This window comes from Zingiber officinale, chromosome 9A (genome assembly GCF_018446385.1).
Source record: "Zingiber officinale cultivar Zhangliang chromosome 9A, Zo_v1.1, whole genome shotgun sequence".
Taxonomy (NCBI): domain Eukaryota; kingdom Viridiplantae; phylum Streptophyta; class Magnoliopsida; order Zingiberales; family Zingiberaceae; genus Zingiber; species Zingiber officinale.
In genome coordinates this window covers 83,517,242-83,661,420 of record NC_056002.1, presented here as the reverse complement: position 1 = coordinate 83,661,420, position 144,179 = coordinate 83,517,242, and the positions used below count along the sequence as shown (strand labels likewise).

At 39.1% G+C, this 144,179-nt stretch overlaps 1 protein-coding gene across 1 annotated transcript in view; it reads right to left on the bottom strand.

Annotated features, from left to right (window-relative positions):
• LOC122019301 (flap endonuclease 1-like) overlaps positions 1 to 1,285 on the bottom strand; it is a 1,413-nt gene extending 128 nt beyond the window's left edge. Inside the window, exons 1-7 of the mRNA XM_042576782.1 lie at positions 1,248 to 1,285; positions 903 to 974; positions 787 to 835; positions 645 to 714; positions 410 to 429; positions 207 to 326; positions 62 to 145 (exon numbers count right to left, since the gene is read on the bottom strand). Of these exons, the coding sequence (XP_042432716.1) occupies positions 62 to 145; positions 207 to 326; positions 410 to 429; positions 645 to 714; positions 787 to 835; positions 903 to 974; positions 1,248 to 1,285 (453 nt within the window). The remainder of the gene's footprint in view (positions 1 to 61; positions 146 to 206; positions 327 to 409; positions 430 to 644; positions 715 to 786; positions 836 to 902; positions 975 to 1,247) is intronic.
• Between the last annotated feature and the right edge of the window lie 142,894 nt (positions 1,286 to 144,179).

Genomic DNA, 144,179 nt, shown 5'->3' with positions numbered 1-144,179 from the left:
TAGAGTACTAGCCTTATATGTTAAACTTGCTAAATGTACAATATCTCATAAGAAAGTTTACCTTTAATGCTATCACAATAATCACATCAGAGAGAATACACAAATCAATGAACTGATCCATAGTGAGTCTTAACTCTTCAAGAACCTGAAAAATAAGGATGAGAATAATACAGTAATTCAATTAGCAATAAGAAGAATAAATATACCCTTGAAACTTCAAATTCCATCACAGAGATTTTTTTGGAATTAGGATCCATTAAATGATGAAGAAACCTCAGTGCCCCAAAAGTTAAAGTATCCATGTCTTCTAAGGCAACCGCAAACACCTAGAGATTGATAACAAACAAATACGTTTAGGATATGAAAGTTAAAAAAATAAAACAGATTGTGTTACATTACATCATTTTACCTTGTCACTTTTGTAAAGAGCTGCGCATTGCATACTAACTTCATACTGATTACATCATAATCAATAAGATCCTCATTTTACCTTATCACTTTTGAAAGTTCAAAATATATTTAAAGAATCTCTATGTTACATATGAAGAAAATAGACAATCAACATGCTGACTTCATGCTGATTGCATCATAATCAATAAGATCCTCATGGTAATTTCCAATAAAATAGCAATATCAAAGATTACCTTGACAGTCCTTTTTCTGTACTTTCAATTCCCTCCAGATCACCAGTTTGCAAACAGCAAATGTAAGCAACTAAGACAGCAAAAGAAATTCTAGCACACTAAAGTGCCCCAATAAAGGTACTTGTTATGCACAAGCAATGACCTCAATTGTTGTGTTTAGATCGTTATTTGCATCTTCCCTCTTTGAATATCTAAAGAATAAAATAAGCTTAAAGATTATCATTATCTTGCAAAAAAAAAAAGGAGGGGAACAATGACAAAACTGTAAAGACTAGCTTTTTGGCAAGTTCTTCTTTCTTCAGCTCTGGAGGTTGACCATCAAATACATATCTGGCATCAAAAAAATGATAATAAAATATTGTGGCTGAACGAGAAATAAAATGATATTTAGACATGCAAATGGACTTACATTGGCTCGATACATGCTTCTAATAATTTGATAGTTCGATTGAACATCCCTTGCAAAAGACTTATTGGCCATACAAAATGTCAAGAGTTAGAAGAAGAAATAAAGAAGTCCAAGTCAAGCATAGATTTTTCTCAAAATTAGAGCTCTTTAACATTTATCATCAACAACAAGATGGAATAGAAGTCTAAGATCACCTTGTAACTTCGCTAGTCTGGTTAGTAAGAGTGTTCATGCCAGTTCTTCCGACAATGATCTGACAACTTTCACTAACAAAACAAGACCAATTTTCTTTGTCTACAAGTCGGTTGAGAAAGAAACGACTTTAAACTCATTGTTTTCACAAGTCAACTCACATGAATAGAGTCTAATTGCAAATTACCATCATGGCATACACAAGGACTAAAGAACATAAACCAAAAAAGAAAATTAGTTTACCTGAGCATCGTACATAACTAGAGTAGAAAATACAACAGACATGCCAAAGATGGAGTCAGAAAAACCCCTACACAGTTAAGTTAGTACACTTCAATTACAAGACCTTGAAGGGAATAACAATAACTACACACTGGGGAATTTCATCAAACAATTTTACATGCCTACCTCTCCAGCCCAAGCAAAGTAGCCACAGCAGTAACGACCTAGAAAAATCCAAGCATAATTGATTAAAATTCCATAGTTTAACCTCACAAATTGCAAAATAAGGGGAAAATAGAGAAGCGACAGCCTAAAAAAAAAGAAATGCTTCTGATAGAGGAATGAGTAGACGACATGCCTCCCGACCGAACTGCCGCCCTGAAGTCGATGTCGTTCCCCTGATCGCCAAGGTGAGAGGCTTGGCGAGTTGCCCAATGGTACCAGTGATCGCGGTCTGCTGCCGCCACCAACACCTACAAGAAGCAGAACAACACACAAAGAGTTCACTTTTTTATTATGGAATATTCCTAGTAGTATGCTGTAGTACTTTGTTGCAGGCAAGGTCTGCGAGGTCGTCGACTCCAAGAGGGAGAGAAGAGACGACAGCGACGGGCATAGCCGCCGTCTTGGTTTGCCTTTGCGGAACAAACGCCGGTGGTTTCTGGGGGCGGAAGCAGGAGGAGAGAGGAGAGGGGAGAAGAGAGGCGGAGGAGCTCCACCTATGGCAACTCCGGCATCCTTCGAGGTCTACCTTCCTTGTCGTGGAGGAGGATCTAGCGGTCAACAGGATGGCGTGAAGAAATTGTATGGGGAGAGGAAAAGAAAAATGGCTTAGGGTTCGAGAACGTGAAGGGGAAAACACGGCACCGAAGTGATATTTAGAGAGAGGGAAAGCAAAACTACGCGCGAGGGGAAAAAAAAGACCAAAGTCAAATACAACAGTTTTATCAAAACTGTTGTCGTAACCCCTAAAAACGCGCATAAAGACAACGGTTTAGAAAATCGTTGTAAAAAGTGTTGTTGATTTGCTCAATGACAACAGTTTTCCCAAAACCATTGTCTTTCATATTTAATGGGGAGTTCAAAGACAACGATTTTGGAAAAAACCGTTGTCTTTGAGCAAATACGCAATGCTTTCTCTTAAAATTGTTGTCGTATGGGTGTTGTCTTTTAACATTTTTGTTGTAGTGGAAGTAATGGTATGGTTGTCCAAACAATTTGAAATGAAGGACTTAGGGGAATGCACACATATTCTTGGGGTCAAAGTAATAATGGATCGCAAGAAATGGATGTTGTGCTTATCCCAAGCTTCATATATCGATACAATCCTAGCTCATTTTAGCATGCAAGACTCCAAGAAAGGTTTCTACCATTCAGACATGGAGTAGCTTTATCTAAAGAGATGTCTTCAAAGACATCAAAGGAGATAGAGGACATGAAGGCAGTTCCTTATGCTTCGGCTGTCGGAAGCCTAATGTATGCAATGCTGTGTACGAGACCGGATATTTATTTTGCCGTGGGCATGGTTATTAGATATCAAAGTAACCCTGGACAAGAACACTGGACTGTTGTAAAGCATATATTAAAGTACCTGACAAGGACTAGAGAGTATATACTAGTTTACCAGTCAGATGATTTGCTCCCTATGGGTTACATGGATTCTGACTTCCAATCAGATAGGGACAAAAGTATGTCTACATCAGGCTCTGTATTTACTTTAGTGGGTGGAGCCATTGCATGGAGGAGTATTAACTAGAAATGTGTTTCAGACTCAACCATAGAAGCTGAGTATGTGGGAGCCTCTGAGACAGCCAAAGAAGCTGGGTGGCTCAGGAACTTCTTGATAGACTTAGATGTGATTCCTGGTTTTCCCAAAATCATCACAATTTATTGTGATAATAGCGGTGCAGTAGCAAGATCGAAGGAACCATGAGCCCATAAGGCGAGTAAACACATAGAGCGCAAGTACCACCTGATACTAGACATCATGAAGCGAGGAGAAGTTGTTGTCACCAAGATTGCATCAGCAGATAACCTGGCAGATCCTTTCACTAAGGCCCTTCCGCGAAAGCTTTCGATCAGCAAGTTGAAGGAATGAGAATCAGATGTATAGCAGTGTTTATGATACCATAGTCTTTTAGTATAAGTGGGAGATTGTTAGAATGTATACTAAAAGCCTAGCTTTTTGTAAACATTATTTTTGAAATAAAAAATCACATTGGTCAAATGTCTACATTTATATGCTAAGTGTAGTTGTTCAATTAATTAATATTGTAGATAACATGGTGTGTAGTGTCACACACAGAAGCTCTTGTTATCAGTTCCTCATAAATTATAAATAGTAGCACACGACTAAGATGGATAGGAACAAACTATTGAAATAGTCGTAGTGTAATTTGGTATTAGTTTATCTTGACTATAAAATTACACTAGTACACTCTGAGTGTATTGAGCATAACCATTTGAGGTTGTTTCTTTTTATACTGAATAAATAAAAAGAACAAGACATTTGTTATTATGGAAGTATGTGCTCTTAATCCTAATATAATAACAAGCACGTATACTTAATATTTATTTATTTAATTTATCAAAAGGTGTGATTTAGTTCGATAAATCAATAGGCCCGATAAGTTGAGAAATAATATTATTTATAGTGTGTGTTGTTGATTATAGAAGAAACTATGTCCTAGGAATCTAGGTTGATGATGTCCCCAAGAGAAGTTTATAAGGATTGTCATGTAAACCCTGCAGGTGGACTTAGTCCGACATGACAATAAGGTTGAGTGGTACTACTCTTAGAGTTAGATATTAATTAAGTGAGTTGTCAGTAACTAATTTAATTAGTGGACATTCAATATCTTAAACACAAGGAGATTAACACACTCATGATAAGAAGGAGCCCATATAGTAATATGGGATTGGTGCGGTAGGTCAATAATAACTCTTTAGTGGTATGAGTTATTATTGATGAACTCGAGTTGGGTGTTCGGGGCGAACACGGGAAGCTCAAGTTCATCGGGAGACCAAAACCAAATGTAGGACCATTGCGACCAGCTAGAAGGGGGGGGGGGGGGTTGAATAGCCCTGTAAAACAAAAAACAAAAACACCCTTCTCGAACTCTTAAACTAACACATGTAAATTAAAATAAGCAGAAAGTAAATCAGAAAGACGAGGCACTGGATTTGACTTGGTTACAACCAAGGAGGTTGTTAATCCAAGAAATGTCACACTAGTATCTCTTTCGGGCGGAGAGACTCTTACAGTAGTGAAAGCGCAAAACAAAGAAGCAAATCTAAAATAGAAGCATACAAGCGTTGGAAATGAATTGTTCTGAGTATGCTCAAGCTTCTAGACCAAGGCTATATTTATAGCCTTGGTCGGGGTGCCCTGAGGGTTCCGGGTGCCCTGGGGGGATAAAACTTTTGTAACGCCCGCCCCTCCTATGCTAGTACTACTCTAAGAAAGGATGGGTGTTACTTGGACTACGTGACATACATATGCATATGAATTCATGGCAGCGGAAGGTGTATTTAAAATTTTCTAATTTATCATATGCATTGTACTAAACGTGGCATGTGAGTAATATAACCATATAACATGATGGATATGCTACATACTACTATTCATGCATAATACTTGAACATGATTCATAATTCCATAACTTAAGCATAGGCATACCAACATGAAATCAAAACATGGTTCACATGCAAGTTTAGACATATATAGGTTCTAAAACATAAATGGATCTATTCCACCATGCCACTTCCACACACATCATCATTGCCTTTCTTGCTACTCCCCTTAGTTTAGCTATTCTTTACCCTTTTTTGCAATACAAGGAAATATAAACTATAAGCACATAGGCTTTGTAAGTTCCTTTCCTACTCACAAATCCATAAATCATAAACATAGCATATGGAAAATCATGAATAGAACATGTGGGAACATAAGGCAAATCATAGCATATCATGTGAGAGCATAAGGTAAATCATATCATAATATGTGAGAGCATAAGAGATGTCATAGCATAACATGTGAGAGCATAAGCATAAAATAGTAGCATGTACATCTATACATCATAATCATATCTCAAGGGCATCTTTCTAAGCATAAAGATCACATAACATGAAAATATCTCCATAGAGCATTTTTCTAAATCATAAGGAATCATATAGTATGAGATATGTGGATGCAAGATGCTCTTTTGAAAACATGTACATATAGAATGAATTGAGAATATGCAAGATGTTCTTTTGAAAACATATATCATATTGGTACTTAAACATAATCTCAACATGAGGGCCCGATTTTGTACCACATACATACATAAATGTGCGCATCCTATGTAGATCCAAGGTAGCTAATCTTGAACCTACTAGGAACTAGTCCCATTTCATAGACCATCGACTTAGGGGTAACATAGGAGCCCATCCCTTTTACTATGCCCGTTGCATAGACCATTGACCTAGGGGCACTTAGGAGTCCATCCCTGGTACAAGCCATACAAAGTAAAATAGCTTGTCATATCATGTCATATCATAACATATCATGTTCTTGTCATATCATGAAGAGTGCTCTTGATCCCAACTTAAGGGAAGCATCTCTTTGGCTTTTCATCTTACATAAGCCTTGCATAAACGTAGCATGATGGCACCAAGTGCACATAACATATGGCATATTATAAAAACATAACATGATGACATGAAGTGCACATTATATAGCATCTTATAAAACAAACATAACATGATACCATGAAGTGCACATAACATAGAGCATCTTATAAAAAAAACATAACATGATAACATGAAGTGCACACAACATATAGCATCTCATAAAAAAAACATAACATGATAACATGAAGTGCACATAACATATAGCATCTCATAGGAATTCATAACATGATGAAATAAGTGCATATATCAATTAACATGGTGACATAAAATTCATATCATATCGTAAGAGTCCACATCATGCATTGTTAAGGTTTTGGAACTTCTTACAAGCCCTAAATCATGCTTAGCCGAAACATATAAACATACATCATAGATTTTCAAACAACATGGAGACATGAAATCAACTACCTAAGTCCTCATAATCATTAATCATAACATGTAAGACCTTAGGAACCCTAGGTAGCTTCTTAACCTCATTCTTCTTATCTTGGCTGAAACATGAAGGAATGTTTTAAATTTTTCTTTAATCAATTTAAGGCATGAAACTTTTGCAACCTACATAGCATACCAAGTGAATCCCTTGTAACCATAAGTGAGGTTCTAACTCTAATATTCAACCTTGGCCGAAACCTCAAGGTAGGGTTTCTAGGTTTTTCATGCAACATAAGACATGGAAATTTAACCTAACATTGTATAGGAAATCTTACATCATGAGGAAGCATAAAACAAGTATAGTTTAGGTCTACAACTTTCTCTAGGCTCCTTTTCTTTCCTTGGCCGAAACCTAATGGTAAGGTTTCTAGGTTTTCATGCAACTTAAGACATGGAAATTCAATCTAACATTGTATAGAAAATCATACATCATGAGGAAGCATAAAACAAGTATTGTTTAGGTCTACATCTTTCTCTAGGCCCCTTTTCTTTCCTTGGCCGAAACCTAAGGGTAAGCTTCTAGGTTTTTGAGGCAACATAAGACATGGAAATTTACCCTAACATGGTATAGACAATCATAGATCATGTGGAAGCATAAAACAAGCATAAATTTGGTTTAAAACTTTCTCTAGTTCCTTTTTCTTTCCTTGGCCGAAACCTAAGGATTACCTTCTAGGTTTTTGAGGCAACATAAGACATGGAAATTTACCCTAACATGGTATAGAAAATCATACATCATGTGGAAGAATAAAACAAGCATAAATTTGGTTTAAAACTTTCTCTAGTTCCTTTTTCTTTCCTTGGCCGAAACCTAAGGATAAGCTTCTAGGTTTTTGAGGCAACATAAGACATGAAATTTTAACCTAACATGGTATAGAAAAATCATACATCATGTGGAAGCATAAAACAAGCATAGTTAGGTTTCAAACTTTTCTCTAGACCTCTTGTCACATGTTGGCCGAAACCCTAAATTAGTAGGATTCCAAATTTTCCAACAACATGAAGCATAAAAACTTTTAACATCCATAGATAGTCCCTTAACCTCATCATGGCCGAAACTCATATGGAAAGATCTTAGTTTTCATGTAACCTATAAGCATAGAAACGTCTTAAACTACTTGTACTGCAGGTGAGGAGATACTTACATCCTTTCGCTTGGTTTACAATGAAAAGAAACCTTGCTTGTGAAGTTCTCCTAGGAAGAAGACCTCTTGTTTGATTTCGGCAATGAGGAAGAGGAGGCTTGGGATTTCGGTGGGAGAAGGGAGGAAGAGAGGGAAAAATGAAATTCCCTTTCTCTTTTTCCTATTTATGCTACATGAAGGAAGAAGGTAAAACCATCTTCTCATGGAAGGTAGTAGAAGAAAACTCCAACTTTTCCTTTTAAGTGGAGGGAGCCTTTCCTTACCTTTAATTATCATGTCCCTCTCTTTCATAACAGTACTCCCCTGCTGGGGCTACTGGTTAACACATACATGCATCTACTAAGAGGTCCAAGGTTCAAACCTTGGTCATGCCTCTTTTTAGTTCTATTTTCTTTTATTTTTGGAAGAATCAACATAAGGCCTATTTTAATCATGCATAAAATTCATATGACATTATTAGAGATCCTATGGGTGTTACAACTTTATCCCCCAATGTTCAGATCGAGTGTTGACTCGATTTGTGAAAAAGTGAATTCCGGGCGCCCCGGTACGTTCCGGGGGCCCCCAAGGGGTCTGGACACCCCGGTACTTTCCGGGCACCCCGGACACAAAAGTCAACTCTAGTTGACTTTTTCGGTCCGGGTCCTCTACTCCTGCTCTGGTCGCCTCGGTCCGGATCTTCAACTCCGGATCCACTCACTTGAGTGATCTCGGACGTCCAGAAAAGGGCTCACCCGAACCCAACTTCCGGTCTTCTCGAGTGGGCTTCAACTCCGGCTTCTCGTCCCTCAGAATCGCCGCGTGTTTCCTTCTCGTCCGTCGGCGTACTCGTTCACAGTCTTCGTCCCTTGGACACACCACGTGTCGTCCTTCTTGCTAACTGCGTCTCTTGCTCCTCGAGCAGTCTTCCGCTCCGGCTTTCATCCCACGGAACCACCACACGATTCCTTCTCGTCCGTCGGTGTACTCTTCCGCAGCGCCTCGTCCCTCGGACGCACCGCATGTCGTCCTTCTCGCTAGCTGAGTCTTCCACTCGACTACCTTTGCTCCTAAGCTCCTGTGTACTTAGACACAAGGTTAGAAACACACAGGACCTAACTTAAATTGTTGATCACACCAAAACAACCTTGAGATTCTAACAATCTCCCCCTTTTTGGTATGAACAACCAAATTAAGCTTGGGTAAAAATAGACAAAAAATATGTAAAATACCGAAAAATGGCGAATAAAGATAAGAGAATTTTCCAGAATTTTAGAAATTTTCTGAGAATTTTTCGGAGATCGTATGGACGAGTTTACGAGGATAAATTTGGGCCCCTGGAAAGGCCTGTTTAAGGTACCCATTTAAATGAGGAAAAGTTTATTTTTCTTTTCTTTTCCTTTCCATTTTCTTTTCCATTCTATTTTCTTTTTCTTTCTTCCCCAACGCCGTTCCTCGCGCTTCTTTCCCCCCTCGCACTTGATCTGCCCTAACTGTTGTCGCCCGCGGTGATTTCTCCAAACCCGACGCATTCCCTGCGCCGATTTCCTCTGCCCTAGCTTGCACCCGAGCCTTCCACTTCGCCTGATTGTCGCTTCTTCTCCTTCTTGCAGCGCCTTAGCCGCGGTTTGCCCCTTTTCAGCGCCACCGACTGCCACAGCCGACGCCGGCAGACGAGAGGGCAATGCCGAGTCCTAGTCTCTCCGCAGTCCTCAGCGTCGACCGCCACCTTGTTCTTTGCTTGAGCAGCCGACGATCGCTGGGATTTTTCCTCACCAGTGTCGTGCCCTAGAGTTGATACACTGTGCCCTTTCGACGTCAATAGCCATCATCCGAGCTCCTCCTCGTCGAGCAACATTGCGACCATTTTCCCTCTGCCCTAATTCTTTACTGTCGAGCCTTTTTCCTCTTCCCGAGTTGCTGCCATGTCCGGGGCAGACCTTCAAGCAAAGGAAAGGGGGTATTCGAAACCCTAGCTTCGATTCCTTGTCACAAGCCATAGCGGTGATCCACATCTCGCAGTAGGTACAAGCCGATGATCCTCCTCTGATCTGTGAATCTCTTGTGTTGACTATTTAGCTTGCGGATCCAAGCAGGGAAGTGGCTGCAGCACCTTCTATTTGGTCTCTGGTAAAGGGGAAAGATGCACAGCACATAATTGGGATTTGGGCACAGGATTCTGGCTACCATAGCACCGAATGCATGGTTGTTTTCATGATATCCATCTTTGATCTGGTTGATACCAGTGTGGTTCAGTGAGGTAAGATTAGGTTGTTGCATGATTTGTGGTCCCATCTTTGTTGTTATCGTGCTCTAGTTGTAATTTATATGGGATTGTTGCTAATTTAAGGATGTTGATTTGTGGACAGCAGTTTGATTCGGGTAGAGAAGATGATTCCAGCAGCAGGAACGACTGTGGAACTTGAGGTAAAGTTTAGGGGTTTGACCTTCGTGGTTGATGATTGCTAGTTGTATTAGCAATAATTGTTAACTTAGGTTTAGAATTAATCTAATGGTTGTAATTAGGGTTAAAGAAGCTAACCCTAGATGTCGGTGAATTAGGAATTTGTTTAGCTATTTGTTTATAAATAACTAAGCTAAACTGTACGATTTATTACAGGACATTGATTCGGGGCGAGCACTTCGACATAGAGGTTGATTAGCTCGAACTACATTGGAGGCGGGTACCTCTTGACTTATCTTTATGATATTGTCTATTGGATATGCATAGTATTTTATAGCTGCAAGCAATGATCATGTTTGCCTTGGTATGTCACGGTTTGATACCCATAGCATGATCTGTTGGTCGTTTGTTATGTATCCATGTTTACGTTTCATGATTATTGCCATGAGTACTTTGGTTCCTAGAGTAAGTGACATACCATACCTACTGAGGTTCGGACTAGGTTCTGGATTTTATTTTCTGGCATGTGTATCTAGATTATCTTATACCTAAGTTTTTATACCATACATGACTTGTGTATCTCTATTTGTATATCATATCTGATTTGTGTACCTAGGCCCTATTTCTTTGATCTGTGCATATTGTTGGTACATATGCTATGGAAGGGGGATATGTTTAGGATCTAGGTTGTTATATCATAGAGGACCTGTATACCCTAGATCTGTGGATTTGACCTACTGATACTGTGGTACCCATATTATGTATATATGGATATGGATATGTTGATCAGTTTTGCTATGCTTAGTGTCATGCATCATGATTGCATGCTGCGCGATTGTCGGCTCCACTATGGTTGAGCACATCGCCAGTTACATGTACTGCACACACCACCACTCATGGGTTAGTGGTATATCAGACAGGTGTGTGGCGGTTCTGCTGTTTGGCTCCATTGGTCTGAGGACTCAGCGTGGTAGCCGGCAGACGGTGGACTCTGTTTGGCTCCGTTGGTCAGGTGACTCAGCGTGGTAGCCGGTAGAGATACCTCCCCGTCATCGTGTACCGGGAGATGAGAGCATTGAGCTCCCCCATTTATGATTTGGGGTCACAGGACAGGAGTACTCCGACAGCATCCCGTCCACTCGGTCACTCATCAGGAGTAGTGACGACAGAGTGCACGGTTGTCACAGCCCTACCCACTCGGTCTCACCATTTGTGTGTGAGATGACTGACTGGCGTCAGGGGTGACCAGGACGCATCATTAGCATCATATGCATTGATGCATTTATATTCTTATGATTGTGTTTGCTGCATTTGGTTGCTGCATTTTGGTTGGATGCATACTTTTGACCTGCATACAGGATTATTGACACTTTCGGTTTGACGACCCTTTTGTCTGGATAGGAGTTCCTGGTGAGTACAGCTTCCTCAGTTACCTTTCAGTTTTGCATATTCCCTATATATGATTAGGAAGCTGTATTCCATGTTTGTTGCTGTTAGATATATCTTACTACTCATGTCCAGTGGTATTCGCTGAGTTGTTGAACTCACCCCCGTTGATACTATCTTTTTCAGGTACCAGGTTATTTATGGCGTCGCTTGGAGCATCTTGTCTGCTGGTCCCCACGTCACATCAGAAGACTTATCGGTTCACGTATGTTTTGTTTGTTTTATGTATCAGTTTGTTTAGCTCTGTACTCTGGTTTTATTTTTAGAGTGTTGATGTTGTTAGTGGTGTTTTGTATTTGTTATTGGTTGTGTAAGCCTAGCCGGCTAGCAGTTTTGTGTTTTGGTCTTGGTACAGCCGAGTGGGCTGCTTTATTTTTAACTGCGTGGTGTTTGTTTTCTTTTATTGTTATTATTCCAGCCGCATGTGGCTGAGGTATATAGTGCTTGTAGAAAGTTTCAGATTATCCGCCGTACAGGGGAGATGCTGCCGAAATTTCTTCGGACAGAGACTCCTCCGGGGCGTGACAATTTAGTGGTATCAGAGCAGGTATACGATACTTGCTACGTATTCTGGATTTTTGAGATTTATCTGATACCAATTTATTTGGTAACAGAGATCGACTTATGAGTCTTATTTTCGATGTTTTGGATTTCGTGATTTTGTCTTCTCGATGTGATTTTTTTTTGGATTTTGGGACCTGGCAGCAGGACATCTCCAAGCTATAGGAGGTATGTTGGTATACTGTTATCCTACATTTTTGTTAGTATATGCACTGTTGATTATTACAGTCTATGACATGTATTAGCACTCTTTACTAGTACCTGTCTGGTTGTTGTAGCATATATTATATGTGATGGGTTAGCCACTGATCTTGATTGACCTTAATAGAGATTAAGGATTATAGGCTTTGGTGATTTTACATATCATACCTCTAGTAGCTTTAGCTTCTGTTACTACTATTTGGTTAGCAGATTGAGGCACATACCAGCCTCTTTATTAGTTATGTAGTGGATAGTATTTACCTATTTATGTTGACCTAGCCAGTAGTATATCATGTTATCTTAGTTAATTTCGTTAGTAGATAATTGATTTATTCTTGTTAGATCAGTCAGTAGGAGTCTGATTTACACTTATTGATTTGGGTAGTCGTATATTGATATACCTTAGTTGCTTGTGGAGGATTAAGGTATTCTTGATTAGTTAGAAGATGATTGATTTAGTTTTGTTGGGTTGATCAGTAGAGGACAATTATACTCTATTTTTAGAGGTTCGAATCTTTTGATTTTTCGTGCTTAGTTGGATATCATGAGCACATTGGAGTACATAACTGTTACTGACGTGGGAAAAGACTGAATTATCGTATATCATTGTGGATTTTGGTCAGTCTTTAGAGGATTGATTTATCCTATTCCGGGGGTACCTTAAATTTAGACTGTATGTACCTTGTAGGATAACTTAGAAGGTGGCGTAGGGTTTGTGTGGTAGATTGGATTTAAAATATGTTGATTATGCATATTTATGTGGCATGTACATATGTGTTTGGTGTGGTATCTGAGGTATCTTGTTGATTATGTGTGATTTGTGAATGCACTTGGGTTTTAGTATGCCTTATTGGAAGTATACATTGATTATATTCTTGGCATAGGTGTATGTATGCCATGTGAGTGTTGTTTGAGGGGTATTGTTGATTTTACCTACGATGTTATATGCACACGTGTTCGGTATGTAGTTTGGAGATATCACAGTGATTTATACCTGTGTTATGAGTATGTTGGTGTGTACTAATTGGAGGATTATGTCGATCATACATGTGTTGAGTGTGCCAGGTGTATGGTGGGTAGTATCATGATGAATCTATCTATGTTGAATGTAGAAGGCTTGATATCTACATTATGTTATTGTCTGTATTACCCTGTCAACTACTTCTCCTATTAGTGGGTGACTGACCCACTAGGATGATGATAAAGTTGACTATGGATTTGATTTGCGTACTGGGTTGTTATACCCTAGGCTACCCACATTGATCTGTGGTAGAGAGATCTTGTGCAGTCTCTAGCTAGATAGTTAGGTGCTTTGGGCACTTATGTATTGTTGTGGTAGAGCGTAGCTCCCACATGTTATGGATTGTTTGTGGTAGAGCGTAGTTTCCACCTATTCTGGATTCCCACATATTTAGGGATTGTTTTGTAGTGGAGTGTTGCTCCTACATATTGCGGATTGTTGTAGCGGAGCATTGCTCCCATATTTATTGTGGATACATATTTTGGATTATTTGTGGTGGAGCGTTGCTCCCACATATGGAGGATTTCTTGTGGTAGAGCGTTGCTCCCACATATGTGGTATTTCGTGTGATAGAGCATTGCTCTCACACTGGAGGTTCTATTCTTTGGTGATTATATATCGTTGGTAATTAGATCTGTTTATTGTTGAGGATCTTATGGTTAGGAATGTCTGTGATACGGACATTATGTGTCTTGGTTTTACCATTAGTGCTTGAGGTGCTCTAGAGGTTACCATGGACTCGATGATTTGGGTATCCCTAGAATGTTTGGATTGGTTTCCATTCTCTTTGTTGACGATGTTGTGATTTATTACGGATCTGAGGTGAGTCAAGTACACCACCTTCGCATAGTTCTAGAGATGTTTCGACGAGAACATCTATATGTGAAGATCAGTAGTGTGTATTTTGGTTGTTTTCTGTGAGATATTTGAGACACACGGTCACCAGTAGGAGTATATCGTGGTTACACAGGAGATAGAGGATGTTACTGTTGGGAGTAGACGGAGTCTATAGAAGAGGCTCGCAACTTCCTTTGTTTGGCCGATATTTCCGGAGATGCGTTGAGGATTTCTCACGGATTGTTATGCTATTTACACGCCTGACTAGGAAAGGCGTGAAGTTCATATGGTCCGAGGACTACGAGACCAGCTTAGTGGAGCTGAAGCGGAGACTAGGGGTGACTCCGATTTTGGTTTTACCTTCTGAAGAGGACAGATTCGTGCTCTATACCGACGCATGACTACAGAGTTTGGGCGCTATTTTGGTGCAGCACGACACGGTAGTCTTCTATGTTTTTCGACAGTTGTAGGAGCATGAGGAGAACTACCCAATACATGATTGGTAGATGACCACCATTATTTTTGCCTTGAAGATTTGGCAGCATTATCTATACAGTGTGACATTTGAGATTTTTACTGACCATAAGAGTCTCAAATATTTGTTCACTTAGAAAGGAACTTAATCTCCGACTGAGGAAATGGATGAAATTTTTGAAGGATTACGATTGTAGCATTAGCTATCACATGGGGAAAAGCTAATGTGGTTGCCGATGCATTTAGCCGGAAGTCTAGAGGGACTTTAGCTTGCCACCGAGTTGTGGTCACGGACTTGATTCAGGGTTTCTTCGAGTTAGACCTTGAGGAGCAGGGATGGACAGAGCAGGGTATTCTTGTTACCATGATTGCTCAGTCATCGATCAGGACGAGGATCTGAGAGCCCTAGGCTGGAGATCAGCATTTGTAGTTTATTGGCATACAGATAGCTTCCGGGTAGCAGACCGAGTTCACATGAGACGAGGAGGGTGTTATACACTTCCGAGGCAGATTTTGTGTACCTCAGTCTCATCCGGTCTTACAGGAGCTACTTCAGGAGGCTCATCGCTCTCGATTTGTGGTCCACCCAGGCGGAACTGCATGTATCGAGAATTGAGGTGTTCCTAATGATGGAACAGTAAGAAGAAAGACATCGCGGAATTTGTAGCTAGATGTCTGGTCTGTCAGCAGGTGAAGTCCGAGCATCAGAGACCTACATGATTACTTCAGCGGATTCCTATTCCTGAGTGGAAAGGGGAACATGTTACTAATGACTTTGTGGTGAGTTTGCCGAGGACATGACGAGACCATGACGCGATTTGGGTAATCGTTGATCAATTAATCAAATCCGCGCACTCGTTAGTGATCCGGAAGACTGATTTTCTGGATCGATTGGTAGATCTGTTTTGCCGGGAGATCATCAGATCACGTGGTGTCGCGTTGACTATTATTTCGGATAGAGACCCTCGGTTCACGTCTCGTTTCTGGCAAACTCTATGGCAGGCCTTGGGCACTTAGCTCTGATTTAGTACAGTTTCCATCCGCAGACAGATGGATAGTCAGAGCAGATCATACAGACTTTAGAGGGCATGCTGAGGTTATATGTATTGGATTTTGGAAGCAGTTGGGAGGACCATCTGCCATTAGTAGAGTTCACCTACAACAACGGTTTGCATTCGGCTATCCAAATGCCACCGTTGAAGCGTTGTAAGGTAGGCCTTGTCGGACATCCATCCTCTGGGTTGAGGTTGGGGAGGCCCAGTTATTAGGACCTCATAGAGCTCAGTATGAGGCAGAGTTGGTCCGTATTATCAGACGGAGGATGTTAGAGGCGCAGGATCGCCAGAAGTCTTATGCTGATCAGAGACGCAGACCCCTAGCGTTCTCTATTGGCGACCATGTATTTTTGCGAGTTCCACCCACGAAAGGGGTGAAGAGATTTGATCTCAGATGCAAGCTAGCTCTGCGATATGTTGGACTTTTCCAGATCTTGGAGAGGATTGGAGCGGTAGCGTACTATCTGGCACTACCACCATCCCTGTCAGGCGTGCATGACGTATTCCACGTATCTATGCTGAGGAGATACGTACCTGACCTGACACATATGCTGACGGATATCTCAGTTCCCGTTCAGCCTGACGTCACTTATGAGGAGATTCCGGTACAGATTTTGGACCGGAAAGAGCGTCAGTTAAGGAACAAGACAATCAGATTGGTTAAAGTCGGATGACAGTATCTTTCGGACGAGGAGGCTACTTGGGAGCACGAGGATATTATCCGAGCTCGATATCCCCATCTTTTCCTTGAGGTATGTGATTTTATTTACCGTTCAGCATTTATACGCTTTACCTGTTATTAGTGTTTGCTGATGGTAGATAACGAAATTTGGGGACCAAATTTTTATTAGTGGGGAAGAATGTAAAATACCGAAAAATGGCGAATAAAGATAAGAGAATTTTCCGGAATTTTAGAAATTTTCTGGGAATTTTTTGGAGATCGTATGGACGAGTTTACGAGGATAAATTTGGGCCCCTGGAAAGGCCTGTTTAAGGTACCCATTTAAATGAGGAAAAGTTTATTTTTCTTTTCTTTTCCTTTCCATTTTCTTTACCCTTCTATTTTCTTTTTCTTTATTCCCCAACGCCGTTCCTCGCACTTCTCCCCCCCCCCCCCCCCCTCGCACTTGATCTGCCCTAACTGTTGCCGCCTGCGGTGATTTCTCCAAACTCGACGCATTCCCTGCGCCGATTTCCTCTGCCCTAGCTTGCACCCGAGCCTTCCTCTTCGCTTGATTCTCGCTTCTTCTCCTTCTTGCAGCGCCTTAGCCGCGGTTTGCTCCTTTTCAGCGCCACCGACTGCCACAGCCGACGCCGGCAGACGAGAGGGCAATGCCGAGTCCTAGTCTCTCCGCAGTCCTCAGCGTCGACCGCCACCTTGTTCTTTGCTTGAGCAGCCGACGATCGCTGGGATTTTTCCTCACCAGTGTCGTGCCCTAGAGTTGATACACTGCCGCCGCTGCGAGGGTCGTGTTGATCATCGTAGCAGAAATCGAGTCTCAGTCTCCTCGCGCAGAGCAACATTGCGACCATTTTCCCTCTGCCCTCTGCCCTAATTCTTTACTGTCGAGCCTTTTTCCTCTTCCCGAGTTGCTGCCATGTCCGGGGCAGACCTTCAAGCAAAGGAAAGGGGGTATTCGAAACCCTAGCTTCGATTCCTTGTCACAAGCCATAGCGGTGATCCACATCTCGCAGTAGGTACAACCCGATGATCCTCCTCTGATTTGTGAATCTCTTGTGTTGACTATTTAGCTTGCGGATCCAAGCAGGGAAGTGGCTGCAGCACCTTCTATTTGGTCTCTGGTAAAGGGGAAAGATGCACAGCACATAATTGGTATTTGGGCACAGGATTCTGGCTACCATAGCACCGAATGCCTGGTTGTTTTCATGATATCCATCTTTGATCCAGTTGATACCAGTGTGGTTCAGTGAGGTAAGATTAGGTTGTTGCATGATTTGTGGTCCCATCTTTGTTGTTATCGTGCTCTAGTTGTAATTTATATGGGATTGTTGCTAATTTAAGGATGTTGATTTGTGGACAGCAGTTTGATTCGGGTAGAGAAGATGATTCCAGCAGCAGGAACGACTGTGGAACTTGAGGTAAAGTTTAGGGGTTTGACCTTCGTGGTTGATGATTGCTAGTTGTGTTAGCAATAATTGTTAACTTAGGTTTAGAATTAATCTAATGGTTGTAATTAGGGTTAAAGAAGCTAACCCTAGATGTCGGTGAATTAGGAATTTGTTTAGCTATTTGTTTATAAATAACTAAGCTAAACTGTACGATTTATTACAGGACATTGATTCGGGGCGAGCACTTCGACATAGAGGTTGATTAGCTCGAACTACATTGGAGGTGGGTACCTCTTGACTTATCTTTATGATATTGTCTATTGGATATGCATAGTATTTTATAGCTGCAAGCAATGATCATGTTTGCCTTGGTATGTCACGGTTTGATACCCATAGCATGATCTGTTGGCCGTTTGTTATGTATCCATGTTTACGTTTCATGATTATTGCCATGAGTACTTTGGTTCCTAGAGTAAGTGACATACCATACCTACTGAGGTTCGGACTAGGTTCTGGATTTTATTTTCTGGCATGTGTATCTAGATTATCTGATACTTAGGTTTTTATACCATACATGACTTGTGTACCTCTATTTGTATATCATATCTGATTTGTGTACCTAGGCCCTATTTCTTTGATCTGTGCATATTGTTGGTACATATGCTATGGAAGGGGGATATGTTTAGGATCTAGGTTGTTATATCATAGAGGACCTGTATACCCTAGATCTGTGGATTTGACCTACTGATACTGTGGTACCCATATTATGTATATATGGATATGGATATGTTGATCAGTTTGGCTATGCTTAGTGTCATGCATCATGATTGCATGCTGCGCGATTGTCGGCTCCACTATGGTTGAGCACATCGCCAGTTACATGTACTGCACACACCACCACTCATGGGTTAGTGGTATATCAGACAGGTGTGTGGCAGTTCTGCTGTTTGGCTCCGTTGGTCTGAGGACTCAGCGTGGTAGCCGGCAGACAGTTCCGCTCTGTTTGGCTCCACTGGCTGTTTGGCTCCGTTGGTCAGGTGACTCAGCGTGGTAGCCGGCAGAGATTTCCTCCCCGTCATCGTGTACCGGGAGATGAGAGCATTGAGCTCCCCCATTTATGATTTGGGGTCACAGGACAGGAGTACTCCGACAGCATCCCGTCCACTCGGTCACTCATCAGGAGTAGTGACGACAGAGTGCACGGTTGTCACAGCCCTACCCACTCGGTCTCACCATTTGTGTGTGACATGACTGACTGGCGTCATTAGCATCATATGCATTGATGCATTTATATTTTTATGATTGTGTTTGCTGCATTTGGTTGCTGCATTTTGGTTGGATACATACTTTTGACCTGCATACAGGATTATTGACACTTTCGGTTTGACGACCTTTTTGTCCGGATAGGAGTTCCTGGTGACTACAGCTTCCTCAGTTACCTTTCAGTTTTTGTGTATTCCCTATATATGATTAGGAAGCTGTATTCCATGTTTGTTGCTGTTAGATATATCTTACTACTCATGTCCAGTGGTATTCGCTGAGTTGTTGAACTCACCCCCGTTGATACTATCTTTTTCAGGTACCAGGTTATTTATGGTGTCGTTTGGAGCATCTTGTCTGCTGGTCCCCACGTCAAATCAGAAGACTTATCGGTTCACGTATGTTTTGTTTGTTTTATGTATCAGTTTGTTTAGCTCTGTACTCTGGTTTTATTTTTGGAGTGTTGATGTTGTTATGTGGTGTTTTGTATTTGTTATTGGTTGTGTAAGCCTAGCCGGCTAGCAGTTTTGTGTTTTGGTCTTGGTACAGCCGAGTGGGCTGCTTTAGAGGCTGAATTTGATATTAACTGCGTGGTGTTTGTTTTCTTTTATTGTTATTATTCCAGTCGCATGTGGCTGAGGTATATAGTGCTTGTAGAAAGTTTCAGATTGTCCGCCGTACAGGGGAGATGCTGCCGAAATTTCTTCGGACAGAGACTCCTCCGGGGCGTGACAAAATAAAACTAACTTAATTTGCAATTTAAGTGCAAAAAGATAGAAAAATTTATTTTTGGTCTACCTCCCCCTAGACTTATACTTTTCCTTTTCCCTCTTTAATCACATAAAAAATGGGGTTCCGAAAAAAAAATCTAAGGATTAAAAACTTAGAAAATTTTGAAAAATTATCTTTTAGAAAATTATTTTAAATCAAAACTTAGTTAAAAGGATTTTTTTTATTTATACAGAAATAGTCTCAAAATTTTAAAAATAAAAAAACATTTGAAAATTTTTCTGAGTAATTTAAGTAGATATTTCTTGTTTCAGGAAAAAGTTTTTAACTTAGGCAAAATGATTTTTGAGAATTTTTCTAAGTGAAAAAAAAATCTAGGTAAAAATTATTTTTGAAAAAAAAATTTCTAACTTAAAACTTTGAGAATTCTTAAAAAAATTTTCCTAAGTAATTAAATTTCTAAATTGAAAAAGAATGTTTGAATAACCTTTTTTAAGCATTAATTAATTTTAGTATTAATGCTTTATTAGTAAGTTAATTAAATATTTATTTCAATATTTTGGCTTCTAGGTCGTGGTGAGTAATTAGGCCCTCTTGGCTATTGGAGCAACAACCACTTCCTTAGATAAAGTCTCATAGAGAAATTCACTGTTTAATTTTCTCACTGAAAAAGCTAAATTCGTTTAAAATTTAGACTAAGCAAGATTTAGGAACCCAATATAGATTCCAGCCTACTTGATTAACTAAATATTTCTTAGGAACATATTTTCTTAAAATATTCATAATTTATCCCAGGTGATATCTATAATACCAATTTAAATTTTTAAATTTTCTAAAATTAGATGAGCATACATGGTTTTTCATATTATCTACTTGAATTTTTAGATCTTTTGTAACAACCCAAAATTCTTCATTACGAGTCCTAATAGTAATTAAAAATATTTAAAAATGCTTTACAAATATTCTAGAGATTTTTAGAAATTTTTAGAGTTCGTTAGGTATTTTTACCAAAAGAAACAAGTTGCAAAAAATAAAGAGGTTGAGCCGAGGTTTGAACCGGAGACCTCCAGTTAAGCAAAGCCTTAAATTGTCTCGACTAACCAAGAACCCAGCAGGGTCGTGCTGATTAAAGGAAGAACAAAATTAATTTAAGTAGTAGTTAATAACAGAAAATAATTAACTATAAAAGAGGCGCGACCGAGATTCGAACCCGCGGCCTCTGACCCGGTCAGAGATTTAGGCATAGCGCGGTAGCCAAGCGTTCACCAGGTGTTTCGTGAACAAATTAATAACAAATTGGTCTTAAGCCGTAATAGAATTACCTAGGTATTAAAAAGGGATAAGTTAAGAGGAGAAGGGAATTATCTGCCCGTGACCTAACTTCTTCTCCTCTCCTCTTCTGCGTGCGACGGCTGTGCTCGGGCGGAAAGCAAGGAAAGTTAGGGCTCGTCTCTGATGGCCGGCCAAGGGTCCAATCTGAAGGGTTTTCTCCACCATCACGATCTCCTCGTCGAGGAGAGTTCGTGGGCACGAGGAGGAGCCGAAATCTTGAGCTAGCCGAAACCCTAGGAGCCTTCTTCTTCGGTAGTGAGTCCAAGAACGCAAGGTAAGTGCTTCTCACCTGCGGTAGGAGTAGTTTTGAACCTTTTTTCTTCTTGAATCTGAAGCATGCTATAAAGATTGGGGTTTTGATGTTACTGCCGTGAGTTTCATTAAGGAAACGAAACAAGTTATATAGGTTCCAAAATTCCAGCGAGTTCTAGTTTGATTTACGCTACGATAGAGGCATGAACAACTCCATTTGGAGCTTAGAATAGCCCCTCTTTGGAGCTCATTCCAGTCCAGGTTTCTTTGTGTTCGCTGCAAAAATGAACAGCTCTGTTTAGAGTTTAGAATAGCCCTTTCAATTTGCAGTTTTAGCAAGTACAGATTTAATTGTTAGTTAGTTTTCTTTGTTGCTGTACAAAACCCGAACTGCCCTTTATTTTCATAGTATATAGTTAGATTTCTAATTTAGTTTCTAGTTTCCTTTTTGTTTTGGCAGTAAGCGTGTACCATAATTAGTAGAGGTGCAGAATTTTATGCAGAATTTTGTAAGCTTATAGTGCAGATTGTGTAAGCTTATAGTGCAGTTTTATTAAGCATCTCAATGCAATTTTATTAAGCATTTCAGTGCAGATTTTTGTTAAGTGTACTAGTGCAGTTTTTGTTAATTATCACAATGCAGATCTTGTTAAGTATTACAGTATTTTGAGTTTAAGAAAAGTATAAGAAAGATAAAGAAAAGAAAGGAAAAGGCCAAGGCTTTAAGTAGATCTCAAAGTCAAGACTTTTGGGATTTTGGCACACAAGGTGCTTGTTAAAATGCCAAGACATTTAAAGAAGAAGTAATTAAGATATTTTACTTTGAATGGCTAGTACCCGACTTCCGAGGTTGTCGTTAAACAAATCCAGGTGACCAATTCCGAGGTCTTGGCCCTGGTAGGACCGAGGTCTTTACCCTCATAGGACTGGTGAGTCGGTACCCCAATTTCTATTAGGGAGCGGCCTTTGGTACTAAGCCTGGGCCCAAGAAGAGATTGATTATTATTTTGAAGTATTAAAGTACAAGTTTTTAAACAAGTAAAATAAGCTTCACATAAGTTTAAAATTCAGCAAGTTTAGTTTTCTTGTATGCTGACATGTTGTTTAGATTTGCTTACATGTTTAGTATTTCAGTATGCTATGTTTCTTTTGCTGTTAGATGAGCATTCGTAGTATCTTCTTTTGAGCATTCAGTTTCTAGATTTCTTCCAATCACATGCATATTCGAGTTTTTTGTGAGTTAGATAGCGCTTACTAAGCAATTTTGCATATAGTTGCATTTCCTTTTACTACAGATAAACGAAAGGAAAAGCTATAGCAAAGGAAGGCAACAAGGAGGTGCGGATGGATGTGTGATACTTGGACTATAGAAGCCTTGGGATTTAGCATAAGAATTTATTAAGATTTCCATGTATTTAGAATTCTTTCTTTTAAATTGTTTTGCACATTAGATCTATTATCTGAGTTGTATAATGGTTGCATGTATGTTCAGATTAATAACTATATTTCAGCATGATTAGATTGATATATAGTTTTAGTTGTGTTCACATGTTGGAGTAGAATGTAGAGATAAGTTGTTTATGTTTTCCGCTGCTATCAGTTGCATGTTTAGAGAGTTTATGTATTGATATTCACATGTGTGCAATGTTAGTTAAGAAAAATTAGTAGTCGAGTAGCGCCCCATCCTCACAGATTAGTAGTGAGGAGGGTGGGGTGTTACATCTTTATTTTATGATTTCAATTTCTCATTTTCTAAATTTGATTTGTCTAATTCTTCTAAGGGACAAGATTTAGCCAAAATTATTTTTAAATTTTTAATCTCCTTTTCTAATTTCCAATAGACTTTTGTTAATAGTTTAACAAACTTAAAGAGTTTATCGGTAGGAAGTGATCGTACCTCACTTACCTTGGCGATCTCGTTGTCGGTTTCTCCCCCTGAACTGATGCTTTCTTCCGATGTGGCTCCCCCTTCATCGATTCTCTCGATGCTCATTTTGGAAGAGCTTGACTCGCAATCATCGTCTTGATGACTTGCCATTAGTGCAAGTCCGGAGAATGCCTCGACTTCCGACTCCGACGACGTGTCATCCCACGTCGCTTTTAGGGCCTTTCGCTTTTGGATAGGCTTCTTACCCTTCTCCTTCTCCTTATTCTTTAGCTTGGGGCAGTTATCCTTGACGTGTCCTTCTTCATGGCAGTGGTAGCAGCGGATCATCCTTTTCTTTTTCCCCTGTGGATGGTCAGGAGATCTAGATTTACAAAGTTTCTTGAATCTTCTTACCATCATTACCATTTCCTTGTCATCAAGAAAAGATTTCGACTCAGGTTCGTCTCTCGAAGCTTTGAGGGAGACGTTGTTCTTGGGCTCCTTTGAACCTGCACATCTTGATTCGTGCACTTCAAAAGTCGAGAAAAATTCTTCTAATGAATTTTTTTCTAAATCTTTTGAAATGTAAAAGGCATCTACTAGTGATGCCCATTTTGAATTTCTCGAAAATGAATTTAACACGTACCTTAGTGAATCTTGGTTACTTACCTTTTCTCCGAGATTCGACAGTCCAGTGATGATCTCTTTGATTCTCAAGTGCAGGTGCGCAACTGTCTCATCTTCTCCAAGTCGTAGATTGGTGAGCTGATTGTGAAGTAGATCTCTTCTGGCGAGCTTGGCTTCGGACGTCCCTTCGTGCAGCTCAAGGAACATCTCCCAAAGTTCCTTTGCCGAGTCATAGTTCCCAATCTGGTTGACTTCTTGAGGCGGAAGAATGCTTAGCAGATGATATTCTACTTTGTAGTTCGTCATGAAGTCAGTCTGCTCCTTTTTCGTCCATTGATGTTTCTCTTTACCTTCTGGTGCTGTAAAACCAAGTTCCATTGTTAGAATTAATTCAAAATCTGTGGTAAAGAATACCTGCATTAGCTTTTTCCAGGTTGCGAAATTCCCTTCGTATTTCGGCGGGTGGATTCTTGGTTCGGCCATTATCTTTGCTTCGATTGGCGGTTAGTCCTCTAAAAGCGCCTTCGCTCTGATACTACTTATAGGACCATTGCGGCTGGCTAGAAGGGGGGGTTAAATAGCCCTGTAAAACAAAAACACCCTTCTCGAACTCTTAAACTAACACTTGTAAATTAAAGTAAGTAGAAAGTAAATCAGAAAGACGAGGCACAGGATTTGACTTGGTTAAAACAAAGGAGGTTGTTAATCCAAGGAATGTCGCACTAGTATCTCCTTCGGGCGGAGAAGCCTCGGATGCACCGCGTGTCGTCCTTCTCGCTAGCTGCGTCTCTTGCTCCTCGAGTAGTCTTCCGCTCTGGCTTTCGTCCCTCGGAACCACCACACGCTTCCTTCTCGTCTGCCGGTGTACTCTTCTGCAGTGCCTCGTCCCTCGGACGCACCGTGTGCCGTCCTTCTCGCTGGCTGCGTCTTCCACTCGACTACCTATGCTCCAAAGCTCCTACACACTTAGACACAAGGTTAGAAACACACACGACCTAACTTAACTTGTTGATTACACCAAAATAACCTTGGGGTTCCAACACCAATTCCTCCTCTCTGTCCCTGTCGTAACCTCTTATTTATAAAGTCTTATACCCACCCATACCCACCTTCTTAGAATGGTAGCTTAGAATGGTGTTCTATTGTATGATATAGCATGGAAAGTTTAGATTCCCTTATTTAGCATATGTACAACAATGAAAGTGTATTTTGAACATAAATTCCAGTTTTAATAGCAATTAGCAGAGTTTTAATTTAGTTCAGCCTTTCGTACATTAAACATTAGTGGTAGCCACAAAATAGTTTAGGAAACGTAACCCCCGGCCTTACAGCTTAGTCAGTAGAAGGCGGGGCGTTACAATGGAGTAGATCTCTTGTTTTAAGATGGATGGAGTATTTGTAATGAAGATTTGATGTAAAACTCTTGTGGATTTGCCAAATTCCTATTTCTATGATTTTGCCCTGTTTGTATCCATTTAATCTTGTGTGGATTGTTGTGTTTGGACCTAATTACCATGCTTGGTTGAATGTTTGGATATCTTGTGGATCTTGTAGAGATTGTTTGTCATTCGATTTTCCGATGGACGTTTGTGACAGGAACAAGGCCATGTAAGGACATTTGAGGGGTAATCTTGAAGGGGAAATTAGGTTATTTAAGAGGGTAGGATAGATTGTATGCATTAATCTTTATATCTTACTGAGGTTGAGAAGTGATGAATTCTTATGTTGATTATCCGAGGGATGCATGTGATAGGCAAACTCGTGTAAGGACAACATAGGTTTCATTCCTAATTGATCGCATTTAGATATATTTCAGTTCTAGGCCGGTTGTCTATTGCAAGAGGGAACCGAAAACCTTCTACGAATGATGGACAATTGAGGAATAAGGTTTGGTAGATCATTACATCGAATAACATTACAAAGAAACCAAAACTCCTAGAACATATTTTTATCATAGCCCTTATTCTTATTTCTTATTCTTCATTTCCTTGTTTAAATTTCATAATTATACTTAGCTTTTGAAAACCAATTGTTTAGTTGTTTAGTTAATTTGCGTTGAGAAATCTTTAGTGGTAATTCCAATCCCTGTGGATACGATATCTTTTATTATTACTTACGACATTTTCGTATACTTGCGGAACGTCAACAAGCTCGTAGGGCGTATTTAGAGGGGATGCACATATGGGCTCGAGAAAAGCCTGTTTGGAATACCCGAAGGTGGGAGTTGATTGAGGAATGGATCTAGGGTTTAATTTTAAAATCCCTAAGTTATAAAATTATATTCCCGTGCCCCTCCCACACCGCCAAACTTCTTATTCCACGAACCCTCTCCCTCTCGCGAGTTCTCCCACCCTGTCGGCTCTCCTCCTCACGCGAGCACCAAGCCGCCGCCGGCCTCGCTCCCTCGCATGAGCACCACAACCGTCGTCCTTGTGCCCTACCGCCGACTCCTCTTCCCCGAGCGCTCACGCGACGTCGCCCCACCTCCTTCTCCAAACCTCTTCTCTTCCTCTCATGATCTCACCAATAAAACCGTCAAGCCACAGCTGTCGGTCTCCTCTCTTCCTCGCACGCGAGCACCACAGCCGCCGACGATCTCTCCTCCTCATGCCAGCACCAGAGATGCCGCGATGAGCCAACGGCCAACGCCGATCCTCTTCTCTACGAGCCATGCCCTAACTGAACTAGCAAGTAGATTCATTTTGTAGATTAATGTTCCTTTCTATAGATTACAATATGATCCAGATGATGCCCTATTTCTGCATACGGATTTCTCAATTTTTTCACTTCGGATCTGAAAGATTTTGATTGGCTTTCGTTGATTGCATAGCCCCTTGTAATGGTTTTGATTCATGGGAATAGATTTGGGAGTTCATAAAATGATTTTGCTTTCTCGTACTGCCCTCCGTTAGGGTTCTCAAATGTTGATCAAATTGGGAAGGTGGGGATTCAAATTCGATGTGGTTATGGTTCTCAAACTAGCTATGAATTAGTTGACAGAATTAGGAGGTTGTGATGTGATTCTGATCTGATTCTTACTCTTGGTGATGGTTTCAGTTTTTGGGTAACAATTTGGAGGTTTCTTCGAATGGAATTCGTTTCTCCTTGATGTTGAATTTTTGGCCAGAATTTGTTGAGCTTTGGAATGGGTTTCAATGTGGAATTTGTTTCTCCTTGATGGTGGAATTTTTTGTCAGAATTTGGTAAGTTCTTGGAATTTGGTTCCTGTGGTGGACCTCCTTCTTCATGATAGTTGGATTTCTTGGATAGATTTGATTTGAGAGTTAGGAGTCTATATTTGATGTAAACTAAGTTTCTTTTGATAGTGAACTGTTGGGACAGAATATAGCTAATTTGTGTGCACTGGTGCAGGACGTTGATTGGGACGATTGACGTGATGGGGCGTGTTTTGGTTTGTTTCTTTTAGTACTTTGACCTTGGTACATTAGCTATTTTTGGTTAAGGACTGTTTAACCTTGACTCCACTCGTATTTTTCTTGTGCTTCATACTTCCACTCAAACCTTTGAGTTATTCGTTTCTATATCCATATAGTCTCTTGTTGTCATCTATGATATTTAACAGATATTAGATACCAACCTTGTATGCTTTGATTGTTGTTTATTAATGTATCATATTTAGCATGCTGGCTTCATGTAGCATACCTGATTGTTGTTTACATGTATATGATGATTGTTGTATTTTGTGCTTCATATCATTGCATATATGTTAACGACAAATTCTCCCTTATGGTCGAGAGAAATGTTAACCAGGCCGCACGCTCGGCCACTTGAGAGAGTGGTAGCTAGATTATATGTCGCTTGTCCTGTCGTGCCACACTCGGCCACTCATGGGTAGTGGTAGCTGGAGTTGCGAATAGCAGGGACCCCGTTCGCTTTGTAGCTAGTTAACTACTCAGTACCAGTCCACTCGGTCACTCGAGAGTAGTGGTGTCCTTTGACTGGTATAGTTGTCATTGATCTGGCCTCTTGACCATACAAGGGTCATGGTGTAGAGAGGTGGGCGGGGTGACCATTCGTGCATACGCTGTTATTATTATATCTACTGATGTTGTTGCTTACTTATACTACAGTTGCTAGCTTATGGTGATGTTGCTTACTTATGCTGATATCATTACATATGTTGAGATATATATATATCTGTTGTATGTGTTTAGACACTGGTTTGCTTATTGATAGAAAGTCTTTACCTCACCTGTTACCTTCATAGTGATGAGCAGTTCAGTAGTTGATCTGTACTACTCCTACCCTTCTATTACTAGCCTAGGACATGGTTACAGGTACGAACACTTATTGTGATTTTATTATAGTATGTGTTATTTTCCTTATGATACTGTATACTGTTAGCTCACTCTGTATTTGTATATTATGTTCATGCACTATCTTTCCTTTACCCGTTGAGTCCCAGTACTAACCACCCCACAAAATGATTTTTCTTTCGCCAGGTAGCAAGTAAATGAATCAAGGATGCTTGGGAGAGTCCTAACTACCAGTCCTGCTTCACATCCGAGGACAGTTTTCTTTTCGGTCTTATTTTCGTTTGAATGGTATATTGATTTTGCGTATTTACTTTCTAACTAGTTGATGTGGATTTTGGAGTCTAGTCTGGTGATTTTAGGTATTTTGGTTAATGACCTTGTTGGTCTTACATTCGATTTTCCCTTGGAGGTTATTATGTGGAGTTTGTATTTGTGTTGTTGTGGTATAAAGCCTAGTCGGCTACCAGTGTGTTGTTTTGGTTTGTATGGGCTTCCTTTATCATTTTTTCGCGGTGTTGGTTTTTAGTACAACCGAGTGTGTTGTTTAATATTTAACTATGTGATTGTGTTTATTTTGTTCCAGCTGAGTGGGCTGAATTTATAACTGTGTGGTTGTGTGTAAATCCAGCCATGTGGGCTGATGATTACTTTTCTTATTTTGAGTGTTGATATATATGGTTTTATGGTTATGTATGTATGCTTCAGATTGTCACTAATACAGGAGAGATGCTGTCAGATTTTCGTCTGGCAAGGACTCCTCTGGGGACTGACATCATTGGCGAAGGGCGAAGTGTAACGTCCACCCTTCTTACTACTACTACTCTCTAAGGGTGTCCGTTACTTAACTACTAACTCTACTTAACCGGTATGATCGAAACCACGAGGAGTCTCTACTGACAAATTTCTGCAGAGTCTCCCCTGTACCGGTGACAATAATCATCAATACATGCAAAATAAACCATCAGCCACATGCGGCTAGTATATATACTTCGCAACCATGCAGTAATAAGACACAACAACTAAAAAAAAAACTATTCTAGCAATAGCAAATGAATAAAGCTCTAACAGTGGGAAACAACCAAACTAACAATGCGGAATAGACTCAATTAGCAACATAAGAAAAAGGAAACAACTCTTTAACAATCTCAACTTCTCTAATCACATTAAAGAAGAACTCTAAACAACTTCTTAGCCAAGTCCCGAGGCTTCCATAGTTCAACATCACACACCATCCCCACCATCTTGTCGCCTTCTTCCTTATACTTTAACTTTTCCTTTATCTACAGTAATATGAAATGCAAACTATAAGTGAATGCTTAGTAAGCGTTGTCTAACTCACAAAAACACGAATGTGCATGTATACGAGAAGAACTAGAAACTGAATGCTTTAAAAGAAGACATATAAAGCTGCTCATGTCAAAAGTACTGAAACTAGAAGTAAATCTGCTCATGCATAATCAATAGCAAAGCACTATAAACTGCATACTCATGATATACAAGAATAAAGCTGCATGCTGAAAGGTAAAACTAATCATACTCAATAAACTAATCAGGAAACAAATAAAACTAATACTGTATGCTTCGAATTAAAAGAAGCTAAACTTGCTGACTCAAATCATAAGTGAAACTTGTTTCATTTGTTCCAAAACTTATTCTTTATTACTTCAAAACAATAATAAATTTTCTCTTGGTTAAAAACTTATATTTTAATACTTAAAAATAATAAACAACTTCTTTCTTGGGCCCAGGCGTAGTACCAATGCGCTCCCTAATAAAGACTGTGGTAGCTAGTCACCAGTCCTACGAGGGTAAAGACCTTGGTCTTACCAGGGCCAAGACCTTGGAATTGGTCACCTGGATTTGTTTAACGACAACCTTGGAAGTCGAGTTCTAGCCTTTTTAAAATAAAATACTTGTTATCTTGTAATATTCTTATAATAAAATGCCTTGACATTTCTTTGAGCACTTGGTGTGCTACTGATCCCAATTCTTAAACTTAGGGATCCTATTAAGACCTCGGTCTCTCTTTCTTATAGTTACTTATAAACTTCTAAAGAATTAAATAGAACTATTAATTTTTTTCTAAAATACAAGGTTGCTCATGCTCGTTAAAATAGCAAAGAAACTAACTGTATGCTTCAATTTAAAACTGCAATACTAAACAATTGGAAAACTGCAAGAAAAGAACTTAACAAAATTACACGGGAATGCTTATTAATACTACACTGAGATGCTTAACAAAACTGCACTAGAATATTTAATAAGGGAAACTGCTCATGTTATTCCAATAGCAAATGGAAAACTAGAACATCTGCCCAGGTATATCTAATAGCAAAGGAACCTAGGAATAAAGGAATCAATGCTGCGCATACCCAACAGAATATCATGCTTACAAAATAACGAAGGGCTTAATTTGCAATGCTATTAAACAGGCTTGATCATATTTATTAAATAGCAAAGAAACTAACACCTTGTACTTATATTAAGGGTTGTTCGTGCCACTATACATGACAAAAAGGGTCTAACCAGATATGCTAAATATAGGGATGTTCTTGTCAAATGCAAAGCATAACCTATGGTAGAAAATGTTTTAATCTACACGGTAATATCAAACCACATGGATAAGGAATTTAATGGCAGAAGACAACTACATATCAAACCCAATATCAAAACCTAAGCAAATTCCCCTCTTGTATCCTTAATGAAACTCAAGGCAGGCAACCCTAAGCAACAATCTGATTCTATACAGCCTTCCAAAAACAAAGGAAGGATTCAAAAACTCTTAGTAAACTCAAATTTCTGTACAACATTCATGCAAGGAAGAAAACCAAGCCTGAAACCTCAATTCACGGCAGGAAATTCTAAAGCCACAAACTCTATCGAAATCAAAGAATGAATTCGAGGTTCGAAAACCACTCTTACTGCAGGTGAGTTGTAATACCCATGAAATGCTAAGCTATACCTAGGAGTATTTTTCTTTAAAATAGAAGAATATAAGAAAGAAAGAGAAAAATGGAAAAATAGAAACTAAAATAAAAAGAGGTGAGGACAAGGATTGAACCTTGAACCTCCCACAAATGATAGAGTTAAATTGGTGCATAGAACCACTAGAGCAATGAATGATATGTGAATAGGAAAGAATGGAAATATTAGTTAAAGGTGAGAAGATGGTTAAGTAAAGGAACAAGAGAAAACCAAGTAGCTTACTTTCTCTTCCTCTTGGTTAAGAGAAGAAGCAAGCAAAAGACAAGTTGCTTGCTTCCTTTCCTCTCTCTATTTTCGAGAGATTAAAGGAATGGGGAAATAGAGGGGTTGAGGGAATGAATGAGGACATGCTTTAATTACATGGAAATAAATAGAATGGAGAGAAGAAAAGTAAGAGATTAATCCTTCCTTCTTCTTCTTCCTCCTTCCTTCTCCTTCTTCATTCCCCACCGAAACCAAATGCTCTCCCTCTCCTCATTTCCAAAAGCTAAGCTAAGGTTCCTCACCAAGAAAACTAATTTACAAGAAGGAGCCTTCAAGGTCTACCCCTTCCAAGCAAGAGAAAACAAAGGGAGTGCTAGAAGAAGAAGCTCTCTTCTTCCTCTTCACCTAGAGTATCTTTCCTTAAGAAAAACCACAAGCGAAAGGATGTAAGTATCCCCTCACCTGTGGTACAAGTTGCTTTTGTTTTTACATAAGAGTAGAATGCTTAAAACCTAGGGTAACAAGTTCGAACTTTCGGTCAAGTATAGAAAAAAAAAAGAAAGATTTGGGTAGATCAAGATCTAAATAAAGCATGTTCATTATGTTCTTATGATAAGTACCCTAGTATAAGAAGCTAGTTAATGTTCTCATGTTGTATGTTGACTTAAAACCTAGATTTATAAACATGAACTTTCGGCCAAGTGTAGATGAAGGACCTAGGAAAGCTTAAGCCCTAAGCTAACCATGTTCACTACATCCTTATGATATATATGCTATGTTAAGGGATTGGGTTGGTTTTTCTTATGCTTGAATGTTGCTTAAAGCTTAGCTTACTCTCCATGTATGTTTCGGCCAAGAACAGAATTTGGGTTTTAAAGAAGCTAAAAAGTTAACCTAGCATGCTCATGTACCTCTTGATAATATGATATGAATTTAGCTAGGTGTTCATGCTTATATGTTGTTTTAAAGTTAGCTTTCCCTTCATGTATGTTTCGGCCAAGAACAAAATTAGGGTTTTAAAGAAGCTAAAAAGTTAACCTAGCATGCTCATGTACCTCTTGATAAGATGATATGAATTTAGCTAGGTGTTCTTGCTTATATGTGTTTTAAAGTTAGCTTTCCCTTCATGTATGTTTCGGCCAAGAACAAAATTAGGGTTTTAAAGAAGATAAAAAGTTAACCTAGCATGCTCATGTACCTCTTGATAAGATGATACGAATTTAGCTAGGTGTTCATGCTTATATGTTGTTTTAAGGTTAGCTTTCCCTTCATGTATGTTTCGGCCAAGAACAAAATTAGGGTTTTAAATAAGCTAAAAAGTTAACCTAGCATGCTCATGTACCTCTTGATAATATGATATGAATTTAGCTAGGTGATTATGCTTACATGTTGTTTAAAACCTAGTTATCTCTTGATGGATGGTTCAACCAAGAATCCAAAGTTATGGTTTAGAGAAGCTAAAAGTTAACCTAGCATGCTCATGCATCTCTTGATAATATGATATGAATTTAGTTAGGTGATTATGCTTATATGTTGATTAAAACCTAGTTTTCTCTTCATGGATGGTTCGGCCAAGAATAAATTTAGGATTTAGAGAAGCTAAAAGGTTAACCTAGCATGCTTATGTACCTCTTGATAATATGATATGAATTTAGCTAGGTGTTTATGTTTACATGTTGTTTTAAAACTTAACTTCCATTTCATGTATGTTTCGGCCAAGAACCAAATTAGGGTTTAGAGAAGCTAAAAAGTTAACCTAGCATGCTCATGTACCTCTTGATGATATGATATGAATTTAGCTAGGTGTTCATGTTTACATGTTGTTTTAAAGCTTAACTTCCCTTCATGAATGGTTCGGCCAAGAACCAAATTAGGGTTTGGAGAAACTAAAAAGTTAAACTAGCATGCTCATGTGCCTCTTGATAATATGATATGAATTTAGCTAGGTGTTTATGCTTGCATGTTGCCTATAGCTTGGTTTCCTCTTTATGAGTGGTACGGCCATTATGAGTTTAGAAGCTTAGATATGCCTCACATGATGCGTTATGAATTAGGAAATGTTATTTACTGATGCTATGCATGATTGTGTCTTTTATGATTTGTTATGTGCCCAAAGAAGCATGTTTTATGATATGATAAATGACATGTTCATTATGAATGCTTATGATCCATGCATGTGCTGTGTGCACAAATATGCATGTTTTATGATATGGTAAATGACATGTTCATTATGTATGCTTATGATCCATGCATGTGCTGTGCCCAAATATGCATGCTTTATGATAAGGCATATGACATGCTCATTATGTATGTTTATGATCCATGCATGTGTTGTGTGCCCAAATATGCATGCTTTACTCCTCATGATATGATACTGTTGGATCGAGACGCGCTAGAGGGGGGGGGGTGAATAGCGCTCGTGGCTAAAATCGTTCTATTATCAGAATCGTAACAACTATTGGAGAAGTAACGCAGCGGAAAGTAAACAAACACACAGAAAGACAAGAGAATTTACTTTGTTCGGAGCCTGTGACGACTCCTACTCGAAGGCCCGCGATCCTTGATCGCTTTCCGTGGGCAACAACTATAAGCTTGACAAGAGTACAAGTATTACAGTTAAGTATAATGAAAAAGTACAGTTATACCGACGACAATATCGTAATCTGAAGATTTCGGAGCTCCTGGTCGTCGGTGTCTCGTAGCAGCACTTCGGGATCGTCTCGTGAGCAGCTTGTAGCAGAAAGATTGCTTGGAAGTTCTTGTTAGGAGCTGCTGGTCGAAACCCCTTATAAAGGGTGTTCAAGGCGCCTTCTACTGTTCACCAAGGCGCCTTGAACAGCCGAGTCAGCCGGGGAGATGAGGAGCGCGGTCGAATCTTATCACGCACTCAAGGTGCCTTCCATCGCTCACCGGCGCCTTCATCTGCTCAAGATGCCTTCATCGCTCATCAAGGCGCCTTGAAGCGACTTCATGACCAGTCCACCTTGCATCCGAGGCACCTCCAAGCTCCATGGAGGCGCCGGACACTGTTCATCCGAGGCTTTAAGTTGCTCCTTTGCACCGCAAGATACGTTAGTCCCAAACACTACCTCGCACAAAGTTAGCACATAATACAACAGATATTATAAATGAAGTATTAATAGCCTCCTGATCGTCTGAAGTCGACTGGTGTTTCCAACGAAACCCTAGGTCGACCGACGCCTCTTGCTTCCCTCTACGGGAAGCGTCCTCACCTACTCCACTCGGGAGATTTACATTGCAAGACGATCCTCCAGATCGACTGGACTTTTGCTCGGCATTTGACGCTTCTGGACTTTCTGCTGGACATCCGCTTTCCGGCTAGTCCAGACTTTCACCTGGTTCGCGACACCAGGACTTTTCACCTAGGGTTACCACCCCCTAGGACTTTTGCCTGAAGCCATCGACCTGCCAAGAATTCCCGCATAGGTTTACCACCCCCTATGACCTTGGGTTACCACCCCCTAGGGTTTTTACCTGCCTAACCGCAGCTAGGACTTTTGCCTAAGTGTCACTTAGGACTTTCCTGCAAGCTCCATGAACTTTGTTAGATAACACCACCACTTAACTTCGAGCCCTTTGCCATAATCAAAACTCAGGTTCGATCATCTGGTGCTCACTGCACCAACAATCTCTCCCTTTTTGATTATGACAATCTTGGTTCAAAGTTAAGTAGAACATAACTTTTAAATAAAGGAATAAATAATGAAAGTTAACCAGAAGCATCAATGCATAAATAAAATTTAAAGTTTATGCTCCCCCTTTCATTCTTGATTTCTTAACTTTGACTTTTCTCTCCCCCTTTGACATAAATCAAAAAGAATTAAGAAGAGAGAAATAGTCTAGTTAATTTAAGCTCCCCCTAAAGGGTAGCATAGTTAAGTACTCAGAGAAAAAAAATTTAGGTGATGTACTTAGCTCAATTCATAAGGTGTTTGAAAAGAATTGTTGCATAGATAATTTAAATTTTAAGTTAATGCCTTAATAACTTCTTTGAGTTTATGTGTCCAAGCATGAATCAAATTAAATTATTTAACTTGATTGGGTATCAGAGCCCTAAAGGAATTTGTTTAGCCTTAAAGTACTAGCATGACTCTGTTCATTCCCCCTTAATTAATGCCAAATTATATTCTTAGGGTCTTAGAGTACAAGCATAAGAAGAACTTTATATTATCCTAATTTCAGCTCATCCATTCAAGATTATCAAACATGTGCAGCTTATGAATGAGTTTGAGATGAGATTATTTGAAAATATTGAAAATTTAAGTTCCAAATGAGAAAATGCTAAACTTTTGAGAATTTATTGAAAATTAATTAGAGTTAACTTTACCAATCAGAATTTGATAATTAAATATTTTTAAATCCTTTTAAATTAATATTTTGACAGTAATTGAATTAATTTTAAAAGATTTTGAAGAGAATTTTCAAAAGATTTTTGAAATGAATTTTCAAGGGATTTTTAAATAAGTTTTTCAAAAGATTTTTCAAATCATTTTTATATAAGTTTTTCAAAGATTTTTGAAATGATTTTTAAATAATTTTGAAATTGATTTTCAAAAGATTTTTGAAATGATTTTTAAATAATTTTAAAATTGATTTTCAAAAGATTTTTGAAATGATTTTTAAATAATTTTGAAATTGATTTTCAAAAGATTTTTGAAATGATTCTTAAATAATTTTGAAATTGATTTTCAAAAGATTTTTGAATTTTTTTTTTTAAATAATTTTGAAATTGATTTTCAAAAGATTTTTGAAATGATTTTTTAAATAATTTTGAAATTGATTTTCAAAAGATTTTTGAAATGTTTTTTAAATAATTTTGAAATTGATTTTCAAAAGATTTTTGAAATGTTTTTTTAAATAATTTTGAAATTGATTTTCAAAAGTTTTTTGAAATGTTTTTTTAAATAATTTTGAAATTGATTTTCAAAAGTTTTTTTTGAAATGATTTTTGAATAATTTTGAAATTGATTTTCAAAAGATTTTTGAAATGATTTTTAAATAAATTTTGAAATTGATTTTCAAAAAGATTTTGAAATAATTTTGAAACTGATTTTCAAAAGTTTTTTTGAAATGATTTTTTAAATAATTTTGAAATTGATTTTCAAAAGTTTTTTGAAATGATTTTTAAATAAATTTTGAAATTGATTTTCAAAAAGATTTTTGAAATGATTTTGAAATTAAGTTTTAAAAGATTTTGAAATTAATTTTGAATTAACTTGATTTAAGTTAATTTTAGTTTTAATTTCTTAGTCATCTCACCCGATCTAAATTTTCAATCAGGTAATCCTATAATTGTGATGAGATGAATTGTGGTTCAGTTTAAGGGGTTGGTTTAACTTTGTGTTAGATTCAGGTTTAGCTTTTGGTTCAACTAGTAAGCATTCTTTGGATAAACTTCTGGGCTATGGTGAGTCACAAGGAACTCATTAAAGTAACCATGTCTTCGAGGTTTTCCAAATAGTCTTACCCATTGAACTTAATACTAAAACTTGGTCTAACTAGTTATGATCCATTTAAGGGTAGTTTCGGTCAGTTCCACTTGGCCAAATGCACCAGGTCGAAGCCATATCTTCCTAGACATGCGATGCCCAAGCTTCCCTAACGTACTATCATCCAAAGACTTCACCAGTACTGTTAGTAAAGTTAAACCTAGCCTATTTTATCTAACCTTAATTACCCTGCCGGGTTGTCTACTCTTGTTTACCCATTTCGGGTAGATTAAGTTCGGTTACCCAGTCGGGTAGTTTAGTTGGGAGTGCCAGCTATTCTGGATCCTCCTTCTATTGAATTTTAAATTTCAAAATTTGAATTTAATTTTGAATTTGTAATTTGAATTTTGAATTTTTGAATTTTAATTTTGAATTTTGAATTTTAATTAAATTTCGAATTTTAATTTTTGAATTTTAATTTTTTGAATTTTAATTTCAAATTTTGAATTTTAATTAAATTTCGAATTTTAATTTAATTGTGGATTTTAGATTTATGAATTTTGAATTTAATTTATTAAAATTGTTTTCCTTCTTGCTCCCCCTGGATCATAGCCTCGATATGGTCTATCGAGGTAGTGGACCTGATCCTTGGGGACCCAATATTGTCCAAGTCCAATTTGATTAACTAGGTTGGACTTGGGGACCCATGCTTGAATTATGTTCCTCTTATTTCTATTTACCAACGACAGATATGATCTATATTTAGTTTTGGGCTTGAATCCAAGTCCGGATTTGTTGTAAACGACACTCTGTTTTCCAAGAATTAGATCCAAATTCTTGGAACCCAACGTAAAGCGTTCTAACGTATCCTTGAGTTCTTTAATTTGAGTTTTCAAATTGGAATTTTCTTCCTCAAGTTGTTGGACTTGAGTTGAACTTCCAACTTGAACTGACTCAGTTAAAGAACTCGAGTCAGTCGCTTCCTTAAGGGCTATTACTTCCTTTTGGAGTGACTTAACCCGGATGTTGGATTTAGCCAATTTTTTAAGCAAATAAGGAACTAAATTTCTTAAGTCATCTATTTGAGTTTCGGCGAGAAAAGAACTTACAGTGGGGATCGGGCCTTCGGAAACGGATGCGGATCCGTGGCTTTGCTCGGACTCTGTTTCTGACTCGTTCTCGGCTTCGGACTCGAGTTCGGACTCGATTTCGTCAATTATGTTAGCCTGCACCGTAATGCGAGAAAGCTCGTTGGTTCTTCTTCCTCGGTCTCGGATTCGTCTGACGACTCGGACCAGGTTGCTTTCAATGCCTTTCTTCTTTTCTTCTTGTTTGGGCAATCTGGCTTGTAGTGACCTTTTTGGTTACAGCCGTAGCAGGTGACATCTGATCTATCCTTTGTGTTCATTTGAGTTGCCTTCTTCGACTTGCACATCTTCCGTACGAGTTTTATCAACTTGGAAATAACTTCGTCTTCGTCTTTTGCGTCTGATTCATCGTCTTCGTCCTATGATATTTTAGATTTGCGCCTTGACGTCGGTTCACGCGTTCTGCTAGTACCTGCAACCAAAGCAACACCTTTCTCGACCGGGCGTGCATTAGTCTGCTCATGCAATTCTAATTCAGAAAACAATTCATCTAATTTTATTGAGGATAAATCCTTGGAAACTTTGTAAGCATCAACCATGGATGCCCACAAAGTGTTTCTCGGAAAAGCACTTAGCGCGTACCTTATTACATCGCGGTTTTCCACTTTTTGGCCGATCGCATGAAGCCCGTTGAGTAGGTCCCGGATGCGTGCGTGAAGCTGGTTCGCCGTCTCACCTTCCTGCATTTTAATATTATATAATTTATTTAAAATTAAATCACGCTTACTTACTTTAGCGTCTGACGTGCCCTCGTGCAGCTCGATTAGTTTGTTCCACAGCTCCTTCGCACTTGAAAATGGTCCGACTCTATTCAGTTCTTCTTTTGTCAACCCGCATTGCATTATACAGGTTGCTTTGGCATCAACTTCGACCTTCTTTCTTATGCTGGTATCCCAGTTAGTGCATGAAACGAGTTCTCCAGCGCCGTCAAGTGGTAGCTCGAGACCGGTCTGGATGATGATCCACATCTCTACTTGCGTCTTGAGATGGTAGATCATCCGGTTCTTCCAATAGGTAAAGTCTTCGCCGGAGAAGAGCGGGGGGCAAAAAGTGCAAAAGCCTTCTTGGAGGGCCATTTAAAAGAACCTTGCCCGCAAAAAAAATAGCAAAACAATGTACCAGGACTTGATCCTGGATTAGCAGTGCGGTATGGAAGGATAGAAAAAGAAGTTCACCAGTTTTGAAAAAAAATAAAAAAATATTATTAAAAAAATATTTTAAAAGATATTATTTCAAATTTTGCCAAATTCAATATTTTATCAATACTAATAAGCTGTGAAAAGGATGAAAATGAATTTTTCGAAAATAATTTTGGAGGAAAAAAAAACGAAAGGCGGAAGGTTTTATTTTTACCCTATACACACGACAAAGCCACGAAAAATGCTTGAATGGTGGTTGCACCAGTTCAAAGCAACCTGGTTCTGATACCAATTGTTGGATCGAGACGCGCGAGAGGGGGGGGGGTGAATAGCGCTCGTGGCTAAAATCGTTCTATTATCGGAATCGTAACAACTATCGGAGAAGTAACGCAGCGGAAAGTAAACAAACACACAGAAAGACAAGAGAATTTACTTCGTTCGGAGCCTGTGACGACTCCTACTCGAAGGCCCGCGATCCTTGATCGCTTTCCGTGGGAAACAACTATAAGCTCGACAAGAGTACAAGTATTACAGTTAAGTATAATGAAAAAGTACAGTTATACCGACGACAATATCGTAATCTGAAGATTTCGGAGCTCCGGGTCGTCGGTGTCTCGTAGCAGCACTTCGGGATCGTCTCGTGAGCAGCTTGTAGCAGAAAGATTGCTTGGAAGTTGTTCTCCAGAGCTGCTGGTCGAAACCCCTTATAAAGGGTGTTCAAGGCGCCTTCTACTGTTCACCAAGGCGCCTTGAACAGCCGAGTCAGCCGGGGAGATGAGGAGCGAACTGGTCGAATCTTATCACAGACTCAAGGCGCCTTCCACTGTTCACCAGGCGCCTTCATCTGTTCAAGGCGCCTTCCACTGTTCATCAAGGCGCCTTGAACAGCTTCTCGCAGCCAGCTCCAGGCGCCTCCAAGCTCCATGGAGGCGCCTTGGACACTGTTCATCCGAGGCTTTAAGTTGCTCCTTTGCACCTGCAAGATACGTTAGTCCCAAACACTACCCTGCAGCACAAAGTTAGCACATAATACAACAGATATTATAAATGAAGTATTAACAGTCTCCGGACTGTCCGAGTCTGACTTCAGGTTTCCAACCGGAAACCCTAGGTCGACCCGACGCCTACTGTTCCCTCTACGGGGAACGCGTCCTCACCTACTCCACTCAGGAGATTTACCTGTTGCCAGTACGATCCTCCAGATCGACTGGACTTTTGCTCGGCATTTGACGCTTCCGGACTTTCTGCTGGACATCCGCTTCCCGGCTAGTCCAGACTTTCACCTGGTTCGCGACACCAGGACTTTTCACCTAGGGTTACCACTCCCTAGGACTTTTGCCTGAAGCCATCGACCTGCCAAGACTTCCCGCATAGGTTGACCACCCCCTATGACCTAGGGTTACCACCCCCTAGGATTTTTACCTGCCTAACCGCAGCTAGGACTTTTGCCTTAGTATCACTTAGGACTTTCCTGCAAGCTCCATGAACTTTGTTAGATAACACCACCACTTAACTTTGAGCCCTTTGCCATAATCAAAACTCAGGTTCGATCATCTGGTGCTCACTGCACCAACAGATACGATAAGATATGTTATGTTATGATATGAACCATGATATGATATTTTACTTTGTATGGCTTGTACCAAGGGTGGGTTCCATAAGCGCCCCTAGGCCGATAGACTATGAATGGGTCTAGTAAAGGGATGGGCTCCTTAGTACGCCCCTAGGTCGACGGACTATGAACGAACCTAGATCCCTAGTAGGTTCGGGGCTAGCTACCCTGTCCTAGGATTGCACGCATTTATGTATGTATGTGGTACAAGCCGGGCCCTCATGATGATATTATGTTCAATTACTATATGATATGTTTTAAAACATCTTGCATATGACATGACATATGTTTTAAAAGACATCTTCCATGATATGATTTATGATTTATATGACATGATGATTTATGATATGATATAGCATGATATTATGTATAAGATGATATGATATGATTTACGATATGACATGTTATGTTCTTATGATATTTTGATTTATGATATGATATAGCATGATGTTCTTTATGATATAACATGCTATGCCCTTATGATGTTAGATGATCATATTTTTATGGTTGTATGCTTCTGTGTTTATACTTGATATATGGATTTTTGTGAGTAGGAAAGGATATTACTAAGCCTGTGTACTTATAGCTTACTTTCCTTGTACCACAGATAAGGGCAAAGAATGGATGTCCTAAGGGAGCTACAGGAGAGGCAAGGAGATGTGTGTGGTGGTGGCTCGGCTAAGGCAAATAAAGACCTGCTTAAGTTATTTGGTTGTGTTAACATGGACTAAGTGTGTTATGTTATTGTCCGTATGACTTCAAGATATTTTTAAGTGTTTTATTTTCTAAAGAAATTTTAATAAGCATATATGTTTCCGCAATAGAAATAGATAAGTAAAGTAACCCCGCCCTACTAGCAGGAGGGGCGGGCGTTACAAGTTGTATCAGAGCCAGGTTAGCCTTTCCGCTACACACACATCAATCCTCCACCCTGCCGCTCCAAGTAAGACTTTCTGTACTTACTCTATGTATGAATGAAAATGTTTTAGTATCCATGAACATAGGTATGACTGATATGTATTTTCTTCATGTATGATAAGCAATGTTTAAGGTGTACGAATATAAGTAGGGATAACTCTAGACTTATGCTTGCCTCATTGTTATTTATGAAAATAAATATGGCTAGAAGACGCGGTAACCGGGCTGATGAGACAGTGACCCCTCCAGATCTGACCCAGGTGGTCACCGATCTCCAGCGTTAGATCACGGAACAACAACAAGTAATCACTGCTCTGATGAATCAGCAAGGAAACCCTGTCACCCCACCAGCAAATCAGAATGCAGCGCCCGTCATACCACTAGCTGCACCAGTACCGCCGGTAGCCCCTGCCCCAGTGGTCCGACAGGAGACTTATCTGATACAGTGGCTAAGGCTGAAGAAGAAGAACTTCACGAGTACTTCTGAGCCATGGGACGCTCAAGCCTGGTTCAAGACAATGGAAAGTATTGTGGAATTACTGGACTGGCCTGTATCGGAAAAGATCAAATGTGTGTCATTTTGTTTTTGACGCAAGAATGTGGTGGGAAAGAGTTAAGGCTAAGAGACAAATTAATCTGATGAACTGGACGGACTTCGAGACAGAGTTCTTTGAAGAATTCTTCCATATGCAAGTGACAAACTGGCATTACGACGAGTTCACCGAGTTCCGGCAAGGTGACTTATTAGTAAATGAAGCAGTAAAGCGCTTCAATCGTCTTGCACGCCTCTGCCCAGAGTTAGTCAGCACGGAAAGAGAAAGGGTTAGACTGATGCTGAAGATGCTCCGACCCGAGATAGCACTAAATGTGGCCGACGGTATTAATAGACCGCAGACTACAAAAGAACTGGTCAGCAGTGCCCTAATCACTGAACATTATCAGAAGGTGATGAACGAGAATAAGAATCAGGCACAGACGCAACGGCAGAAATCTCAGAATACCAAACCCAGCTGGAAAGGAAACTTCAATGGAAAAAGGAAACAATGGGACAACACCAAAGGAGGACCAGCAAATAAGCAACCTAAGTACCCTCAGTGTACCATTTGTGGAAAGCAGCATTCCGGAGTATGTCGCAAGGGTACGAGAAAATGTTACAGTTGCGGACGGGAAGGACACCTGGCCAGAGACTGCCCTACCCAGTCCTAGACACCATTCCAGCAGCATGACCAGAACAAAAGTGCTCCCCCACAGCTACACTATATGCAAGCTGCCATTGAAGGGACTCCGATTAGCCAAGGGAGATTGGAAGCCCCGCCAACTACGAAGAACGCCAGGGTTTTCTCGCTTACCAAGGACGATGTGGTGAGTGCCTCTACCGTGGTTACAAGTCAGCTACCTATTTTCAGTCAATATGCTAATGTGTTATTTGATACTGGGGCAACACATTCGTTTGTCTCTACACCCTTCATGGAGAAGTTAGAGATACCACCGCACGCTTTAAATGGCAAATTCTTGACAACCCTACCTTCAGGAGAAGTAATGCCATCTACTCATATGCTGCGAGCCGCACCCATCAGAATCGCAGACAGAGAACTCTACTGTGATCTGATAGTGCTTGACATGCAAGATTATGACAGTATATTGGGCATGGATTTTTTGTGCAAGTACGGCGCTTCCATCGAGTGTCGTCAAAGAAAAGTGGTTTTCCGACCCGAAGCTGAACCGATATTTGAGTTCATAGGTGAACCCGAGGAAAATCAGTGCTATGGGGCTGAAGATGTGACCGGACAACCCTCTACCCTGACTATAGCACCAACATTGTTCGATGATGTATTGGAAAAGTAGACTCGTGACTTGAGTATCCAGCGGATAAAGCAAGATGTGTTAGTGGGAAAGAATGACGAATTCCGTATCACTGACAGTGAGATATTATACCTCAAGGATCGCTTATGTGTTCCTGATGACCCAGAGTTGCGGAAGAAGATACTAGAAGAAGCCCACGCAACACCCTATGCAATGCATCCGGGATCTACCAAAATGTACCAAGATTTGAGAAAAAATTTTGGTGGTCCGGTATGAAAAGAGATGTGGCTCAGTATGTTAGTACATGTCTGACCTGTCAGAGGGTTAAAGCAGAACACCAGAGGCCGGGAGGATTACTGCAGCCTGTCTAAATTCCAGAATGGAAATGGGAATATATCTCTATGGACTTTATTTCGGGATTCCTAAGACCATCATTTCTGACAGAAATGGTCGCATTATTTCGCATTTTTGGGAATGTGTTCAGAGGGCTCTTGGTACAAAGCAATTGTTCAGTACTGCCTTCCACCCTCAGACCGACGGACAAACAGAAAGGGTGAACCAAGTACTAGAAGACATGTTATGGGCTTACGCCTTAGACTTCAAAGGTAGCTAGTGCCGATATTTATGCTTAGCGGAATTCGCCTACAATAATAGTCACCAAGCAATTATTGGAATGGCGCCCTACGAGGCTCTGTACGGGAGGAAATGTAGATCTTCTATATGTTGGTATGAAGGTGGTGAAAAGAAAGAGATGGGATTCCAAATAGAATTCATCGATAACACCACCCGTGCTATACAGAACATCCGCCAAAGAATAGAAACTGCGCAGAGCCGGCAGAAGAATTACGTGGATAAGCGACGAAGACAATTGGAATTCAGTATCAGAGACTCAGTATTTCTCAAAGTAGCACCTATGAAAGGAGTAATGAGGTTTGGTAAAAAGGGAAAGTTAAGCCCGCGCTATGTGGGACCATATCAAGTTCTGAAAATAATTGGCAAGGTCGCTTATGAAATAGAGTTACCTCAGGAGATGTCAGCCATCCACAACGTGTTCCACGTTTTGATGCTAAAGAAATGTATTCCGAGCAGAGCCGACCGGTTCAGATATTAGATCGAGATGTCAAAAGACTAAGGAACAAAGAAGTACCTTTAGTAAAGGTCTTGTGGCAAAATCAACGGTTCGAAGAAGCCACTTGGGAACGAGAAGATGATATGAAACAGAAGTATCCGGAGCTATTTTAAATTTGAGGATGAACTTTCTATGAGATATGGGGTACTGTAACACCCACGAAATGCTAAGATATACCTAGGAGTATTTTTCTTTAAAATAGATAAATAAAAGAAGAAAGAGAAAAATGGAAAAATAGAAACTAAAATAAAAAGAGGTGAGGACAAGGATTGAACCTTGAACCTCCCACAAATGATAGAGTTAAATTGGTGCATAGAACCACTGGAGCAATGAATGATATGTGAATAGGAAAGAATGGAAATATTAGATAAAGGTGAGAAGATGGTTAAGTAAAGGAACAAGAGAAAACCAAGTAGCTTACTTTCTCTTCCTCTTGGTTAAGAGAAGAAGCAAGCAAAAGACAAGTTGCATGCTTCCCTCCCTCTCTCTATTTTCGTGAGATTAAAGGAATGAGGAAATAGAGGGGTTGAGGGAATGAATGAGGACATGCTTCAATTACATGGAAATAAATAAAATGGAGAGAAGAAAAGTAAGAGATTAATCCTTCCTTCTTCTTCTTCCTCCTTCCTTCTCCTTCTTCATTCCCCACCGAAACCAAAAGCTCTCCCTCTCCTCATTTCCAAAAGCTAAGCAAAGGTTCCTCACCAAGAAAACTAATTTATAAGAAGGAGCCTTCAAGGTCTACCCCTTCCAAGCAAGAGAAATCAAAGGGAGTGCTAGAAGAAGAAGCTCTCTTCTTCCTCTTCACCTAGAGTATCTTTCCTTAAGAAAAATCACAAGCGAAAGGATGTAAGTATCCCCTCACCTGTGGTACAAGTTGCTTTTGTTTTTACATAAGAGTAGAAAGCTTAAAACCTAGGGTCACAAGTTGGAACTTTCGGCCAAGTATAGAAAAAAAAAAGATTTGGGTAGATCAAGATATAAATAAAGCATGTTCATTATGTTCTTATGATAAGTACCCTAGTATAAGAAGCTAGTTAATGTTCTCATGTTGTATGTTGACTTAAAACCTAGATTTATAAACATGAACTTTCGGCCAAGTGTAGATGAAGGACCTAGGAAAGCTTAAGGCCTAAACTAACCATGTTCACTACATCCGTATGATATGTATGCTATGTTAAGGGATTGGGTTGGTTTTTCTTATGCTTGAATGTTGCTTAAAGCTTAGCTTACTCTCCATGTATGTTTCGGCCAAGAACAGAATTTGGGTTTTAAAGAAGCTAAAAAGTTAACCTAGCATGCTCATGTACCTCTTGATAATATGATATGAATTTAGCTAGGTGTTCATGCTTATATGTTGTTTTAAAGTTAGCTTTCCCTTCATGTATGTTTTGGCCAAGAACAAAATTAGGGTTTTAAAGAAGCTAAAAAGTTAACCTAGCATGCTCATGTACCTCTTGATAAGATGATATGAATTTAGCTAGGTGTTCTTGCTTATATGTGTTTTAAAGTTAGCTTTCCCTTCATGTATGTTTCGGCCAAGAACAAAATTAGGGTTTTAAAGAAGATAAAAAGTTAACCTAGCATGCTCATGTACCTCTTGATAAGATGATATGAATTTAGCTAGGTATTCATGCTTATATGTTGTTTTAAAGTTAGCTTTCCCTTCATGTATGTTTCGGCCAAGAACAAAATTAGGGTTTTAAAGAAGCCAAAAAGTTAACCTAGCATGCTCATGTACCTCTTGATAATATGATATGAATTTAGCTAGGTGATTATGCTTACATGTTGTTTAAAACCTAGTTTTCTCTCCATGGATGGTTCGACCAAGAACCCAAAGTTATGGTTTAGAGAAGCTAAAAGTTAACCTAGCATGCTCATGCATCTCTTGATAATATGATATGAATTTAGTTAGGTGATTATGCTTATATGTTGATTAAAACCAAGTTTTCACTTCATGGATGGTTCGGCCAAGAATAAATTTAGGATTTAGAGAAGCTAAAAGGTTAACCTAGCATGCTTATGTACCTCTTGATAATATGATATGAATTTAGCTAGGTGTTTATGTTTACATGTTGTTTTAAAGCTTAACTTCCTTTTCATGTATGTTTCGGCCAAGAACCAAATTAGGGTTTAGAGAAGCTAAAAAGTTAACCTATAATGCTCATGTACCTCTTGATGATATGATATGAATTTAGCTAGGTCTTCATTTTTACATGATGTTTTAAAGCTTAACTTCCCTTCATGAATGGTTCGGCCAAGATCCAAATTAGGGTTTGGAGAAACTAAAAAGTTAAACTAGCATGCTCATGTGCCTCTTGATAATATGATATGAATTTAGCTAGGTGTTTATGCTTGCATGTTGACTATAGCTTGGTTTCCTCTTTATGAGTGGTTCGGCCATTATGAGTTTAGAAGCTTAGATATGCCGCACATAATGCGTTATGAATTAGGAAATGTTATTTACTGATGCTATGCATGATTGTGTCTTTTATGATTTGCTATGTGCCCAAAGATGCCTGTTTTATGATATGATAAATGACATGTTCATTATGAATGCTTATGATCTATGCATGTGCTGTGTGCCCAAATATGCATGTTTTATGATATGGTAAATGACATGTTCATTATGTATGCTTATGATCCATGAATGTGCTGTGTGCCCAAATATGCATGCTTTATAATATGACAAATGACATGCTCATTATGTATATTTATGATCCATGCATGTGATGTGTGCCCAAATATGCATGCTTTACTCCTCATGATATGATAAGATAAGATATGTTATGTTATGATATGAACCATGATATGATATTTTACTTTGTATGGCTTGTACCAAGGATGGGCTCCATAAGCGCCCCTAGGCCGACGGACTATGAACGGGTCTAGTAAAGGGATGGGCTCCTTAGTACGCCCCTAGGTCGACGGACTATGAACGGACCTAGATCCCTAGTAGGTTCGGGGCTAGCTACCCTGTCCTAGGGATTGCGTGCATTTATGTATGTATGTGGTACAAGCCGGACCCTCATGATGATATTATGTTCAAGTACTATATGATATGTTTTAAAACATCTTGCATGTAACGACCCACCTTCTGGGTACTAGGCTGTAAGGCCGATCGCTACAGTTATGCTATGCTGTACTGCGCGGAAAGCTGGGCTAATTGAAATTTTACTCTACTAAGGAAGAATACAACTGATAAGAAAGGTCTAAAGACCTTCTTTGCTGGTATACATATGCTAAGGAGGGAAACAGAACATCCCAACCGAGCTAGGGACTAGAAACTGAACTTCCCAACTACCTACTGACCTGCCGATCGATCCGCAGATCGATCGAAGCTGGGGAACATTCTGTTCCCAACTGGATCGATCGGCAGACCGATCCAGGTGTGGCTGGATTGGTCGACAGACCGATCCAGGTACGTCTGGATCGGTCGGCTGACCAATCCAGGCACCCGAAACCCCTGGAATCGCTACTGTATCGTGCTGGATCGGTCGGCTGACCGATCCAGGAGGATACAGTAGCATACTATATCTATCTAGATCGGTCGGCTGACCGATCCAGCGGCACAATCTACCCTCTGATCGGTCTGTAGACCGATCAGAGTTCTGATTTCAGCCCTTAACTCTGATTTCAGCACTTGGGCATGCCGAAATCTCACATATGAGTTATACACTACATGAGGAACATTCTAATGACATAAGACTAGTATTCTAACATAATTTCTAACAACTTAAACCAATCTTCCATGAGTTAAACATTCTAACGTTTAAAAGTGCATAAAAACATGAAAACTAAAACTAATAAACTGTCAAATGCTATAGTAGGTGCTAAATCCCTAGAGGATCTTTTATTCCAGTTCCTGCCACACACATCTTGATCTGCATTGACCTCCAGCCTCCACTGCTAGTCCATTTTCCTTTTACCTGTGTCTGCAGTATAAGGAAAATAGTATCTGTAAGCTAAAAAGCTTAGTAAGAAACCATCTACCTCACAAAAACATGCAACGATGCAAATATGATTTTAAATCATGCTGTTTAAAACATATGCTGGATATACTGAATAAACTAAGTATGGCATGGCATATAAGCATACAATCATGGCATATCTAAGGCTGAACATAAAGTCATCATGTATATTCACAGGGAAAAACTAAGCTGATACTAAGAACTTAGCTAGGCTAACACTGATCTACTGCTAGAACTGTACTGAATTCACGAACAAATTTCTGAAAGGTTGAAAACCATATCCATATAGTAAGTGAAAATACTAAACATGTTGCTGAGGGGCCCGGCAACTGTACGTGCTATGCGCGCATCTCTAACTAGACCCGGGGTTGCAAGTCCCGAATTTAGTAGAGCTACTAGGTTATCTAAACCAAGGGACCGACTATGGGAGCCCAGCCCAATGGATATCTAATCCAGTACAGTGCCAACTGAAAAGTAAAATACTGAGTATAGCTAAACTGTTCTAAATTGCAGTTTCTAGGTTATCTGAACCTAGAGCTAGGTTGTCTCAACTTAGAGGCGAATGTGGGAGCCCACCCATTGGACCGTAGTCCCATATAAGCTAGAATAAAACTAATTTGCTGTTTTAAATGCTTCTAGTGCATTTAATAAATTAATTAAGCTGTCTATTACTGAGTTAGACCTTTAATCGAGCACCTAGGATGCCCTAAATCTTCTCCCTATTAGGGAGACCGCCTCTAGGCACCCAACAATGTCTAACCTCCTATCTGAAGAGGGAAAACGTGTCCGGCACATCTATAGGTGCTCAACTAAATCCCTATTCTACGAAGAGAGTTAAATACACCCTAGATATCGATAAAAATCTGCATACACCCTAACTAAAGCATAAAAACTCGAACGGAAGCTATTATACTGCAGGTGAGGGGTTTCTTACCTCCTATTCGTAATTTCTTACGATTCTAATCGCTAGAGTTCCGGTGGAGATGATCTTCTCGACGATCCGCTCGCGTCTACGTGCTCTCCTCGCGAAGGGGAACGTCCTCGTATCGAAGATCTCGCCGGAAGAAGTTCCCTTGGCCCTTGGGACTTGGTGTGCCGTGCGTGAGGAGGAGGAAGAGATGTGGGCGGCGGCGAAGTTTTTTTTGGAAGAGGATAGGTCACGGTGAAACAAAAATATAACTTCCTCACTTAATTAATTTTCCTATTTATATTAAAGACTTAATTCGCCCAACTCCAATATAAATTTTATTGGTTCCCTTTCCTTTCATCACGGCCCTGCTCGGTTCAACCGGTTACTAACATTATCCCTAAACCATAGGTCTCGGGTTCGATTCCCGCCTAAGCTATTTTCGGTTCTATTTATTTTTGCTACTTCCGCTACTCGAAAAATTCCGGAAAAATATCTAAAAATTCCAGAAAAATCATAGAATAATTCTAATGCAAGTTTGAGAATTTTCGGGCGTTACAATCCCCCATACCTTATAAAATGTTCGTCCTCGAACTTAGAACAATTCTGGGTACTTCTGTCTCATGCTGGCTTCTGTCTCCCAAGTTGCCTCTTCTGCTGTGTGACTGTGCCAAATGACTTTGACTAATGGTACTTCCTTGTTCCGCAATTTCTTAACTGCTCGATCTATTATCTGAATAGGCCGACTATCATAGCTGAGGTCTTCGCGGATCTGTACCGACTGGGGCTCAATGACCTGGGTGGCATCTGGGGTATGCTTCTTCAGCATAGAGACATGAAATACGTTGTGGACAGCTGACATTTCCTGGGGTAGCTCTAGCTCATATGCTACGTTGCCCACTCTTCTGCTGATAAGGTATGGTCCCACATATCTGGGACTAAGTTTGCCCTTCTTCCCAAAACGCATTACTCCCTTCATGGGAGCTACTCTGAGGAACACTGAATCCCCAACTGAAACTCTAAAGGTCTGCGCCGTGTATCAGCATAGCTCTTCTGGTGGCTCTGAGCTATCTCTATCCTCTGGCGGATCTACTGTATAGCTGCCGTAGTATCTGCTACTAGATCTGTCTGAAGCTCTAGTTCTTTCTGTTCACCACTCTCATACCAGCAGATTGGAGATCTACACCTCCGCCCATAGAGAGCTTCGTAAGGTGCCATGCCGATAGTGGCCTGATAGCTGTTGTTGTATTCAAACACTGCTAGACTCAGATATTTGCACCAACTTCCTTTGAAGTCTAGGACACACGCTCGGAGCATATCTTCGAGTACCTGATTTACTCGCTCCGTCTGACCATCTGTCTGAGGATGGAATGCTGTGCTGAACTTTAACTTCGTGCCCAATGCTGACTGTACACACTCCCAGAAGTGTGATGTAAATCTGCTGTCTCTATCTAAAATAATGGTACGTGGGACTCCATGAAGTCTAACGATCTCTTGGAGATACAACTGAGCTAGCTTCTCCATGGAGTAGGATATCTTGATAGCTAAAAAGTGGGCTGATTTAGTCAACCTGTCGACTATTACCTAGATGGCATCAAAATCATTCGTGGTTCTGGGTAGTACCACTATGAAGTCCATAGAGATATCCTCCCACTTCCATTCTGGAATCTGTATAGGCTGCAGAACTCCTCCTGGTCGCTGATGTTCTGCCTTGACCCTCTGACAGGTGAGGCAGATGCTAACATATCTGGCGATGTCTCGCTTCATCCCGGGCCACCAAAAGCGTTTCTTCAGGTCTTGATACATTTTGGTGGAACCTGGATGCATTGCATAGGGAGTCCTGTGAGCCTCATCTAAAATCTGTCTCCGTAGCTCCTCCTGATCTGGAACACAGAGTCTGTCACCAAAATATAACATCCCGCTATCGGACACTCTGAATTCTCTACTTTTTGATTCTATTAGCCCTTACTTGATTTTCTGAATTTCAGGGTCCTGATCCTGAGCTGACTGAATATCACCAAGCAAGGTAGACTCTAAGTCATAGTAGAGAGCTGTCCAACGATGAGTTCGAGACCGAAATCTACGATCTCCTTCTGTAGGGGCGGTGACATGGCTGTAAGAGATAATAAGGTAGCACTGGACTTTCTGCTGAGTGCGTCTGCTACCTTATTGGCTTTTCCGGGATGGTAGAGGATATCAATATCATAGTCTTTGACCAGCTCTAGCCATCTGCGCTGTCGCATATTCAGATCCTTCTGAGTGAAGAAGTACTTCAGACTCTGATGATCTGTATATACTCTACACTGGGCTCCATACAAGTAATGTCTCCAAATCTTGAGAGCGAACACTACTGCTACAAGCTCAAGGTCATAAGTAGGGTAATTCTTCTCATAATCCTTGAGTTGTCTGGAGGCATAGGCAATCACCTTTCCGTCTTGCATCAACACTGCTCCTAATCCCAATTTAGAGGCATCACTGTAAATGTCGAAGCTATCTGTATTTCCTGGTAAGGCTAAGATAGGAGCACTGGTCAATCTCCTTTTGAGCTCGCTGAAGCTGTTCTCACAGTCCTTTGTCCACTGAAATTTTCTGTTCTTTCTGGTGAGAGCTGTCAGTGGGGAGGCTATCCTGGAGAAGTCCTCTACAAACTTCCGGTAATAACCTGCTAATCCCAGAAAGCTTCTGATTTCACTGGCATTCTTCGATCTTTTCCAGTTACTTACTGCTTCTATTTTGCTGGGGTCTACCATGACATCATCCTTTGAGATGATGTGACCCAGGAAGGACACCTGATCAAGCCAGAATTCACATTTCGTGAACTTGGCATATAGCTGATTCTGCTGAAGTGTCTGTAGTACTGTCTTCAGGTGCTCTGCATGTTCTTCCTGAGTTCCTGAGTAGATAAGGATGTCATCGATGAACACGATAACAAACTTATCTAAGTACTCTCTGAATACTCTGTTCATGAGATCCATGAATGTAGCTGGAGCATTTGTCACGCCAAAAGGCATGACTAGGAACTCGTAATGTCCGTATCTGGTCCTGAATGTTGTCTTCGATATATCACCCTCCTTGACTCTGACTTGGTGATATCCTGATATGAGGTCAATCTTAGAGAACACTGCTGCTCCCTTTAACTGGTCGAACAGGTCATCTATCCTGGGAAGAGGATACCTGTTCTTGATCATGACCTGATTCAGTGCTCTGTAGTCTATGCATAGCCGCATGCTTCCATCCTTCTTCTTCACGAACAATACATGCGCTCCCCATGGTGAGTGACTATGGCGTATGAAGCCCTTGTCAAGTAGCTCCTGTAGTTGCTCATGAAGTTCCTTCAGCTCGGCTGGAGCCATGCGGTAAGGCGCTTTGGAAATAGGATTGGTGCCGGGGAAGAGCTCTATCTCAAATTCAATCTCCCTGACTGGTGCTAGGCCTGGTAACTCTTCAGGGAAGACTGCTGGGTAGTCACATACAACTTGGACCTCTGCTAGCTGTTGGTCCCTGTCCTGGCTGGTATTGACTACATGTGCTAGGTACCCCGTACATCCTGAATCCATCAACTTCTGTGCCTTCATAGCTGAGAGAAATTTTCTAGCTTTTCTCTTTGGTTCTCCGATGTACTCGAACTGTGCTTCTCCTTCGGGTTGGAACACGACTTTCTGTTTACGGCACTCTATGGAAGCACCGTATCTGATCAGGAAATCCATTCCAAGGATGACGTCGTAGTCAGTCATTTCTAGCAGGATCAGATCACAAAAGAGTTCCCTGTCTGCTATAATGACTGGCACTGCCCTGAGCCAGTGCGTGGACGCCATAACTTCTCCCGAAGGTAGTGTCGTCAGAAACTGACCACTGAGTACCTCTGGAGCTATTGCTGACTTTGCGGCGAACGCCCTAGCTATATAGGAATGGGTTGCCCCAGTATCAAATAATACAGTTGCTACTTGCTGAAAAATGCTAAGCTGACCTGTAACAACTGTCGAGGCATTGGCTACGTCCTCTTTGGTGAGTGAGTAGATCCTCGCATTCGCCATAGCTGGAGGGGCTTCTAATCTGCCCTGGCTGATAAGTGGACCTTCTAAAGCGGCCTGCATCTGATATAACTGAGCTGGCTGGCCTGCATGCTGAATCTGCTGTGGCTGAGGAAGACCGGTCTTGTTCGGGCACTGCTTGGCCATGTGCCCTTCTTGTCCACATTCAAAGCATCCTCGTGTGCCCCTGCGATAAACCCCTGGGTGGAATTTCCCACAAGTAGCACACTTTGGATAACTAGGTCGCTTGCTAGATGGTCCTCCTTTTGGGTCACTCCCTGATTTGCGTTTGTTGTTGGAGTTCCCTTTCCAGTTGGAGCTGTGGCCTTGCTGTTTTTGAGTGTGAGAGTATCCTTAGCCCTTAGACTCTGAGGAAACTTGCTTCTGCTGCTTTATGCTGTTCTGGTAATGCTCTGTGGTCAAGGCACTGCTCACTAACTCCTCTGTGGTTTGTGGCCTATGTATGCCACCAACCACGTTCACTGCTATCTCTGGCCTCAGCATCTTGAGCATCAACCGGATTCATTCCTTCTCTGTGCTGACTAGCTCTGGGCATAGGTGAGCCAACCTGTTGAATTTCTTCACGGCTTCCTCAACTGAAAGATTTCCCTGACGAAACTCAGTGAACTCGTCGTAGTGGCGGTTTGTAACCCGTATGTGAAAGAACTCCTCGAAGAATTCTTTCTCGAAGTCAACCCATGACATCTGGTTCACTCGGTGCTTCGTTCTGATTCTTTCCCACCACATGCGTGCATCTCCTGTCAGGCAGAAGGAGGCACACTTCACCTTTTTGTGTTCTGGCCAGTCCAGAAGCTCCATCGTGCTCTCCAGTGTTTTGAACCAGGCTTGTGCATCCCATGGTTCACTAGTGCCTGAGAAGTTCTCTGGCTTGACTCGCTGCCACTGGATCAGATAAGCTTCCTTTCTTGGCTCAGCTGCTGGGAATGCTGGTGCTGGTGCTGGTGTTGTAGGCTGAGCTGGTGGAACCTATAAGACCACTGGAGTCGTCAAATTCGGTTCCGGGGTGACTGTGGGGGTATTCTGCAGATTAGCCTTTAAGGTGTCTATTTCCTGTTGTTGTTCAGCTAGCTGCTGCTGTAACTGAGCCACTAATGCTATAAGGTCTGGGGGAGGCACTGAACTGCCTGCCTCTTGCTGGGGCTCAGTAGCTAATGCCCTTCTAGCTGGGCGTCCTCGTGCCATTTCTAAAGACATAGAGGACAGAACATGAATAACTATAACAATCATAATTGTATAACTATCGTTATCATGTTATATACTATCACATACTATCAAGCAGCAGTTTATTTATAAACATGAACTATAGCAAGGAACAGAAAGCATAAATAAAGTAGAGGTATTCTTACTTGGAAGCTGTAGGTTTAATGCTGATGTGTGTGTAGGAAGTATGGAATTCTGCTCTGATACCACTCTATAACGACCCACCTTCTGGGTACTAGGCTGTAAGGCCGATCGCTACAGTTATGCTATGCTATACTGCGCGGAAAGCTGGGCTAATTGAAATTTTACTCTACTAAGGACGGATACAACTGATAAGAAAGGTCTAAAGACCTTCTTTGCTGGTATACATATGCTAAGGAGGGAAACTGAACATCCCAACCGAGCTAGGGACTAGAAACTGAACTTCCCAACTACCTACTGACCTGCCGATCGATCCGCAGATCGATCGAAGCTGGGGAACATTCTGTTCCCAACTGGATCGATCGGCAAACCGATCCAGGTGTGGCTGGATCGGTCGACAGACAGATCCAGGTACGTCTGGATCGGTCGGCTGACCGATCCAGGCACCCGAAACCCCTGGAATCGTTACTGTATCGTGCTGGATCGGTCGGCTGACCGATCCAGGAGGTTACAGTAGCATACTGTATCTGTCTGGATCGGTCGATTGACCGATCCAGCGGCACAATCTACCCTCTGATCGGTCTGTAGATCGATCAGAGTTCTGATTTCAGCCCTGAACTCTGATTTCAGCACTTGGGCGTGCCGAAATCACACATATGAGTTATACACTATATGAGGAACATTCTAATGAAATAAGACTAGTATTCTAACATAATTTCTAACAACTTAAACCAATCTTCCATGAGTTAAACATTCTAACGTTTAAAAGTGCATAAAAACACGAAAACTAAAACTAATAAACTGTCAAATGCTATAGTAGGTGCTAAATCCCTAGAGGATCTTTTATTCCAGTTCCTGCCACACACATCTTAATATACATTGACCTCCAGCCTCCACTGCTAGTCCATTTTCCTTTTACCTGTATCTGCAGTATAAGGAAAATAGTATCTGTAAGCTAAAAAGCTTAGTAAGAAACCATCTACCTCTCAAAAACATGCAACGATGCAAATATGATTTTAAATCATGCTGTTTAAAACATATGCTGGATATACTGAATAAACTAAGCATGGCATGACATATAAGCATACAATCATGGCATATCTAAGGCTGAACATAAAGTCATCATGTATATTCACAGGGAAAAACTAAGCTGATACTAAGAACTGAGCTACGCTAATACTGATCTACTGCTAGAACTGTACTGAATTCATGAACTAATTTCTGAAAGGTTGAAAACCATATACATATAGTAAGTGAAAATACTAAACATGCTGCTGAGGGGCCCGACAACTGTACGTGCTATGCGCGCATCTCTAACTAGACCCGGGGTTGCAAGTCCCGAATTTAGTAGAGCTACTAGGTTATCTAAACCTAGGGACCGACTATGGGAGCCCAGCCCAATGGATATCTAATCCAGTACAGTGCCAACTGAAAAGTAAAATACTGAGTATAGCTAAACTGTTCTAAATTGCTGTTTCTAGGTTATCTGAACCTAGAGCTAGGTTGTCTGAACCTAGAGGCGACTGTGGGAGCCCACCCATTGGACCGTAGTCCCATATAAGCTAGAATAAAACTAATTTTCTATTTTAAATGCTTCTAGTGCATTTAATAAATTAATTAAGCTGTCTATTACTGAGTTAGACCTTTAATCGAGCACCTAGGATGCCCTAACTCTTCTCCCTATTAGGGAGACCGCCTCTAGGCACCCGACAACGTCTAACCTCCTATCTGAAGAGGGAAAACGTGTCCGACCCATCTAGAGGTGCTCAACTAAATCCCTAATCTGCGAAGAGAGTTAAATACACCCTAGATATCGATAAAAATCTGCATACACCCTAACTAAAGCATAAAAACTCGAACAGAAGCTATTATACTGCAGGTGAGGGGTTTCTTACCTCCTATTCGTAATTTCTTACGATTCTAATCGCTAGAGTTCCGGTGGAGATGATCTTCTCGACGATCCGCTCGCGTCTACGTGCTCTCCTCGCGAAGGGGAACGTCCTCGTATCGAAGATCTCGCCGGAAGAAGTTCCCTTGGCCCTTGGGACTTGGTGTGCCGTGCGTGAGGAGGAGGAAGAGATGTGGGCGGTGGCGAGGTTTTTTTTGGAAGAGGATAGGTCACGGTGAAACAAAAATATAACTTCCTCACTTAATTAATTTTCCTATTTATATTAAAGACTTAATTCGCCCAACTCCAATATAAATTTTATTGGTTCCCTTTCCATTCAGCACGGCCCTGCTGGGTTCAACCGGTTACTAACATTATCCCTAAACCATAGGTCTCGGGTTCGATTCCCGCCTAAGCTATTTTGCGGTTCTATTTATTTTTGCTACTTCCGCTACTCGGAAAATTCCAGAAAAATATATAAAAATTCCAGAAAAATCATTGAATAATTCTAATACAAGTTTGAGAATTTTCGGGCGTTACATTACATATGACATGACATATGTTTTAAAAGACATCTTCCATGATATGATTTATGATTTATATGACATGATGATTTATGATATGATATAGCATGAAATTATTTATAAGCTGATATGATATGATTTACGATATGACATGCTATATTCTTATGATATTTTGATTTATGATATGATATAGCATGATGTTCTTTATGATTTATGATATAACATGCTATGCCCTTATGATGTTAGATGATCATATTTTTATGGTTGTATGCTTCTGTGTTTATGCTTGATATATGGATTTTTGTGAGTAGGAAAGGATCTTACTAAGCTTGTGTGCTTATAGCTTACTTTCCTTGTACCACAAATAAGGACAAAGAATGGATGTCCTAAGGGAGCTGCAAGAGAGGCAAGGAGATGTGTGTGGTGGTGGCTCAGCTAAGGCAAATAAAGACCTGCTTAAGTTATTTGGTTGTGTTAACATGGACTAAGTGTGTTATGTTATTGTCCGTATGACTTCAAGATATTTTTAAGTGTTTTATTTTCGAAAGAAATTTTAATATGCATATATGTTTCCGCTATAGAAATAGATAAGTAAAGTAACCCCCGCCCTACTAGCAGGAGGGGCGGGCGTTACATGAGTAAGCAACTTACCGTTGCTTTTGGGACTTACAACCGGAAGAGGAAGGCTCTAGGGTTCGGAGAAGCTTCAAATCTCGGCTGCTTCTTTGTGTTTCCGAGCTCTCCTCGTCGAGGTGGTAACGCACGGGTGAAGACCGGCCGGAAAAATCCTTCGCCGGCCGCCGGAGGGAGGAAACCCTAGCTCGGCTTCGTCTTCGCCCGAGAGAGGAGAACGCCGACGCCGCGTGAGGGTCAGAAGAAAAGGGTTTTCGGGTTCAGTAAAACGAAAACCTAAGTTCTATTTTAAAACTAGGGTTTCATTATCAACTATAGCTTATATATATTTTGTTCCCTACTTGATTAACAAAACTCCCGTGAAACACTTGGTTAGCTGCGTTTCCGCCGAAACCCCTGGTTGCGGGTTCGAATCCTCAGCCGAGCCTTTTTATTTCCCTTATATTTTAAATGTTCCTAACTACTGCTTAAATGTATTTCGTTCCATATTCATTCACAAAACGTTTGTAGAACAGTTGGCTAGCTGGGTTCGGTTAAGGTTTGGTTCGAGTCCGAGGTCTTCGGTTCGAATCTCGGCTTGGATATTATTTTTGTCAAAACTTCTTTCGTTTAGTAAAAATACCAAACGACCTCCAAAAATGACATAAAAATACTCTAAAAATCTCTAGAATATTTCTATAGCATTTTTAAATATTTTAAATTATTTTTGGGACTCAAAATGAGAAAATTTGGGTTGTTACACGAAGTTGACCTATAAGTAGGCAATGGTGCAAGAGTTGCTACTATCACTGTAAGAACATATTCTTATCTTTACCCACTGGGTTTGTTTTAGAACTAGAAGAGTATTCTAATATACCTATTTAACCAAGAAGATTATCTTTATTTCTTGTTTAGACAATAAGGATTTTTCATTTATAATGACAAATGTTATTTCATTTATTTAAATGGCATATTCTATTGTAGTGCATCTCTTATGAATGAACTCTATATTCTACACTTTGAAAACTCAATCTATAACATAAATACCAAATGGTTGAAGTCTAATGATTTAAACTAAACATATCTCTGACATTGTCACTTGGGTCACATAAATGAGAGTTACATGTCACAACTCCATAAGGATAGACCCCTGAACTCATTTGATTTTTAATCATATAAGACATGTGAATCTTGTTTCCAAGGCAAGATGACTAAGACTCCATTTAGTGGACACAACGAAATAGTTAATGACTTGTCAGGACTTATATATACGACCCTTTCAGAATAGTAGCTAGAGGCTATCATTACTTCATTACTTTCACTGAAGATATCAGCAGGTATAGCTACACGTATCTGATGTGACATAAATCAGAATCTTTTAAAAAGTTCAAAAATTCAAGAATGAAGTACAAAACCAATTTGGTAAGAATATTAAGGTGCTTCGATCAGATCAAGGTAGGGAATACCTTAGCCAAGAGTTTCATGACCATCTAATTGAGTGTGGGATCATATCTCAACTCACTCCACCTAGAACACCACAATGGTGTTAGGTTCTTCAGGTCGCGAAAACCGCTTTTTCGCGTCGCGGAAACCCTGAAAGCCCCGCCACCGGATCCGTGCAAAGAATAAAACTTTCGAAAGCATACGAGTATGAGTTTACAAAACTCTAGATCTACATTAGAGTACGAGTTTACACTTGATGCGTGCCTTTCGTGAATCCCGCTCGTCCAAGGTGCCGAATCTCAAGTTGTCAAGGTAGACAACTCTCTATGCGTATCCACATGAACACAATAGGTGGAGAAGCCAAACAAAGGTGTGCTAGCACCTAGAGTGTTCGGCCAAGAAAGGAGGAGAGGGAGAGAAGAATTGGAGCAAGGAAGAAGATGAGAGTTACACTTGCAAAATGAAACTTATTCATCCAATAAAGTGGCCGGCCACACTTATGTGGTTTGTAACCTCCATGGGATACCAAGAGTCACAACTCTTGGTAACTCCCATGAGGTGGCACTTCACTTAAGTAACCATGATGATGTGGAGCATCATCATTGGTCCACTTAATGCCAACTCACCAATGAGGTGGCATAAAGTCAAGTCAAACTTGACTCTTCATCTGCCTCTCAAGTCAAGTCAAACTTGACTTAATCTCTCTCATGGTTGATCTAATCCAACCATTTAATTCAAGCCAATTTAATATAATGAATCTAATTTATTTAATTAAATTGATTCAATGAGTCATAATCTAAATTAGACTCATTGAACACATGAATCAACTTGAGTCCAACTCAATTAGCCCAATTAGGATTACTCTTAATCGAATTTGATTCATCACATGAATCTAATCCTCTTAGTTCATCATATGAACCTAATCTCCATCTAATTGCCCTTAGTGTGTGACCCTATAGGTTCTTGTAACGTTGGCAATGCCCCTAAACCCATTTAGGAGCATAAGTAATGAGCGGTATCTAGCAACATATCATTACTACCCAAGTTACAAGAATGTTGAGATCCAACATCACCTTATGACTACTAATTGTGACTCCTCACAATATATGACAAGTGCCCATCTATCCTAGACATCTAGATTGATCAATGTGAGGCATAGACCGTGTTATCCTCTGTCCAATATAAATCTTGATCTCCAAGTAGACTCACTAAATCAAATGAGCTCAATATCTCATATTGACTTATTTGGGCATGGTCATGCACTTCGTGGTCTCACTCTATCAAGAATATCGATGTCGCTCCCATCATATAGGAGGGATATATCCCATCTACATCACTCATATCCCTCTGCATAATTCGTTACATACCCAGTAATTGTAACACCCCTAGAAAGCCTAGATAAGAAAGTAAGGATAATGAGAGTTTGAAGGTAGTGAAAAGAAGGTGTAAATATTCTAAGTTGAATATTAAGATGGGAAGGATTTAGATGATTAAAACTTTATGAAAGAAAATAAAGTTGAGAATATAAATCATCTATATTTATAATACATGGAATTAATGTAAACAAAAGGAAGGAATATGAGATAATATATATGTGTATGAAATATTTATGCATAATGCATAATATGGTGATATATGAATTATTATGTACAAAAGAATATCAATAATATGTTAGAAGAGAAATAGGATTGAACCTTGGACCTCTTGTAAGGAACATGTATAGGATATCAAAGGGGATAGGAGAATTATTGATAAGGAGAGAAAGGACTAAGTAGTTAAGAATAAGAAAGGATTCTTTTTACTTAAAAGGAAAAGGAAGTAAAAAGAAGTAAAAATATACATAACCAAGTTTTGATCCTTGGTTCTCTTGTGGATGCATGCATATGTTAACCAAGTGTGATAGGAGAGGATATTGTAAGAGGAGAGATAGGAATTTTAATTAAAGGAAAGAAAAGAGAAATTAAAGGAAAGAAAAGAGAGAACTCAAGAAGCATTTCTCTAGAATATTCTTATCATTAAAGAGGAGAAATAAATAAGGAGGATGAATCAAGTCAAGTTTTCCTCCCCCATTTTAGTATAAATAGGCATGGAGGGGTGGCTTCATCCTCAACTCACTCTCCTCCTCTTCTCCTAGAGGTGCCGAGACACTCCCTCTTTTCTTTCTTTCTTTTTGTTGCCGAGCAACACAAGAGGAAGAAGCCTCCTCTTCTTCCTCCTCCTCTCCACCAAAAGACCTAGCCACTTCTTCCTCCATTGGTGCCGAGCAAAGCAAGCAAGGAAGAAAGGTCCACAAGCAAGTTCTCAACTCTAGGAAACTTAAGCAAAGAAGGTAAGCTTCCCCTCACCTGTTGTACAAGGCTTTTATGTGATTTTCGGATTTATAAGGATTAGAAAACCTAGGAAAGAATTTAAGAAAATTTGGCTAAAGAAAAGGTTTTCAAATCTAAGATGATTTAAACAAGACCTCATTTCATGATAAGATTTTCTATGCTATGTAGAAGGATTCTTTTCCATGATTTTATACTGATATGATGTATGATCAGAGGAGTATCTAACCCTAGGATTTAACCAAAAATATTTTAAAGAGGCTAGGAAGATTATAGTCTAACCAAACTAGTGCAAGGTTCCTTCTATGAAATGCTAAGGACCTTTCTATGGTTTTCTTGCTTGGAAATTAATTGGAACCAAAAGAAAACTCACTTGTATGCTTCAGACCAGAAAGGTTAAGGGTTAGAAAGACTAAACATGCTCCTATGATAGGATATAAAGTTTCTTAAAGGGTGTTCACATTGCTAGAAACTCATGAACTCTTTTTAGGGTTTTTCGGCCATGATAAAAGGGATAGCTTAGATTAGCCTAAACAAGAATATTAATATGCTCAAGACCTCTGTGATATTATGATATGAAAGTTGATTAATGCTCTCATGTTTAATTGGAATGTAGAAAATTAGTTACATGATATAAGACATGTAAGATCACAAGAGTCCTAGCTTGTTTATGATCCAATTTTGTGTATGATGTTCTTAGTAACTTTTGCCATGATATTTACTTAGGCTTTCCATGCTTTAGGCCACTTAAGAAACCTAGCTTAAGGACTGGTAGGTTTCGGCCATGAAGGAAAATAAAAGAAAAAGGGAAAGAAACCTAGGAAATGCTATACATAATGAGAAGAAATGAAATTATGTTACGTAATATGCCATGATATGTTATAGCATAGGAAATGCTATACATAATGAGAAGAAATGAAATTATGTTACGTAATATGCCATGATATGTTATAGCATAGGAAATGCTATACATAATGAGAAGAAATGAAATTATGTTACGTAATATGCCATGATATGTTATAGCATAGGAAATGCTATACATAATGAGAAGAAATGAAATTATGTTACGTAATATGCCATGATATGTTATAGCATAGGAAATGCTATACATAATGAAAAGAAATGAAATTATGTTACGTAATATGCCATGATATGTTATAGCATAGGAAATGCTATACATAATGAGAAGAAATGAAATTATGTTACGTAATGATATGTTATAGCATAGGAAATGCTATACATAATGAAAAGAAATGAAAAAGGAAATGCATGAAAGATTGTTAGGGACATGATATGATAGTTATGCATGATAAGTTATTTTTGTATGGTTTGAACCAAGGGTGGGCTCCGTAAACGCCCCGGGGTCGATGGAGTAAGACACGGGCCTCGTCAGTAATGGGCCTCTGAATGGCCTAAGTCGATGGAGTAAGACTCGGGCCTAGTATGTATGCATGGTAGGGTTCAAGACTTGCTACCTTGGACCTACCTATGAAGCGCGTGCATTATGTATGTGGTACAAACCGGGATCCCCTCTAATGATGATATTAATTTCAAGTACTTATAAGTATAAGTTTTCAAATTCATGATGCATTGCCTACATATGTGCTTGAATTATATGATGATTAGATATAATGTCATGTGATATTATATGAATATGAATATGATACCCTTGTATGTCGTATGCTTATGATACCTCGCATGATATTGATATGCAATGATATGAATTCGGTTTTAGTGAGTAGGAAAGGAACTTACTGAGCCATGAGTGCTCATAGCTTACTTTCCTTGTACCGTAGATATGGGGGACGGATATTCGGAACGACGGAGCAGCAGGAGGAGCAGATAGTGATGTGTGTGGTGGTGGCTCGGCAAGAACGATTCGGACAAATTAATGTTTTTAGTTATATGATCAATATATGCACATTCGAACTAATCAGAATATGTGATATCATGCTTATTTAAATAAAAGGAATGATTTAAATTTTCCACTGTTATAGTATAACTAAAGCATGTACGTAAGTAGTATAAGATCGTAGCGCCGCCCTTGGGTAAGAAGGGTGGACGTTACAGTAATCGCCTTTATAGTCAAACCAGTTACGGGTGACGTTTGACGAAACCAAAGTACATAACTCCTTATGTAGGGAACCATGGTAACTTCAGGTCTAAGGACTAGTAGTCATACTAATAGCCACATGAGAAAATATATGACACTCATATAACGATCCATGATACTTTTTCATGGCGGGTCATTCAGTATACATTCTCCAATGCATACCCATGTGTCAACTTGATATCTCTATATCCATGACTTGTGAGATCAAGTCATCGAGTTTACCTACATGCTAGTCTTATTGCATTAACATTGTCCCTGAATGTTAATACTCGACTATGAATGATTAAGAGTAGTGTTCCCTATATCATCTCACTATCGGTTCAACTAACCGATTGATATAGGTGAGAACCTTCTACTCAAGGACGCTATTATACTTAGTTTATTTGGCACCAATATAAGTAAGTATAATAACCAAAAACAAATGCCTTTATTTATATAAGAATATGATACAACAAGTCCATAATACAATCATCAAATGATTGGCTCTAGGGCTCTAACTAATAATCTCCCACAAGCATTAGTGTTAATCAGTGTAGGCTCGAAGCCCCAATGACCTTGTGTGACAATCATGCTTCCTCTGTGCCAAAGCCTTAGTCAAGGGATATACGATGTTAGTCTCTGTAGGTACTCTGCATATCTTCACATCTCCTCTCTCGATAATCTCTCGAATGAGATGGAAGCACCGTAGTCTGTGTTTGGTCCGCTGGTGTGAGCGAGGTTCCTTCGCCTGTGCTATAGCTCCATTGTTCTCACAATAGAGCTCAATAGGGGCAGCGATACTGGGAACCACCCCAAGTTCAGTGATGAACTTGCAGATCCAAACTGCCTCCTTTGCTGCCTCTGATGTAGCAATGTACTCTACCTCTGTCGTAGAATCAACTACTGTGTCCTGCTTCGAACTCTTCCAGCTCACAGCACCACCATTTATGCAAAATATGAACCCTGACTGCGATCGATAATCATCATGGTCGGTCTGGAAGTTGGCATCATCGTAACCCTTTACAGCAATCTCGACATTGCCTCCATATATCAAGAAATATTCTTTAGTCCTTCTTAATTACTTAAGAATATTCTTGACCGCTATCCAGTGACTTTCACCTGGATCTGACTGGTATCTGCTCGTCATGCTCAAAGCATATGAGACATCAGGTCGAGTACATAGCATGGCATACTTGATAGATCCTATGGCTGAGGCATAAGGGATCTGATCCATGCGGTCTCTCTCCTCTCTAGAAGAGGGACCTTGAGTTTTCGAAAGACTCACGCCATGTGACATCGGCAGAAATCCCTTCTTGGAGTTCTGCATGGCAAACCGTAGGAGTACCTTGTTAATATATGTACTCTGACATAAGCCAAGCAATCTCTTAGATCTATCTCTATAGATCTGTATCCCTAGAATGTGGGATGCCTCACCTAAGTCCTTCATTGAGAAGCAACTCCCTAGCCAGGTATAGACAGACTGAAGCAAAGGGATGTCCTTCCCAATGAGTAGTATGTCATCCACATACAATATGAGGAACACAACTATATCCCCTACAACCTTCTTGTAGACACAAGGCTCATATTCGTTCTTGATGAAACCAAACTGTTTGATTGCATCATCGAATCGAAGATTCTAGCTCCGAGAAGCTTGCTTTAGTCCATATATGGACCTATGCTGCTTGCATACTCTGCTAGTATGCTGTGGATCTACAAAACCCTCAGGTTGTGTCATGTACACATCCTTGAGCAGGTTTCCATTCAGAAACGCGGTTTTGACATCCATCTGTCATATCTCATAGTCATGGTATGCTGCAATAGCAAGCATGATCCGAATGGACTTAAACATTGCTACTGGAGAAAAGGTTTCATCATAGTCAATACCATGAATCTGCTTGAAACCTTTAGCTACCAAGCGACCCTTATAGATAAGTCCATCCATGTCAGTCTTTCTCTTAAAGACCCACTTATACCCTATGGGTTTTACCCCTTTAGGTGGATCAACCAAAGTCCATACTTGGTTGGTGTACATGGATTCCATTTTAGATCTCATGGCCTCTAGCCATTTCTCGGAATCTGGTCTCATCACAGCTTCCTGATAGGTGGTAGGCTCATCCTCTTTGAACACCACGTCATCAACGTCAGATAAGAGAAATGAGTATCTCTCAGGCTGACGACGTACCCTCTCAGACCTGCGAAGAGGTATGTCTACTTGAACTTGTTGTTGTTCCTCAACTCTTTGTGGATCAACATCATCCACAACACTTTGTGGTTCCAGTTCAACTTCCATCGAGGCTTCAGTGCTATGGTCCGCATCTTGAACTTCTTCAAGATCAAACGTACTCCCACTAGTCTTTCTAGAAACAAATTCCCTTTCTAGAAAGACCCCAGTCTTTGCCACAACTACCTTGTGATGACTGGGAATATAGAAGTAATATCCCTTAGTTTCTTTGGGATATCTAATAAAGTAGCACTTGTCAGATTTGGGTCCTAACTTGTCTGAGACTTGATGTCGAACGTAAGCCTCACAACCCCAAATCCTCATGAAAGACACCTGGGCATCTCTCCCAGTCCATATCCTATATAGTGTCTTTATCACGGCGTTGAATGGAACTAGGTTGAGTATAAAAGTTGTCGTGTCTAGAGCATAGCCCCAAAAGAATATTGGAAGATCTGTGTGACTCATCATAAATCGTACCATATCTAATAGGGTATGATTCCTCCTTTCGAATACACCATTCCATTATGGTGTTCCAGGAGGGGTAAGTTGGGATAGAATCTCACACTCAACTAGGTAGTCACGAAACTCATGGCTAAAGTATTCTCCACCTCGATTTGATTGAAGTATCTTAATACTCTTGCCAAGCTGGTTCTGTACTTCATTCTTGAATTCTTTGAACTTTTCAAAGGATTCAGACTTATGTGTCATCAAGTACACATAACCATATCTACTGAAGTCATCAGTAAATGTGATGAAGTACCTATAACCGCCTCTAGCAGCGACATTGAAAGGGCCACATACATCACTATGTATGAGACCTAACAAGTCAGTCTCTCTCTCACTGTGCCCACTAAAGGGAGTCTTGGTCATCTTGCCTAGTAGGCATGACTCGCACGTCTCATAAGATTCAAAATCAAATGAGTCTAGTAAACCATCCTTATGGAGCTGGGATAAGCGCTTGTCATTTATATGACCTAAGCGACAGTGCCATAGATAGGTTTGGGTCAGGTCATTTGACTTGAACCTCTTGGTATTTATGTTATAGGTAGGGCTTTCAAGGTCGAGAATGTAGAGTCCGTTCATCAGAGGTGCACTACAATAGAACATATCTTTTAAATAAACAAAACAACATTTGTCCTTAATTATAAAAGAGAAACCTTTTTGTCCATACAAGAAACTGAAATTATGTTCTTAGTTAATGCAGGCACATAACAACAATCATCCAACTCTAATACAATCCCAGAGGGCAAAGATAGAAAATAAGTCCCTACAACAACAACAGCAACCTGTGCTCCATTGCCTACGCGTAGGTCCACCTCGCCTTTCGCCAATGCCCTGCTATTTCTCAACGCCTGCACATTAGTACAAATGTGAGATGCACATCCAGTATCTAATACCCATGATGAAGAAATAGATAGATTGACTTCTATAACATATATACCTGAAGTGGAATTCTCACTTTGCTTCTTCTTAAGATCTTCCAGGTACACTTTGCAGTTCTTCTTCCAATGCCCGGTCTCACCGCAGTGGAAGCAGGTAGCATCCTTGGCGACCCCTCCTTTAGGTTTCAATGCCTTGCCTTTGCCCTTGTCTTGGGACTTTCCCTTGCCTTTGGGCTTGCCCTTGCCCTTGTGTTTCTGAACAATCAGAACATAACAGAGTGGGGCTTTGCCTTCTTAAGGTTCAGCTCAGCAGTTCTTAACATGCTAAGCAGCTCGGGCAGTGGCTTGTCAATTTCGTTCATATTGTAGTTTAGAACGAACTGACTGTAGCTATCTGACAAGGATTGCAAGATCAGGTCAGTGGCTAGCTCTTGGCCATGCGGAAATCCCAACCTCTGTAAGTTTTCTATGTACCCAATCATTTTGAGTACATATGGGCCTACGGGAGCCCCATCTGACATCTTGCACTGAAACGGTGCCCTTAAGATCTCAAATCTCTCATGCCTCGCTTGTCCTTGATACAATTGACGAAGATGTTCAACCATATCGTAAGCGCCCATTAACTCGTGTTGCTTCTGAAGCTCAGAGTTCATGGTCGCGAGCATTAGACTGGACACATCTAATGCGTCATTTTGATGCTTCTTGTAAGCATCTTTATCTGCTCGCGTGGCATTGGCAGGAGGAGCCTCCGGAATGGGCTACTCCAGAACGTACAATTTACGTTCCTGGGTGAGAACTATTCTCAAGTTCCTGTACCAGTCCAGGAAATTTGCTCCGTTGAGCTTGTCCTTCTCAAGGACAGAACTCAGAGAGAAGGTGTTCGTATTCGACGTCATGGTTATCTACAACAGAAAAATGTAGAAAATAAATATCATATTTTTTAAATACATGTCGAGGGAATTTTATGTGTGTGCATGATTGTATTTATTAAATACAGTAGGAGTTGTATTAGTTTTAGGATTTTACATTTTATTCGATCTAGACTTTATGCACATTCCTTTGTGGAATATAGGATCGATATATGTAAAATTTTATTTTTGTTGTGGATCGTATCCTTGCGAGCCGTGGTGCTATTTGAGGACCAGAGGCACAGCAAAAAAGGAAGCTCGATGGACGCGACGACATGAGCCCTAGGTCTAGCGGCTAGTTTTGACGACTGCTAGGGCTGGCAGCACATGGAGGACAGTGATGGAAGAGGCCTTAATAGTTGGGAAATTATTTTTCGATATTTATTGCTTTTATTTGCTGTGATGTCTATGTGTGTGTGTGCATGTTAAAATCCTCATCTTAAATAACTAAGTGGGAGAGGGATTTATAAATAAATTTCACGGTCTTCATTACTAGTTTGTAAGTGATGCAAATAAACTTGCGCGTTGACTCTGAGTTTCTTCCTCCACATCGGATGAGTTTGTTTGCAGATCACTAGATCAAACTTGCTTTATGGATGATTATAGGAAATTATTTAGGAGTGTGTGATCTTATCCATCTGAAGGGGCACAATCCTATTTAATGGACTAAGTATCAAGTAATGGTATTCACTTAGGCGCATTTAAAAGTATCCTCCTCATCGGAGTCACTGCTATTATTTGTGTGACCAAAGGAATACCAACTATTAATTTTATTTGTCATAAAGTTAGGTTGACAAGAATAAAATTAACGGGAAAAACCTCCTCTTACAAATGTTTGAATTTGTATACATACACACTATTGTGGCATACAAAATTCATGGTATTTTGAGGTGTTGGTGAATTTAAATAATATTGTTTGAGGAATCAGTATTATTTTAAATTCTTAAGTTTTGACCAAAACTTATTTTGTGATTCTTAGGATGACTTTCAACCCACTTGCTATTATTCTGAAAGAGAACAAACTTACTGGTCCCAATTACATAGATTGAAAAAGAAACCTGGACATTGTCCTAACTGTTGAAGGCTATAAGTTTGTACTATTAGAGGTCTACCCTAATGAGCCTAATAGTGATTCTAATGAAGAGGAGATTGAGTATCATAAGAAATGAGTAAAGACAGATGAGATGGCACGGTGTTACATTTTGGCTTCTATGTCAAATGTGCTGCAACATCAACATCAGTCCATGCTTACTGCCTAAAACATGATGTAGAATCTCAAGGAACTCTTCGGACACTAGAATCGGGCTTCTAGGCAAGAGGCTATGAGAAACTTAATGACAGCCATCATGTCAGAGGGGACACCTGTAAGGGATCATATCCTCAAGATGATGGTTTACTTGAACGAGATACAAATCCTTGGAGCTGAAATCGATGGGTAAACCCAGGTCGATATTATTCTCCAAATGCTACCCAAAAGTTTTGAGCAGTTCCACCTGAACTACAATATGAATAAAAGGATTTATTCATTGGCGGAACTACTGACAGAACTTCAGGCAGTAGAAGGGTTATTTCGTCATAGTTCTCAAATCCACTTTGCTGAATATGTTTCTACTTCTAAATCAAAAGGCAAGAAGAAGAAAAAGAAACAGGCTGGCTCGGCAAAGAAAGTGAATCGATCTCTAGGTACTGGACTAAAAGCAGGAGTGAAGATGTCGAAGGGCAAGTGCTTCATTTGCAAGCAGTCTGGACATTGGAAAGCGGACTGTCCTCATACGAAAGAGAACAATAAAGGTATATCTTATTCTCTAGTAGTTGAAACATGTTTAGCGATGTTATCTACCAGTACCTAGTGTGTAGATACAGGAGCCACTAATCATGTCTGCAATTCATTGCAGGAGTTCCAGGAAACCTGACAACTATATGAAGGAGAGATAACCGTCTACTTTGGCAATGCTACGAAAGTGGCGGTTGTTGCAGTGGGAGATGTTTACTTATCATTTGATAGGAATAGAACTTTGATTTTGAGATATTGTCTTTATGTACCAAGTTTTAGAAAGAATTTAATTTCAATTTCTAAACTATTTTTGGATGGATATACTGTTTCTTTTGATAATAAAGTGGTTATCAAGAAAAATAAGGTAGTTATATATTCTGGTACATTAGTTGGCAATTTGTATACTCTAAATCCAATAACTCCCACAAAGCAACAAATGGAAATTAATAACACATCCTCTAATTTTAATAAGAGAAAGGAACCTTCGGAAATGAACCAAACATATCTTTGGCATCTAAGACTTGGTCATATTAACTTGAGTAGGATTCAAAGACTAATAGCCGATGTGCTCTTGGGTTAATTAGTGTTGGAAAACTTTCCAACCTATGAATCTTGCTTGGAAAAATGACCAAGAGATCTTTTAAGGACAAGGGGTATAGAGAAAAAGATGTGTTAGAATTGGTTCATTTTGATTTGTGTGGACCTATGACTATCTAGGTGAGAGGTGACTTCGAATATTTCGTCTCTTTTATAGACAACTATTCGAGATACAGATACATTTACTTGATGCACCGCAAGTCTGAGTGCTTTGATAAATTCAAAGAATATAAAGTTGATGTGGAGAAACGTCATGGTAAAAATATCAAGACACTACGGTCTGATCGTGGTGGCGAGTACTTCTCAAGAGAGTTTAGGAATTACTTATCAGTGGTTGGGATTCAGTCCCAATTGTCTGCACCTGGTACACCCCAACAGAATGGTGTGACAGAACGAAGGAATATGACTCTTATGAAAATGGTTAGATCGATGATGAGTTATTCAGAATTATCAAATTCGTTCTGGGGATATGCTTTAGAAACGACAGTGTATATTCTGAACTTAGTACCTTCTAAATCAGTACCCTCTACTCCCACAGAATTGTGTAATGGACGTAAGCCTAGTCTGAGTCATGTTCGGATTTGGGGTAGTCTAGCATATGTGCTGAAGGGAGATGCTAATAAGTTGGAATCTCATACAGAAGTTCGCCTGTTTATAGGTTATCCTAAAGGAACAAAAGGTGGTTTGTTTTATAGTCCTAAAGATCAGAAGGTCATTGTTAGGACTAATGCCCGGTTTTTAAAAGAGGACTATATAATGAACCACAAGCCCATGAGTGAAATTGTTCTAGAAGAAATGAAAGAGGACACGTCTACTTTAGAACCAACAGTGCAAGATGAAATATCACAAGAAACTACAACACGTATCACAAATGATACACAACTATAAACAGTGCCTTGTCATAGTGGGAGGGTTGTTAGGCAACCTGAATGATTCATGTTTTTGGGAGATTCTTAGAACTTGATCCTGTTGGATCGAGACTGTGCTAGAGGGGGGGTGAATATCGCTCGTGGCTATTTCGTTTTTCGAGTTCGTAAATCGTACGAGAAACTATCAGAGTAATAAGCAGCGGAATAAAACAATCAACCACAGAGACACAGGGAATTACTTCGTTCGGAGCCTAAGGCGACTCCTACTCGAAGGCCCGCGATCCTTGATGGCTTCCGGTGGACAACAACTATAATCTCGATAAGAATTACAAGCTTCTTACAAAGAAAGTATTATAATAAAGTTATACCGACAACTTAAAGAAGAGGAAAGCGGAACTCCGGGTTGTCGGAATGTTGTAGCAGCACTTCGGAATGATTTTGTTAGCAGCACGTTGAAGAAAGAAAGCCTCAAACTTAATATCTTGAAGTTCTGGTCGAAACCCCCTTATAAAGGGTGTTCAAGGCGCCTTGAAGGTTGTTCAAGGCGCCTCCATGCTGCCTGGTCTTCCGCGTGGATCAAAACTGACCTGGTCGAATTTCATCCATTCAAGGCGCCTTATAGCCCTCTCAAGGCACCTTCCAAGGCGCCTTCTGCCTGCTTCAAGGCGCCTCCAGTGGTGCTTCGAAGCCAGCTCAGCTTTTGCACCCGAGGCGCCTCCAAACTCCATGGAGGCACCTCGGACACTGTTCATCCGAGGCTTTAGGTTGCTCCTTTGCACCTGCAAGATACGTTAGTCCCAAACACTATCCTGCAGCACAAAGTTAGCACAATAAACATGATAAATGAAGTATAGACAGTCTCCGGACTGCCCAAGTCTGACTTTGGATTTCCAACCGGAAACCCTAGGTCGACCCGACGCCTACTGTTCCCTCTACGGGGAACACATCCTCACCTACTCCACTCAGGAGATTTACTTGTTGCCAGTCGATCCTCCAGATCGACTGGACTTTTGCTCAGCACTCGATGCTTCCGGACTTTCTGCTGGACATCCGCTTCCCCGGCTAGTCCAGTCTTTCACCTGGTTCGCGACACCGGGACTTTCCACCTAGGGTTACCACCCCCTAGGACTTTTGCCTGAAGCCATCGACCTGCCAAGACTTTCCGCATAGGGTTACCACCCCCTATGACCTAGGGTTACCACCCCCTAGGGTTTTCCCTTTGCCTAACCGCAGCTAGGACTTTCCTCCACCTAGGGTTACCACCCCCTAGGACCTAGGGTTACCACCCCCTAGGGTTTTCACCTTTTCCTAACTGCAGTTAGGACTTTCCTGAAACACTCATTCAACATGTTAGATAACAACAAGACTTAACTTTGAACCCTTTGCCATTATTAAAACTTGGGTTCGATCGTCGGATGCTTCCCGCACCAACAATCTCCCCCTTTTTGATTATGGCAACCCAAATTCAAAGTTATGTAAAACAAATGCATATGTATATTAAAAAGTTTTAAGTGAGCAAGCTTAAGTATGTCAATTCAAATGAACGCCTAACTTAAGCTACCACTTAAACTTTTCTGAAGCTCCCCCTTAATACAGGGTTTCCTTTTTAAATAAAGTTTTATTTTTGAATTACCTACTCTCCCCCTTAATAAAACACTTTTTACTTATGATTTTGAATTACCTACTCTCCCCCTTTGCCATATATCAAAAAATAAGCAAAAATAGGCAATTGATTTTTAAGGATGGATAACAAGATTTTGAAAACACTTAACAGTTTTTCATTTCTTACTTTTAGCTAAGTGAATGGATGATGTTAGCTCTTTGGAAACCACTAGACGGTGGAACCTTTTGATAGTCTTTAACTAAGTTGAAAAAGCTAGTTACACTATATGTATAGATTTTGTTAGTGAAATATTTGGAGCCTAAGTGATTTTTAAGAAGACATTTTTGTGGGCTAAGTTTTAAAATTTTGAAAATAAAGATTGAACCTTAGCTAAGCTCTTTGCAAGTATTGTATTTTGAAAACTATAGCTTAGGTTAAAAAAACTTAGCATAATTTTAAACAATAGTAAATTTTAGGACAAGGAGGGAGTGAAGTAGCTAAAAATTTGGTTTAGGTTATTTAGTTGGTTCTTAAGTCCAAGCATGAGTCAAGTTCAATAGATTTCAAATTATCTAATTGGTGTTGATTAGGTATTAGAGCCCTAAAGTACACACATGCTTAATCTTAATATTTCCATTTCCTTTCGTTTGAGAGAGACTTTTAGCTGAGATAAGATTATTTTTGTCTTTAACAAGTAACTAAGCAAATTTTTGTGATATCATAACACTTTAAATTCTTAGTTTTAAAAGAGGGAGTTTAGAAAACAAAAAAAAATTGATCAAGACTCAGTTTAGCTAAGATTTTCACTTTTAAAATACTTTTATCAAAGACTTAGCTAAACTTATGAAGATAATAGCTTTGTTAAGTATTTAACTTTGAAAAGACTTAGTTTTTCAAGAAAAATTATTTTGATGAAATTTTGAGAATGCTTTGGAAAATACTTCCTTTTTGTCCTTTTTTTTTAAAAAAAAAACTTTAACAAGTACTTAGCTAGGTTTGAAAATACTAAGCTATATATTTAGCTTAAAAATGATTGCTTTGAGAAAACTTCTTGCCAAATAGCTAAGTTTATGTTAGTTAGAGCCCTAGAGCCAATCATTTGATGATTGTATGGACTCATTGTATCATATTCTTGTATATTAATAAAGGCATTTGTTTGGTTATTATACTTATTTGTATTAGTGCCAAATAGACTAAGTATAATAGCGTCATTGAGTAGAAGGTTCATACCTATATCAATCAATTAGTTGAATCGATAGTGAGATGATATAGGGAACACTACTCTAAATCATTCCTAGTCGAGTATTAACATTCATGGACAATGTTAATACAATAAGACTAGCATGTAGGTCAGCTCGATGACTTGATCTCACAAGTCATGGATATAGAGATATCAAGCTGACACATGGGTATGCATTAGAGAATGTATACTGAATGACCCTCCATGAGAAAGTATCATGGATCGTTATATGAGTGTCATATACTTTCTCATGTGGCTATTAGTATGACTATTAGTCCTTAGACCTGAAGTCACCATGGATCCCTACATAAGGAGTTATGTACTTTGGTTTCGTCAAACGTCACCCGTAACTGGGTGGACTATAAAGGCGATTACTGGGTATGTAACGAATTATGCAGAGGGATGTGAGTGATGTAGATGAGATCTATCCCTCCCATATGACGGGAGCGACATCGATATTTTTGATAGAGTAAGACCACGAAGTGTATGGCCATACCCAAATGAGTCAATATGAGATATTGAGCTCATTTGATTGAGTGAGTCTACTTGGAGTTCAAGATTTAGATTGGTCAGAGGATGACACGGTCTATGCCTCACATTGATCAATCTAGATGTCTAGGATAGAAGGACACTTGTCATATATTGTCAGGAGTCACAATTAGTAGTCACAAGGTGATGTTGGATCTCAACATTCTTGTAACTTGGGTAGTAATGATGTATTGCTAGATACCGCTCATTACTTATGCTTCTAAATGAGTTTAGGGGCATTGCGAACGTTACAAGAATCTATTGGGTCACACACAAAGAACATGTGGATGGAGATTTGGTTCATATAATGAACTAATTGGATTAAGTTCATATGATGCACCAAAGATTGGATTCAAATTAGACTTATTGAGTTAGACTCAATTAGATTCAATTGTTGAATGAGTCTAATTTAGATTTGATTCATTAAGTTAATTTATATTAATGAATTGAGATTCATTAAATTAAAATTGACTTGAATCAAATGTTGGATTTAACTCAACAAGGAAGATAATTGTCAAGTTTGACTTGACCAAGTAGAAGTTGAAACATCATGTTTAACTTGATGTATTGCCACATCATAAGGATGACTCATCCTTGCGACATCACCTCCACCTCATGAGACATGCCACCTCATGGGGGTTACAATCTCCCCTTGGTTTTAATGTGGTCGGCCATATTAATGGGGGGGGTTACATTGTGTGCCCGGCCACACTAATGGAATGGGGGTTTTTGTTTTGTGGAAATTGATGTGTGGTTATTCTCTCATCTTCTTCCTAGTATTCTTTCTCTCCTTGTTACTCTTGCCGTGAACTTCCAAGAGAGAAGAAGGTGGTTGAGTTAATCCAAGAAGTCCAAGAAGAAAGGTAATATCATTAGAGGAGTGTATTGTATTCTCTTCTTTGCTTTCCTTTCTTCTTCCCTTTCCATCCGAGAGCTCTAGAGAGAGTGCTAGCACACTTGAGGTCTCTCTTCTCCATCCTTGAGTGCTAGAGAGCACTCCTTGTTCGTGTGGATATCATTAGAGGAGTGTCTACGTTGACACTCTCGAGATCCGGCGTACCGTTGTACGAGCGGGATTTGCGAGGGCACGCTTCGAAGGTAAAATGGTTTTTCCTTTGTAGATCTACTGTAGATCATAGTATTAAATTCGTACTCGTGTTTTCAAAATTTTTCCTTGGACGGATCTACGGCTTTGGGTGATTCGGGGTTTCCGCGACGCGAAAAGCGGTTTTCGCAGCCCGAAAAACCCAACAGTTTAGAGTATAGTCTAATAAAGCTTAGTTAAAGAAGACTTGATTAAGTACTTAGCTTAAAGAGGTTTTACATAAAGGCTTAGTTTTGAAAACATTCTAAAAGAGTTGTAATTTAAAAGCCCGGTCATAAATAATTTTAATTTTAAAGTTAAGTTAAAAATAACCTGAATTTTTGAAGATAAGTAAAAAATAGTTTTTAATTTTGAGGTCAAGTCAAAATTTTATTTTAAAGGAAAACTAATTTTAAAACCAACTCAAAATCACTCCCCCTTAATTAATGTCTAAATAAATTTTTGAGTTCAGAAGTTCAAGCATGAGAGGTTAAAAAATTATTTTCCTAATTTTCCATCTCACTCAATCTAGATTAACAAGCATGTTTAACATTTGAGTGAACGTGAGATGGAGTTGTCTTTACAGTTGATATAAAACATAAGTTTTGAATTTCAAATAATTTTGAAATGAAAATTTAAAAGATTTTTAAAATGATTTTGAAATATTTTTCAAATAATTTTGAAATGAAATTTTAAAAGATTTTTAAAATTATTTTGAAAGATTTTTCAAATAATTTTGAAATAAAATTTTAAAAGATTTTTAAAATGATTTTGAAAGATTTTTCAAATAATTTTGAAATAAAATTTTAAAATATTTTTAAAATGATTTTGAAATTAAGTTTTGAAAAGATTTTTAAAATAAGTTTTGAAAAGATTTTAAAATGATTTTGAAAGATTTTTCAAATAATTTTAAATAAAATTTTAAAAGATTTTTAAAATGATTTTGAAATATTTTTCAAATAATTTTGAAATGAAATTTTAAAAGATTTTTAAAATGATTTTGAAATTAATTTTTGAAAAGATTTTTAAAATGATTTTGAAAGATTTTTCAAATAATTTTGAAATAAAATTTTAAAAGATTTTTAAAATGATTTTGAAATTAATTTTTGAAAAGATTTTGAAAGATTTTTCAAATAATTTTGAAACAAAATTTTAAAAGATTTTTAAAATGATTTTGAAATTAATTTTTGAAAAGATTTTTAAATAGATTTTAAATTAATTTTGATTTGAATTAATTATCAGTTTGATTTTAATTACTTAGTCATCTCACCCGATCTAAATTTTCAATCAGGGAACCCTATAATTGTTGTGAGATGAATTATGGTTGAATTTTAGGGTAAGGTTTAACTTTGTGTTAGATTCAGGTTTAACTTTGGGTTCAACAAGTAAGCATTCTTTGGATAAACTTCTGGGCTATGGTGAGTCACAAGAAACTCATTAAAGTAACCATGCCTTCGAGGTTTTCCAAAGAGTCCTACCCATTGAGCTTAATACTAAACCTTGGTCTAACTAGTTAGGATCCATTTAAGGGTAGCTTCGGTCAGTTCCACTTGGCCAAATGCACCAGGTCGAAGTCATATCTTCCTAGACATGCGATGCCCAAGCTTCCCTAACGTACTATCATCCAAAAACTTCACCAGTATCGTGGGTCAAGTAAAACCTAGCCCCTTTTAATCTAAACCTATTTACCCTGCCGGGTAGGTAAAGTTCGGTTACCCTGTCGGGTAGATTCAGTTCAGTTACCGAGTCGGGTAAATTAATTTCGGAGGTACCAGCTATTCTGGATCCTCCTTCTATTTGATTTAAGTTGAATTTTATCTGAATTTAATTTAATTTTGAATTTAATTTTAATTTTGAATTTTATTTGATTTTGATTTTTGAATTTATAATTTAATTTCGAATTTAATTTGATTTTGATTTTTGAATTTTGAATTTATAATTTAATTTCAAATTTTTTTAATTTGATTTTGTTTTTTGAATTTTGAATTTATAATTTAATTTCGAAATTAATTTGATTTTGGTTTTTGAATTTTGAATTTATACTTTAATTTCAAATTTAATTTTATTTTGATTTTCGATGAATTTTTTTTTTATTATGTTCGTTTTATTAATATCGTTTTTCTTTTTGCTCCCCCTGGATCATAGCTTCGATAAGGTCTATCAAGGTAATAGACTTGATCCTTGGGGACCCAATATTGACCAAGTCCAACTTGATTGACCAAGTTGGACTTAGGTACCCATGCTTGGACTACCTTTCTATTATTTCTATTTACTAATGATAAATACGATTTGTATTTTATTTTAGTTTTAAATCCAAGTCCGGATTTGTTGTAAACGGCTTGCTGTTTTCCAAGAATCAGATCTAGATTCTTTGAACCCAAAGTAAACCGTTCCAACATGTTCTTGAGTTCTTTAACTTGAGTTTTCAAATTGGAATTTTCTTCCTCAAGTTGTTGGACTTGGGTTGAATTTCCAATTTAAGCTGGTTCAGTTAAAGCACTCAAGTCAGTCGCCTCCTTAAGGGCTGTTACCTCCTTTTGGAGCGACTTGACCCGGATGTTGGATTTAGCCAATTTCATAAGTAGGTAAGGTATTAAATTTTGTGAGTCATCTAAGTTAATACTAGACATTAAAGCACTTACTGTGGGTTTTGGTCCTTCGGAAACGGATGCGGATCCGTGGCTTCACTCGGACTTGGTGTCTGATTCGCTCTCGGTCTCTGAATCGGACTCGAACTCGGACTCGGTGTCGATAATGTTCGCTAGTACTAGTAGAGCGAGAAGGCTCGGTTGCTCTTTAACGGATCCGGATTCATCTGATGACTCAGACCAGGTTGCTTTCAACATATGTTTCTGTGTCTTACTTGTACCTACAACCATCGTAATACCTTCCTCGGCCGAAGTAGTATCATTCTGCTCATCCAATTCAAATAAATCATTTAAATCATGCTTACTTGTGTTTGACATACCTTCGTGAAGCTCAATCAGATTCTCCCACAACTCCTTGGCGCTTGAGAATGGGCCGGCACGATTCAGCTCCTTATTCGTTAAGCCGCACTGAAGTGTATACGTTGCTTTTGCGTTTGCTTCAACCTTTTTGATAAGGTTCGCATCCCAGTTCTCGTACAGTAGTGGCATGCCGGCACTGTCAGTTGGTATTTCGAGCCCGGTCTTGGTGATCATCCAGACATCGAACTCGGTTTGTAGGTACGACTCCATTCGGCCTTTCCAGTACCCGAAGTCTTCGCCGGAGAAAAGCGGTGGACGAGTGGTGCTATAGCCTTCTTGGAGAGCCATTGAATCTTGCACGAAAAAGTGAGCAAAAAACTTGTCCCAGGACTTAATCCTAGATTAGTAGTGTGGTAGAAGGATAGAAATAGAAATTTACGAGTTTCGAGAAAAAAAGAAAATAAAATAAAATATTATTAAAATATTATTAAAAAATATTTAAAAAATATTATTTCAAATTTTACCAAATTTAATATTTTATCAATACTAATAAACCGTGAAAGGATGAAAATGAATTTTTCAAAAATAATTTTGGAGGGAAAAAACGAAAGGCGTAGCAGCACAGGGAATAACGCACAGGGAAAAAACGAAAGGCGTAGCAGCACAGGGAATAATTTTGGAGGGAAAAAACAAAAATAATTATTTTTACCCTATAAAGACGAAAAAGCCACAAAAGAAATGCTTGAATGGTGGTTTCACATATTCGAAGCGACTCCGCTCTGATACCAATTGTTGGATCGAGACTGCGCTAGAGGGGGGGTGAATAGCGCTCGTGGCTATTTCGTTTTTCGAGTTCGTAAATCGTACGAGAAACTATCAGAGTAATAAGCAGCGGAATAAAACAATCAACCACAGAGACACAGGGAATGACTTCGTTCGGAGCCTAAGGCGACTCCTACTCGAAGGCCTGCGATCCTTGATCGCTTCCGGTGGGCAACAACTATAATCTCGATAAGAATTACAAGCTTCTTACAAAGAAAGTATTATAATAAAGTTATACCGACAACTTAAAGAAGAGGAAAGCGGAGCTCCGGGTTGTCGGAATGTTGTAGCAGCACTTCGGAATGATTTTGTTAGCAGCACGTTGAAGAAAGAAAGCCTCAAACTTGATATCTTGAAGTTCTGGTCGAAACCCCCTTATAAAGGGTGTTCAAGGCGCCTTGAAGGCTGTTCAAGGCGCCTCCATGCTGCCTGGTCTTCCGCGTGGATCAAAACTGACCTGGTCGAATTTCATCCATTCAAGGCGCCTTATAGCCCTCTCAAGGTGCCTTCTGCCTGCTTCAAGGCGCCTCCAGTGGTGCTTCGAAGCCAGCTCAGCTTTTGCACCCGAGGCGCCTCCAAGCTCCATGGAGGCGCCTCGGACACTGTTCATCCGAGGCCTTAGGTTGCTCCTTTGCACCTGCAAGATACGTTAGTCCCAAACACTATCCTGCAGCACAAAGTTAGCACAATAAACATGATAAATGAAGTATAGACAGTCTCCGGACTGTCCGATTCTGACTTTCGATTTCCAACCGGAAACCCTAGGTCGACCCGACGCCTACTGCTCCCTCTACGGGGAACGCGTCCTCACCTACTCCACTCAGGAGATTTACCTGTTGCCAGTCGATCTTCCAGATCGACTGGACTTTTGCTCAGCACTCGATGCTTCCGGACTTTCTGCTGGACATCCGCTTCCCCGGCTAGTCCAGTCTTTCACCTGGTTCGCGACACCAGGACTTTCCACCTAGGGTTACCACCCCCTCAGACTTTTTCCTGAAGCCATCGACCTGCTAAGACTTTCCGCATAGGGTTACCACCCCCTATGACCTAGGGTTACCACCCCCTAGGGTTTTCCCTTTGTCTAACCACAGCTAGGACTTTCCTCCACCTAGGGTTACCGCCCCCTAGGACCTAGGGTTACCACCCCCTAGGGTTTTCACCTTTGCTTAACCGCAGTTAGGACTTTCCTGAAACACTCATTCAACATGTTAGATAACAACAAGACTTAACTTTGAACCCTTTGCCATTATCAAAACTTGGGTTCGATCGTCGGATGCTTCCCGCACCAACAGATCCTAGGTAAACATAAACCTTATCCCCGAACATATGACGAAGCACTTCAAGATAAAGATGCAACATCTTGGAAAAGAGCAATGAATACAGAAATAGAATCTATGTATTCTAACAAAGTCTGGGAGCTAGTAGAACCATCAAATGGTATAAAAGTTATTGGATATAAATAGATCTACAAAAGAAAAAGAGTGACAGACGAGAAGGTGGAAACCTTCAAAGCAAGGCTAGTTGCGAAGGGGTATACTCAGAAAGAGGGATTCGATTATAAGCAACCTTTTCACCAGTAGTTATGCTTAAGTATATCCGGATACTCTTATCTATTGCTACTCATATGGATTATGAGGTTTGGCAAATGGATGTCAAGACAACTTTCCTTAATAGAAGTCTTGAAGAAAACGTCCATATAACGCAACCAGAGGGGTTTATTGCAAAGGGCAAAGAGTATCTTGTATATAAGCTCAATCGGTCTATTTATGGACTGAAGCAAGCTTCAAGATCTTGGAACATCCAATTTAATGAAGTAATCTAGTCTTATGGATTTATTCAGTGTCCGGATGAGTCTTGTGTATACAAGAAGTGTGACGGAAACGTGGTGGTATTTCTTGTACTAGCATGCTCATGTGTTTATGCATTGATATATGGGTGTTGTGAGTAGGAAAGGATCTTACTGAGCCTGTGTGCTTATAGCTTACTTTCCTTGTACCATAGATAAGGGCAAAGAATAGATGACCTAAGGGAGCTGCAGGAGAGGCAAGGAGATGTGTGTGGTGGTGGCTCGGCTAAGGTAAATGAAGACCTGCTTAAGTTATTTGGTTATGTTAACATGGACTAGTGTGTTATGTTATTGTCCGTATGATTTCAAGATATTCTTAAGTGTTTTATTTTCGAAAGAAATTTTAATATGCATATATGCTTCCGCTAATAGAAATGGATAAGTAAAGTAACCCCATCTTACTAGTAGGGGGGGCGGGCGTTACAAGTTGGTATCAAAGCCAGGTTAGCCTTTCCGCTACACACACATCAAGCCTCTATCCTGCCGCTTCAAGTAAGACTTTCTGTACTTACTCTATGTATGATAGGAAATATTTTAGTATCCATAAACCTAGGTATGACTGATATGGATTTTCTTCATGTATGATAAGCAATGTTTAATGTGTACGAATATAAGTAGGGATGACTCTAGACTTATGCTAGCCTCATTGTTATTTATGAAAATAGATATGGCTAGAAGACGTGGTAACCGGGCTGATGAGACAGTGACCCCACCAGATTTGACCCTGGTAGTCATCTATCTCCAGCGTCAGATCATTGAACAACAACAAGTAATCACAGATTTGATGAATCAGCAAGGAAACCCTATCACCCCACCAGCAAATCAGAATGCAGCGCCCGTCATACCACTACCCGCACCAGTACCACCGGTAGCCCCTGCCCCTATGGTCTGACAGGAGACTTATCTGATACAGTGGCTAAGGCTGAAGCCGGAGAACTTCACGGGTACCTGTGAGCCATGGGACGCTCAAGCCTGGTTCAAGACAGTGGAAAGTATTGTTGAATTGCTGGACTGGCCTGTATCGGAAAAGATCAAATGTGTGTCATTCTGTTTTTCCGGAGACGCAAGAATGTGGTGGGAAAGAGTTAAGGCTAAGAGACAAATTAATCTGATGAACTTGGCGAACTTCGAGACAGAGTTCTTTGAAGAATTCTTCCATATGCAAGTGACGAACCGATATTACGACGAGTTCACCGAGTTCCGGCAAGGTGACTTATCAGTTAACGAAGCAGTATAGCGCTTCAATCGTCTTGCACCCGCCTAGTGTTGGTGCTGCCAAATCTTCGGACAGAGATCCTTTGAAGGCGTGACAGATAGCACTAAATGTGGCCGTCGGAATTAATAGACCGCAGACTACAGAAGAACTGGTCAGCAGTGCCCTGATCACCGAGCATTACCAGAAGGCGATGAATGAGAATAAGAATCAGGCACAGACGCAAGGGCAGAAATCTCAGAGTACCAAACCCAGCTGGAAAGGAAACTCTAATGGAAAAGGAAACAATGGGACAACGCCAAAGGAGGACCAGCAAATAAACAACCTAAGTACCCTTAGTGTACCATTTGTGGAAAGCAACATTCCGGAATATGTCGCAAGGGTACGAGAAAATGTTACAGTTGCGGACGGGAGGTACACATGGCCAGAGACTGCCCTACCCAGTCCCAGACACCGTTCAAGCAGAATGACCAAAATAAAAGTGCCCCCTCACAGCTACACTATATGCAAGCTGCCATTGAAGGGATGCCGATTTGCCAAGGGAGATTGGAAGCCCCGTCGACTACGACGAACGCTAGGGTTTTCTCTCTCACCAAAGATGATGTGGCGAGTGCCTCTATAGTTGTCACAGGTCAGCTACCTATTTTCAGTCAATATGCTAATGTGTTATTTGATATTGGGGCAACACATTTGTTTGTCTCTACACCCTTCATGGAGAAGCTAGAGATATCACCACAAGTTTTAAATGGAAATTTCTTGACAACCCTACCGTCGGGAAAAGTAATGCCATCTACTCATATGCTGCGAGCCGCACCCATCAGAATCGCAGAAAGAGAACTCTACTGTGATCTGATAGTGCTTGACATGCAAGATTATGATAGTATATTGGGCATGAATTTTCTGAGCAAGTACGGCGCTTCCATCGAGTGTTGTCAAAGAAAAGTGGTCTTTCGACCTGAAGCGGAACCAATGTTCGAATTCGTTGGAGAACCAAGGAAGGAAACTGGGAGATTCTTATCGACCATTAAAGCCCAAAATATGTTAAATAAGGGATGTACTGGATTTCTAGCACACGTGGTCGATACCAATCGAGCCAAGGATCATGAGTTAGAAAATGTCAGAGTGGTATGTAACTGTCTGAAAGTATTTCCAGACGAATTACCAGGGTTAGCCCCAACAGAGAAATAGAATTCGAGATCTAATTGATTCCCGGTACTAAGCCGATCTCTAAAGCACCTTATCGGATGGCACCTGCTGAATTATAGGAACTTCAGGGACAGCTACTAGAGTTGCTGGACAAGGGATTTATTCACCCAAGCCACTCTCCTTGGGGAGCTCCAGTACTGTTTGTGAAAAAGAAGGACGGGTCTATGTGGATGTGTATAGATTATCGAGCACTGAATAATGTGACAATCAAGAACCGGTACCCTCTTCCGTGGATCGATGACCTGTTCGACCAATTAAGGGGAGCAACCGTTTTCTCTAAGATTGACTTGAGGTCCGGCTATCATCAAGTGAAAGTGAAATAGGATGATATACCGAAGACGACATTTCGAACAAATACGGACACTATGAGTTCATAGTTATGCCCTTCGGAGTGACCAATGCTCCTGCTATGTTTATGGATCTGATGAACCAGGTGTTTACGGCATATCTCGACAAATTCGTGATCGTCTTCATTGACGATATTCTCATCTATTCAAGAACCCCGGAAGAGCATGCTGAACACCAGAATACCGTACTACAGATTCTTCGGGAAAAACAACTATACGCAAAGCTCTCCAAATGCGAGTTTTGGCTCAATCGAATATCATTCTTGGGTCATGTCATCTCCAAAGACGGAGCAATGGTAGATCCAAACAAGATCGAAGCTGTAAGTAATTGGATCAGGCCAAAGAATGTCAGTGAAATCAGAAGTTTTCTCGGGCTGGCAGGTTACTACAGAAAGTTTGTAGATGACTTCTCTAAAATTACAGCTCCTATGACAGCCCTCACCATGAAGAACAAAAAGTATGAATGGATGGATGACTGCGAGAAAAGTTTCACGGAATTAAAAAGGAGACTAACCAGTGCTCCAATCCTTACTCTTCCGGAAAGTAACAAAAGTTTCGAAATGTACAACGACGCTTCCAAATTAGGATTGGGAGCGGTACTCATGTAAAATGACAAGGTCATTGCCTACGCCTCTAGACAACTCAAAGAGCATGAAAAGAATTAGCCCACTCATGATTTAGAACTAGCAGTCTTGGTGTTTGCTCTCAAAACCTCAAAACCTGGAGACACTATTTGTATGGTGTTCAGTGTAAGATTTATAACGATCAACAGAGTCTGAAATATTTCTTCACTCAAAAGGATCTGAACATGAGACAACGTAGATGGCTCGAGCTAGTCAAGGACTATGACTGCGAGATCTTTTATCATCAAGGAAAGGCGAACAAAGTGGCCGATGCACTCAGCAGAAAGTCCAGTGCCACCTGATGTAGCTATTTTAAGTTCGAGGACAAACTTTCTATGAGGTATGGGGTACTGTAACACCCACGAAATGCTAAGCTATAACTAGGAGTATTTTTCTTTAAATAGAAGAATAAAAGAAAGAAAGAGAAAAATGGAAAAATAGAAACCAAATTAAAAAGAGGTGAGGTCAAGGATTGAACCTTGAACCTCCAACAAATGATAGAGTTAAATTGATGCATTGAACCACTAGAGTAATGAATGATATGTGAATAGGAAAGAATAGAAATATTAGTTAAAGGTAAGAGGATGGTTAAGTAAAGGAACAAGAGAAAACCAAGTAGCTTACTTTCTCTTCCTCTTGGTTAAGAGAAGAAGCAAGCAAAAGACAAGTTGTTTGCTTCCCTCCTTCTCTCTATTTTCGTGGAATTAAAAGAGTGAAGAAAATAGGAGGGCTAAGGGGGATGAATGAAGGTATGATCATTACATAGGGAATAAATAGGATGGAAAGAAGAAAAGACAAGTGATTAATCCTTTCTTCTTCTTCCTCCTTCCCTCTCCTTCTCCATTCTCCACCGAAACCAAAAGCTCTCCCTCTCCTCATTTCCAAAAGCTAAGCTAAGGTTCCTCTCCAAGAAAACTAATTTACAAGAAGAAGCCTTCAGGGTCTACCCCTTCCAAGCAAGAGTAATCAAAGGGAGTGCTAGAAGAAGAAGCTCTCTTCTTCCTCTTCACCTTGAGTATCTTTCCTTAAGAAAAATCACAAGCGAAAGGATGTAAGTATCCCCTCACCAGTGGTACAAGTTGCTTTTGTTTTTACATAGGAGTAGAATGCTTAAAACCTAGGGTCACAAGTTGGGACTTTCGGCCAAATATAAAATAAAAAGAAAGATTTGGGTAGATCAAAATCTAAATAAAGCATGTTCATTATGTTCTCATGATAAGTACCCTAGAATAAGAAACTAGTTAATGTTCTCATGTTGTATGTTAACTTAAAACCTAGATTTTTAAACATGAATTTCGGCCAAGTATAGATGAATGACCTAGGAAAGCTTAAGACCTAAACTAACAATGTTTCCTACATCCTTATGATATGTATGCTATGTTAAGGGATTGGGTTGGTTTTTCTTATGCTTGAATGTTGCTTAAAGTTAGCTTTTCCCTTCATGTATGTTTCGGCCAAGAACAAAACTAGGGCTTAGAGAAGCTAAAAAGTTAACCTAGCATGCTCATGTATTTTATAATAATATGATATGAATTTAGCTAGGTGATTATGCTTATATGTTGATTTAAACCTAGTTTTCCCTTCATGTATGTTTCGGCCAAGAACAAAACTACGGCTTAGAGAAGCTAAAAAGTTAACCTAGCTTGCTCATGTATTTCTTAATAATATGATATGAATTTAGCTAGGTGATTATGCTTATATGTTGATTTAAGCCTAGTTTTCCCTTCATGTATGTTTCGGCCAAGAACAAAACTACGGCTTAGAGAAGCTAAAAAGTTAACCTAGCATGCTCATGTATTTCTTAATAATATGATATGAATTTAGCTAGGTGATTATGCTTATATGTTGATTTAAACCTAGTTTTCCCTTCATGTATATTTCGGCCAAGAACCAAACTAGGGCTCAGAGAAGCTAAAAAGTTAACCTAGCATGCTCATGGATTTCTTAATAATATGATATGAATATAGCTAGGTGATTATGCTTATATGTTGATTTAAAACTTAGCTTTCCCTTCATGTATGTTTCGGCCAAGAACCAAATTAGGGTTTGGAGAAGCCAAAAAGTTAACCTAGCATGCTCATGTACCTCTTGATAGTATGATATGAATTTAGCTAGGTGCTCACACTTGCATGTTGCCTATAGCTTGGTTTTTTTCTCCTTATGAGTGGTTCGGCCATTATGAGTTTAAAAGCTTAGATGTGCCTCACATGATGCATTATGAATTAGGAAATGTTATTTACTGATGCTATGCATGATTGTGCCTTTTATGATGTGTTATGTGCCCAAAGATGCATGTTTTATGATATGATAGTTGTCATGTTCATTATGTATGCTTATGATCCATGCATATGCTTTGTGCCCAATTATGCATTTTTTATGATATGATAAATGACATGTTCATTATGTATGCTTATGATCCATGCATGTGTTGTGTGCCCAAATATGCATGTTTTATGTTATGATAAATGACATGTTCATTATGTATGCTTATGATCCATGCATGTGCTGTGTGCCCAAATATGCATGTTTTATAATATGAACCATGATATGATATTTTACTTTGTATGGCTTGTACCAAGGGTGGGCTCCATAAGCGCCCGTAGGCCGACGGACTATAAACGGGTCTAGTAAAGGGATGGACTCCTTAGTGTTAGGATCGTCGTACTCGGCTAGAGATGGGGGTGTGAATAGCCGCCCCCAAAACGTTCGTTTCGTTCTACAAATCATGGTTAGCGCAGCAGAAATAAAAATAATAGAAACAAAAGTGGAGAAATCAAACCTCAACACGCGTCGATGTAACGAGGTTCGGAGATATACTCCTACTCCTCGGCATGTCCGTAAGGTGGACGAAGCCTATCAATCCGTCGGTGGATGAGACCCCGGAAACCCGGCTAATAATCACTCCTTCTGGGTGGAGAAACCTCACCACAATGTCATGCAACAGCAAGATGAACAGGAGTACAAGAATACAGCAGAAGACTAAGTACAATACAAAAATGTAATAACCCTAGCTTGCCTTCTTGTCGACTGGATGAAGCAGCAACTTCACGGGAATCCAACCACAGCACCAACTGTCCAGTTGAAGTCCCAGCCGAGGGTAGCTCACGCGAAGCTTCAGCGAAGAAGAGCTCAACAAAGCTCAAGCAGAAAATACTTCAGCAGTCAGTAGGAAGAAGAGAAAGAAAAAACTCTGTAGAAGCCCTCAGCCTCTTTTATACCTGCATCCACCTGCGAATAAGAAACCAGAAGATAGCAGAAGATAGAAGACCGTCGTGAGCCAACGGATAGTTCTGGACCGATCAGGCTCCAAGCTGATTGGTCCACACAGTCCCTGATCAGTCTTGGGGACCGATCAGGCTAAGCCTGGACCGATCAGGCTATGTCCTGATCGGTCCAGGAAGACCCTGATCGGTCCTGGGGACCGATCAGAGCTTCCTCTGATCGGTCCAGGGACCGAACAGCATGCATGTCCCTTCCTTTTTCTCCCGAACTTCTTGCCTTCTGATCGTTGTTTCCTGATCGGTCTGCAGACTGATCAGATAACATACAGTAGCATACTGTTTGGTTACTGATCGATCACCAGACCGATCAGATAACCCAGTGTATCACTGGATCGATCCACTGATCGATCCAGCTCTTGGTTTTTTCCCAAACCAAGTCCCACGCCTTCCAAACCAATATCCGGTCAACCTTGAACTATTGGTATCTCATGCTTAACATCTGGTCACTCCCTTAACCTGCTAAGACTCCCTACCAAGTGTCCGGTCAATCCCTTTGACCCACTTAGACTTTTCTCTTCGTGCCAAGTATCCGGTCACTCCCTTGACTTACTTGACCTTCACAACACCAGATGTCCGATCACCCTTGATCCATCTGGATTTTCCCTTACCCGGCTTCACTCACCAGGACTTTCACCTAGCTTCACTCACTAGGATTTTCACCTGGCTTCACTCACCAGGATTTCCAATCTGCCCGGCTTCACTCACCAGGACTTTCCAACTGCCTGGCTTCACTCACCAGGACTTTCCCACTGCCTGGCTTCACTCACCAGGACTTATCCGTCTTCCTGGCTTCACTCACCAGGACTTTCCACATCCGGTCCAGAGAACGAGCTCCCGAGCCCTCTCTGAACACAGTCCTGAGAACGAGCTACCGAACCCTCTCCGACTTCCCATGTGACAAGCTTCCATACTTGGACTTCTCCGTGCCAAGTCTCCATACTTGGACTTTTCCCGTACCAAGCTCCCTGCTTGGACTTTTCACCATGCCAAAACTCCCTGCTTGAACTTTTCACCATGCCAAACTCCCTGCTTGGAATTTTCCCATGCTAAGCTCCCTGCTTGGAGTTTTCCTGTGCCAAGCTCCCTGCTTGGACTTTTCCGAGTCAGGTCAACTCACCTCGGGTCAACCAGGTCAACCTTGACCACGGGTTGCACCCACAATCTCCCAAGCTTGTATCCTTGTAAAACATCAAGATACAACTTTTCTGTTCACGTCAAACATTGTCAAACATAACTCGTCAAACATCAAAACACAACTCGAGTCAAGTCAACTCGAGTCTGGTCAACCAGGTCAACCTTGACCTAAGGTTGTATCAACAATCTCCCCCTTTTTGATGCTTGACAAAACTCATAATCAAATTACAAAACTCATAATCAAACTTAGGTTTTTCTAATGTTCTTCCTTGAACATTCTCCCCAAACCTACACTCTCCCCCTTTTTGACACACATCAAAAAGAGTGAATCAAGGTCAAGAGTTTCTTTCTAATGAAGGTCCCATACCTTTCATTGAAACCCTTAATTTCCCCCTTGATACTAAGGTCAACAATTAACTTAGTGATAATCCCATATCACTCAAGTCTTTAGGAGTAAAAACTCCCCCTAAAAGTCAACTCCCCTTGAATAATAGGTAAAATTCCCCCTAAAGGTCAACTCCCCCTTGACCATTGCACCAACAATGTCTTGGAGAGTTTCAAACATTCAAAATACCAACTCCCGAGCTGAAATTTCAGACAACCAGTCGAATTTCAGCAATTTGGCATGCCCTGATCGGTCACCAGACCGATCAGGCTCCCTCTAGATCGGTCCAGTGACCGATCCACCTACCCTGGACCGATCAGAACCCTCGATCGGTCCACGATTCTCTGATTGTTTCTATTTTTTCTCCCGAAATTCAGAAACCTCTAGAAAATCACAGAAAATTTCAAAAATTGTAAAATTTTGAGTATACATTCCTCATAAAATATACTATCATGGAAAAATAGTTTTCTATGAAAATAGCTTCCATTTTCGAATCTTGATACAAAGTTCACAAGTCTTTGAAATAGCTCAAAGTTAACTCATCTTTGTATCACCTTGTTCAATGATGAATTCTATCACTAGAAAAGCTTCATCAAGGTTTTTCAAATCAATTTTAAAATTATTTCAAACCCTTTAATTTAGGATCACAATCTTAGGGCTAAATGTACATGACTTGTACACAAGCTTTCCCTATGATCCCCAATTAGAATTAGGCTCATCTAGGTACAAGAAATATGCACCTTGATCCTAACTCACAATCCTAATATCTCACACACATCTAAGGTGTATCAACCACATCCAAGTCAATTTTGATGTGAGATATGGGTTTAGGTTAGCTTAATCTAAGTTCTCATGCATTTTTCTAAATAACAATTTGATCTCCATATCAAATTGTGTTTTAGTCCTTAAATCAAATTAATTGATCATTAATGCACAAGATGATGACATGACATATAATTGTATCATAAATTGAAACATGTGCCAATGTCATGATGTCATGTCATAAAGTATGAAACCTAAATAAAGCATGACATTTAACCAACCTAAGCATTTATCATGACATTTTAAATTATCATAAAATAAATATGATGTCATGACATGGCATATGGCAAACAATATATGGCAAATAGCACATACAGGTATAGAAAATACCTAATTCTAGCCTTAGTTGTCATTTTTGATAATTTTGATCATTTTGCCATAGGTTCTATATTCCTAAGTGTAATAGACCTAGCATCTTATACCAAAGATCACTATGTGCCAATTAGATTAACTCTAGAAAACTCCTCAAATTTGATTGGCACATTCTAATCACCTTAGAAATAATTTTCCATTTCATTTTCAAGGCTTGATTACACCTTGAAAATTTCTAAAGTGCCACCTTTTGCCATGATTAGGTTAACTACCTATTCAAGTAAGGTTGGCACACCCTAAACCATCTAGCGTGATGGAATCACGCTCCTAGGAACCCAATACCTATTTGAGCTCATTGGGTTCACTAAATATTTACTGGGGATGACTTCCCTAGCAACCCTCCTAATGACCCTCCTAGGCTTTAAAGCCTTGGTCATTTGGGACTCATCAAGATCGACTCTAGGGGTGACTCCCCTTGTGACCTTGGTGATGGTCTTTCTAGCCCTAGGTCTTGTTCCATAATCGAATGGAACATTGTGATACGTGGGCTTGACCACTTGGGACTTAGGTTTGTGACCCAAACCTTTCTTGTCCTTGGACATTGGTTTTTGACCCTTAAACCCTAGAGATGACTTCTCCAAGTTCTTAAGAGCCTTTTCCAAAGTATCAAGTCTTGACCTCAAGACTTGATTCTCCTTCTCTAATACCTCAATTTTTAATTTTTCATTTTTCTTTGAGGTACTCCTAGGCATATGTCTAGTAGTTTTGGGATTCCTATCTAGGTTTCCCTTAACCTTAGATGAGTTATTCCTAGGGTTGACATTTCTAGAGTTGTCCTTATTCAAGCTAACATGTTTAGCACCTAAGCATGTGTATCGATTTCTAATGTTATCATGCTTACCATTATTAACAATAGCAATAAGGCTACTAGCATGTGTCTTATCATTATTGCAATAATGTGCCTTAAAGATTACCTTAGGGTTTGCCTTAGCTCCCCCTATCGATGTGCTCGTCTTCTTGTCCTTGTGAGGTTGCCTCCCCTGGACATTCCGATAATGTCCCCTTCGCTTGCATTGGAAGCACACCACGTGCTCCTTGCTCTTGCGTATTGGGACTCCGGCTTCCTTGATCTTTGGCGCCGGTGGAGTCTTCCTAACCCTCTTTGGACATTTACTCTTGTAATGTCCAAGTTCCCTACACTCAAAGCATAATATATGCAATTTACTAGAACTTAAATTGCTTGAGTTACCTAGGGTTGAGGTGGGATGTAAGCTCTCTCTTTCATCCCTTCCGGAGGTATAAGCTTCTTCTCCTTGCTCCGAACTTGAAGAGGAACTCTCCTCCTCTTCTTCTTTAGTTGTTGAGTAGCCCTCAACTTCTAAATCCATCCCTCCATGATGTGAACTCCTTGGCTCACTTGACTCCTCTTCATGGCTTGAAGTGGAGTTCCCCTCATGGAACTTAGCCAAGTTGTTCCACAACTCCTTGGCATTGTTGTATCCACCTATCTTACATAGAATGTCATTAGGTAATGAGAATTCAAATACTTTCATTACCTCATCGTTGATTGTGGAATGGTGGATTTGTTCCCTTGTCCACTTCTTCTTCTCGAGTGGTTTTCCTTCCTTATCCATTGGAGGCTTGAAACCTAATTGAACACAACTCCAATTTTCAAGGTTAGTCATAAGAAAATACCTCATTCTTACCTTCCAATAGGCGAAGTCGTCGCGGTCATAGAAAGGTGGAATGGTGATGTCTTCTCCAAGTTGATCCATCTCTAGCTTGTGCTCCCTCGGGTGTTAATCCGTCGAAGAGCAACCTTGCTCTGATACCACTTGTTAGGATCGTCGTACTCGGCTAGAGAGGGGGGGTGTGAATAGCTACCCCCAAAACGTTCGTTTCGTTCTACAAATCAAGGTTAGCGCAGCGGAAATAAAAATAATAGAAACAAAAGCGGAGAAATCAAACCTCAACACGCGTCGATGTAACGAGGTTCGGAGATATACTCCTACTCCTCGGCGTGTCCGTAAGGTGGACGAAGCCTATCAATCCGTCGGTGGATGAGATCACGGAAACCCGGCTAATAATCACTCCTTCTGGGTGGAGAAACCTCGCCACAATGTCTTGCAATAGCAAGATGAACAGGAGTGCAAGAATACAGCAGGAGACTAAGTACAATACAAAAATGTAATAACCCTAGCTTGCCTTCTTGTCGACTGGATGAAGCAGCAACTTCACGGGAATCCAACCACAGCACCAACTGTCCAGTTGAAGTCCCAGCCGAGGGAAGCTCACGCGAAGCTTCAGCGAAGAAGAGCTCAACAAAGCTCAAGCTGAAAATACTTCAGCAGTCAGTAGGAAGAAGAGAAAGAAAAAACTCTGTAGAATCCCTCAGCCTCTTTTATACCTGCATCCACCTGCGAAGAAGAAACCAGAAGACAGCAGAAGACAGAAGACCGTTGTGAGCCAATGGATAGTTCTTGACCGATCAGGCTCCAACCTGATCGGTCCACATAGTCCCTGATCGGTCTTGGGGACCGATCAGGCTAAGATTGGACCGATCAGGCTATGTCGTGATCGGTCCAGGAAGACCCTGATTGGTCCTGGGGACCGATGAGAGCTTCCTCTGATCGGTCCAGGGATCGATCAACATGCATGTCCCTTCCTTTTTCTCTCGAACTTCTTGCCTTCTGATCGTTGTTTCCTGATCGGTCTGCAGACCGATCAGATAACATACAGTAGCATAATGTTTGGTTACTGATCGGTCACCAGACCGATCAGATAACCCAGTGTATCACTGGATCGATCCACTGATCGATCCAGCTCTTGGTTTTTGCCCAAACCAAGTCCCACGCCTTCCAAACCAATATCCGGTCAACCTTGAACTATTGGTATCTCATACTTAGCATCTGGTCACTCCCTTGACCTGCTAAGACTCCCTACCAAGTGTCCGGTCAATCCCTTTGACCCACTTAGACTTTTCTCTTCGTGCCAAGTATCCGGTCACTCCCTTGACCTACTTGACCTTCACAACACCAGATGTCCGATCACCCTTGATCCATCTGGATTTTCCCTTACCCGGCTTCACTCACCAGGACTTTCACTTAGCTTCACTTACTAGGATTTTCACCTGGCTTCACTCACCAGGATTTCCAATCAGCTATGCTTCACTCACCAGGACTTTCCAACTGCCTGGCTTCACTCACCAGGACTTTCCCACTGCCTGGCTTCACTCACCAGGACTTATCCGTCTTCCTGGATTCACTCACCAGGACTTTCCACATCCGGTCTAGAGAACGAGCTCCCGATCCCTCTCTGACCACAGTCCTGAGAACGAGCTACCAAACCCTCTCCGACTTCCCATGTGCCAAGCTTCCATACTTGGACTTCTCCGTGCCAAGTCTCCATACTTGGATTTTTCCCGTGCCAAGCTCCCTTCTTGGACTTTTCACCATGCCAAAACTCCCTGCTTGGACTTTTCACCATGCCAAAATCCCTGCTTGGACTTTTCCCATGCCAAGCTCCCTACTTGGACTTTTCCCGTGCCAAGCTCCCTGCTTGGACTTTTCCGAGTCAGGTCAACTCACCTCGGGTCAACCAGGTCAACCTTGACCACGGGTTGCACCCACAATCTCCCAAGATTGTATCCTTGTAAAACATCAAGATACAACTTTTCTGTTCACGTCAAACATTGTCAAACATATCTCATCAAACATCAAAACACAACTCGAGTCATGTCAACTCGAGTCTGGTCAACCAGGTCAACCTTGACCTAAGGTTGTACCAACAATCTCCCCCTTTTTGATATTTGACAAAACTCATAATCAAACTACAAAACTCATAATCAAACTTAGGTTTTCTAATGTTCTTCCTTGAACATTCTCCCCAAAACTGTTGGGTTTTTCGGGCCGCGAAAACCGCTTTTCGCGTCGCGAAAACCGCTTTTCGCTTCGCGGAAACCCCGAATCGCCCAAGCCACGGATCTCGTGCAAGGTAAAACTTTCGAAAAATACGAGTACGAGTTTAAAACACGATCGACTCTTAGATCTACGAGGGAAAAACATTTACCCTTGATGCGTGCCCTTCGCAATCCCGCAACGTCCAAAGGTAGCCGGATCTCGAGACCGTCAAGCGAACGGTCCTCTAGCGGTATCCACACGAACAAGGAGTGGTCTTCTACCACTCAAAGATGGAGAGGAGAACCCACAAGTGTGCTAGCACTTTCTAGGGCTCTCGGATTGGATCTAAAAAGGTGAGAAAGGAGAGAAGGGAAAAGGAACTCACACACTCCTCTAGTTACTCTCCTTTTGTGACCTTCACACCACCTAGTTGCTTAGAATCAACTCTCACTTCTTCTCCACCATGAAGCCACGACCATCAGCAAGCTAGAGAGAGGGAGAAGCACCCCAAGGAAGAAGAAGCATTGAACACCATTCAATTTCACCAAATGAAAACCTCTCATCACTTAGTGTGGCCGGCCACCACATGTGTAACCCCCACATTAATGTCGTCGGCCACATTAAGAGGATTAATGGTGTGTAACCTCCATGAGGTGGCACACCATTATATAAGGGGATGATGTGGCATGCCATGTAGGATGAGTCATCCTAATGATGTGGAAATTCATCAAGTCAAAACATGATGTGTCAACCTCTATTTGGTCAAGTCAAATTTGACCAATGCTCTTCCTTGTTGAGTTAAATCCAAGCTTTGATTCAAGTCAATTTTAATTTAATGAATCTCAATTCATTAATATAAATTGACTCATGAATCAAATTTAAATTAGACTCATTCAACAATTGAATCTAATTGAGTCTAACTCAATAAGTCTAATTTGAATCCAATCTTTGATTCATCATATGAATCTAATCCTATTGGTTCATCATATGAACCTAATCTCCATGCGCATGTTCTTTGTGTGTGACCCAATAGGTTCTTGTAACGTTGGCAATGTTATAAACTCTTTTAGAAACATAAGCAATGAGCGGCATCTATCAATATGTGACAAGTGTCCTTCTATCCTAGACATCTAGATTGATCAATGTGAGGCATAGACCGTGTCATCCTCTGACCAATCTAAATCTTGAACTCCGAGTAGACTCTCTCAATCAAATGAGCTCAATATCTCAAATTGACTCATTTGGGTATGGCCATACACTTCATGGTCTCACTCTATCAAGAATATCGATGTCTCTCCCGTCATATAGGAGGGATAGATTCCATCTACATCACTCACATCCCTCTGCATAATTTGTTATATACCCAGTAATCGCCTTTATAGTCCACCCAGTTACGGGTGACGTTTGACGAAACTAAAGTACATAACTCCTTATGTAGGGATCCATGGTGACTTCAGGTCTAAGGACTAATAGTCATACTAATAGCCACATGAGAAAGTATATGACACTCATATAACGATCCATGATACTTTCTCATGGTGGGTCATTCAGTATACATTCTCTAATGCATACCCATGTGTCAGCTTGATATCTCTATATCCATGACTTGTGAGATCAAGTCATCGAGCTGACCTACATGCTAGTCTTATTGTATTAACATTGTCCCTGAATGTTAATACTCGACTAGGAATGATTTAGAGTAGTGTTCCCTATATCATCTCACTATCGATTCAACTAATCGATTGATATAGGTATGAACGTTCTACTCAAGGACGTTACTATACTTATTTATCTAACACTAATACAAATAAGCATAATAACCAAAAACCAATGCCTTTATTAATATACAAAAATATGATATACATGAGTCCATACAATCATCAAATGATTGGTTCTAGGGCTCTAACTAACAATCTCCCACTAGCACTAGTGCCAATCAGTATAGGCTCTAAGGCCTAATGACCTAGTGTGACCATCATGCTTTCTCTGTGCCAAAGCCTTGGTCAAGGGATCTGCGATGTTAGCCTCTGTAGGTACTCTGCAAATCTTCACATCTCCTCTATCGATAATCTCCCGAATGAGATGGAAGCGCCGTAGTATGTGCTTGGTCCGCTGGTGTGAGCGATGTTCCTTCGCCTGTGCTATAGCTCCATTGTTGTCACAATAGAGCTCAACTAGGTCAGCGATGCTAGGAACCACCCCAAGTTCAGTGATAAACTTGCGGATCCAAACTGCCTCCTTTGCTGCCTCTGATGCAGCAATATACTCGGCTTCTGTTGTAGAATCCTGCTTCGAACTCTTCCAGCTGACAGCACCACCATTAATGCAAAATACGAACCCCGACTGCGATCTATAGTCATCCTGGTCGGTCTGGAAGCTAGCATCACTGTAACCCTTTACAGCTAGCTTATCATTGCCTCCATATATCAAGAAATATTCTTTAGTCCTTCTTAAGTACTTAAGAATATTCTTGACCGCTATCCAGTGACTTTCACCTGGATCAGACTGGTATCTGCTCGTCATGCTCAAAGCATACGAGACATCAGGTCGAGTACATAGCATGGCGTACATGATCGATCCTATGGCTGAGGCATAAGGGATCTGATCCATGTGGTCTCTCTCCTCTCTAGAAGAGGGACTTTGAGTCTTCAAAAGACTCACGCCATGTGACATCGGCAGAAATCCCTTCTTGGAGTTCTGCATGGCAAACCAAAGGAGTACCTTATCAATGTATGTACTCTGACTTAGGCCAAGCAATCTCTTAGATCTATCTCTATAGATCTGAATCCCTATAATGCGGGATGCCTCACCTAAGTACTTCATTGAGAAGCAACTCCCTAGCCAGGTCTTGACAGACAGAAGCATAGGGATGTCATTCCCAATGAGTAGTATGTCATCCACATACAATATGAGGAAGACAACTATGTCCCCTACAACCTTCTTGTAGACACAAGGCTCATCTTCGTTCTTGATGAAACCAAACTGTTTGATCGCATCATCGAATCGAAGATTCCAGCTCCGAGAAGCTTGCTTTAATCCATAAATGGACCTATGCAGCTTGCATACTCTACTAGTATGCTGTGGATCTACAAAACCCTCAGGTTGTGTTATATACACATCCTCGAGTAGATTTCCATTCAGAAACGCGGTTTTGACATCCATCTGCCATATCTCATAGTCATGGTAGGCTGCAATAGCAAGCATGATCCGAATGGACTTAAACATCGCTACTGGAGAAAAAGTTTCATCATAGTCAATACCATGAATCTGCTTGAAACCTTTAGCTACTAAGCGACCCTTATAGATAAGTCCATCCATGTCAGTCTTTCTCTTAAAGACCCACTTACACCCAATGGGTTTTACCCCTTCAGGTGAATCAACCAAAGTCCATACTTGGTTGGTGTACATGGATTCCATTTCGGATCTCATGGCCTCTAGCCATTTCTCGGAATCTGGTCTCATCACAGCTTCCTGATAGGTGGTAGGCTCATCCTCTATGAGCATAACGTCATCATGGTCAGACAAGAGAAATGAGTATCTCTCAGGCTGACGACGCACCCTATCAGACCTGCGAAGAGGAATGTCTACTTGAACTGGTTGTTGTTCCTCAACTCCTTGTGGAACATCATCCACAACACTTTGTGGTTCCAGTTCAATTTCCATCGAGGCATCAGTGCTATTGTTCGCATCTTGAACTTCTTCAAGATCGAACGCGCTCCCACTAGTCTTTCTAGAAACAAAGTCCCTTTCTAGAAAGACTCCAGTCTTTGCCACAACTCCCTTGTGCTGACTGGGAATGTAGAAGTAATATCCCTTAGTTTCCTTGGGATATCCATTGTCGGATTTGGGTCCTAATTTGTCTGAGACTTGACGTCTAACGTAAGCCTCACAACCCCAAATCCTCATGAAAGACACCTGGGCATCTCTCCTAGTCCATATCCTATATGGTGTCTTTATCACGACCTTTGATGGAACTCGGTTGAGTATGAAAGCTGCCGTGTCTAGAGCATATCCCCATAGATATGTCGGAAGATCTGTGTGACTCATCATAGACCGTACCATATCTAATAAGGTACGATTCCTCCTTTCGGATACACCATTCCACTGTGGTGTTCCAGGAGGAGTGAGTTGGGATACAATCCCACACTCAGCTAAATAGTCACGAAACTCATGGCTTAAGTATTCACCACCTCGATCTGATCGAAGTATCTTAATACTCATGCCAAGCTGGTTCTGTACTTCATTCTTGAATTCTTTGAACTTTTCAAAGGATTCAGACTTATGTGTCATCAAGTACACATAACCATATCTACTGAAGTCATCAGTAAATGTGATGAAGTCTATATAACCGCCTCTAGCAGCAACATTGAAAGGGCCACATACATCACTATGTATGAGTCCTAACAAATCAGTTGCTCTCTCGTTGTGCCCACTAAAGGGAGTCTTGGTCATCTTGCCTCGTAGGCATGACTCGCATATCTCATATGATTCAAAATCAAATGAGTCCAGCAAACCATCCTTATGGAGCTGGGATAAGCGCTTGTCATTTATATGACCTAAGCGACAGTGCCAGAGGTATGTTTGGTTCATGTCATTTGACTTGAACCTCTTGGTATTTACGTTATAGATAGGGCTCTCTAGATCTAGAATATAGAGTCCGTTTATCAGAGGTGCACTACAATAGAACATATCGTTTAAATAGACGGAACAACATTTGTTCTTTATTATAAACGAAAATCCTTTCTTGTCCAAACAAGAAACGGAAATTATGTTCTTAGTCAAGGCAGGCACATAACAACAATCATCTAATTCTAGTACAAGCCCAGAGGGAAGAGATAGATGATAAGTTCCTACAGCAATAGCAGCAACTCGTGCTCCATTGCCTACTCGTAGGTCTATCTCACCCTTCGTCAATGCCCTGCTATTCCTCAGCGCTTGTACATTAGTACAAATGTGTGAAGCACATCCGGTATCTAATACCCACGATGAAGAAATAGAGAGGTTGACTTCTATAACATTTATACCTGAAGTAGAAATCTTATTTCTCTTCTTCTTAAGATCTTCCAAGTATTCTTTGTAGTTCCTCTTCTAGTGCCTTGCTTGTCCTTGATATAGGTGACAAAGATGTTCAACCATATCGTAAGCGCTCATCAACTCATGTTGCTTCTGAAGCTCAGAGTTCATGGTTGCGAGCATAAGACAAGACACATCTAATGCGTCATCTTGATGCTTCTTGTAAGCATCTCGGTCTGCTCGCATGGCAGTGGCAGGAGGAGCCTCCGGAATAGGCTGCTCCAGAACGTACAGTTTACGTTCTTGGGTGAGAACTATTCTCAGGTTCCTGTACCAGTCCAAGAAATTTGCTCCATTGAGCTTGTCCTTCTCAAGGACAGATCGCAGAGAGAAAATGTTCGTATTTGACGTCATGGTTATCTACAACAGAAAATTTGCAGAAATAAATATCATATTCTTTAAAATCATTTAATTAAGCCTTTAATTAAATGATGCTCCCACTGAATTCTATAATTCTTGTGGGACAAGATCCACATCATACTAACCCTTGAGTTAGCTTTGGCTAATACGCCCAAGGCTTAGTATGATCGGTAGGTAACGATTACCAATTACATCTCTATGCAACTCTTGTTTATAAAATCAATATCCGCATTTATATTAAAACTCGAGTTAGCTTTGGCTAATACGCCCGAGAGTTAATATAGATGTGACTTTGATCTATCTTTTACAACCGTTGGAATAATGCCTATAGTTGACTCGATCCAACCGAGTAACTAGGAATACTCAATCTAATTGAGCTTGTATTCACTCATGCGTTGATAGGCGGGACCAAGATTGTCCCTCTGTACCCTACCAAGATAATATGTATTGCTCTGCTTTGGCAGATTCAACAATACATGTGATCGAGGTAGTGATAGGTATCACGGCACGGTTAGGCATTTAGAGTTGGTTCGATCGAGATCTAATCTAATCGAAAAGGATGCATCTTGTGCACGACTTAGATCTAATCTAATCGCAAGGGTGCATCATGTGCACGACTTAGATCTAATCTAATCGTAAGGCACTAATTAATTAATTACTTATTAAACATGCATCACATACACAAGCAATTAATTAACTTATTTGTGATTTAGTCATGGCCCTACTACGATCTTCTCAAGCCAATGAGAAGACCGATTGGTCAACCTAGGGTCAACAGCTTCTCCAAGCTCCTCCCTTTGACCACCTTGTGTTGCTCGTGCCCGCCTCGGAACTCCGTCTCATGTGGACCCTCCACCGCTCCAATTTGTACATTACAATTTGAAACTCGAGTTACATTCGAGTCTAAATCTAATTTACAACAAGAATATAAGAGAAAGGCACGACGCGCAGGTCGCGAAAAAATAAAACATACAACACGCGCAGGCCGTATTATGAATTACAACACAATCCAATCATATTGGGTTTTTGGGCCATGACTATCACAAAATTAATATATAATTCAAAATTATATATTTTCATAATTTTCTATAATTTTAAAATAATTTTTTTTTTACAATTTTTACGAGTAAAATTTCCCGGCGGTCCCGTTTAGCGGTTTCGGGCGCAATCGCGGAACGGATCCCCTTGCGAGGCCCAGGGGCAGCGCCCCTACCCGCGATCTAACCATTGCGAGGGTTCGTTTGCGATCCAACAGCGCCTAAACCCGCTGTCCCAAAACGATTTGGGCCGAGACATTGCCGTTTCGGAAAAATCTTCCCGGCGGGTTCGTTTTAAGCGATTTCGGGTGCGATCGCGGAGCAAATCCCCTTGCGGGGTTAGGGGAAGTACCCCTACCCATGATCTAACCATCGTAAGTTGCTCCTTTGCGATCTAATGGCACCCAAGCCCGCTATCCCAAACGGATTTGGGGCGAAACGAAGCCGGTTTTGAAAGATCTTTCCGGTAGCCGAAGCCTACAAGTGCCGAGACACTTGTGCTTCGCTTCTACGGAAAAATTACCCATAAAATCATAAAAAACTAATTTTTACAGAAAATCACAGAAGGTTTTTATTTTTCATAAAAATAAAAACAAACTCGTACAAGCCTTGCACGTGTTTCGGGCCGCGAAAACTGCTTTTTGCGTCGCGGAAACCCCGAATCGCCCAAGCCACGGATCTCGTGCAAGGTAAAACTTTTGAAAAATATGAGTACGAGTTTAAAACACGATCGACTCTTAGATCTACGAGGGAAAAACATTTACCCTTGATGCGTGCCCTTCGCAATCCCGCAACGTCCAAAGGTAGCCGGATCTCGAGACCGTCAAGCGAACGGTCCTCTAGCGGTATCCACACGAACAAGGAGTGGTCTTCTACCACTCAAAGATGGAGAGGAGAACCCACAAGTGTGCTAGCACTTTCTAGGGCTCTCGGATTGGATCTAAAAGGTGAGAAAGGAGAGAAGGGAAAAGGAACTCACACACTCCTCTAGTTACTCTCCTTTTGTGACCTTCACACCACCTAGTTGCTTAGAATCAACTCTCACTTCTTCTCCACCATGAAGCCATGACCATCAGCAAGCTAGAGAGAGGGAGAAGCACCCCAAGGAAGAAGAAGCATTGAACACCATTCAATTTCACCAAATGAAAACCTCTCATCACTTAGTGTGGCCGGCCACCACATGTGTAACCCCCACAATAATGTGGCCGGCCACATTAAGAGGATTAATGGTGTGTAACCTCCATGAGGTGGCACACCATTATATAAGGGGATGATGTGGCATGCCATGTAGGATGAGTCATCCTCATGATGTGGCAATTCATCAAGTCAAAACTTGATGTGTCAACCTCTATTTGGTCAAGTCAAACTTGACCAATGCTCTTCCTTGTTGAGTTAAATCCAAGCTTTGATTCAAGTCAATTTTAATTTAATGAATCTCAATTCATTAATATAAATTGACTCATGAATTAAATTTAAATTAGACTCATTCAACAATTGAATCTAATTGAGTCTAACTCAATAAGTCTAATTTGAATCCAATCTTTGATTCATCATATGAATCTAATCCTATTGGTTCATCATATGAACCTAATCTCCATGCACATGTTCTTTGTGTGTAACCCAATAGGTTCTTGTAACGTTGGCAATGTTATAAACTCTTTTAGAAACATAAGCAATGAGCGGCATCTAGCAATACATCATTGCTACCCAAGTTACAAGAAATGTTGAGATCCAACATCACCTTGTGACTACTAATTGTGACTCCTCACAATATGTGACAAGTGTCCTTCTATCCTAGACATCTAGATTGATCAATGTGAGGCATAGACCGTGTCATCCTCTGACCAATCTAAATCTTGAACTCCGAGTAGACTCACTCAATCAAATGAGCTCAATATCTCATATTGACTCATTTGGGTATGACCATACACTTCGTGGTCTCACTCTATCAAGAATATCGATGTCTCTCCCGTCATATAGGAGGGATAGATCCCATCTACATCACTCACATCCCTCTGCATAATTTGTTATATACCCAGTAATCACCTTTATAGTCCACCCAGTTACGGGTGACGTTTGACGAAACTAAAGTACATAACTCCTTATGTAGGGATCCATGGTGACTTCAGGTCTAAGGACTAATAGTCATACTAATAGCCACATGAGAAAGTATATGACACTCATATAACGATCCATGATACTTTCTCATCGTGGGTCATTCAGTATACATTCTCTAATGCATACCCATGTGTCAGCTTGATATCTCTATATCCATGACTTGTGAGATCAAGTCATCGAGCTGACCTACATGCTAGTCTTATTGTATTAACATTGTCCCTGAATGTTAATACTCGACTAGGAATGATTTAGAGTAGTGTTCCCTATATCATCTCACTATCGATTCAACTAATCGATTGATATAGGTATGAACGTTCTACTCAAGGACGTTACTATACTTATTTTATCTAACACTAATACAAATAAGCATAATAACCAAAAACCAATGCCTTTATTAATATACAAAAATATGATATACATGAGTCCATACAATCATCAAATGATTGGCTCTAGGGCTCTAACTAACAAAACCTACACTCTCCCCCTTTTTGACACACATCAAAAAGAGTGAATCAAGGTCAAGAGTTTCTTTCTAATGAAGGTCCCATACCTTTCATTGAAACCCTTAATTTCCCCCTTGATACTAAGGTCAACAATTAACTTAGTGATAATCCCATATCACTCAAGTCTTTAGGAGTAAAAACTCCTCCTAAAAGTCAACTCCCCTTGACTAATAGGTAAAATTCCCCCTAAAGGTCAACTCCCCCTTGACCATTGCACCAACAATGTCTTGGAGAGTTTCAAACCTTCAAAATACCAACTCCCGAGCTGAAATTTCAGACAACCAGTCGAATTTCAGCAATTTGGCACGCCCTGATCGGTCACCAGACCGATCAGGCTCCCTCTGGATCGGTCACAGTGACCGATCCAGGCTCCCCGGATCGGTCCACGACCTCTGATTTCTGATTTCTGAATTTTTTTTCTCCCGAAATTCAGAAACCTCTAGAAAATCACAGAAAATTTCAAAAATTGTAAAATTTTGAGGATACAATCCTCATAACATATACTATCATGGATAAATAGTTTTCTATGAAAATAGCTTCCATTTTCCAATCTTGATACAAAGTTCACAAGTCTTTGAAATAGCTCAAAGTTAACTCATCTTTGTATCACCTTGTTCAATGATGAATGCTATCACTAGAAAAGCTTCATCAAGGTTTTTCAAATCAATTTTAAAATGATTTCAAACCCTTTAATTTAGGATCACAATCTTTGGGCTAAATGTACATGACTTGTACACAAGCTTTCCCTATGATCCCCAATTAGAATTAGGCTCATCTAGGTACAAAAACTATGCACCTTGATCCTAACTCACAATCCTAATATCTCACACACATCTAAGGTGTATCAACCACATCCAAGTCAATTTTGATGTGAGATATGGGTTTAGGTTAGCTTAATCTAAGTTCTCATGTATTTTTCTAAATAACAATTTGATCTCCATATCAAATTGTGTTTTAGTCCTTAAATCAAATTAATTGATCATTAATGCACAAGATGATGACATGACATATAATTGTATCATAAATTGAAACATGCGCCAATGTCATGATGTCATGGCATAAAGTATGAAACCTAAATAAAGCATGACATTTAACCAACCTAAGCATTTATCATGACATTTTAAATTATCATAAAATAAATATGATGTCATGACATGGCATATGGCAAACAATATATGGCAAATAGCACATAAAGGTATAGAAAATACCTAATTCTAGCCTTAGTTGCCATTTTTGATAATTTTGAGCATTTTGCCATAGGTTCTATATTCCTAAGTGTAATAGACCTAGCATCTTATACCAAAGATCACTATGTGCCAATTAGATTAACTCTAGAAAACTCCTCAAATTTGATTGGCACATTCTAATCACCTTAGAAATAATTTTCCATTTCATTTTCAAGGCTTGATTACACCTTGAAAATTTCTAAAGTGCCACCTTTTGCCATGATTAGGTTAACTACCTATTCAAGTAAGGTTGGCACACCCTAAACCATCTAGCGTGATGGAATCACGCTCCTAGGAACCCAATACCTATTTGAGCTCATTGGGTTCACTAAATATTTACTGGGGATGACTTCCCTAGCAACCCTCCTAATGACCCTCCTAGGCTTTAAAGCCTTGGTCATTTGGGACTCATCAAGATCGACTCTAGGGGTGACTCCCCTTGTGACCTTGGTGATGGTCTTTCTAGCCCTAGGTCTTGTTCCATAATCGAATGGAACATTGTGATACGTGGGCTTGACCACTTGGGACTTAGGTTTGTGACCCAAACCTTTCTTGTCCTTGGACATTGGTTTTTGACCCTTAAACCCTAGAGATGACTTCTCCAAGTTCTTAAGAGCCTTTTCCAAAGTATCAAGTCTTGACCTCAAGACTTGATTCTCCTTCTCTAATACCTCAATTTTTAATTTTTCATTTTTCTTTGAGGTACTCCTAGGCATATGTCTAGTAGTTTTGGGATTCCTATCTAGGTTTCCCTTAACCTTAGATGAGTTATTCCTAGGGTTGACATTTCTAGAGTTGTCCTTATTCAAGCTAACATGTTTAGCACCTAAGCATGTGTATCGATTTCTAATGTTATCATGCTTACCATTATTAACAATAGCAATAAGGCTACTAGCATGTGTCTTATCATTATTGCAATAATGTGCCTTAAAGATTACCTTAGGGTTTGCCTTAGCTCCCCCTATCGATGTGCTCGTCTTCTTGTCCTTGTGAGGTTGCCTCCCCCTCGGACATTGGCTCCGATAATGTCCCCTTCGCTTGCATTGGAAGCACACCACGTGCTCCTTGCTCTTGCGTATTGGGACTCCGGCTTCCTTGATCTTTGGCGCCAGTGGAGTCTTCCTAACCCTCTTTGGGCATTTACTCTTGTAATGTCCAAGTTCCCTACACTCAAAGCATAATATATGCAATTTACTAGAACTTAAATTGCTTGAGTTACCTAGGGTTGAGGTGGGATGTAAGCTCTCTCTTTCATCCCTTCCGGAGGTATAAGCTTCTTCTCCTTGCTCCGAACTTGAAGAGGAACTCTCCTCCTCTTCTTCTTTAGATGTTGAGTAGCCCTCAACTTCTAAATCCATCCCTCCATGATGTGAACTCCTTGGCTCACTTGACTCCTCTTCATGGCTTGAAGTGGAGTTCCCCTCATGGAACTTAGCCAAGTTGTTCCACAACTCCTTGGCATTGTTGTATCCACCTATCTTACATAGAATGTCATTATGTAATGAGAATTCAAATACTTTCATTACCTCATCGTTGATTGTGGAATGGTGGATTTGTTCCCTTGTCCACTTCTTCTTCTCGAGTGGTTTTCCTTCCTTATCCATTGGAGGCTTGAAACCTAATTGATCACAACTCCAATTTTCAAGGTTAGTCATAAGAAAATACCTCATTCTTACCTTCCAATAAGCGAAGTCGTCGCGGTCATAGAAAGGTGGAATGGTGATGTCTTCTCCGAGTTGATCCATCTCTAGCTTGTGCTCCCTCGGGTGTTAATCCGTCGAAGAGCAACCTTGCTCTGATAACACTTGTTAGGATCGTCGTACTCGGCTAGAGAGGGGGGGGGTGTGAATAGCCGCCCCCAAAATGTTCGTTTCGTTCTACAAATCAAGGTTAGCGCAGCGGAAATAAAAATAATAGAAACAAAAGCGGAGAAATCAAACCTCAACACGCGTCGATGTAACGAGGTTCGGAGATATACTCCTACTCCTCGGCGTGTCCGTAAGGTGGACGAAGCCTATCAATCCGTCGGTGGATGAGACCCCGGAAACCCGGCTAATAATCACTCCTTCTGGGTGGAGAAACCTCGCCACAATGTCTTGCAACAGCAAGATGAACAGGAGTACAAGAATACAGCAGGAGACTAAGTACAATACAAAAATGTAATAACCCTAGCTTGCCTTCTTGTCGACTGGATGAAGCAACAACTTCACGGGAATCCAACCACAGCACCAACTGTCCAGTTGAAGTCCCAACCGAGGGAAGCTCATGCGAAGCTTCAGCGAAGAAGAGCTCAACAAAGCTCAAGCAGAAAATACTTCAGCAGTTAGTAGGAAGAAGAGAAAGAAAAAACTCTGTAGAATCCCTCAGCCTCTTTTATACCTGCATCCACCTGCGAAGAAGAAACCAGAAGACAGCAGAAGACAGAAGACCGTTGTGAGCCAACGGATAGTTCTGGACCGATCAGGCTCCAACCTGTTCGGTCCACACAGTCCCTGATCGGTCTTGGGGACCGATCAGGCTAAGCCTGAACCGATCAGGCTATGTCCTGATCGGTCCAGGAAGACCCTGATCGGTCCTGGGGACCGATCAGAGCTTCTTCTAATCGGTCCAGGGACCGATCAGCATGCATGTCCCTTCCTTTTTCTCCCGAACTTCTTGCCTTCTGATCGTTGTTTCCTGATCGGTCTGCAGACCGATCAGATAACATATAGTAGCATACTGTTTGGTTACTGATCGGTCACCAGACCGATCAGATAACCCAGTGTATCACTGGATCGATTCACTGATCGATCCAGCTCTTGGTTTTTGCCCAAACCAAGTCCCACGCCATCCAAACCAATATCCGGTCAACCTTGAACTATTGGTATCTCATGCTTAGCATCTGGTCACTCCCTTGACCTGCTAAGACTCCCTACCAAGTGTCCGGTCAATCCCTTTGACCCACTTAGACTTTTCTCTTCGTGCCAAGTATCCGGTCACTCCCTTGACCTACTTGACCTTCACAACACCAGATGTCCGATCACCCTTGATCCATCTGGATTTTCCCTTGCCCGACTTCACTCACCAGGACATTCACCTAGCTTCACTCACTAGGATTTTCACCTGGCTTCACTCACCAGGATTTCCAATCTGCCCGACTTCACTCACCAGGACTTTCCAACTGCCTGGCTTCACTCACCAGGAGTTTCCCACTGCCTGGCTTCACTCACCAGGACTTATCCGTCTTCCTGGCTTCACTCACCAGGACTTTCCACATCCGGTCCAGAGAACGAGCTCCCGAGCCCTCTCTGACCACAGTCCTGAGAACGAGCTACCGAACCCTCTCCGACTTCCCATGTGCCAATCTTCCATACTTGGACTTCTCCGTGCCAAGTCTCCATACTTGGACTTTTCCCGTGCCAAGCTCCCTGCTTAACTCGTCAAACATCAAAACACAACTCGAGTCAAGTCAACTAGAGTCTGGTCAACCAGGTCAACCTTGACCTAAGGTTGCACCAACACTTAGTACGCCCCTAGGTCGACGGACTATGAACGGACCTAGATCCCTAGTAGGTTCGGGGCTAGCTACCCTGTCCTAGAGATTGCACGCATTTATGTATGTATGTGGTACAAGCCGGGCCCTCATGATGATATTATATTCAAGTACTATATGCTATGTTTTAAACCATCTTGCATATGACATGACATATGTTTTAAAAGTCATCATGCATGATACGCTTTATGATTTATAGGACATGATGATTTATGATACGATATAGCATGATGTTATTTATTAGATGATATGATATGATTTACAAGATGACATGCTATGCTCTTATGATATTTTGATTTATGATATGATATAGCATGATATTCCCTATGATTTATGATATGACATGCCATGCCCTTATGATGTTAGATGTGTAACGCCCCGCCCCTCCTGCTAAGCCGATGGGGGGTTACTTACATTACTTAACAACTTAATAACTTATTACAGCGGAAGTATTAATTGTAAATTTTTGAAACATAGAGTCCACATGTCATACTTAACATTATTTCAAGACATATAGAGTAAACATGATAAAATGTCATAGAGTCCTATATAAACTAGGCCTAATTTCCATTAAACAAAAGCAGGTCTCTTTTTTTTTTCTTCTTTAGCCAGTCACTGCCACACACATCCTGCTAGCCCCTCCTGCTGCTCTCCTAGTTCATCCATCCTTTGCCCTTATCTGTGGTACAAGAAAGTAAGCTGTGAGCACTCATGGCTCAGTAAGTTCCTTTCCTACTCACAAAAACCATATAGCATGTCATCAATAATAAAACATACATCATAGCATAAGATATCATGGCATAACATACATGATCATCATACATGTCATAAGCATCATCATAGATATCATGGCATAATCATGGCATAAACACAAGGTAGCATGGCATATCATAACATGATTATCATAATTATCATGGTTTATTCCTAAGGTATATGCATGGTGAACTCTTAAACATACATCATGGAACATATGCATTATGCCCCTTTTTTTTTTAAAAACGTATAGCATAGATACTTAAACATAATCTCAACATAAGAGGGGATCCCGGCTTGTACCACGTGTGGGACCATGATCGTTCGATAGAGGGGGGGTGAATATCGATTCGAAAATTCGAGTGTAAAAGTACGCAGTGGAAAAGTAAATGAACACAGTTGATTTTACTTCGTTCGGAGCCTGTGACGACTCCTACTCGAAGGCCCGTGGTCCTTGACCACTTTCGTTGGGCAATCATTAGCAATTCGAATATGATTACAAAAAGCGTACAAGAAATGCTAATAAAACAAAGTGATACCGACAAGGAAATTAACCAAAGAAGCAGGAGCACTTTGTCGGAGCTTTGTTAGCGTCGTAGGAGCGTAGAGCAGCAGGACTAGCAGTCGAAGAGTTCTCAGTTGTGTTTGAAGCTCCACCCCTGGGGCTTCTTTTATATGCTGCTCCGGGCGCCTGGATCCCTTCCGGGCGCCCTGGTGCGACGTGGCAAGTCCAGTCAGGATGCTCCACGTAGTGAGGCGACGCAAAGGATAAAAGTTGCCTCCGGGCGCCCGGATCCCTTCCGGGCACCCGGACCACCTTTTTCCAGAGATTCCTTCTCCTACAAAACAAGGTTAGTTCGAGGCAAAATATACCCTGCAACACAGATTGTTAGCACAATTTATAAAGTATGAATTAACAGAAAAAGTATGACTTAGATTCTGTCTTTCCGAGACCGGAATCTAGTCACGATCTCGACTTAGATTTCCGAAATGGATCTAAGCCGGATCGACGCCTAATGTTCCCTTCCCGGGAACGCGTCCTCGCAGTCACTCCCCTCTAGTGACTTACCTCACTTACCTGCCAGACGTCCGGTCAGCCCTTCGACCCGTCTGGACTTTTCTCCAGCTATCCGGTCAGCCCATCGACCTAGCTGGACTTCTTGCCAAGCGTCCGATCAGCCCGTCGACCCGCTTGGACTTCTCGCCAGCTATCCGGTCAGCTCGTCGACCTAGCTGGGCTTCGTGCCAGACATCCGGTCAGCCCGTCAACCTATCTGGACTTCTCCTGCACACTCGATCAAAGTGTCAGACAACAGCAATACTAACTTAACCCATTTCTCATTCATCAAAACCTAGGTTAGACCGTTAGTGCTACCCGCACCAACAATCTCCCCCTTTTTGATGGAATGACAACCTGGTTAAGTTAGTGAAAGAAACGCAAAAATAAATAAGCAAGGTACATGGTTTTTAAAGTTAGTTTTAGTGTTTTTCAATTTGGTTTGGCTAGCTTAACCACCTAACCCTCCCCCTTTGGCATTCAGCAAAAAATAGGCAATAAACAAGCATAGTGTAGAGTTACTGTAAAAATTTGTAAATTTAAGAGACAGCGAAAAAAGATACTGATAAAAGTACAATTTTTTAAAACCAAGTTAAAAATAGTTAAGTTGACTTGGGGGAGTCTAGATTAAAATAGCTAAGTTATTTGCTTTAAATTTTACTTTTTAGCCTTTAAAAAATAGCTAAGTTATGAAAAACTTAGATTGCAGAGTAATTTTCAAAAGATAATATTTGCAATAATGAATTTTAAAAGTTTTAAAGTTGATAATCTTTTCAAACGTGTAAAATTTTTCAAATCAGGTTTTTCAAATTTAGACTTTTAGTAACATATACTTTTCAAAAAGGTAAAATCTAATTTTCAAAGTCCAATTTTCAAACACTAAGTTGAATCTAGTTTTAAGTAAGTAAAATTTTAGCCAAAATAAATTTGTTAAACCTAATTTGATAAAAACTAAGTTTGGAAAGTTTAATTTTCAAGCATATGTTACAAAATTGAAAAAGTTTAAATTTGTAACAAATTTCAACTTTAAAATCAAGTTTTTTAAAAATTAGGTGGGATATTCAAACTTTCAATTTGTCAAACACTCAGTTAAATTTAACTTCTTGAAAACTAGTGTTCAAAGATAAGTTAGTTTTAAAATAGATGTACAAAAGTATTTTTCAAACATACAAAATTTTAATTAATTTCTCCCCCTGAATTTGATACTTAAAATTAAACAGCTGTCTAACCAATTAGGTACTAACTAACTATCAGAAGATAGTAGCTTTCACTTGGTTAGTCAGATTAAGTTGATTATAAGCAATCAGTGTTTGACTTGACTGATGAACTTAATCTGATTAATGTCTGATTTGTATTTAACGTCCAGACTTATGTTGATGCACTGAAATAAGCATCTTAAGTCCAGACAGTTGGCCTATGCATCTCACCCCTTTCTATGTTTGTCAAATACAAGCAAGGTAAACCTAAGGTGTTGGTGAGATGCTCAAATACTAGTCCTATAGGTACATGCTTTATAAGGATTCAAAACTAGTCTAAGGCCAAAACTGTTTTTGAAAATCTAAAAAATGGAAAGTTTTGAAAACAAACAAGTTTAACTTATAATTTGAAAACAATTATTTTTGAAAATATATTTGAAATTCAAAATTCCTAGGCTACCAAGATAGAACATAATCAATGCTAGTCTGAAATATCACTAGATAGATCCAAGGTATTTTACAGGTAGTGTAGCTACAGAAGTGAGTCATAACTAGAGCTACTGAGATGATGAAGGGGGTGGTCCAGATCCCAAGGATCGGAGAAGCGCCATCAGCTCATTGTGTCGGGTCTCCCCGGCAGCTCGTAACTCGGCAACCTCTTGCCGTATGTCTCGATGAAAATCAGAGTTCTCCTGCTGGAGACTCGCCATCGCTCTCTCTAGTCCGGTTATACGGTCGGCTAGAGTGCGGGGAGCGTGACGTGGTGCTCGAGCTGGGGGCGGTGGTGGAGCCGGTGCGGCTTCCTCTGGAAATAGTGCAAGCATGAACTCGTCCACCTGTGCGTCTGGATCGGGCTGGTGCTGTGCCCCCCTCCGCCAAGACATAGTCCCGTCATCCCTATCAACGTGGATACCAGCTAGGGAGAAGTTTTGAGCTGCTATAACATCGAACTCGGTCATATAGGCAATGTCTCCTCTAGTGACATCAATGTGCAACGAGGACATATAGGCTGTCAGAATGTGACAGAATGACATGTGGACTCGTCTATCAGTCACGTATCCAGTTAAGTAGATAATGGTGGAGAAGATATGTAGGCTGATGTCAATATCTAACCTATGACTCAGGGCATAGAGTAAAAATGAATGGAATGGGCGCATCACAGCGATGTCCCGAGTAGTCAGTGGTAAAATGCAAAGGACTAATACCCTATAAAGAGCGTAGTCCTGGACTCGAAGTTCTACCGACCTAAACTGGGTCACAGTGGGATCTCGCTCTCCCCCAAAAAAATACGAATAAATCGTATCGAGAGTAATATGTGAGTAGGGATCTCCAAATGGTAGATCCCTGGGAGGATAGCACAAAAAAGAACAAGTAGATGGACGTAACTCTAAAAACTCTCGGATAGTCGTAGGGGAAAATGTGATGTCAGTACCCTCTACCCTAGTGGTATAGGTGAGATCGTCTACTTTCACTAGGTTATTACAAAATTCAGCACACAGACTTATGTTTACTGGACTAGTACATTCGACAAGGTTCTTTAAGTTATAGTGGTTTATAACCTCTATAACGGAGGGACATGAACCTAGAAAGAACGATCTATCTATGCAGGTAGTCCTAATGGCCTTATAAACGGTTGACTCAAACTTAATCCTTAGTTCATCTGTGGGAAACCTAGGGTTAGTGCTAGCATTAGAGGGTCTAGCACCAGTATTTGTTCGTTTCCTACTGTATATATAAAAAATTATTCTAAGAGAAAATGAGAAGACAAATTCTAATAAATTTTTAGAGAGGGGAAGAAGTTTTACCGAGGAGCCATCGACAAATATAGATCTGACGACCTCGGTTGAATCGCAGCAGCGTCTTCACCGCAAGAAAAATTTGATTTAAAATACTCTCGCACTGAGGTTCGGAGTGAACCTTGGCAAAAGTGAAGTTTTTGTGGGGCAAATGTTGGGGGCGCCTGCTGCCCCATATTTATAGGGGGCTCCGGGCGCCTGGAGCCATTCCGGGCGCCCGGAGTTGATTTTAGGCGGGCGCCCGGATTCTCTTCCGGGCGCCCCGGAAGTGACTACCAAGGGCGCCTCCCTTAAAATCAAGTTTTTTTTTTATTATTAAGTTTTAAAATTAAACTTCAAATTTTAAAATTGATTGAAATTAAGTTTTAAAATTAAAATTTTAAGTTTAAAGTTCAAATTTTGAAATTAATTTTTAAGTTTTAAAATTAAAATTTTGAAATTAATTTTTAAGTTTAAAATAAAAATTTTTAAATAATTTTTAAGTTTTAAAATTTTGAAATTAATTTTTAAGTTTTAAAATTAAAATTTTGAAATTAATTTTTAAGTTTTTTTTTAAATTAAAATTTTTGAAATTAATTTTTAGGTTTTAAAATTCAAATTTTGAAATTAATTTTTAAGTTTAAAATTAAAATTTTGAAATAATTTTTTAAGTTTGAAATTAAAATTTTGAAATTAAAATTTTGAAATTAATTTTTAAGTTTAAAATTGAAATTAATTTTTAAGTTTGACATTAAAATTTTGAAATTAATTTTTAAGTTTGAAATTAAAATTTTGAAATTAATTTTTAAGTTTAAAATTTTTGAAATTAATTTTTAAGTTTAAAATTATAATTTTGAAATTAATTTTTAAGTTTAAAATTATAATTTGGAAATTAATTTTTCAGTTTAAAATTAAAATTTTTTGAAATTAATTTTTAAGTTTAAAATTAAAATTTTGAAATTAATTTTTAAGTTTAAAATTAAAATTTTGAAATTAATTTTTTAGGTTAAAATTTTGAAATTAATTTTTAAGTTTGAAATTAAAAATTTTGAAATTAATTTTTAAGTTTGAAATTAAAATTTTGATATTAATTTTTAAGTTTAAAATTAAAATTTTGAAATTTTAAAATTAAAATTTTGAAATTAATTTTTAAGTTTAAAATTAAAATTTTGAAATTAATTTTTAAGTTTAAAATTAAAATTAATTTTTAAGTTTAAAATTAAAATTTTGAAATTAATTTTTAAGTTTAAAATTAAAATTTTGAAATTAATTTTTAAGTTTAAAATTAAAATTTTTAAATTAATTTTTAAGTTTAAAATTAAAATTTTGAAATTAATTTTTAAGTTTAAAATTGAAATTAATTTTTAAGTTTAAAATTAAAATTTTAAAATTAATTTTTAAGTTTTAAATTAAAATTTTGAAATTAATTTTTAAGTTTAAAATTAAATTTTAAGTTTAAAATAAAATTTTGAAATTAATTTTTAAGTTTAAAATTAAAATTTTGAAATTAATTTTTAAGTTTAAAATTGAAATTTTGAAATTAATTTTTAAGTTTAAAATTGAAATTTTGAAATTAATTTTTAAGTTTAAAATTGAAATTAATTTTTAAGTTTAAAATTAAAATTTTGAAATTAATTTTTAAGTTTAAAATTAAAATTTTAAGCCTTATTCATCTCACCTGATCTATATTATCAATCAGGGAATCGTATGATTTTGTGAGATGAAATTGGATTTTTAATTATGGAGTTTTCGTTTAACTTGTGTTAGATTCAGATTTAGCTTTGGTCTCCACAAATAGGCAATCTTCGGATAAACTTCTAAGATTGGTGAGTCACATGGACGTCATTAGAAGTAACCAACCTTTCGAGGTTTTCTGAATAGTCCTATCCACGGAGCTTAGTACTAAATCTTGGTCTAACTGGTTAGGATTCATTTAAGGGTAGCTTCGGTCAGTTCCACTTGGCCAAATGCACCAGATCGAAACCATATCTTTCTAGACATGCGATGCCCAAGTTTCCCTAACGTACTATCATCCAAAAACTTCACCAGTACCATGATTCAAGTTAAACTTGGTCTCTAATCCTAATTACCCTGCCATGTTAGTTTGTTTTAGGTTACCCTGTCGGGTAAATTAGTTTTGGAGGTGCCAGCTATTCTGGAGCCTCCCCCTGAATTATTGGTCATTTAAATTTTGGTTTTAGGTTTGTGTCGATTCCTTTTATAGTTATGGTTAACTTGGTGATAATTTTGTTAATTTTTAAAGTGTTTAGATTTTGAATTTGATTTAGGTTTGTCTTTTGGATTTTGGTTTGGTTTATTCGATTTTATATAATGTATTTTTTCTTTAGGTATATAATATTGATTAAGTCCTATTTGCGTGGTTAAGCACGCTTTCGGAACCCAAGCTAGATTGGTTGATTTGTATTGGGTTATTAATGATTTGAAGGTTTTATTTGAATTCGACTTATATTCTAGTCCGGTTTTATTATAGCATGCTTTTTGATTATTTAGGATTAAGTCTAGATTTTTTGATCTTGTTGTGAATTTTTCTAACATTTCTTTTAAATTGTTAATCTCACTTTTTAATGATAAATTCTCCTCCTCAAGTGTTAGATCTTGAGTTGGATTTGAATTTTTGATTTGTTCCTTGAGGTTTTGATTTTCCTCAAGAAGTGATTTGTTTTCATTTTCTATTTTAATTAATTTACTATTTAAACAAGAAATAATTCTAAAAAAAATTTTGTTTAAATTAAAATATACCTCATTCGGGCCTTCGGAAACGAGTACGAACTCGTGGCTTGTTTCAGGTTCAGACCCGTCTTCATCTTCCGACTCGTCTTCTGTTTTAGCTTCGTGGGCCATCAGTGCGAGGTGGCTCTGATGTTTCTGCTCTTCTTTCTCCGATTCATCCGAAGAGTCGTCCCACGTTGCTTTGAGTGCCTTCTTTTTGGTTGGCTTTGGTTTGTCGAACTTCAGTTTTGGGCATTCGTTCTTGTAGTGTCCCTTTTTATTGCAGCCGAAGCAAGTCACATTCCTTTGTTCTGAGGGAGAACTGATCTTTTGAAGGTCCTTTTTACTGAAGCTCCTTTTTCTCCTGGTCAACATTTTTCTTACCAAGTTCACCAGGTGTTCTTCGTCTTCGGAGTCTTGGTCGGAATCTTCTTCAAATTCAGGCTTGCTTTTCTTTTCTTTGGAGGAACCTGCAAATAAAGCTATACCTTTCTCGGCTCCAGCATTAGTTTGTTCATGTAATTCTAATTCACAGAAAAGCTCGTCTAATTTTAACTTAGAATGATTTTTAGAAATTTTGTAGGCATCTACGATTGATGCCCACAAACTATTACGTGGAAAAGCATTTAATGCGTACCTTATTAAGTCTCTATTTTCCATTTGGTGGCCTATCGCATGAAGCCCGTTGAGGATGTCCTTGATCCTCGCGTGGAGCTGACTCGCCGTTTCACCTTCCTATATTTTTATATTAAGAATTTTATTCAAAAGCAGGTCTCGTTTTGTTACCTTGGCGTCGCTCGTTCCCTCGTGCAGCTCGATCAATTTGTCCCACAGCTCTTTAGCGTTTTTGTGTGGACCAACTCTGTTCAGTTCTTCTCTTGTTAATCCGCACTGTAGAGTGTTGATCGCTTTATTTTCTGTTGACGCCTTTTTCTTCAAATCTGCTGTCCAGTCTTCAGGATCCAGTATATTCCCGGAGTTGTCCGCTGGAATTTTATAGGGTCTCGTAACGCTCATCCACTGGTCGAAGTCTGTTTTGAGGTAGACCTCTATGCGCTTCTTCCAGTACGGAAAATCATTCCCGTTGAAGAGTGGAGGTCGTACTGTGCTGAATCCTTCTGTCTGAGACATTTTAGTCCTGCACACAAAAGAAAGAAAAGATAAAAAAATCCCAAGACTTGGTCTTGGATTAGTAGTGCGGAAGAAGAAAAATATAGAAGTATCTAAATTGGTGTTGCACCAATTTAGATTTAATTGCAACGGAAAAAAAAAAATTCGTAAAACTGAAAATCGAAAAAAAAACTAATTTTTCACCCCCTATCTGATTGGTGGTTGCACCAAATCAGAGCGGTACCTACTCTGATACCACTTATAGGACCGTGATCGTTCGATAGAGGGGGGGTGAATATGTAACACCCCAAATTTCATGATTTGGAGTCCTAAAAGACCTTATTAAAATTTAGAAATACCTTTAAAATATTCTAGAGATTTTTAGAAATTTATAGAGTATTTTTATGCAATTTTTGGAGTTCGTTTGGTATTTTTACCAAGAGGAAGAAGTTTTAAAAAAAAAAATAAAATAAAAGTGTTAAAGCTGGGTTTTGAACCCAAGACCTCGGACCCGAACCAGATGTTAACCGAACTCAACCAACCAGCTGGTCTACGAGAGTTTTGATAATAAAGTATGGAATAAAATCTATATAAGCAGTTTTTTTTGGGAACAGAAATACCAAAATAAAAGGGAGCCGAGCAGAGTTCGAACACGCGACCTTTAACTCGCGCCAAACCGCTGCTGACCAAGTATTCAGGCTGTCGGTTCTGTTTAGAATTGATAGCAAATTTATTTAAAGAAGTTAACCGAATATTGAAGTTATAAAAGAGGAGAACTTAGGGCTTGATTGATTACCCGTGACCTAACTTCCTCCCCTTTCTCTCACGTGCGGCGCGTCGACACTCCTCTTCTCGGGCGAAGACGCAGCAGGGAGTTGGGGATTCTCCGGCGGCCGGCCAAAGAGGATTTCCGCGAGCTCTTCTTGGACCCGAGTCCCTCTCGTCAAGGAGAGCTCGTGAGTGCAAGGAAGAGCTGGGACCTCGAGCTCGCCGAAACCCTAGAAGTTGTTCCGGTTGTGAGTCAAAGAACAAGAGGTAAGTCGCTCCTCACCTGCATAAGAGTAGTTCCGAGATTTCATCTTGTGATGTTTTCTGGATTTCCGCTTGTTAGTGTAAGATCTTGTTTTGTTCAAGTTTTCTTTTTCCTGATGAATTGAGTTTTGAAACTATACTCTTGATGGATTTGTTGGATGAGGACGCCCTAGTTTGTCATGGAAGACTCAGTCCTGATTTGTTTTGTTTGCCATACGAACATTGATGAACGTGATGAGTTTCTCATTCCCTGGTGGTGATGCCGAGCTATTTCTAGTGTAGACTAGAGGGATTTGGGGGATGTTTTATTGTGTGTTTGTCTCTATTGTAGTTAGATTCGGTGGATGAAAATTGGTAGGTTGTGAATTCTCTTGCTACGAGATGGATTAGTTAAGTTCCAGCAAGTGGGTTGATCCCTTCAGGTTTTGAAATTGGTTGGAACCTTGATATGCATGCTCGGTTCATGTGGAGTTTTATAGTTTCCAAATTCTGTGGTTGATCATTTGTTGGGTTATTGGAGCATGAAATGGTTAAAATTGGAGCATGCAGTTTAGTTGTATTGAGTAACACCTTAGTTTAGATTCTTCCTTGCTGAGACGAATAAGAACAGCCTTGAGGTTTGCTATGTATTAGGATTGGTACAGTTCTGTTCATTCCGTTAAATATGCAGTTTTAAACCCTTTGTGGCCAAGTAAACAGCAAATGAACAGTTAGGGATGTTTGTTGGATAAGTATAGTTGCTGGTGGAAGTGTAGCTTTGGGTTCATATTTTCTTGCTATTAGCAATACTGTGAACTGAGCTTTGCTTGAGTTGTATGATCAAACCGTGATCTGTTCTGTAGCTTGATAGAATGAACAGAAAGGTCAAGCATGATTAATCTGATTCCGTGAGGATTTGGAAGATGTTAAGAATAGCATGTGTGATTTGCTTTCCTTTCTTCTGATTTCCATTGTAGCATGTTAAAGATTTTGTTAAAGTTTATATGCAGAATCATGTTAAGTTTGTTTGCAGAATAGTATGCAGATTTTTATAAGTATAGTATGCAGATTTCAGATAAGCTTAATATGCATATTTCTGTTTAAACTTGTATGCAGATTTTTGTTTAAGCATTTCAGTGTTAGAGTTTGGTTAAACATTTCAGTTTTGTAAGAAGCATTCTTTTATAAGAAAAATATAAGAGAGATAAAAAAAAGAAAAGAAAAGGCCGAGGCCTAAAGTAGATCCCAAAGTCGAGATTTTAGGGATTTTTGGCACACAAGGTGCCTATTAAAATGCCAAGGCATTTAAAGAAGAAGTAATTAAGATTATAAGTATTTTACTTTTAAGAAGAGGCTAGTACCCAACTTCCGAGGTTGTCGTTAAACAAATCCAGGTGTCCAATTCCGAGGTCTTGACCCTGGTAGACCGAGGTCTGCTCTTTTAGGATTGGTGGCTCGCTACCCCAAACTATTAGGGAACGCGCATAAGATGGTACTACGCATGGGCCCAAGAAGAAGTTGATTATTATTTTGAAGTATTATAAGTATAAGCTTTTGAACTAATAAAACAATGTGTTTACAAAAGTTTACAAGTATTAAAGAATAAGTTTTAAATAAGTGAAATAAAAGAATAAGTTTTTAAGTAAGTTTAATAAGAATCAGAAAGTGTTTAGAATTCAGTAAGTTAAATTCTTTATGCTAGCATGATAGTATAGACTTGTCTTACATGTTTAGCCTTTCAGTATGTTTCTTTACTATTAGAAGAGCATGAGTTAGCTTACTGTTATTTGCTATTTATGAGCATGAGTAGCTTTACATGTTAGCATTCAGTTTTAGCATGTTTTTATTTATATACATGCATATCAAGTTTTTGTGAGTTAGATAGCGCTTACTAAGCAAATTTTGCTTATAGACTACACTTCCTCTTACTGCAGATACAGGAAAGGAAAAGATATAGAAAGGAAGGCGACAAGGAGGTGTTCGAGGGATGTGTGATGCCAGGACTATGGAAGCCTTTGGACATAGCTTAAGAATTTATTAAAAATGTATTAGATGAGTCATTTAGTCTTCCGCTGTTAGTTAATTGTATATTTTTATTTTGCTTCGGCTATTTATTACTTGCATGATTTGATTTCATTAAACTGCGTGGTGATGTTATTCCTTTCGTATGTTTGATATGTGTTCCAGCCGCCTGTGGCTGTGTATATTATGTTATGTATGTCAGTTTAAGGTCACCGGTACAGGGGAGACTCTGCCGAAATTTTTCGGTAGGGTTTCTTCGAGGATTTTAATCATACCGGTTAAGTAGAGTTAGTAGTAAGTAACGGTCATCCTTAGGGAGTAGTAGTAAGAGGGGTGGTCGTTACAGAATATCGATTCGAAAATTCGAGTGTAAAAGTATGCAGTGGAAAAGTAAATGAACACAGTTGATTTTACTTCGTTCGGAGCCTGTGACGACTCCTACTCGAAGGCCCATGGTCCTTGACCACTTTCGTTGGGCAATCACTAGCAATTCGAATATTATTCCAAAAAGCGTACTAGAAATGCTAATAAAACAAAGTGATGCCGACAATGAAATTAACCAAAGAAGAAGGAACACTTTGTCGGAGCTTTGTTAGCGTCGTTGGAGCGTAGAGCAGCAGGACTAGCAGTCGAAGAGTTCTCAGTTGTATTTGAAACTCCACCCCTGGGGCTTCTTTTATATGCTGCTCCGGGCGCCTGGATCCCTTCCGGGCGCCCTGGTACGACGTGGCAAGTCCAGTCAGAATGCTCCACGTAGTGAGGCGACGCAGAGGATAAAAGTTGCCTCCGGGTACCCGGATCCCTTCCGGGCGCCCAAACCTCCGGGCGCCCTGACCACCTTTTTCCAGAGATTCCTTCTCCTGCAAAACAAGGTTAGTCCAAGGCAAAATATACCCTGCAACACAGATTGTTAGCACAATTTATAAAGTATGAATTAACAGAAAAAGTATGACTTAGATTCCGTCTTTCCGAGACCGGAATCTAGTCACGATCTCGACTTAGATTTCCGAAATAGATCTATGCCGGAACGCCTAATGTTCCCTTCCCGGGAACGCGTCCTCGCAGTCACTCCCCTCCAGTGACTTACCTCACTTACCTGCCAGACGTCCGGTCATCCCTTCGACCCGTCTGGACTTCTCGCCAGCTATCCGGTCAGCCCATCGACCTAGCTGGACTTCTTGCCAAGCATCCGGTCAGCCCGTCGACCCGCTTGGACTTCTCGCCAGCTATCCGGTCAGCCCGTCGACCTAGCTAGGCTTCGTGACAGACATCCGGTCAGCCTGTCGACCTGTCTCGACTTATCCTGCACACTCGATCAAAGTGTCAGACAACAACAAAACTAACTTAACCCATTTGTCATTCATCAAAACCTAGGTTAGACCGTTAGTGCTACCCGCACCAACACCACGTACATAAATGCGCGCGTCCTAGTAGGTTCAAGGTAGCAAGTCTTGAACCCTACAAGGCATACATATACTAGGCCCGTTTCTTAGTCCATCGACCTAGGGGCACTTAGGAGCCCATCCCTAACGAAGCCCATTTCTTAGTCCATCGACCCCGGGGCGCTTATGGAGCCCACCCTTGGTACAAGCCTTAAAAGTAAAATAGCATGTCATATCTACATAGTTCATATTACTCATGTCACATTCATATCATGAAGAGTACTCTTGATCCCACTTATAGGGAAGCAACTCTTTTAGGCATAGCTTAACGCATGTATATTTGAGCACACAGTATATCATGATTTTGAGCGCACAGCATATCATGAACACATGCATAATTAAGCATACAACCTATCATGAGTTTAAGCACACAGCATATAGCATATCATGAATTTGAGCACATAGCATATCATGAGTTTAGGCACATAGTACATCATGAATTTGAGCACACAGCATATCATGAAGTTAAGCACATAACATATCATGACTTTGAGCAAACAACATATCATGAAAATAAGCTCATAACATATCATGAAATTTAGCACACAGCATATCATGAAAGTAAATACATGGCATATCATGAAACTTAGCACACAGCATATCATGACCTTAAGTACATAGCATATCATGAAATTTGACCTAGCATACATAAATAGACATCACAGCATGTCATACTCTTAACATATCATAAAGCATCACATGTGAAGTTCATGGGAGAATCTAGTTAGGTCTCTAACCCTAGTAACAAGGGGTGGCCGAAACATGTAAAATGGATTGGGTTAGCAAACAACAAAAATAACAAGTGAACCCTAAACATTTATCATTTCTTAGAACATAAGGGACATCTTAAGCATGTTAGGTATAGGTTCCAAGCTTTCTAGTTCCTTTTTCATAACATGGCCGAAACCCATTAAGCCTTTATTTTGGCTATAAACATCATACAAGCATGAAAACCCTAACAATTGTCACATCACATTTCATGAGAAACAACTTGAGCATGTTTGATTTAGGTTCTAAGTTCTCTAAGCCTTTAACCCCAACATAACGAAACCCTAGCAACAAGTTTCTAGGTTACATGTAACATAAAAAGATTGAACTTCATACTAATATTCCAATACATATCATGAGAAACACCATAAGTACTTTTAGTCTTAGTGTTAAGCTTCTCAAGCTTTTTAACCTAATGTGGCCGAATCTTGTTAAGCATGAAAATTAGGTTTCTAGTGGCATAATAGCATGAAGACCATAAGAATTTTCCTAGCATTCATTTCAAGGAATAACATGGACCACTTAGTTTAGAATTTTGAGCATCCTAGGTCAAAGAACCAAGTGTGGCCGAAAGTTGTAGAATAAGCAAATTCAAGTTTCAAGCAACATAGGAACATTAGTTTACTTCATATCTTTTCTTCAAGAAGATCATAAGTATCTTAGGCTTGATTTAAACTTTCCTAGGGTTCAAGTCTTAACATGGCCGAAACATCTTATACATAAAAATTATAGTTAAATTTAACCTAAGATCATGGCATGTCATATTAGCTTCCTATCTTGTCTTATGAAAATCATAGCATGCTAAACTTTTAGGTTTTAAGCCCTTTTAGGCCCTCAACTCTATCATAGCCGAAAGTTCATGAAGATGGAATCAAGTTTAAATTAACATACAAGTGGGAAAAACATCAACAACACCATCTACCATATATCATAAGGATAAGAGAACATGTTTTGTTTTAGGTCTAGAGTTCTTTTCTAGTTCTTTTGTTCTTTCTTGGCCGAAAGTCTAAGCCCATAAACTTACGTTCTAACAAAATATTCCAGCATGAAAATATTAGTCTAACCCCCTTTTCATCAATTACATATCATAGGAAACATCATGAACTTACCTGGTTGGGTTTCAAGTTCTTAAAACCTTTCTTATTTTTGTTTTGGGTCGAAACCCTCATGAAACAAACATAGATTTTTTTCTAGCAATATATTTACATGACAATCGTAGAGCTATTGTACCACAGGTGAGGGGAACTTACATCCTTTGCTTGTGGTTTTTCTTTCTTAAGAGAAGAATATCCTTGGAGCTAAGCAAGGAAGGAGCTTCTTCTTCTTGTGTCTCCTTTGGTTTCCTTTGCTTGGAAGGGCTAGAACTTGAAGACTTCTTCTTGAAAATTAGTTTTCTTGGAGAAGAACTTGACCTAGTGTTCAGGTCAAGGAGAGGGAAGACCTCTTAGTCTCGGTGAAGAAGAGAAAAGGAGGAAGGAGGAGGAAGAAGGAGAAAATGAGGGATTTACTTTCTCATTTTTCTATTTATTCACCATGAGGGGAATTTATGCCTTCATTTACTCCCTTCCTTAACTCTCCCATGTCACTTCCCTTGCTTCTCACGAGAATGAGAAGAGGGAGAAGTGAGGAAGGCAACTTGTCTTCTTCTTGTTCCTTCTCTTAACCAAGAGGAAAAAGAGGTAAGCAAATTTGGTTTTCTCTTGCTCCTTGCTTTATTTTCTTTTTCTCTCTTTTAACTAACATTTTCATCTCTTCCTATCCATATGTTACACTCTATCCTAGTGGTGATCATGCCATAAATCTTTCTCCATTGTTTGTGAGAGGTTCAAGGTCCAATCCTTGACCTTCTCCTCTTATCTTATTATTACATATCATTATTTTATTTTCTTTCTTTTTCTCTTATTTCTGACTTCTAGTAGAAATAATTACTCATGTACTTATAAAAATTTGTGGGTGTTACAGTACCCCATACCTCTTAGAAAGTTCGTCCTCGAACTTAGAATAACGATGTCAAGTGGTGTCGGACTTCCTACTGAGTGCATCGGCTACCTTGTTCGCTCTTCCCGGATGATAAAAGATTTCACAATCATAGTCCTTGACTAGCTCGAGTCATCTGCGTTGTCTCATATTTAGGTCTTTCTGTGTGAAGAAATACTTCAGGGTCTGATGGTCTGTATAAATTTTGCACTGGGTTCCATATAAATAATGCCTCCATGTTTTTAGTGCGAAGACCACCGCTGCTAGTTCCTAATCATGAACGGGATAATTCCTTTCGTGCACTTTGAGTTGTCTTGAGGCATAGGCGATGACTTTGCCCTCTTGCTTGAGTACGGCTCCAAGTCCTAGTAAGGAAGCATCGCTATACATATCAAAGCCTTTGTTACTTTCCGGAAGAGTGAGGATCGGAGCACTGGTCAGTCTCCGTTTCAATTCCGTAAAACTCTTCTCACAGTCATCCGTCCATTCGTACTTTTTGTTTTTCTTGGTAAGATCCGTCATAGGGGCTGCAATTTTTGAAAAATCTTCTACAAACTTCCTGTAGTAGCCTGCTAATCCCAGAAAACTTCTGATTTTGCTGGCATTCTTTGGTCTGTCCCAGTTACTTACGGCTTCGATCTTGCTTGGGTCTACCATGACTCCATCTTTGGAGATGACATGACCCAGGAATACTACTCGATCTAACCAGAACTCGCACTTGGAAAATTTTGCATACAGTTGTTTTTCTCGGAGGATCTGTAGTACAATATTCAGATGTTCAGCATGTTCCTCCTGGGTTCTTGAGTAGATGAGGATATCTTCAATGAAGACTATCACACATTTATCAAGATAGGCTATAAATACCCGATTCATCAAATCCATTAATACCGCAGGGGCATTTGTTACTCCGAAGGGCATAACTATGAACTCATAGTGTCCGTATCTTGTTCGAAAGGCAGTCTTGGGCATATCATCTTGTTTCACTTTCACTTGATGATAGCCGGACCTTAGATCAATCTTCTAGAAAACAGTTGCTCCCTTCAATTGGTCGAACAAATCGTCGATCCGTGGAAGAGGGTATCTGTTTTTAATTGTTGCGTTGTTCAGCGCTCGATAGTCTATACACATTCGCATAGACCCATCCTTCTTTTTCACAAACAGTACCGGAGCCCCCCATGGAGAGTGACTAGGGCTAATAAGACCCTTGTCGAGTAACTCCTGTAGCTGTTCTTGAAGTTCCTTTAATTCGGTGGGTGCCATCCGGTAAGGTGCTTTAGAGATTGGTTTAGTACCCGGAACTAGTTCAATTGTAAATTCTATTTCTCTATCAGGTGCTAATCCTGGTAGTTCATCAGGAAATACTTCCGGATAGTTGCATACTACTCTGACCTCTTCTAGCTTCTGGCTCCCGGTTTGTCTTGCATCAACCACGTGTGCTAGAAATCCAGCACACCCTTCGTCTAACATTCTCTGTGCCTTTATAGCTGATAAGAATCCTGCAATTTCCTTCCTAGATTCCCCGATGAATTCAAACATTGGTTCAGCTTCAGGTCGGAAAACTACCTTCTTCTTACGGCACTCGATTGAGGCACCGTACTTGCTCAGGAAATCCATGCCTAATATAATGTCATAGTCCCGCATATAGAGTATTATCAGATCACTGTAAAGTTCCCTGTCTGCGATCCGGATAGGTATAGCCCGCAGCATGTGATCTGATGGCATAACTTCTCCGGACAGTAGGGTTGTTAAGAACGTGATATCCAGTGTCTGGGGTGGTATGTCTAGTCTCTGCGTAAACGATGCCGAGACGAACGAGTGTGTCGCCCCCGTATCGAACAATACTAAAGCATACTGACTGAAAATAGGCAGCTGACCTGTAACGACGGTAGAGACGTTTGCCACATCCTCCTTAGTGAGCGAGAAAACCCTGGCGTCCGTTGTAGTTGGTGGAGCTTCCAATCTTCCTTGGTTGATGGAAGTCCCTTCTATTGTACATTGTATTTGATGTAGTTGTGAGGGAACACTCCTGTTCTGGTTATTCTACTGGGGTGGTGCTTGAACCCGGTTGGTGCAGTCTCTGGCCAGATGTCCTTCCCCTCCGCAATTATAGCACCTCCTTGAACCCTTGTGACATACTCCGGAATACAACTTTCTGCAAATACTGCACTGGGGGTATATCAGTTGCTTATTCGTTGGGCCACCTTTAGCATTGTCCCATTGCTTCCTTTTTCCGGTAGAGGTCCCCTTCCAGTTTGTTTTGCTGCCTGAGGATCTCTGTCCGTCTATTCGGGACTGGCTCTTATTCTCGTTCATTACCTTCTAATAGTGCTCCGTGATCAGGGCACTGCTGATTAGTTCCTCTGTAGTCTGCGGTCTATTAACTCCGCCAACTACGTTCAGTGCTATCTCAGGTCGGAGCATTTTCAGCATCAGTCTGACCCTTTCCCTTTCCGTGCGAACCAACTCTGGACATAAGCGTGCCAATCGGTTGAAGCGTTTCACTGCCTCGTTCACTGATAGGTCACCATGCCGAAATTCGGTGAATTCGTCATAGTGTCGATTCGTTACTTGCATATGGAAGAACTCCTCAAGGAACTCTGTCTCGAAGTCCGTCCAGGTCATTAGATTAATCTGTCTCTTTGCCTTCACTCTTTCCCACCACATCCTTGCGTCTCCAGAAAAACAGAATGATACACATTTGATCTTTTCCGACACGGGCCAGTCCAGCAACTCTACTATACTTTCCACTGTCTTGAACCAGACCTGGGCGTCCCATGGTTCGCAAGTACCTGAGAAATTCTCTGGCTTCAGCCGTAGCCACTATATCAAGTAGGTCTCCTGTCGGACCACCGGAATAGGGGCTATCGGTGGTACTGGTGCAACTACTGGAATAACTGGCGCTGCGTTCTAATTCACTGGCGGGGTGGCAGGATTTCCTTGCTGACCCATTAAAGTCGTGATCAATTGTTGTTGCTCCGCGATCTGACGCTGGAGATCAGTAACTACTTGGGTCAGATCCGGTGGAGTCGCTGTCTCGTCAACTTGAGCAGTGCGTCGCCTAGCCATGCTTATCTTCATTTAATGACAATAAATTATCATTATTTCATATCCAATTTAACATAAGGTCGTTATCATTCTTACTCTACCAGCATGCATTCCTATCCTAAACTTGTGACTATCATAATCCAATAGAATAAGTAAACATGCATAATATTAAAGCATCATAATAAAAGAATTTAACTTAAACATATAAATTCTTACATGGAGCGGCAGGAGGAAGGCTTGACATGTGTGTAGTGAGAGGCTAACCTGGCTCTGATACCAAACTGTAACGTCCCGCCCCTCCTGCTAAGGCGACGGGGGGTTACTTACATTACTTAACAACTTAATAACTTATTACAGCGGAAGTCTTAATTGTAAATTTTTGAAACATAGAGTCCACATGTCATACTTAACATTATTTCAAGACATATAGAGTAAACATGATAAAATGTCATAGAGTCCTATATAAATTAGGCATAATTTCCATTAAACAAAAGCAGGTCTCTTTTTTTTTTCTTCTTTAGCCAGTCACTGCCACACACATCCTGCTAGCCCCTCCTGCTGCTCTCCTAGTTCATCCATCCTTTTCCCTTATCTGTGGTACAAGAAAGTAAGCTGTGAGCACTCATGGCTCAGTAAGTTCCTTTCCTACTCACAAAAACCGTATAGCATGTCATCAATCATAAAACATACATCATAGCATAAGATATCATGACATAACATACATGATCATCATACATGTCATAAGCATCATCATAGATATCATGGAATAATCATGGCATAAACACAAGGTAGCATGGCATATCAAAACATGATCATCATAATTATCATGGTTTATTCCTAAGGAATATGCATGGTGAACTCTTAAACATACATCATGGAACATATGCATTATGCCCTTTTTTTTTTTTTTTTTTAAACGTATAGCATAGATACTTAAACATAATCTCAACATAAGAGGGGATCCCGGCTTGTACCACGTACATAAATGTGCGTGTCCTAGTAGGTTTAAGGTAGCAAGTCTTGAACCCTACAAGGCATACATATACTAGGCCCGTTTCTTAGTCCATCGACCTAGGGGCACTTAGGAGTTCATCCCTAACGAGGCCCGTTTCTTAGTCCATCGACCCCGGGGCGCTTATGGAGCCCACCCTTGGTATAAGCCTTAAAAGTAAAATAGCATGTCATATCTACATAGTCCATATTACTCATGTCATATTCATATCATGAAGAGTGCTCTTGATCCCACTTATAGGGAAGCAACTCTTTTAGGCATACCTTAACGCATGTATATTTGGGCACACAACATATCATGATTTTGAGCACACAGCATATCATGAACACATGCATAATTAAGCATACAACCTATCATGAGTTTAAGCACACAGCATATAGCATATCATGAATTTGAGCACATAGCATATCATGAGTTTAGGCACATAGTACATCATGAATTTGAGCACACAGCATATCATGACTTTGAGCACACAGCATATCATGAAAATAAGCCCATAACATATCATGAAATTTAGTACACAGCATATCATGAAAGTAAACACATGGCATATCATGAAACTTAGCACACAGCATATCATGACCTTAAGTACATAGCGTATCATGAAATTTGACCTAGAATACATAAATAGACATCACAGCATGTCATACTCTTAACATATCATAAAGCATCGCATGTGAAGTTCATGGGAGAATCTAGTTAGGTCTCTAACCCTAGTAACAAGGGGTGGCCGAAACATGTAAAATTGTTTGGGTTAGCAAACAACAAAAAGAACAAGTGAACCCTAAACATTTATCATTTCTTAGAACATAAGGGACATCTTAAGCATGTTAGGTATAGGTTCCAAGCTTTCTAGTTCCTTTTTCATAACATGGCCGAAACCCATTAAGCCTTTATTTTGGCTATAAACATCATACAAGCATGAAAACCCTAACAATTGTCACATCACATTTCATGAGAAACAACTTGAGCATTTTTGATTTAGGTTCTAAGTTCTCTAAGCCTTTAACCCCAACATGACCGAAACCCTAGCAACATGTTTCTAGGTTACATGTAACATAAAAAGATTGAACTTCATACCAATATTCCAATACATATCATGAGAAACACCATAAGTACTTTTAGTCTAAGTGTTAAGCTTCTCAAGCTTTTTAACCTAATGTGGCCGAATCTTGTTAAGCATGAAAATTAGGTTTCTAGTGGCATAATAGCATGAAGACCATAATAATTTTCCTAGCATTCATTTCAAGGAATAACATGGACCACTTAGTTTAGAATTTTGAGCATCCTAGATCAAAGAACCAAGTGTGGCCGAAAGTTGTAGAATAAGAAAATTCAAGTTTCAAGCAACATAGGAACATTAGTTTACTTCATATCTTTTCTTCAAGAAGATCATAAGTATCTTAGGCTTGATTTAAACTTTTCTAGGGTTCAAGTCTTAACATAGCCGAAACATCTTATACATAAAAATTATAGTTCAATTTAACCTAAGATCATGGCATGTCATATTAGCTTCCTATCTTGTCTTATGAAAATCATAGCATGCTAAACTTTTAGGTTTTAAGCCCTTTTAGGCCCTCAACTCTATCATAGCCGAAAGTTCATGAAGATGGAATCAAGTTTAAATTAACATACAAGTGGGAAAAACATCAACAACACCATCTACCATAAGGTACATATCATAAGGATAAGAGAACATGTTTTGTTTTAGGTCTAGAGTTCTTTTCTAGTTCTTTTGTTCTTTCTTGGCCGAAAGTCTAAGCCCATAAACTTATGTTCTAACAAAACATTCCAGCATGAAAATATTAGTCTAACCCCCTTATCATCAATTACATATCATAGGAAACATCATGAACTTACCTAGTTGGGTTTCAAGTTCTTAAAACCTTTCTTATTTTTGTTTTGGGCCGAAACCCTCATGAAACAAACATTGATTTTTTTTCTAGCAATATATTTACATGACAATCGTAGAGCTATTGTACCACAGGTGAGGGGAACTTACATCCTTTCGCTTGTGGTTTTTCTTTCTTAAGAGAAGAATATCCTAGGAGCTAAGCAAGGAAGGAGCTTCTTCTTCTTGTGTCTCCTTTGGTTTCCTTTGCTTGGAAGGGCTAGAACTTGAAGACTTCTTCTTGAAAATTAGTTTTCTTGGAGAAGAACTTGACCTAGTGTTCGGGTCAAGGAGAGGGAAGACCTCTTAGTCTCGGTGAAGAAGAGAAAAGGAGGAAGGAGGAGGAAGAAGGAGAAAATGAGGGATTTACTTTCTCATTTTTCTATTTATTCACCATGAGTGGAATTTATGCCTTCATTTACTCCCTTCCTTAACTCTCCCATGTCACTTCCCTTGGTTCTCACGAGAATGAGAAGAGGGAGAAGTGAGGAAGGCAACTTGTCTTCTTCTTGTTCCTTCTCTTAACCAAGAGGAAAAAGTGGTAAGCAAATTTGGTTTTCTCTTGCTCCTTGCTTTATTTTCTTTTTCTCTCCTTTAACTAACATTTTCATCTCTTCCTATCCATATGTTACTCTCTATCCTAGTGGTGATCATGCCATAAATCTTTCTCCATTGTTTGTGAGAGGTTCAAGGTTCAATCCTTGACCTTCTCCTCTTATCTTATTATTATATATCATTATTTTATTTTCTTTCTTTTTCTCTTATTTCTGACTTCTAGTGGAAATAATTACTCATGTACTTATAGAAATTCGTGGATGTTACAAGATGATCATATTTTATGATTGTATGCTTATGTGTTTATGCATTGATATATGGGTTTTGTGAGTAGGAAAGGATCTTACTAAGCCTGTGTGCTTATAGCTTACTTTCCTTGTACCACAGATAAGGGCAAAGAATGGATGACCTAAGGGAGCTGCAGGAGAGGCAAGGAGATGTGTGTGGTGGTGGCTCGGCTAAGGAAAATGAAGACCTGCTTAAGTTATTTGGTTATGTTAACAAGGACTAGTGTGTTATGTTATTGTCTATATGATTTCAAGATATTCTTAAGTGTTTTATTTTCGAAATAAATTTTAATATTCATATATGCTTCCGCTAATAGAAATGGATAAGTAAAGTAACCCCGCCTCACTAGCAGGGGGGCAGGCGTTACACCAAGGGAAACAAGGAAACAAAGCCTTCTTTCTCTCCTTCTTCACCAAGCAAATCCGGCCACCAAAGCGAGCTCCAAGAGGATGATAGGTTCGGCCACTAGAAGAAGAGAGGAAGAGATGTTAGCGCCGGCCACCACCAAGGAAGAGAGGGGAGGAAAAATAGAAGAGTGTTGTTCTAAGGTGAGGCACTTCTATCCCCTCTTTTATATTCCTTCGTCTTGGCAAATAAGGAAATTTTATTATAATTAAAATTCTCTTATATTCCTTGCCTTTGGTTAATAAGGAAAATTTAATTAAACTTTCCTTTTAACCTTTATCATGGTCGGCCACATCACAAGCTCCAATTAAGGCAAGTTTTAAACACAAAATTAAAACTTCCTTATTTGTTTCCATAAATTTTTAATTAAAAATTTCTCTAATAATTTTTCCCTTCATGGTTGGATATAAAAGTAAATTTTATAAATTAAAATCTCTCTATTAAAATATGTGGATGATTTCCAAAAAGGAAAGTTATCTTTAAAATTAAAATCTTCTTCTCAATCTACAAATAAGGAAAGATATCAAATCTTTTATTAATCTTTTGTAGAAACTATAATAGGAAAGATTGAATTTTAAAACTCTCTTTTAAATCATGAACATGGTCTTTTAAAAGGAAAGTTTTATCAAAAATTAAAATCTTCCTTTTAACTACAAATAAGGAAAGATATCAAACCTTTCACTTAATCATTTGTAGAAAGATATAAAAGGAAATATTTAATTTTAAACTCTCTTTTAAAATCATGGCTTCCACATATGGAAATATTTTAAATAAAATCCCTTTTATTCTTTACATGGCCAACCACACCAAGCTTAGACTCCAAGCTAGGGCCGGCCACCTTAACTTGGCTCAACCTTTGGTTTGGCCGGCCCAAGCTTGGACTCCAAGCTTTCTTGGCCGACCATCTAAGGTTGGCTAGGAAAGTGGGTATAGGTGGGTATCACACTTTATAAATAAGAGGCTACGATAGGGACCGAGAGGAGAAATTGATTTTGGTTTCCCGATGAAATTAAGCTTCCCGTGTTCGCCCCGAGTACCCAACTTAATTTCATCAATAATAATTCACTCCACTAAAGAATTATTATTGAACTACCGCACCAATCTCAAATTACATTTTGGGCTCCTTCTTATCATGAGTGTGTTAATCTCCCTGTGTTTAAGATGTCGGATGTCCACTAATTAATTGAGTTACTAACATCTCACTTTAATTAATATCTTAGTCCAAGAGTAGTACCACTTAACTTTATTGTCGTGTCGGACTAAGTCCACCTGCAGGGTTTAACATGACAATCCTTATGAGCTCCTCTTGGGGGCATTATCAACCTAGATTACTAGGACACAGTTTTCTTCTATAATCAACAACACACACTATAAGTAAAATCATTTCTCAAGTTATCGAGACTATTGATTTATCGAGCTAAATCTCACCCTTTGATAAGTCAAAGAAATAAATATTAAATATATGTGCTTGTTATTGTATTAGGATTAAGAGCACACACTTCCATAATAACTAAGGTCTTGTTCTTTTATTATGTCAGTATAAAAAAACATACCTTAAATGGTCCTGCTTAATACACTTAGAGTGTGCTAGTGTAATTTTATAGTTAAGATAAACTAATACCAAATTACACTACGACTATTCCAATGGTTTGTTCCTATCCATCTTAGTCGTGAGCTACTGTTTATAATTTATAAAGAACCGATAACATGATCTTCTATGTGTAACACCATACACCATGTTATCTACAATATAAATTAATTGAACAACTACAGTTAGCATATAAATGTAGACATTTTTTACCAATGTGATTCTTTATTTCAAAGTAAATGTTTATACAAAAAACTAAGCTTTTAGTATACATTCCAACAGAAACAAGATTCTAGAAGCTGGAATCTTCGATTCAATGATGCAATCAAAGCATTTGGTTTCATCAAGAATGAAGTTAAACCATATGTCTACAAGAAGGTTACTAGAGAATAGTCATCCTTCACATATTATATGTAGATAACATACTTCTCATTGGAAATGATATCTCTACTCTTCAGTCAGTGAAGACTTAACTTGGAAATTATTTTTCTATAAAAGACTTAGGTAAAGCAGCCTATATTTTAGGCATCCAGATCTATAGAGATAGATCTAAGAGATTTCTTGGTCTAAATCAGAGTACATATATTGACAAGGTGCTTAATCATTTTGCTATGTAGAATTCCAATAAAGGATTTTTGCCAATGTCACATGGTGTGACATTTTTGAAGACTCAATCTCCCACTTCTAAGGAAGAAAGGAACCACATGGATCAAATTCCTTATGCATCTGTTATAGGGTCTATCATGTACACCATGCTTTGTACTTGCCTAGATGTCACGTATACGTTAAGCATGACGAGCAAATACCAGTCACATCCAGGTAAAGGTCACTATACAGTAGTCAAGAATATTCTTAAGTAGTTGAGAAGAATTCAAGATTATTTCTTGATCTTTGGAGGCGATGAAGAGCTTTCCGTAATGGGTTATACCGATGCTAGCTTCCAAATTGACAAGGATGATTCTATATCGTAGTCAGGGTATGTATTTTTCTTAAATGATGGTGTTATGAGTTGGAAGAGTTCAAAGCAAGACACAGTCACTAATTCTACAACAAAGGCTGAGTACATTGTCGCTTTAGCTACAGCTAAAAAGGTTGTTTGGATCCACAAGTTCATTACAGAGCTTGGTGTTGTTCCTAGTATAACAAACTCAATAGACCTCTAATGTGATAACAGTGGGGCTATTGCACAAGCTAAGGAACCACGCTCTCATCAGTGATCCAAACACATACTACGACAATTCTATCTCATTCGAGAGATCATCGATAGAGATGTGAGGATATGTAGAGTCTCGATCGATGCTACCATTATGGATCCTTTGACCAAGGTTTTGGCACAGAGGAAGCATGATGGTCACACTAGGTCATTGGTGTTAGATATTTTAGTGATTGACACTAGTGCTAGTGGAAAATTATTAGTATTAATCCCAGTACCAATTATGAGATGTTTGACTAGAGCAATTTTTGTATCATATTTTATTAATAAAATGAAAAGTTAGTTATTATATTAATTTATGTTCAGTGTCGAATGCATAAGTATAATAATGTCCTAGAATCGTAGGTTCTAGTCTACAACATATCAATTGGTTGAATTGATAGTAGGAGCCTCTAGATATATATAGACACTACTCTTAATTATTCCTAGTTAAATATTAATATACAAGGATAATATTAATGTATTAATACTAGCATGTAGGTCAATGGATGACTTAATCCCATAAGTTATGAATATTAGAGATCACATTGACACATGAGTATATATTAGAGAATATATATTGAATTGACCCACCATGAGAATGTTTTATGGATTGTTATATGAGTGTCATAAATATTCTCTTGTGACTATTAGTATGAATAGCCCTTAAACCTGAAGTCACTACGGTTCCCTACATAAGAAGTTGCGTACTTTGGTATCTGATAATCTTCACTTGTAACAATGTGGACTATAAAGTCGATCACTAGATATGCAATAAATTATAAAGAGGGATGTGAATGATGTATATGGGATCTATCCTTTCCATATGACGGAAGTGATACCTATGGGCCCCTTGATTAGTATGACACAAGAATGAATGGCCATGCTCAAATGAGTCAATATATGATATTAAGCTTATTTGATTGGGTGTGTCTACTTACAGATCAAGAGACAAAAGATTGATAAGAGGATGACACGGTCTATGCCTCATTGATTAATCTAGATATCTAGGATAGAAGGATTGAGTCATACAAGATAATAAATACGGAAAGGTTATGTCGGATCTCGACATTCTCATCACTCGAGTAGTAATGATGCATTGCTAGATGTCACTCATTGCTTATGTATCTAAAATGATTTTAGATACATAGCGAACATTACGAGAGCCTATTGGGTCACACGCAAAGAATATGTTGATTTGGAGATGGGTTATAGGGTTAAGTCTAATCCGAATTATATACATTGAGTTAAACTCAAATGAATTCGGATTAGACTCATTGAGTAATGGGTTAGACTCATTGATTTATTGAGTTAATGGTTAATCCAATATACTAAATCCAACCCATTAAGATTAATGAATATTAATAGAGATTAATACATCATTAATTAAAAGAAAGATCAAGAGATAAAAACTTTTTGTATTCATTGGATGAATACAAAAGTCATTGGTAAAGTAACCTTTTTGGTAACGTAACCTTTAGGTGAAGTAACATTTTTGCTAAAGTAACCTTTAGGTGAAGTAACATTTTTGGTAAAGTAAGCCTTTTGTGAAGTCACCTTATATAGGTGAAGTAACCTTTTGGGTGATGATGATCCCTTTGGTTTTTGCTATTCTTCCTCTTCTCTTGGCTAAAAACAACCTTGTGTAGTTGCTAGCACAACAAAGGTTATTTCTTTTCAAAGTCGTGAGTTTGTGAGACAGGCGGAGAACGTGTTCGTGTGGATACTATAGAGGCACGGACATGCTAATCGCACTGAGATCTACATCCGAATCGAGAGTACCAGTTCACGCAACAAAGGTAATTATTTTATCAGATAGAATAGAAAATGTATTATATACTATTCGCAAGGATCTTTGGAGGGATCCTTTTTCGCTGCGTTATGTGTTATTTTATGCATAAGTTCCCTACACCATGTTTACTATCTCCTCTTCATTGTTTGAATCTGAGTTTGACTTGCTTTTTGATTCTTGTTTTAGTCAAGAATTGGACTTAGCCTCCTTATTTTGACTTGTATACAAAGCTATACCCTTCTCTGTTTGACTAGAGTTAGCATGTTCATGTAATTCTCTCTCACAAATAATTCTTATAATTTAATAATTAAAAGATCCTTCAAAATTTTTTAAGCATCTACCATAGATGCTCACAGTACATTTCGAGGGAAAGAGTTTAGCGCATATCTTATTATATCACGATTTCGAGTTGATGACCAATGAGATGGAGCTCATTGATGATGTCTTTTATTCTTGTGTGTAGTTGAGTCACGTTTTATCAATGCAATATTTTAATATTAAATAGTTAATTTTAAAGAATATCTCATTTAGATACCTTGGAGTCATCGGTTCCTTCATGCAACTTGACTAGTCAATCCCAAAGTTCTTTGAAATTTTTGAAAGTCCCAACTTGGTTGAGCTCCTCCTTTGTTAGACTGCATTGGAGGGTGATCATTGTCTTGTAGTTGATTTTGGATTTCTTCTTCATTTGGGATTCCACTTTTACGGATCTAGTGGTTCTCTATGTTCGGTTGGTGGTTAGCACCCTTTTATGATCGTGAACCACATATCAATGTCAGATTTAAAGAAACACTCTATCCTCCATTTCCAATAATTGAAGTCTTCTCCATTGAATAGTGGAGGATGAACAGTGTTATATCCTTCTTGGTGAAACATCGATATTTTTACAAGAGGATATAAATAGAAAAAGAATTTCTAAGACTTTATCTTGGAATTAGTAGTGCAAGATAAAAATAATGTTATAACAAAAGAATAAAAAGAAAACTTTTTCAAAGAATAGAAAAGATTTTAAAAAGTTTGAAAAATCATTAAGCTATTTCAGAGCAAACCAACTCTAATACCAATTCTAGGATCATTGAAGACGAAAGAGGGAGTGAATCTCGTTTGTTTTAAAACTTTTTTTTTGCATAAAATTGAATTTGTGGCAGAATAAAAGTAAAAGAAAAAGACATAAAGACACGATCAATTTTATTTGCTTTGTAGTCTAGTGATTACTACTCCAAGGCACACGATTCTTGATCGCTTATGATGGATAATCTAATATAGTTCTTCGCTCTGAAAATAATTATAGAAGAAGCAGATTCATACAAGTATGAATACAATATAGAAGTATAACAAAGATAATGACAACAATGTGTATGAGATGAAGAATAGGTTGTCAGAAGCCTCTTGCCGTTGTAGTAGCAGAACTTGCATACAAAGCAATATAAAAGACAAGACGAAGCAATGACTGAATAGATCATTTGGCTCAAACCTTGAGATCTTCTTTTATAGGCACTATTCAATCAACTGATCCACCATTCTGTCGATTGAACCTTTCGGTTGACTGCTCCAACTATCCATCAACTAAACCCCCTCACCTTTCCTTCTTTGGTCTGATATGATTCGTCAGATCCCATAAATTAAGCTATTTGGTTGACTGATCCCACTGATCCATCAACGTAACCCAAAATTTCCTTTCCTGCATTGATTCAATCTAATCTCTGTTATTACCATATTTGGATCGGTTGACTAATCCAGGTTATCCATCGAATGATAAAACTATAATATTGTTTTTGCAAACTCTGATCGATTCTGTGCCACGCTGGCCAGATCGATTGATCGAATGACATTCACCCCCTTTCTCTCCCTTTCATGATTTAACAATTGATATTAGAGCCAGGTTGCTCTGAAAACACTTAACAGTCTTTCTAGCATTTTGGTTTAAACTTTTATGTTAATTTCTTCTTTATTATTATTCTTTATACCGCACTACTAATTCCAAGAGAAAGTCTTAGAAATCTTGGTTATTCTTTTTTTGTTATACAAGAATGGCAAACTCTCCTAAGAATGCTATAACACTATTTAAGCACCCCTCTTCAATGGAGAAACTTTAGCTACTAGAAGAGGAGGATAGAATGCTTCTTGAAATTTGACGCATCAAAAGGGGATACATACCACCAAGCGATAATGGAGAACCACTAGATTTATAAAAATGGCATCCAGAGATGAAGACAAAGGCTTAAATCAACTATAAAGCAATGAACACCCTCCAGTATGGTCTAACAAAGAAAGAGCCCGACCGAGTTGGCCCCTTTGAAAATGTAAAAGAACTCTGGGATCGACTAGTCAAGCTACACGAAGGAACCAATGACTCTAAGGTAACAAAGAGAGATTTACTTTTAAATCAATTATAATATCAAAATGTTACACAAAGAAACCATGACACAACTACACGCGAGAATAAAAGACATCATCAATGAGCTCCACCACATCAACTACCACCTGGAAAATCGAGACGTTATATGGTATGCACTAAACTCCTTGCCTCAAAATGCACTATGAGCATCTATGGTAGATATCTATAAAGTTTCAAAGGATCTGTTAATTATTAAATTAAAAGAATTATTTTGTGAATTAGAATTACATGAGCAGACTAACTCTGGCCAAACTGAGAAAGATATAGCTTTATATGTAGGATCAAACAAGAGCAAGAAAGCTAAGCCCAAGTCTAAACCAAAATAAGAATCTGGAGCGAGTCAAACTCAGATTCAAACAACAAAGAAGAAATAGTTAACATGGTACAAAGAATGTTTACTATGAAGAAGTTTAACAATAAGAAAGCACAAAGCACCATACCAAAACCAGAAGTAACATGCTACGGATGTAACAAAAAGGGCCACTACAAGCACCAGTGCCCTCACCTAAAGGAGGAGAAACTCAAGTTTACAAGAAGAAGAAGGAAAGTGCTCAAAGCCACTTGGGATGAATCATCATTGGAAGAGTCAGATGCGAAAGAACCAAAGTAATCAAGTCACTTGGCTCTTATGGCAAAGAACAAAGAATCTAATCCAAGTATAAATCTGAGTATGAATCCTATGAGAAAAGATACAGATCCATATCTATTTCAGAAGAATCACAAGAAGTAACTTTATTTTTTGAAATTCAAATATGTAAAATCATAAAATGTTTATTTAAGAATTTAACTAAGTTTGAGGATCAAATCAACTTGCTACTTAAGGAAGTTCAACACCTTAAGCAACAAGTTAACTTGAATCCATCAACCAACTATGTTCAGGAGGGACCTTCAACTCAAATTGCAAAACATGAAGAAGAAAATTCCACTGTAAAAGGTCAAGTTGAGGGACTCAAGAAAATATTAGAAAGTTCAACTTGAGTTCTAAGAGTTTGAATATGATCCTTGGGTCCCAACGAGCTGTGTATAATAGATTTGGACTTGGATACAAAGTAGACACGACAAACAAGTCATATTTATCCTTGATTAGTTAAATAGAAATCAATTTCAAGCATGGGTCCCCATAGTATGTTTACTTAATTTCACTGAACCAAACCAATTTTGGATCTCCAAGGATCAGATTCATTACTTAGATAGACTATATCTAAGTTATGATTTAGGGAGAGCCAAAAGAAAAGTCATTTATCCTAGTTGAATTTATTGCTTTAACTTTTAATATGTATATTTAATTTTTTGGTTAGTATATAATGGATAGAAATAAAAGGTTTAACATACCTTAATAACATAACATTGGAATATATTGGGATGATAGTAGGCTAAGGAAATTCTATCGAAGGCATGTCTAGGCTGAATCATATATGTTCTACCTGGTGCACTAGACTTAGAGGATCTAGTTGAAGCTACCTCAATCAAACATGAGCTAATTAGACCAAAATTGAGTATTAAGTTCTTTGGGTTAGTTATTTTTAGAAATTCTTGTCTAAACACATGGTTAATTTAATGATGTCATCTATGACTCACCACAGCCTAGAAACTAACTCTATAAACTCCTTCTTGATAAACCTAATACTATGTTAAAATCTAACAAAGGTTAAACAACCTTTTCAAAAATTCTTAATTCAAATCAATTTATTTAATCAACTTGAATTGAAATAATAATAAAAAATTAATAGCTTTAATCTAACAATCATATTAATTAATTAAATTTTAAATTAATGAAAACTTAATTCATCTAATTTAAAAGTAAACTTAAATAATTTAACCAAAGTCCAAATTTGAATAATAATTAATTCAAATAAAAATTCAAAAATTAATAATAAGGTTAAATAATTCTAAATTAATAATCAAATAAATAAGTTAATCAATTATTTAATAAATTCAAATTAATCCAAATTTTATTGACATTAATAAATAACTGAAATTTAATTCAAAATTAATTAATCCCAAAATAATAATTAAAAATCAATTAATCAATTATTAATCCTAAATAAATTCAACTCGAAATAATAATTAATAAACTAACTAATTCATAATATTAATTAATTCAAACCTAATTAATTATTAATTCAACTTTAATAATCTATAATTAATTATAATTACATATTAATTTATTGACTAATAATGCAAAACAACTTTAATTTAATCAAAAATTAAACAATTATTAAGAAACTCATAATTAATTTAATTCAAAAACTAATTAAACTTGAAATCAATAATTAATGAATCAATTATTCTTATCAAACCTAAAATAACTTGAAAATTAATTAAGTTTAACTTAATCCAAACTTTTTAAATTAATTCAACTTGATGATCAACTTAATTAACTTTAAATTAATCCATAATTAATTAACTTTAACCTTACTAAGTCTAAATTAAAACATAAACTAAATTAATCCAAATTAAATAAAAAAATTCAAATAAATCAACAAACAATATTAATTTAATTAGAACAATGATTCTCATTTAACTCAAAATTAATATCAACTTAATTGATCTTAAATTAATCAATTTAACTCTACAAATCAAATTCAAATTAAACAAAATTAAAATTCTCAACTTAATCAAATTATGAAGTTATTTTAATCAATTAGAAGATAACTTAATCCAAGTTTAAAGTAAAATTAATAATTTCAACTAATATGATTTTAACCCCAAATTAATTCAAACTCAATTAACAAATTGAAATCTAAAATTATCTTATCTAATCTAAAGATTTCCGGATTAAACAAATTATCTCACACAATTATAGATCTGCCTTGCTTGATAACTTAGAAATGGTGAGATGAATTAGGTAAAACAAAATAAATTCATCAACCTAAAACACTAGTCTAACTCCTACTTTGTGTGTAAGAACCTAAAGATTTGGATCAATGGATATTAAATAGTCGATGTCCCAGACATATGGCTTGAGATCGATAAAAATTCACAAACATAAAGTTCAAGAATCTACAATCAGCTTTCTTTGGTAACAATGGTAAACTTAAGATAATTGGAACATGTGATATTCAGTTAGAATCAAATTTCTTAATTCAGAAAGTTTTACTTATTGAAAATTTTAACTTTAACTTCTTAGCATAAGTCAACTATGTGATGTTGGCTTTGTAGTTAAATTTCTATCATCTATATGCTTATTAAATCACATTGAACATTCAAATGTAACTCTAAAAGGATTTAGGCAAAGCAACATCTATTCAATAAATTTACCTAGAACTTCACTTAAATGTCATTTGACACAATAAGAGGAAACATGGTTATGGCATAGAAGATTAGCTCACATCCATGTAAGAAACATACTAAAAATAAACAAACTTGGATTAATAAAAGGATTACCCAAATTAGGAATCTTAGAGAAAAAATTTGCAAAGCATGTCAACAACGAAAACAAACCACGTCAACACACAAATCAACTAACCAAGGGAAAATTAATACAATACTTGAATTACTACACTTAGATATATTTGACTCTCATAGAATAAAATTAATAAATGAAAGTTTATATTGTCTAGTTATAATTGATGATTATTCTAGGTATACTTGGGTAAAATTATTAAAGCATAAAAGTGAAACCTTTAAAATATTTAACAACTTTTGGAAATAAATAGAAAATAAAAAATACATAAAAATAATAAAATTAGAAGTGAAAATGGTGGAAAATTTAAAAATTATAATTTTCTAAATCTCTACCTAGAAAATGGAGATCATCATGAATTTTCATTCCCTAAAACATCCCAATAAAATGGAATGGTAAAGATAAAAGAAATAGAACTTTACAAAAATTAGCTAGGTTAATGTTAAATGAATACAACTTACCTAAATACTTTTGGGTTAAGACACCCTATGAAATCATTTTTAATAAGAAACCAAATATAAAATATTTAAGGGTATTTGAGTGTAGTGTACACATTTTAAATACTAAGGACTATCTAGGAAAATTTTCATCAAAAACCCAAAAGGGAATATTTTAAGTTATTCAACAAATAGTAGGGCATATAGAATCTATAGCTAATCAACACAAAAAATTAAAGAATTTACCAATATCACATTGATGAAAATTCTTACTCAAATCAAGATCAACCTAATTTAGAGAAAACATTTGAATTACATAAGAATAATACAACTCAACAACTAGAAGAAAGTGTAAATAATTAAAAAAATAGAACCAAACCTTAGAACACTCTGTAAGAATCTAAACCATCCAATAGAACAAATCATAGGTAACCTTGAATCATGAGTTCAAACTCGATCAGCTTTCAGAAACCTTAGTCAAATAGCCTTAATCTATAAAATTGAACTCAAAACTATAGATGAAGTTGTTGGTTGGTCCTAGGAAGATCATACCGGTTCCACTATATAAAATTTTTCTACAAGTGTCGAAACTTTCCTAAACAACCTATTATGTTCTTTAGAAATTAAATTAGGAATCGTAAACGAAACTTAACATTATTGATTCCAAATTTAACTTATCTATTCTTAATGGATTAGACTTGGATCGCAAGCGGAACTTAACACTATTGATCCAAATCAACCTATGTTACAAATTCAATTAAATATCTATTTCGGAAATCGGTTTCCATGTCAAACATGGCGAGGCACATGGCCTTCTTGGGTATGGGAGCATCCACCACTGCTTCGATAAAGTCTCTTAACAAAATTAAATATTTAATTTCCTAAAATAACATTAGGTTTAACCAAAAAGAACAATAGAATCTCAAATTTGAAAAACAAAAAAAAAAACATAAACTCGAATCATAAATTCTAAACTCTAGAATCATATGCCTCTTGTGTTTGGAATTCATACAAAGAAGAACTAGCATGATGCGAAAAATAATTACTAGTTATACCTCTTCTTTGTATGCTAATAACTCGAGATCTTCTGCTGTATCCCTCACCTCCTCTTGGACGTCATGTGGGTGACGATCCTCGAAGATGAACACCACACAAAAACTCCTCCTCCTTCTCTAAGTTTCGGCCACAACCACCACCAAGGGACAAAAGAGAGCAAGAGGAAAGGCAAGGGGAGAGGGCCGGCCACAAGAGGGAGCACAAGTAAGAGAATAGGAATTGATGTCTCATGAGGCCTCTCCTCCCATTCTTTTATATTACTTGGCCAAGGCAAATAAGGAAAGATCTTTACAAAAAAATTAAAATCTTCCCCTTGTTTTTCCTTTCCTCCTTTTTATTTTTCCTTTTTCTCTTTTAATTGATTGAATGATTGATTGGCCGGCCCCTTGCTTGGGCACCAAGCATGGGTGGTTGGCCCTTAAAAGAAAAAAAAATAATCTTGTAAAATTTTATAAGAAAAGAAGGAAAGCTCTTATAAAATTTTACAAGCTCTCTTTTAATTTCCTAATGTGTGTTGGGTTTTTCGGGCCGCGAAAACCGCTTTTTCGCGTCGCGGAAACCCCGAAACTCCCTAGCCATTGGATCCGTGCGAAGAAAACTTTCGAAAATACGAGTACGAGTTTCAAACTATGATCTACAGTAGATCTACAAAGGGAAAAACATTTTATACCTTTGATGCGTGCCCTTCGCGAATCCCGCTCGTCCAAGGTACGCCGGATCTCGTG